The following is a 115,515-nucleotide window of genomic DNA, read 5'->3' on the forward strand; positions in this document are numbered from 1 at the left end:
AACCGAAACCGAACTGATTTGATATCAGTTATGAAGAAACCGGTTTGGAACCGTTTGAAGCCGTAGTTCGAAAGCGGTTTGTAATTTTCTCCATCAAAATCGGTTCCAAACCGGTTATCCGAACCGAAACCGGCAAAAACCGGTCAAAACCCGACCCGAAACCAATCAAAACCCGAACCGAAACTGATCGTAACATGATAAGAAACCGAAACCGATTACAAACCAGTTTTGACTTTTATTAACCAAACCGAACTGCTTCAACCCAAACTGGTTTTGAGTTTTATACCGGTTTATACACCTCTATATATTAGAGTAAACTAAACCAGTCAACCGAAATCCCCGAAGCACCATACACACCTCTTCCTTCCAATCCACAACAACTACCTCTACAGCCTCATCACCACCTCCATCTACTTCCTCTACCCGTCCGATCCACACCTACAAGTCGTAAACCTCCGTCTCGATAACTTTAAAATAAACACCAATCCAATATCCGTTGATATTATATTAGGCGTCAGAATTAGGATTCATAATCCGGATGTCTACTCGCTCAATTACAACTCGCTTAATGTCTCCTTGGACTCCTAGGGTTTGTGACGTCAGATTACGGATCGGTTAAGGCGTTTGGTGTTTCGTATATTGACGCCACGCTTGTGCTCGATGGAGCGGAAGTGGTGTCGGAGGCCGTGGCTTTGGTTTTGGATTTGTTGAGAGGTTCGATTCCGGTTACCGTGAGTTCGGAGATTCGTGGTAGTCTCGGTGTTGTTTTCTTTCAGGTTCCTATTAAGGTAATGCGTGTATTCGACCTCGAGTTATATAATATATATAATTATATAGCTTGTTTAGTTATTGATCTCGAGCCTTAGTGTGTTAGTTTAGCTTGTTAAGTGCATTAGTTTCACACTGCATAGCCGAGCTGAGCTGGCGAAGAGCTTAGGCTCGTTTAAGGTTTTTATCAAATGATATAAAAGTAATTGAAAGCGTGTGTCAATTAAGTAGTTGATAACTGACGGGTGAACCCGAGCTTGAAAAAATGACTCACGAGCTGAGGTTGAGCTTTGGAGAAAGAGCTTGAAACAAGCCGAGCTCGAGCTCTTGTAAGTCGAAACGAGCTGAGGTTCTTTGAGTTTGAGCCTTAAATAAAGCTTGTTTAGTTATTGAGTCTGAGCCTTGTGTGTGTTTAAGTGTACTAATTTCACACTGCATAGCTGAGCTGAGCTGGCCCTGAGATTAGGATGGTTTTAAGGTTTTTCTCGAATGATATAAAACTATAAAAGTAATTAAGTATATGTAAATTAACTAATAGATAATTAACGAGCTGAGCCTGAGTTTGAAAAAATGACTCGCAAGTTGAGCTTGAGCTTTGGAAAAAGAGCTTGAAACAAGTCGAGCTCAAGCTCTTGTAAGTCGGAAACGAGCCAAGCTCAATCCTAGTTGATCTCGTGCTTGGCTCGGATTGTCTTAATTTAACTGAAATAAGACGAGAATGGATTGATGAGAATCTCGAAACGAGATGAGGTTTTTTGAGTTTGAGCCTTAAATGAAGCTTGTTTAGTTATCAAGTCCAAGCCCGGGCTTGAAAAATGACTCGAGTTGAGCTCGTGATTTGGACAATGAGCTCGTAACAAGCCAAGCTCGAGCTCTTGTACAACACGAGCCGAGCTCTGGCTTGGCTTATCTCATTTACACCCCACACCATAAGTCCATAACGGAATGAAAGTGATGGTTATGGTTTAGTAAATCTGATTTACTATTCATTTGGTTATGGTTACAGTTAATGTGTATTCGATAACCGACTTTAATCGAAACCGAACGGAACCTTGTATGTATGTGTTTTTCCAAATTTTATCTCTCCATTTTTTGCTTTGAACATGTAAATTTATGTTGGAACTTGTAACTGTCTATAGCATAACTTGAAACACCAAAACCAAGCTTGGAACTGATATTTTTTTAGCTTTGAAATTTCATAATTGAGCTTGAAACACCATAGCTGAATCGTTTTCAACTGGAACAAAGGCAAAAAAAATAAATTGGACGATTAACTTAACCGGAATTGACCTATGGTTATGGTTATGGTTATGGTGGTTATGGCCAAGGCTACATAACTGAACTGTGACTTTGCACATCCCTAAGTTCTGAATGTTCGATTATTTCCTATTTGATTGATTATTGTAGAACGGTATCATATTGGTTGAGTTTTGTATGATTCATAAATTAAAAGCTTTGATGTTTGATCCATGTGAGGATTTGACTATCTTTGATTTGCCATTAGTTCTTTTTGGTAAATATTACAACTACTTCTTGTTGTTGATGAACAGGCCAAGATATCATGTGAGGTTGTAATGAGAACACACAATCAAACGATTGAACGACAAGATTGTAGTCCTGCGGTAAATTGCGACCTTTTTTTCCACTTTTCTCATATCAAGTTCATGTTTTTATCTTTGATCATAATTCTGAGCTTCTATGTTGCAGTGAACTTTTATGTACCGTCAAAGAGAGTAAGAATCAGGCTATGTTATATGCTGCTAAGGTTATGGGTAAATGTTTCTTAAATCCGTCTCACATGTCTGCTCTTGTTGTTTAGTGATTATTGTATTTGGGCTGTTTTATATATAGCGTGTGTAAATATGACATCATACATTCTTTCTGGAGTTTATATTATTATCGATGATGCTAGTTTACATGGTAGACGCGTCTTAACGATCTTTCATATGAAGCCTTTAGGTAATGTACTAGATTTGCCATTTATCGGATGCATGTTTTTAAAGGAAAACATGTTAGTACGTATAATTTGGATTCTTTAGTTCTCGTCGTGGAAGAATCTGACTTTTTTTTAAACCTGTTTGTATTGACGTTACTGGAAGGACTATCTAGGGTGGGTGTGGAAATATGGTACTCCCATGATCTTTGTAATTTTGTCTCAACATGCTGATTTGAGAAAATCCTGGTGGGCTTGGAATCCGAACTGACAACCTTGTACAAGGCATATCTCAAATCCTTCATTGCCAAATATTCACCCAAAGTGACACAAGTGGAAATCGAACTTGGATCTCCACTGAAAAACCCGAGTCTTCCTGTCACTTGCCACAAGTGGAAGATGGTAACGGATGTACATAACATAATTATGTCATATGTTAATTTTAAATAAAAAACTATATCAATATCAAATTTCAAATTAGAAAGAATAAATTGTTATTTTGTTGTCTATTTAAAAGGAAAGACATTGATGTATGAAAAACTTATGATTGCCTAAAAACGTCGGGAAGTTGACCTCACCACCCTTTAACAATGAATGACATTGATATCTAGTGTATGTGTATCTAAACGACAGAAATATACAAAACGTATATATTATCTCACAACACTTATTCACATTCTCTTTGATTCACTCGTACACAAATCATTAAGTGGAGGGTAACGACAGTCTATTTTTCAGTTATCTAATTTGCGATCGGTGCTTAAGGACTCTTTTCCTTGAGGTGCTAGCTTACTACTAGTACGGAATAATTTGTGTAATGAACTTGCTTCTTCAATCACTATCTGCTATATGTGTGTGTATGTGTGTTGCTTAAGATATACATGTTAGCAAAGTGGCTTTTATAAGGGAGAAGGTGCTTTGCTTGGTGGCAATTGGCAAATGCCATCACGCCAGAGGTGTTAACGGATGTCATAGGGACGCTAAGGGTTGGGGTGATAATGGGTTAACATTGGAAGGTGCGGAGGGGGTGGACGTTGGATTTGGTGACTGGCATGGATGGTGGCAGCGCACTAGCGCCCACGGCATTTTTCCATAACACATAGCCTAATTGATGCCAAGCCCTACAAGTTACAACATGTAGCAACTATTTCACTCACATTAGTAGTAACTTTATAACTAAGAATTTTGGTGTGTTTTTAAATCAAATGTCATTAAAGCAAGAAAAGTAACTCAAGTCTTAATACCTGAGGAAATGTTTGGATGTGTGTTTCTACATGATTATCTCGATTCTTGATTGTCAAATCAAAAACATATCATCATTAGTTTCACCACATCCAAACACCCCTTTAAACCAAAAAGAACACACAATTGCTTCCTAGTTCATCATACTTCATGGTCATCATTGTGTAACATAACAATCAATAACCAAAACATCAAATATTATTATTCAAATTTCCATTTCATCAATTGCCACAACTCATAATGTTATTTCCCACCATTAAACCAAAACCTATATCATAAGTTTCATACAACACAAAACACATCTTATAATCAACACACAACCCAAACCAACAACCTTCACTCATCAACATTAACCCTAGCCATCGCATCAACAACCTCCGAACCACCACTCGCACCCACATCACTCAACCCCGAGCTAACCTTCGCCAAAATCCGCGCATCATTATAATTCCTAACCGCCTGCACAATCGCCCTAACGCTCTTATACGGATCACCACACTCAAACACCTCCGACCCCACAAAAACCCCATCACACCCCAACTGCATCATCAACGCCGCATCAGCAGGCGTCACAATCCCACCCGAAGCAAAATGCACAACCGGAAGCCGCCCCATTTGCTTTGTCTGCGCCAATATATCATACGGCGCACCCAACTCCTTCGCAAACGAAAACACCTCATCCTCATCCATATTACTCAACACCCTAATTTTCCCCATCACTTCCCTAACCGCTTTAACCGTATCGACAATGTCGCCTAATCCCGACCGATCCCCTTGCGTCCGGATCATCGCCGCACCTTCCCTAACCCTCCTTAACCCCTCCCCCAACCCCCGACACCCGCACACAAACGGAACGTGGAAATTATGCTTATTAATATAATTCTCTTCATCCGCAACCGCCGTTAACTCATTCTCATCGATATAATCGACTCCCACCGCTTCGAGAACCTGCGCTTCAACGAAATGCCCAACCCGAGCCTTCGCCATCATCGGAACCCCAACCGCACGCTGAATTCGCTTAATAACCGCCGGATCCACCATCCGTTGAATTCCGGATCCGGATAATTCTGATACCATAACACAACAAGCACCTGCAGACTCAGCTATTTTGGCTTGGTCAACGGTGTTGACTTGCACAATTGCACCGCCACGGAGCATTTGAGCTAAGCCGACTTTGACTGAGAAGTTGTTTTTGGTGGTTATATTGTTTGGATCGGATATGGCGTTGTTGTTGTAAAGAGTGACTGCTGATTCGTCGGCCATATTATTATTATTGTTATGGAATGGAATGAGTGTATGTAAGGTGTTTGATGAAATGCCTGAATGAATTGGTTTATAAATATAGGGGAAGTGATTCCGGTGGAGAGATCGAGAAGGTTCGGTAAGGTTCGTCGGTGGGTTATTGTTATTGTTGTTGTGGTTGCACGGAAAGTGGTTATTGACTGGTTCCGCCAGAAATAACCCAAAATAGAAGGTGCTATTGAGTATTGACTAACCCGTTCAAAGTTAAACGGATTGTGTTTTACATACTCTAAAGTTTAATTTTTTGGTTTTTACTAATGGGTGTGCGTGGTGCGGTTCGGTGCGGTTTTTGAAACCGAACCGAAAACCAAAACTTCGGTTTTTATAGTATTTGAAACCGTTGGGTTTCTGTTTTTTCGTTATCATTTTGGTTTCGATTCGGTTTCGGTTTTTTCGGTTTTTGCAATTTGATCTTGAAAATTTAAAGGTCAAAAGAAAGTTTTCAAAAAATAATTAATTTAGGTATAAATAATTTTATTAATTGTAAAATAATAGATTATTAAACATTTTACCAAAAAAATTTGAGTTACATGTCTATTAAATTCTTATAAATTACTTAAGATAAAATATAAAAAAACAAAAATTTAAGAATTCGGTTCGGTTTTTACAAAAACATAAAACCAAACCGTCGGTTTTTGTTTCGGTTCGGGTTTTTTTTTGTTTGGATTTTTCAGTTTTTTCGGTTCGGGAATGGTTTTTTCGGTTTATTGCACACCCCTACTTTTTACGTAGTGGCAAAGCTAGGACGAGAACGCTAGGGGCAGACTTAAAATGTATTAATGAAATTATAAACAAGGGGGACCGGCGAAAAGTTTTTGGTTCAAAACGGATAAATTTACATTACGTATAGAAAATTCCGGGTCATTGGATAACTTTACACAACTAAGCAAAAAGACAGGAGCAGGGCCACCCCTGGCCCTCACCATGCTTCGCCATAGCTTTTATGAAGTTTTGCGAGTCACTGTAACTGGATTTTAGTTGTTCCTTATTATTTAACGCTTCAGGTTTGATTTGAAAACCCATGATATGTGGAAACCGAAACAACCGCGTAAAGTTGCCCCTGATGCAGGCTTCGAGACTTGAACGGCGAACTCTACTATGAGAAGCGCCCTCTCGTTTTAAAAACTGTGTTTAATGTTTGATTGAAATATTGATTACATGATATTCTAATAAAACTAAATTGAAAATGTTAAATGACAATGGATATACAAATTAAGTGTTGGCTTATTAGTTTGACAATATTACATCGTTCATCATTTACGTTTGTCGATAGTTTTAGATTACATCCTTAATGTTTAAAAATCATAATGGACATCCTTTACATTTTCGTTATGTCTTGGTTTTCATCATCTATCACTCTCTCTGTTAGTATTCTAGGTTAACACATGACATGTGCAAAGTAACATTGTATTTATCTTTTAGTGTTTTCTTATTAGTTATATGTTCAGCCCATTGATTTTCCCAACTTGATAAGGGGTGTTTATTATAGTTAAGGTTTATTGTCACTAGTCTATTGTTTTGCAAAGTTTCAAAATTCTTACAAGATAATGCTGGCCCGACCCACAAGATGGATTTCAAAAAGCCCCGATGCAACATTTTTGTTACCTATTGTGACTCTTTTTCAGATAGTGACATCTTGAACATGTTGTAATTGAAAAAGAAAAAACAACAATTGCATTAAGTAACAAACATGTTATAATAACTGTCTTTATAAATAAATGTTGCATTAAACCAATTTTTTATATGCATTAAATCAATTTTAGAACAATGTGGTGCATCAATTTCAAAGGAAGTTGTTGAAAAAGCTCATTAAAGGTATAATTGTGGATTCATAACAGAAGTTGATTGTGCTGCAACTTTTACTTAAATATAATTGGTGGTGATGACAAATAACTTAAACAAGGTTAACAAAAATTTATAACAAACAACCGTCCAAAAAAAATGGTTAGCAACAATTTAACAATGAAAGTGCAAGAGGGGTATTTGATGAAAATAAGTCATGTTGATAGATACAATGGCGATAGTGATGAATGAAATTGATTCACAATTAGCGATGTTATAATTACTAAATATGGACTTAATGTGAGCATATCGAACAATGGCCGCTTTTACCCTCGTTTTTCATATGTTCTCTTCAATTCTCAAATACATGTTATTGTTTTGACTAGTAAACGTCAAGAACTATTCTCTAATCTCTTCAATTGTTTTTTTAGGTTGCTTAGTCAATGTTCATTTGCCACAAACAACCTAAGCCTTTCACATGGATAGTAAGTATATAATTCTCGTGTTCATGTGCTCAACACCATGGTTTCATATGTTGCGGATCATTGAATATGACATATTCAATATAATGAAACAAGACCTATAAAAATCCTTTTATTTAAAGGATGTTGATTGAGACTTTAAGAGTTGAATAACAAGTCGTTTGTTGGTTTGAAAACAAAAACATTTTTTTATCTAATCATATTATTTTTATTTGTAATTTAATTTGATTTGAAAGCACTCATTTCAATTATTAGATTAGATGGAGACATAACTCTATTCTTGAAAGTATATATTGCTATAATGACAATGGAACTTTAGAAGACCATATCGACATATAACATCATGTATAATTATTTACCTCTAAACTTATATCTAATAATTCCAGCTTGTTTTAAATATTAACCATAAATTATAGTTAGGTCTTATATAACATAAGGGTCAGTAAAACATAATATATTTATTGATTTTACTCACTCAATGGACAGTTGGTATTTTAAAATAAACAAAATATATTTTTAGGTGAAAGAAACAAATTATTGAGCGGCGAAAAATAGTATTTAATGAAATTGGAAATGTACCCCTAAATCCGGGGCAGAAAGACGTGGCCCGCACACCATGTGGGCATATGACGTTATTGTTTATGGGGCATTTTTATGATAAATCATTTAAACAATCATTTTAATCGATTTTACATAATTAAATAATTCTTTGATTGAAAATCACGTATATAGTATTTGATTGGAGTAAACTGCGGTTTTTGTTATTGAGGTTTGTTCAAATCTAAGGTTTAGTCAAAAACTTTTAAATATGCGACTTTCATTCATGTGGTTTCATTTCATTTGCAATTAAACCCGACTCCATTAACCCCGTTAAATATGGTCGTTAAACCCATCAGTGTGTCCCTCACATGCCGGGGCAGTTTTGTCATTTTTCTCCCCAAATAAACCCAACCTTAATTCGTAAACCCCCCCCCCCCCCCCCCCCCCGCGCATGAGGGGCTGAGGCATATTTGGGGGGAAAAGGACAAAATTGTCCCTTACGTGAGGGGCATCCTCATGAGTTTAATGATCAGACTTGACGGGATTAGTGAGGTCGGTTTTAATTGCAAGTGAAATGAAACCACAAGAACGAAAATCACATATTTAAAATTATTAAACTAAAACCGCAGATTTGGACAAAACATAGAAACGAAAACTACAATTTACTCAAATAATCAACTACTATATACGTAATAGTATATGATTTTATGTATTTTTGAGAAAAGCACTCACTTTATTTCGGAACCAATTAAAACTTGACACGTGGGCGTTGATTACGAGGCATAAAACTTATTTAGTCGTGACGAATAAATGGTTAGATAGTCTGCTCGTTACGGTTAGTTTAAAGACATGTGTCAAGTTTTAATTGGTTATACAAACTACTTGTCACGACTAGATTATAATACTTATTTTAGGAATTTCTTGCAAATGGCACCGAAAACCTGAAAAACATTCTCATAAACGCTTATTTTCGGAATTTTCCCAAATTATAAATGACAATTGAAAAGTTTTAGTTGTAGGGCTAATATTTCCATAGCAACAATCCGAGATCCGAGTGTACAAGTTGGTTTCCGTCCTCCTTGTGCACATATTGATCTGAACACTACATTTCTAGATCCATTTCGAGGATCTACATTAGTGTTTTAAGTTACGCCACCAAAGTTTTTAAGTTAGACACATCTCGTCTTTTAACATAAAAGTTTTAGTATTTCAACTTTGGCCAACAAAGCTTTATACTTTACACATTAAGTCTTTCAATCTTTCGGCTTTAATCACTAAATTTTTAGACGTTTACCGTAACGAACTGATAACGACCAATTTCTAGTTGTGTCCCTGCCAAAACATGGGGGTCTAAGGGTTTTCAGCGATGTAGCTAGTGGCAGCATTAGGGTTCTTTCATGAATTAAGTTCGAGTCGTTGCAACACGCAATATCTCAAACTCGTTTGCTTTTAACTGATAAATAGTTGTTTTTTTTCAAATGTAAAAAGCATCCTGATATCACTCCATCATGTCTTTCTTACTTTCTATATATATCCAAATTTTATTCATATTTCATTGAAAACGAAATATAAAAATAGCATGTTAACATCATTCTTTGTAGTTGAGAGTTATTGTTTGTTAGGACGTGGTTTATTTTAGTACATGACTTCAGCGTATCCACGACATACAATATGTTTAAATGTGAATATCGATCTACGTTGAGCGGTCACGCCTCAAGAAAATGTGGTTTTTAAAGTGATTATGTCATGTTATAAAACGCCTACCTACAACCATTAATGTTAGAAAAAGTAGTCGTGTGAAAGAGTTTTCACTAATTTAAAAGAAATAATTATACGTAATACGTTTAATACAGTTGAGTCATATATAAAGCTTATCTTTTACTAAGATTTGGGTAGAAGATGCAAAAAACATAAGAGAAATATAAAGAGATACAAAAGCACATTACAAACGAAAAGTACCACGCTTTTACGCTTTGTTTATCAGTTTTAGACCATGTCATCTCAATACGTTGCTCGCTTTTTTAAACCAACAGCGTAAGCTGAAACCAATACCCTAAGTCTGGTCGAAGTGTAAGACTAATAGTTAACTTTGACGTTTATTTAGGTTATTATCATACCAAATAAAGCCAATACCAATCAAATTCTTACCGCGTCCCCCATTACAACAGGGACGGCTCTACCATTTTAGAAGTCTAAAACGAAACGAGTTTTCGATACCTTTATCGAATTTTACTGTTACAAAGCTAAACAACTAACCACGAACATGTTTGCCTTCTCTAATAACTTAAGGGTAATTTTTATCATTTAATATGGTTTTGGTCTACTTTAGTCTAATTTTCATCATTCAGTGTGTTTTTTTTTGTCTCAATTGAAGGTCATATCTAAGTAATAAAGTTCTAGCTTGATTTTACTTCCCCTAAAGACGACTTTGCACTACAATGCACTCAGACCAAACTTAATGGGCGTTGCGCTATATGCTCATAGCGCCCATGCACACCGTCTCCCGAGGTGCTTTGGGTAAATGTTGGTGTTGGGTGTTTCCTAGAAAGCCCCCCCCCCCTCCTATTATTCATCTAACCAAATAACCAATCAAGTTTTTTCCTACAAACTCCAAGCAATCAAATTTTTTTATTTTTATTAAATATAGATAAAAACTACATTAAGGTAGCGTTTGGTATGCAGGAATGGAGGACGGAATGGAATGACTCATTGGGAGGGAATGAAAAATAGTGTGTTTGGTTGACCAAGGGAATGAAATGGCCCATTACATAGTCCATTCCATTCCCACTAAAATACCCCAATTTCATTCCATCTATACCCCATGTTTTTTTTCATTCCATTCCCTCATTCACCCTACATCACCTCCACCACCCTCCCAACACCACCACCACCCAACATTAACACTCACAACCACCTCCAACCACCGCCGCCACTGCCACCAGCCACCACCATCACCGTCCACCGCCGCCACCACCCACCTCCACCAACCATTGCCATTGGTGCCAGCCACCCAGAACCGCCAACCGCCCGCCGCATATATCAACTATCGCCCCACCGCCGCCACTGCCACCAATTACCACCATCGGCGTCCACCGCCGCCACCACCCACCTCCACCAACCATCGCCATCGGTGCCAGCCACCCAGCACCGCCAGCCACCCAGCACCGCCAGCCGCCTGTCGCATATATCAACTATCGCCCCACCATCACACATGCCGCCCACCGTCACCGCTGCCCACCGCCGCCACTGCCACCAATCACCACCATCGACGTCCACCGCCGCCACCACCCACCTCCACAAACCATCGCCATCAGTGCCAGCCGCTCGCCGCATCCATCAATCATCGCCCCACCATCACACACGCCGCCCACCGTCACCGCTACCCACCACCACCTCCACTGTTATCGCAACCACCACCGTTACCGCCACCGCTCCCACCACCACCAACACCACTCACTACCATTTTAATTTTATTTTTTTATTTTTTTCTTACCTACCAACCATACAAAGTAATGATTCATTTCATTTCCATGTGGTAACCAAACATTTCATTGGAATGGTAATAACCCATTCCATTCTTTGTCCATTCCATTACCACGTCCATTCCATTCCGTCGTCCATTCCATTACCTCATACCAAACAGACCCTAATTGGGTAATGATCGAAGGAGCTTCATCTACTACTCCATGTTTTTTATAATAAAAACCCTATGGTGACATGACACCACATGACGCAAAACACCTCATAAGGCGATGTGTAGTGGGTGATAAAAATAAGCGACGAAGGGCGAGGAACACCGCCCCCGGGCTACAAGTGGGGGGGGGGCGATAAAAATATGTCGCTCGATTGTGTTATGTGCTTGCTGACGTGGCGATCGACTATAGGTTTGGGGAATGATTCTTGGGCTACAACACTGTCTTCGGGCTACAAGTCGCCACTTTTGCCACGTGTAAAAACTTCACGTTATTTTATAGTACTTCCATTACACATAGCCTAAGAGCTCCGTCCACTGCAGATAATCCCGTAGAGTTTTTCGACACCTTAAATTATTACCCACTGTTGGACCAAAACGCTTAACATATTATAGTGGAAGGACTGTTATTACAAAACACAAATCACCTACACACCACCACATGTCACGGACAACTTAAATTCAAAATCAAAACATTGACCACATCAACAACCTCATTGACCCCTGTATAATCATTTCACCTTCAAATTTCATCAGCTCAAAGCTGTTCAAATACTTAGGGTTTGAATTTGATCACTAGCTTTTGAATATGAATGCTGCGGTAGGTAGACACGGCGGACAACGATCCGGTGCTCATCACCAGCGTCAGTACTCCGATAACTTATTAGAAGTCACATCTTCATCAGCTAACGCCAGATGGCTTCAATCTGCCAATAATAATAACAATAACTTATCTGTACGTGTAGTTGTAGTTAATTAGTTATCAAGTTCAGTTTCATTTCTTCTGCTTATTATTATTATATTTGATTAGTCAGATCTGGTTTTAGGTTTTAATATTAGGGGAAACTTAATGCTAATTGTGAAAATCAAGTAGTGTAATTACATCAAACATTACATTCATAATATTAATTAAAGGGTTGGATCAAATACAAATTAAATTAACGCGCTAACTGTGAAAATCTAGTAGTGTGATTATATATACAAGTAGAGTAATTATGTAATTACATCAGTGTAATTAATTACACTATGATGTAATTACACTGTGTTGTATATATAATCACACTACTTGATTCTCACAATTAGTACGTTAATTTAATTTGTATTTGATCCAAACCTTTAATTAATATTTTGAATGTACTGTTTGATGTAATTACACCGTGCTGTATATATAATTACACTACTTGATTCTCACAATTAGTACGTTAATTTAATTTGTATTTGATCCAAACCTTTAATTAATATTGTGAATGTACTGTTTGATGTAATTACACTGTGTTGTATATATTATTACACTACTTGATTCTCACAGTTAGCACGTTAATTTGTATTTGTTCCAAAACTTGAATTAATATTATGAGTGTAATGTTTGTTGATTGTTTGTTAATTAATTGAGTAGCAGGACTTTGGTTACTATGGTGGTGGTGGAGGATTAGGAGGTCAGGGTTCGAGAATGTATAATAATAATAATAACAACAACAGGAGTATTGATACTCAGAGGTCGTTAAGCGGCGGGAGTGACTTGTTTGCGGAGCCGTTGACGCCGCCGTCGCGTTTGAAGAAGAACGGTGGCGATGATCCTAGTGGATATAGTCCTGGGTTGTTAGATCTGCATTCATTTGATACTGAACTGATATCCGAGGTATAAAAGAGTCAAGAGATAGGTTTAATTTATTAGTATGTTTATTGGTGATTTACTTGCATCTTTTTCTAGTTGTTTGCATTACTAGATATTATGAATTTGAGTCATAGTATGTTTAGGAAGTTAAATAATATAAATAGATGGCTAGGATTATGTGACTGGTGTGCAATTTATTGAATAAAAGAAAGAGTAGTGAACTGGTGTTTGATCGTAAAAACCAACTTTAACTAGGGTCGTCATCGGGGCCTGATTTTCAACTGGCATTCTTGATTCCAAAATTTACTCACTAGTTGTGATAATCTATTGATCTGATCCTTTATTGTTCAATTATCACTTCCAAATTGCACATTCAAAGTTCAAACAGTCCTATATGCAATATCTGGTAATTTCATGTATTAGATGGATTAGTAATAAGTGCTGGCATTGCTAAAGATTTTATAGTTGATGCCAAGAGGGGATACTATCAATACTAGAATAACATTTGATTGTATCTGTTTCTGTTACAGATTGGCAAAAATTTTACCTGAAGCATTATCTTCTTTCAATTCATACACGCGATCACTCTGATGTATTTTGTTTATTAATATGCCAACAGATGCCAGTAACCGGAGGAGCTTATGGTGGCAGAAGCTTTGATGATGCAGAGACATATTTTGGGAATAACAAACAGGCTAGTAAAGCTCGAGGTTTGCCAGATAACAATGTTTTGAAAAGTTTTGCTCCAGAAAAAGAAAAGGCGAGCAATGTGGCTAAGATCAAAGTTGTGGTATGTTGATTAATCTTGTTTCAACAGTTTAGCTCTTTCAGTACGATAATAATTGGTGTATTTTGAAAGTTAGTATCTAAATGATTGATCACTTGAAGTTAATATAGTTATATAACAACATCTGTTGTTTTAAAGTGTAATCACGGTTAATTTTCAGGTGCGCAAGAGACCGTTAAACAAAAAGGAGTTAGCAAAGAATGAGGAAGATATAATTACTGTGGAGCCACATTCCAATAGCCTTACAGTTCACGAGACAAAACTCAAGGTTATTTGAAATTATCATGTTTTCAAACGAGTCAACATTACTCAAAAGTTGCATATAATTTGCACATTTCCCATCAATCTCATTGGGGACTTTTGGGGTCTTCATGATAACTTACCAACCCAAATCTCACTATCCTGCAGGTTGATCTCACTGAGTACATGGAGAAGCATGGATTCGTTTTTGATGCAGTACTAAATGAGGAGGTTTCTAATGATGAGGTACGTAAATTGTTATATGCATATATATAGCGAGAGGCTTATAATTCTTTCATTATTTTTTTCATAGGTTTATCATGAAACTGTTGAGCCTATTGTTCCAATAATATTCCAACGTACGAAAGCTACATGCTTTGCATATGGACAAACAGGTACGCGTGGTTTAAGTAACATTTATTTTAAAATGGCACGGTTTTTAACTCTTAACTACAAATTATTGTGCAGGAAGTGGGAAGACTTTTACGATGAAACCCTTACCTTTGAAAGCATCTAGGGATATCTTAAGGCTTGTGAATCATACATACCGGAGCCAAGGTTTTCAGTTGTATTTCAGCTTCTTTGAGATCTATGGTGGGAAACTTTATGATCTTCTAAATGATAGAAAGTAAGTTCTGTGACTAATTCTAGTTATCCGCTTCTTCAAAAGTTAGTTTTATATCCTTTGTAACAGAATATATTATTTAAGAAAGATCAATGTAACTTATTTACCCACGTTTTCATGGTTAAATAGCACTTCTAAAAACATACAAACATTACTGCAATTATAGGAGATAAGCGGATTACTAACTTTTAAGTTAACAAATGTTTTATGAAAATTTAGAAGCATTATTATAAGTTGACAAACAATAAGTTGTCATTTTTAGACGTGAATACTTCAAAAACGTATAAGAATGTCTGTTTTGGTAGATTTTATCTAATCGTCCAGTTATTAGTTTCATACATGCTGTGACAAAACATATTATTTAACAAATGTCAATATTACTCATGTACCTGCATTTACGTTATGTACCCGCATTTGCAAATATTTATTATTTTCTGAAAATTGTTGTCAAATATTAAAAATATATTATGTCCGTTTATAAAAAAAAATAAAGTTTCATATGTTAGACTTGAATATCTTAAACATATATAAAATTGTCTGTTTTGGTCATTTAATTTATTACTTCGCTTAGTTATTGGAATTTGTCAAAAACTCAACAACTTATCATATAACTATTGCAACTTCAAACGGGAGAAGTGCATCTGAAGTCCAAACACCATCTCCTACAACACATTGTATTACAACTATCTTATTATGATTATTCATATCACACATCACTTCTAGTTTTTAAGGAAAAGCGATTTAATTCTTTTGCAGAAAATTGTGCATGCGAGAAGACGGCAGCAAACAAGTATGCATTGTCGGTTTACAAGAATACAGAGTCTCAGACGTTGAAACAATCAAGGAGCTAATCGAAAGAGGCAATGCAACAAGAAGCACCGGAACAACGGGTGCCAATGAGGAATCTTCTAGATCACACGCGATTCTTCAACTTGTTGTCAAAAGATCCGTTGATGGAAGTGAAACTAAACCTCCTAGAGTTGTTGGCAAGCTCTCCTTCATAGATCTTGCAGGAAGTGAACGTGGTGCCGACACTACAGACAATGATAAGCAAACAAGGTAACCTTTTTATATAACATTTTTGTATATTGATTTAACTATATAAATTATTGGATATTCTTCAATGTGGAATTTGAAATATGTAATGCAGAATGGAAGGTGCTGAGATTAATAAAAGTTTGCTTGCATTGAAGGAATGTATCAGAGCTCTTGATAATGACCAGGGTCATATTCCTTTTAGAGGCAGTAAACTAACTGAAGTTTTGAGGGATTCGTTTGTTGGAAATTCTCGAACTGTTATGATTTCTTGCATTTCACCAAATGCTGGATCTTGTGAGCATACACTTAATACCTTACGTTATGCTGACAGGTAATTATGATTACTTGTATTTCATATTTAATCCCAACTTTGTCAAAGAACTAGCAGGAATAATAGTAAATGACAAGAATGCTCCTACGTTATAGCTTTTGCCACATCAAAATAATCAACTGTAGATGGTAAAAAAATGTTTAGTAGATTCAGGGACTTCTTTGTTATTTTGCTACTCTATACGTGGCAAAAGCTTTGAAGTTAGGGGCATTTGTCATTTTAAAATTTCTGAAGGTTTTTGCTTGAATTGGTGTAAACAAAGGCAAACTGATAATTTGGGGGCTTGTAATGCTGTTTAGATCTTTGGGAGGTCTTAATGTAACTAGTTAAATACTTTAAAGTGACGTATATATATGCATTATTTTTCCAAATTTCTAAAACTTATAAATTATTATTGTGTTAAATATGATCACAAAAACAGTATTATTACAATATTTATGGTCAAAACACATTATTTTTGGCAATGGTCGACCGGCTCAGGCTGAAAGTGCACTTTGGACAGCTTTCAACCCATGTTCTTCTTAAAGTGTTATTTTGTTCAGATGAAACACAACTGGAATCAACTCTGAATAACAGTTGTATTGTTAATTAACAGGGTGAAAAGCCTTTCAAAAGGGAACAAAAAGGACACATTAGCTTCAAGTTTTAATTCCAAGGAACCAACAGCAGTGTCGATGTCTACTACTGTTTTACCCCATGTTCCATCATATGAAGACAACATGGTTGATTCATATCCCGAACAAGCTGATGAAGACGATTATGATACTACAGAAGAGTTCTATGAACCTGAGCCGCAGCAGCCATCATGGAAGAATAATAACACGAGAACTGAAGCATATAACTTCTCAAATGCACACGATAAGAACAGGAGAATCAATGGTCAAACAAAGTCAAGGGAGCCACCACCTAAATCTGAATCAAGAAACTTGAACCCTGACGATGAGTTGAATGCCCTTTTACAGGTATACGTTTCGCATAAATTTTATATTTGACATTGATTATTTTTTTTTGTATTAACATTATAAGATGAAAATTTGTATGTTAATCTCAGGAGGAGGAAGATCTTGTAAATGCTCACCGGGAACAAGTCGAGGATACCATGGATATCGTTAGAGTGGTATGTCATGTCATAACGTTTATTATTGATCACACATTTTTAAGGATGCACAAAGGAGTAGTTTCACACTATTTTGAGACAATTTAAAATAGAAAGACGGCTAATAATTTTAGGGAATATTGGATTTTAATAAACCAAACTTTAATAATCCATACTAACAACTTGACCAATGACACTATACCTAGAGGTGCACAAAAAACCCGAACCTGGAACCAGCCCCGAAAAAAAAACCCAGAACTGGCTTTTTTTATACCCGGGTTTTTAATACCTGAATCCGTACCCGACCCTACCCGTAGGGTACGGATAGGGTATGCATTTTAGTACTAAAACCCGTACCCGAACCGGACCCGATATGTACCCGGTAATACCCGAAAACCCGAACCGGTTCCATACCCGGAACCGGGTTTTTCCAATGCCTGAAACCGGGTTTTTCAAATACCCGATCAATACCCGAAAAATTACTGGAAAATACCCGAAAAATACCCATAAAAAGTGGAACCCCTAAAAAATTCCAATCTATACCCGGAAAAAAACCCGGTTTATTCAATACCCTGAAATAGGGTATTCAAATACCCGGTTCTATACCCGAACCCGATACATAGGGTATTGTTTTTAGAGGCAATACCCAAACCCGACCCGGGTATTGCTAATACCCGATTTTTAAATACCCTATCATACCCGAACCCAGGTTTTTCTAATACCCGATTTGTGCACCTCTAACTTTACCTTCACTTTTTGTTGTCAATAGTAATCTCAATAGCATACTCGTCATTGTTTTACACTCGATTTGGCTGGTATATTTCTTCATTTCATTTATAATCATCATTGTGAGCAAAATCAATGATGATTATGCCATTGCGATTGCTCTAGGCAACAAATAAAAGTTAGGAGTGTCATTGGTTAAACCGTGTATGGGCTTTTACGCCCAGTGGATCATAGATTGGATTATTTAAAACCAATTTGCACAAATGTGTGATTTCTAAAAAAAGTATCTTTTTATTAAGATTAAACTGCGGTTTTCGTCATTGTGGTTTGTCCAAATATGCGGTTTTAGTCCAATAGTTTCAAATTTACGATTTTCGTCTCTGTGGTTTCATTTCACTTGCAATTAAACCCGACTCCACTAACCTCGTTAATTCTGGTCGATAAACCCATCAGCGTGTGTTAGGAACAAAGCGGCGCGCGGAAGCGAAACAGCACACACATGCACAACGATAAACACGCATAAACGAAAATATAAACGACACAAGAATTTAACGTGGTTCGGTCCCCGCGAGGGGACCTACGTCCACGGGCTGCAACTAGGTTTTCTTATTAGCTCAGAACAAAGATTACAATTACATGATGGGATATATATAATAAACAGTATTAGGGTTAAACATAATTAGGAACCAAAACTGGGCCTCCTAATAAAACCGGCCCAAAGGCCTTCATAACCCAACAATCTCCCACTTGAAGGCCTTGCGATAAATTCCAGCCTGCCATCCAAGTAAATATAACAATCTCATTCATCCAGTAACTCTAGTAATCTTCAGTAATAGAAATCTACCAAGCCTCCAGTTCCAAGAACAAGCTAAAACTTCAACAAAAGAAGTTCTCCAAGCCTCCAGTTCTCTAGGAACAAACTAAGATTTCTACCAATCCACACCCTGGTTGCATCCGCCCTTCTCATCAGTTACCTGAAAGGCCTATTGAAGCTCCCGAGAACTCCAATCCGGTCATCCCAGACCCAGCCATGACAAAACTCGCCAATGACTCATCCTCAATCTTAACCGACCCTCACTTACTCACACAACCGGCTTCAAAGACTTCCAGAGGATAAACACTCTCCAAATCAGCAGACTATACCAGCAGAGATTTTCACATTCGGATTCCTGGTCCTCCGAACCCAACGTCCCTTTGGAAACAAACCTAGAACACACCTGCGTGCTCCCACTGTTACCAAAACCCCGAACATGTTCAGACCTCCTCCGAATACGCTCAAACTAACATCACTGTGGCTCCAGGCTTCATGTCTGCAAACTGAAACCCCTTAGCTCTACCCGATTCAGCGAGCCAAGACCTTATAACTCGGAAGTTGGTTCACTTCTTCCGACGATACAAAAAAAACTCGTATCTTCCAAAAGTCTTTAATTAAAAGATTCAACAATGCTTCATTGAAGTGAGTAACAAATAAAGCATACCATAATCTTGAACCCAAGAGTCGTCACCGCCTTCACTGAGTCCCAATGCATCAACCCCAGATACATTCTCAAAAGCAGAATTCCAAACCTTTCGACATCGACCCTTAAAATGTCTCACCTCTACGCAACCTACCAAGTCGACTATGCCCAGCTCCCACTGTTTCTGTTATCCCAACCCATGCCACACCAACACTCCATGAGATGAACCCCACTCGTACTATCCCGGCAAATAACTTTACCCAACACGAGATTATGAACCTCTCAAATGGTGTACCACTGATCACCACCAAACAAGATATAACTTCACAATTCCAAACGAACAAGAAGTAATAATCACAGTTTCGAACCAGCTAACAGGCAAACAGCTATAACAACAGTAGAACTTTCATAAAATCAAGCGGTACCAAGGGTTCTATGACCGTACACACGATCAGTTAACTCAAACCCTAACCGAAAGATCATCCAAACGAGCAATAGTTTACATGACTTGCCACTAACCTCATTTTTTTTTTCACTTATGCCGTCACCAGCACACCCGCTGGTTCCATTTTCTCCAAGTTTATCCATCACCAGTACTATATCCAAGTTCACATGACAAACCAATCAACCAAAATCCATAACCGTCAACATTCCGATCATAACCACCTCGTCTTCAGTTATAACAATAACAAACGAGAACAAATCGAAAACAGTGAACAGACACAACAAGGGCACGGGCCTAAACTTGACGATTGTTCAACAGAACACTGCCAAATAAACCGATTTGCTCTTGCAATAACCGATAAATCAACTAACTGTAAATAAGCTATATAAAGTTACCTTAGACTAATCTCTTGCAAACAAATCTGAACCCGAACCTAAATGGTCTTCACAAAACCCGGTTCCCTAATTTACGGTTGATAATAAATAGTCAAACCCTAACTCAGCCTGACAGCCACCAATCTTGACTGTCGATCACTGATGAACACGAACCAGAAATTAACCCTGCGATCTCCAAGAGTTATTCACGGTGACGGACCTACCCAACCCTAATCACCAAAAAACAGATTCGAACCAAAACCTTCTGCGAAATCGTTACCAGTGCAACGAACCGTGTGTCCAACAAGCCAAAGCTCTGATGCCACTTGTTAGGAACAAAGCGGCGCGCGGAAGCGAAACAGCACACACATGCACAACGATAAACACGCATAAACGAAAATATAAACGACACAAGAATTTAACGTGGTTCGGTCCCCGCGAGGGGACCTACGTCCACGGGCTGCAACTAGGTTTTCTTATTAGCTCAGAACAAAGATTACAATTACATGATGGGATATATATAATAAACAGTATTAGGGTTAAACATAATTAGGAACCAAAACTGGGCCTCCTAATAAAACCGGCCCAAAGGCCTTCATAACCCAACAGCGTGCCCTTCACGTGAGGGGTAATTTTGTCCTTTCCCCCCTAAATAAACCCCATCTCTAATTCGCAAGCCCCATCATATGAGGGGCTGTGGTGTATTTGAGAAAAAAAAGACAAAACTGCCCCTCATGTGCCCTTCATGTTGATGGGTTTAACGACCATGCTTAACGGGGTTATTGGGGTTGGGTTTAATTGCAAGTGAAATGAAACCACAAGGACGAAAATCGCAAATTTGAAACTATTGGACCAAAACCGCATATTTAGAAAAGCCACATAGACGAAAACCGTAGTTCACTCTTTTATTAATAACTCAAAGAACCCGCCAATAAGAAAACTCACGGGACCCACTAATACCCTGTTAACTAGTGGGACCAGCTAAAATGCAACGTGCACTTTCAGTTATGTTTGTATTCATGTTTTATGCGGTGTGATTGTAGGAGATGGACCTTCTGGTGGAAGCGGATGAACCAGGAAACCAACTAGACGACTACGTGGCAAAATTGAACACAATATTGGCTCAGAAGGTGGCAGCCATCTCACAACTGCAAAACCGTTTGGCGAATTTCCAAAGGCGTCTTAAGGAGCATGATGTTTTATTTTCGTCCGGTAATTAAAAGTGTATATAGGAATTTATAAGGTTTGGTGTTTGTGTTTGAGGCATGAAATCTATTTATTTATACAGTGTTTGGGTTGCAACTTATTCATTAACCCTGGTTATGGTCATATCTTGTCATTCATTATTGTTTGAAGCTTTGTAAAGCTATATGCTGCTTTGTAAACTCTATAAAAAATGATTTAATTTCAATTTATTTTTTACTCTTTACAGCATTTGAATTAAACGACATGGACTCATATAGACGTGCACAAATCGGGTTCAACTGGAAAACCCGAACCGGTTCGAAACCGGTTTTTTCACACCGGGTTGTAAAATGGAACCGGTTCCAATCAAGAACCGGTTCGGTTCCCGACCCGAACTGATGCCCAGATATGCTAACTTTTAAGAACCGGGTAGGGTATGAACCGGAACCGGTTTTTATGTAAAAACCGGTTCCACCGGTTTTTTTTGAAATTTAAATATTATAGCCGTTAGGAACCGGTTCCAACGGCTATATAGCCGTTTTTGACCGTTGGAACCGGTTTTTTAACTACAAATAGGTTATTTTCTTACTATAAATAGCAAGGTTTGTTTGTGTACTTGTTAAACCAATTCCAAAACTATAAAACACACTCCAAACCACAATTAACCTTAAACCGACAACAAATGGCAACTAATGATGACGTTGTTATGGTGATCGAAACAACAAGATGCCCCGATGTTTGGGTTCATTACGATTTGTGTCTCATGACCGACTCACATGAGTTGGCACGTTGCAAATATTGCTCGAAGTTTCTTAAAGCAGGGTCCAACTCGACATTACGAAAACATACGAATAAGTATTGTCGAGAGAAAAGAAGGTTGGAAGCTAAAAAAACGGAAGTGGGAGAGTCGTCCGGCTCTACAACCCAAAAATAAGTATTCTCGGATTAAAACGACGGACTTTGTTTTTTATGTTTTAGTTGTTATGTTTAGTATCGTTTATGTTTTAATAATGTTTGTAATAGTTATTTTTTAAATAAATAAAATGTTCGTCGTTATTAAAAAAGTAACAAAAATTAATCATGAGTAACAAAAGTAATTATAATAAAACAAATCAAAACTAAATATTAGTTGAACAAGTTACAAATAATTTTACCAAAACAAATAATTACAACTCTTCTTCGTCTTCATTCTCGTCTTCACCCTCGTCTTCGTTATCGGAAGAAACCCCGTCCTCCGCCTCCTCATCATGAATATGACGCTCTATTGGTATTTCGTCTTCAAAGTTCGCCTTGTGTTGTACACGATCCACCGCATCCAAATGGTCATTTAGGCAAATGCAAACCTCTAGAGACTCGGGAGTTAGTTTTGTTCTTCGCATAGATAACACCCTCCCACTAAGAGAAAAAACTGATTCGGAAGCAACCGTTGAGGCTTGTACGGCAAGCAAATCACGAGCCATGGCGGATAGAATGGGAAATTCGTTTTGTTTACCTTTCCACCAAGCCAACAAATCAATATTGCGAATTTCGTCGACCGTTGCGCCCTCAACATAGTTTGCTCCACTATATCGACCAAGTTCGCTACTTGGTGTGTTTCCTCTTTGCCTCTTAGATGCCAATTCACGAATCCCATTCATCAGGTTTATAAATGGGTCATTGCACGGCCTACTAGTTGTTTTTTTCACAAAAGACGATCTCGTGCTTGGACCATACATTTGAAAATAATGGTCATAAAGGTCTTGAAGGTTTTTGTTGAACTTGTCATTCGCTTCCGTCGACAACTTCGGGTCAATCTCGCGCATACCTAAGTTGTCGAATATTTCCTCAATCGTTGTTTCAACCCCATTAACATTCCAATAGGGGTTTAATGCGGCGGCACAAGTAAAGACCGGCGGTATGTTTTCAAAATATTTTATGAACTTTTCTTTCATCACCGCAACAATATTTTCGAAGAGTTTGTTCTTCTCCGCAAAGCTTTTAAAAACACAAGACATATAGTACAATTCTTGCAAAACCCAACAACTAGTAGGGTAATAGACTCCCGATAATTTTGTTGTTGACTTTTTGAACACGTCAAGATACTCCAACAAATAACCGACTTGGACCCAAACACTTTCCGGAAACATATCGGCCTCGCGTTCTTCAACAAGATTGTTATGAAAAGCTTGTAAAGTTTGGCGTTGGGCAAAAGTACACTTTAATATATGACAAGTTGAGTTCCAACGGGTTGGAACGTCCCAATTCGGCCCCAAATACTTTCTTTCAACCGACTTGCAATAGTTCTTATATTCAAGATGTCTTCTTTTACCACTTTTGAAGACATCTTGTAACATAAGTCTAAAGTATTTTAAATCATCACAAATGTTTTCATTGTCAAGACCTATTTGAACAACCAAGTTGATGATATGTGTAACACATCGGACATGAAAAAAATCCCCGAAACAAGGTGGTGAATATTTAATGATAAATTTTTCAGCCGCCTTAGTATTGTTTGAAGCGTTGTCAAACGAAATCGAAAATATTTTATTTCTCAAGTTGTAAGTCGTTATAACTTCATCAAGTAATTCAAACAATTTTTCGGCGGTATGTGGGAACGGGAAGTTTTCAAAAGCGATGGTGCGTTTCATCAATTGCCTTGTCACCGGATCAACCCAATGAGCGGTGACACATATGTATGATTCGGGCAACCCGTGTGGTGCCGACCAAACATCGGTAGTTAAACTAACCATGGCTTCTAAAGAATGAAAAGACTCGATTAACTCTTTTTTAGCACACTCCCACAACCTGATACAATGACGTCTTAAGGTAGTACGACTTACATGTGTGTATCTCGGTTGTAGAGTTTCGCGAATCAACGACGTCAACTCCGGGTCATCAAAGTGGTTAAACGGCAAACCTCGTTGAATAACGAACTTTGCCATTCTATCTTGAACTTGAGTCGTGTTGTAACGAAATAGTGTACCATCTTTACCCAAGTCAATTTGATCGGTCGTGCCAATCCCTTTCAACGCCTTGCAATATGGCTTCTCGATGTGCTTTCTCAAAGTAGAGTTGGAATCGTGCTTTAATATTGAACCACATAGTTTGCAACGAGCCTTTTGATAACCTTCGTCATCCACAATCAAATCCCAATTCTTCCATATGTCTTGGTTGCGGTTATGGTTGACTACCGTAACAACCCTTGGGTCCTCCGTAACAGGAACGGGGGCAACAAAAGCACTCTTCTTAGCCTTCTTGTTAGTTTTTTTGATGGGTGCCATAATAATATTTAATTGGATGGTCGGGTAAAGGAACGGGTTTGCTAAAGGAGTAGTATTTTAGTTTGTTTTTGAGTTTGGTGGTGAAACAAGTGGTGGAAACAAGTTATATATAGGTTTGGGCATCAAAAACCGGTTCCAACGGCTATATTACCGTTGGAACCGGTTCCAACGGATCTATTGTCTCAAAAACCGGTTCCAACGGCTATATTACCGTTGGAACCGGTTCCAACGGCTAATTGGTGTCTAAAAAACCGGTTCCAACGGCTATATTACCGTTGGAACCGGTTCCAACGGCTAGTTTGACTTTTGTTTGACCCTTCAAAAAAAACCCGTCGGAACCGGTTTTTCCAGGTACGAACCGAACCGGTTCCAATTAAGAACCGGGTAGGAACCGGGTTGGAACTGATACTGACATACAAATAGGAGAACCGGGTACGATTTTCGGGTACAAAAATACCCAAACCGGGTATTGTACCAATCGGGTTGGAACTGGAACCGGTTCCGGTTCGGTTCCACCAGTTAGGTTCCGGAACCGGTTTTTTTGTGCACGTCTAGACTCATACCAATCATAAAAAAAGGGTAAACTAGTAATTTCATCTTATTCCATTGATGGTAAGTTAATGGTAGGGACTTAGATGGTCCGTTTTTGAAACCACATGGACACAACTAGTTTAATTTTTCTTAGGACTTATTGTGCTTCCATCCTAAAACCACAAGGACACAAACATTATTTTTCTCTATAAATAAAAAAGAACTAATTATAAATTGCTATAAAATTTTTTCCAAATTCTTACTAAGAAGTCATGTACACACTATTGAAAATTATTCTCATGTTAGTTATAAATGTTATTAAAACCAATAATTTTACAAACATGTGACACTTAGTTTTGATGGAACACTTGACATGTTCTCCAGCATACTGTATTTTAACCATATTTGTCATCTAAATTTTTTCATCTCACATTCTGTTACAACCTAATCAATTACACAAGCTAATGTTTTTGCACTCCAAAACCGGTTAAGAATCGTCGCTTATTGATAGTAACCCGTTTTTGACCATTTAGCTCGTCTCATTTTGACTTACGAGGGCTCGAACTCAACTCACTTGAAGCCCTCTTTCTAAAACTCGAGCTTGGCTTGTGAGTTGTTTTTCAAGCTTGGGCTTGGCTTGTTTATTATATTTATATTTTCTATTTTTTGTATATTTCGAGAAAAACCTTAAATAAGCCTAATCTCGATTCGAGCTTGGCTAGGTGCTACTTAATACATAGAAGTCCCAAAATTCAAAAAGGTAAAGTTTAAAATTATACAAGTCTTGAGATCTATTATTAAACAAGCTTTACTTAAGGCCCGGGATCAACTTTATCGATCGGAGTTCGAGTAGCTTGCGACACCCTTTTTGCACCTATGTATCCAGAGATGTACAAAATAACCGGTTTCAACCAACCCGGCGGTTCTATCACCGGTTCCCCTTATGAACTACCAGACCGGTTTTAAAACCGGGTCAGATTGAGAAAAAACCGGTTTAAGCCGGTTCTAAACCAAACCGAATCGGTTTGGACCAGTTCTACCTTTCATGCTCCTAACCCTGGTTTCTAAACCGAACCGGTTTGAGTCAAACTGCTTTTGACCATGGTTTAAAATAATATAGCAATTGTAAGGAATTTGTAATAATTGATATTCAAACAAATATAACTTAAACTGAAATAATTAACAAAATATTGTATTTAATATTAAAGCTTAACAATTGTGATTTTCATATTTTAATTGTAAAATTATAATCAGGTGTGTCAAAATCATGAGTCCACCAACCCAAAATGAAAAATGATCCACCACATTACTAACCATCATTGCATCTTAAGACAAACTTAACGGAATTTGTATCAACTTTTTATTCTTAATCATCTATTTTTTATATGTATTCTATAAAATTTTTGATATTATATAAAACTAAAGTGTTACATTGATGTCGTCATCATTATCGTACTCGGTAAATTACATCAAAACTATGGTAAGGTTTGAGGAGGGTAAGATGTAGACAACCTTACCTCTACCCAATATGAATAAAGAGGTTGTTTCTGACGAGACCCTGGCTCGATAACGTGTTGCAATGGTGTAAAACTAAATAAGGTTAGACAAATGAAAACGAAAATTGATGTAACAATATTTGAAGAATTGAGGTAATACAAATTTTATTTTATTAATGTCAAATTGTTAATAGTGTAATATTTTTAGAAAAAATAGAAATAAATAAATCTCATCTTTTGTGTATTGACCGATAATAATGTCAGCTTTAAAAATCCTACCAATGGTCCAACCTTACAATTATTTTTGTCTCAGTGGACCTTCGTTAAAAAACACTTAACGTCATTAAGTTTTTTTCTGAGTTTCAAACCAATGTTATAGGACTTTTAATCGTATATTTCATTCTATTGATTAACTAAACACTATTTTTTTCATTCCATTCCTCCTATAACTCCTATATACCAAAAGTTACCTAATTAATTCAATTCCATTCCATTCCATTCAGTAGCGAAGCTTGGACATACATGTCAAGGGGGGCGGACTTAATATGCATAAAAAAATTCATAAACTATACGGGGCGAGTTCAAAATTTCGGTCGGAAACGGGTAAATTTACATTATGTATAAAATTTTTCGGCCGAAAAAGGATAAATTTACACTACCGAGCAAAAAACGGAGGGTCGGACTCAAAATTTCGGTCGGAAATATGTAAATTTACACTGTATAAAAAATTTCGGCCGAAAAAGGATAATTTTACACAACCGAGCCAAAAACGGAGGGGTCAGGGCTCAAAATTTTGATTGAAAACGGGTAAATTTACACTATGCATGTATAAAAATTTTCGGTCAAAAAAGGATAAATTTACACAACCGAGTAAAAAATAAAGCGGTCTAGCCCCAACTAAACTACGCCACTGATTCCATTGACCAGCTAAATATCATTTTTTTTTTCTTTTTTAGCATACCAATTACCAAACACCACCTTAACTTACCTTATATTAAAATATGTTATATGAGACAACGTCCTACCCCACACACTCGCATGCGTTCACCTTCTACAACATACTACTTAATTACTACACCACCACCTTTCTCTCTTTCTTCTTCATCATGTAGCTCTTACAAAATAAATAAATAAAAAGCTGGTATTTATTTGCTTTACCATTCTTAATAATAATAATAATAATAATAATAATATCCATGTCTTCACCATCTCCGGTACCATCTTCTCCGTCCATAATTAACACCACCACCCCTCCAACTGCAACTTTTCCATTACTTCCTCCGACAAACGGAACCTCGATAACCTCCGAACGTGCTCCTTCGCCTCCGGAACAAACCCGGTCTAGTAATAATTCTCCATTAGTCGTGCTAGGAGTTGGAATCGGCATTGGTGGTGCTGTTGTGTTAGTGTTTGTTGCGGTTTTCGTCGTTTGGTATACGAGACGAAAGAGAAGCCGGTGCGTGTTGGGAGATGATCTACTAGGGCTCAAAGGTTAGTAATTTGTGGATATTCGAGTTCATGTTAAGTCAGATCGAGCTTTTATTAAAGCTCGTTTAGTAAATGAGCTCGAGCCAGTCCCGAGCTTAAATTTTTCTTTATATTTATATATAAAAATATTATTATATATGTAAATAATTATAATGATATGTTAAATAACTTTTTAAATAGTTAATGAGTTGAGTTCGAGTTTTACAAACTACTCATGGGCTAAGCTTGAGCTCTATTAACGCTCATTTGATAAATGAGCTCAAGTCTGAGCTTTACATATTGGGCTCGAGCTAGATTGCGAGCCTAGCTTTAATTTATATTTATATAATAAATTTATATTATATAAGCTTGTGTTAAAAATAATTAATTAAATAATATACACTATATTATATTGAGAAAAGTTAATGTACAAATGAAATTAACGTGCTAAATGTGAGAATCAATTAGAGTAATTATATATACAAGTTGAGTAATTAAGTAATTACTCTATGATGTAATACCTGTATATATAATTACTGTACTTGATTCTCACAATTGACACGTCAATTTCATTTGTATTTGATCCAAACCCTATTATTATTATATAAAAAAATTAAATTTTTTTTATTATAAATATATCTTTAAATAACTTTAAATATATAAATAAAAATTATTAAAGAATGAATAAATAATAAACGAGCTGAGCTTGAGCTTTAACAAACGAACCAAGCTCGAGCTTTAGAAATATACCTTTAAACGACCCTAGCTCGTTGGCTTGGCTCGTTTACACCTGTAGCAGGGTTGATCAATCTATAACTCATTTTGACTAATCATGAAGGAAGAATATCTAATACAAATTTTCACTATATTTGATCCTTATTCTATTATATTAAACAGTAATGCTAGCTTTCTGTAGATGGCTTTGGTGGTTCCCCTCAAGACTGGCAACACAATGCTTGTTCATCAAACAAAAAACCGGATAATTTGCCACCGAATTTACAGTTATCTTCAACTGTTTCGTCATCTCTCACTCAACCACCCGATAAAACTAACATAAGTTATGGAAACAACAAGACTGTATTCACATATAAAGATTTAGCAAATGTGACCGAAGGTTTCTCGCAGGCTAACTTTCTTGGTCAAGGTGGTTTTGGTTATGTTCATAAAGGAGTTCTTCCAAGTGGAGAGAAAGTTGCTATTAAACAGTTGAAAACCGGAAGTGGACAAGGGGAACGCGAGTTTCAGGCTGAAGTTGCGATCATTAGTCGTGTTCATCACAAGAATCTTGTTTCGTTGGTCGGATACTGCAGTTCTGGTGTTCAGAGGATGTTGGTTTATGAGTTTGTTCCGAATAATACCTTGGAGTTCCATTTACATGGTAAGCATCATATGCAATAGTTGCATAGGGATGAGCAAGAAACCGAAAAATCCAAACTAAAAAAACCGACGGTTTGGTTTTATGTTTTTGTAAAAACAGCACTAACGGTTCGGTTTGGTTTTGCATGTAAAAAAAAACGAATCAAACCGAATTGCTATTTTGTTTTTGTTTTTTTAATTTTATATTAAGTAATTTATAAGAATTTAATAAATATGTAACTTCAATATTTTTGATCAAATGTATAATAATCTATTATTTTACAATTAACAGAATCATTTATACCTAAATTCCTTATTTTTTTGTCAACTTTTTTTTCAACCTAAAATTTTCAAGCTCAAATGGCAAAAACCAAAAAAACCGAAACCAAACGAAATCCGAAAAAACTGAATCCGAACGGTTTTCAAAAACTCCAAAAACGGAGGTTTTAGGTTTGGTTTTAGCCAAAAACCGCACCACGCACACCCCTATATTTGCCTATGTTTGGCAAACTAAAATCTAATTCACAACTTTATTTGTTTTTATTAATCCCAGCTATCATCTTTTGGTCGTTGCGGTCCTAACTAACGAAATGGTTGTATGGTCCCATCTTTTAAGGTATTTGTTATCAGCGGTCCACGACTAACAGAATCCTAACATTGTTAGTGGCACGTCGCCGGAAAAACGTTTTTGTCAGGAAAACTCACATTTTTTCCGGAAAACTCAACCTGAACACTGCCACCACCACCACCACTTTAACACCACTAATCGATTCCGATTACTATCAGGTGCATCATTGCAAAGATGTTTGGGACAGAAATGTTGAGTTTTCCGGGCAAAAACGTATTTCCGGCGACTTGCAACTAACACCGTTAGGATTCTGTTAGTCGCGGACCGTTGGGAACAAATACGTTAAAAGATGAGACTGTAAGCAACCAATTCGTTAGTTGGGACCGTCAACGACCAAAAGATGATAGTTAGGATTAATAAAAACCAATACACCTTCGTGTAAAAATAATATTCTTAAGTGAGCAATGATGCACCTAAAAAGATTAATAAGTTGGATATCGATTCTCGACATACGAAAACTATGGCTGCAGGGAATGGAACCAGTTTATTAAACTGGGATATGAGGATGAAAATTGCTTTAGGATCAGCAAAAGGATTAGCATATTTGCATGAAGACTGTGAGTTAACTAGAAACTATATTTTTGTTAACTTTATAATTATTTCAACTGTCAAGATGTTAAAACTAATTTCTAATTTGCATTGCAGGTCAACCGAAGATCATTCATCGGGATATTAAGTCTGCTAATATACTTCTTGATAGCAATTTCGAGCCCAAGGTAGACAAATTCTTGCATCATATTAAGGCTTATGTTTTAGTGCCTTATATCAAAAGCCAACTTCTTTATTTCAGGTTGCAGACTTTGGACTTGCCCGGTTCTCGCCTGAAACAGATACTCATGTTTCCACTCGCGTGATGGGAACTTTTGGGTCCGGTTTCTCTTACCTTGTCTTGTAAAATTATTTATAATTTATTTGATTACATATCAGTATGCTTAGTTTATCCTTCCCAAAGCTTCGTTTTTAGTAGGATTGGTTTTGCTATTCAAAAGGGGGTTGCGGCGCAGCTTGTTGCCCGTTTGCCTGCCACTTCATTGTAAACGTTTTGAAGCCAAATTACTTAATATAAAAAAAATCATCAATTTCATTCTTTTAAAAAAAATTAATAAATAAATTAATTAATTACATATTTTTTATGATAATAATGTTGGTAATTTATAAACGAGTAAGCTACACGAGTTGCTCAGTATGTCAAAATCATTATTTTCAGTTATTTGGCTCCAGAGTATGCTCTTACCGGGAAGTTGACCGAGAAATCAGATGTTTTCTCCTTTGGTGTCATGCTTCTTGAACTGATCACCGGACGCCGTCCCATTGATAAAGCTCAATTCTTGGACGATAATATCGTTGATTGGGTTAGTTATACTTTTTACTAAAGGAATTTTTTTGGTAGTTGGTCTTGTTGGTTATTGTTTTTTAAGCATCATAAATTGCTATGCAAAACAAGAGTAGTAGTATTTCAGAATCTTTACTAAATTGCACACATCTCATATTCAGGCAAGGCCATTGATAACTAAAGTGTTGGAGGATGAAAACTTTAGCTCAATAGTAGATGCAAGATTGCAGAATCAGTATGACCATACCGAAATGTGTCGGATGATTGCTTGTGCTGCTGTTTGTACACGCCATTTGGCAAGACGAAGACCATCAATGAGCCAGGTTAGTAATTCTTCTAACTGTTCATATACCGTAACACTTAAGCTAGAGGTGACAAAATGGATGGGTCGGTTGGTAGGTTGGATGACCGGTAAAATCTTGTGTGGTCAAAAGGACTTAAAACCATAGTTACCAAAAGGAGTAAGCGCACTCAAGGCGCATAGGCATCGCGGCCTGAGAAAAAAAAAGCGCAATAATATAAACAATGAAATATATATATTTAATAGATATATAAAACTATTATTACTCCCCAAATATAACTAAAATTCACTACGATTAACAATTAAAAACATTTAACCAATACAAAAAAAATTAAAGCCTTTTAAAATAATGATATAATAAATATATGTAGCTTAACTAGAATATACAAAACATATTTAATACAGAATCAAGAATCATAGATGATTTTGGTGTAAATTACGTAAGTTGACCTATTTTTTAGGTGATTCTTATCAATCAGATATGATTTATAAAAAGAAATAAAAAAAGTCAAAAAAATATCAGAAAAAATCAAAAACTAATAAAAAAATTGGAATTTTCTCCTATATATAAGCGCCTTTAGCATTAAAAGCGGGAAACCACCGCTTCGTCTAAAATTTGTGCATAGGCGTGCGCTTTGATCGCTTTTAATAACTATGCTTAAAACAGTTTTTTCACAATATATTTTCATTTTTGTGCACTAAATATTAGTTTTAGGTGATTTTTTAAAGTGTGTGACGCACACGTTTACATTAAGCTACTTAATAAACGAGTAAGCTACAATGGAGATTTTTAAACTTGTGTGCAGATAGCTAGAGCCTTAGAAGGAAACTTGTCGCTCAAGGATTTACACGAGAGCATCAAGTCTGCAAACAACAAGTTAAATGGCTCTCAAGAAAGTTCGGATTTTGACACCGCCCAATACAGAGAAGAGCTCAAAAAGTTCCAAAAAATGGCATTTGAAAGCCAAAATAACTCTAGTGGGTGGAGTGCACCCACAAGTAATTTTGGCCAACAACCGTCGGGATCTAGCAGTGAAACAACCCATGATCAAGGCTCGAGTATTGGAGTTCAGCAAATACCGATCAAGTGACTTAACGTCTATAAAGATACCCCCACAAGAGAACTGAAAAACGAATGTATGCTGACTTGTTTTGAAAATTATGTTTATATAGAGGTTTGTACAGGACTGAATGTTTATTGTGGCATTTTATAGTGTATCATTTCGATTTTATTTGTAGATTTTATATTCACCATATAATATTTTTATAACATCCTAAATGTAACCGCATTACTTTTCTAGACCGACGCCTGGCCCAAGCTCGAAATTAAATGAGACAGCTAGCCTAGGCACAAGCTTAAAGTCAAGACAACGAGCCGAGCCATGACCCAAGTCGAGCTTGTACCAGGCTTTGCCTGGTTACAAAAAATGATTTTTTTAGTTAATTATTCGATCAAGCGTTTTGAACAAGTTGCATCAACAAAATGGCATGCATAAAATGAGCAAAATTCATTCAGGACATAGCTACAGTTCTCAATTGAAAAACGTAAAAACACACCCTCAAATACATAGACCTAAAACCTTCAAGACGTATACTTTTAAACCAAAAGACGATACATCTAACAGAATAGACCGATGAGCAATCGCCCACCTCAATACCCGCCACAAAATCTATACTCATGATAACAAAACAACTACCCGGTCCTTGAGAAATAAATAAAAATTAAAAAAAAAAACAAAAAATCATCAAAAGGCGCAGACCCTGACTCTTTAAGCAGCAGCCTCAGGCTTCTCGGTTTCCATAGCCACTGCAGGCTCATCAGCTTTTCCGTTGCTCTCTGCATTTGGGTTTGGACTCCCGTTCTCTGCCGGCTCAGCATCCTGAGCTGGTGCAGTTGATGGTGGAGGAGAAGCTGGCTTCTCGGGAGCAGCAGGCTTTGGCTTTGGTTTTGACATTATCGGTCTGCACACTCTGTACACAGAAACATAAAACATCATTTTCCGATACCAAAATAATCATATCAACTATAACTTATTAAATAAATGAACTTCTCGCCGAATGGTTCACTAAGCGATCGAAATGATCGCTTATTTAAGTATAATGTTTTACTGTTTAACAAGATCAAGAGACCATTACAATAAAAAATGATGATTTGCAAGAAGCCAAGAAGCATTAAAAATATGATAAGATTTAGGATTAAAACTAATATAGAAACATCTTATGTTATGACTTGTGAGTGTTTGTTTTGGAACACTATACGTATATAACGTCTCCATGCCTATTGCCACTAATATATATATGCTTTAGGTTGCGAAGATACCTGTCAACTGCTTCTAGTTTCTTTCTAATATCAGATGACAGAAGAACTGGATCAGCCTGCTTTGGAAGTGAGTCCTGCTGTTGTTTCTTCTCCCTCAACCAATTTTCTGCTTCTGAGCACTCGTTCAAGACCTGAAAGAGGGTTCACAGTTATTAAAGCCATAAAGAAATGTTGAAAAAATATAAATTGATATTGTGATAATTACCTTCTGTTTCTCACTCAAATCAATGTGTTCATACTTAGCATCATTAGATGCAGCAGCCTGTTTGAACCAATTAACATGATTGGTCAATTGATCAACAAAGGATCCTCTTTCTGAGTGCTCTTTGTATCGATGTTCAATGGGGTCACCTTGCTGCAATCGCAATGATTAAAAGTTAAAATGGTGTTAAATGTGCAATTTAAGTATTGAACGGGTATATACATAAAAGATCTGGTGGAGAAAGCAAACCTTCTTGAGCTCATCAAGTTTGGCGATGTATACACCTTTGGTTTCATCTTCACCATCTTCATACAGCCAATCTTCTGTTTCTTGAAGCTTAGTGATAAGCAATTCTCTCTCTGAATCTGTAACAAACTCGTACAGTTTATCATGCAGCTGGAAAACAAGGGAGATTGTGAGTGTATATTTCTAAGTACATATTATTTAAGAATATATGAAAGTAAATAAGAATATACCTTGTTCCTCATGTCATAGACATAGGCTTCAACAGCATTCTTTTTATCCTTAGTTTCTTCCATAACACGGTCTTGCAATGCCATTTCAAACTCTTTTTCAACTGCTTTTTGCACGTCTACAGGTAGCATTGCCCCATAAACCAACTCAGAAACGGTTACATTGGTTTTCTTGACCTTCTTCTTTGGAGCTTCAACCTAGACAACAAAATACATATTAAAAGATTTAACTTCTGCTGTGAATCTAAACAAATCCCATAAATTGACCATCATATTGCATCAAAATGATATATGAAAAGTTGTACTAACCTTAGCATCAGTCTCCATCTGAACAGGAGCATCTCCTGTTTCTTGACCGCCATTTTCGGTCACAGGGGCATCCTGCATATTTACATCACCTTCATTGGTAGATGCCACCTCAGCTTGAGCCTTATCCACGTCCATCTTCGATGGTTCATTCGTCACTGGAACTTCAACTTCCTCTTCTTCAATAAGCTGGAAAGAAAATATTAAAAATAAACAATTAGAAACATGTTACTATTACTAGTAGACACTAAGAGCCAACAACGCCAAAAATGTTTACCTGTGCAGACTCCACAGAGACAATCCCATGCAAATTCAAACGGGCCTTCACCTTCACCTTGGCCTTTTCACCTTTTGTTGCTTGGAAGGGACCAATCTGCACGGACATGGAAAATAACATAAAAGTTTTAAGAAATGAACATAACCTTAAACAATTTGACAGGGAATTAAAATTTAAAAGATTTTTGAATCTGTGAGCAGATGTTATACCGTGTAAGTACTGATCTTTGCTGGTGCCTGTAATTCACTGACATCCGCATATTGCACGTCTACTGAAAATGTACCAGCTCTATAGAAAGTCAAAGCTTTCACACTGGGAATTTGATTTCCCTTTGGAAAAACGATACTGCTTTGCTGATTCTCAACATTTCCATTCTGGGAATCTTGAGCAGATCCTTTCCATGTTAAAGCAATTGAAAAGGGAAAGCTTTCTTGAACCTTCAAAACCGGAAGAAAATCCAGTTAAGTTCTATAAATTAAATATATAAAGAATCAAAATCAAATGAAAACCGAATTATACCTGAAACTCTCTAACTTTGAAAGTTGGACTAAGAATAGCACACTGCAAAGCACAGCCTTTGGCAACACACTCACTTGCATTCATTGTACGCCTTGGCTCTTTCCCAAAGAACTCCGTCAAAATCTTGATGACAGCTGGCACCCTAGAACCTGAGCCAACAACCTCCACAGCATAAATATTGTCAACTGTAAGTTGAGCCTCTGCAAGAGCCTTCTCAAGAGGCTTCTTCACACGCTCCAATATCGGGGCGCTAATTTGTTCAAACTCATCTCTCTTTATAAAACCTCTAACATCCTTGTCATCCATCAAGCACTCTATGTTCATAGGTGCTTCTGGATTTGCACTGAGCATCTTCTTCAGTTTTTCACATGCAGCTCGAAGCCTTAAACAAGCCCTCGCATTCTGGTAGACATCAATTTTATACTCTGTTTTGAATTTTTCAGCAAAGTGTTGGAAAAAGACCTCATCAAAATCCCGCCCTCCAAGGGAACGGTCGAAAGAATGAGCCAAAATCTTTAACTGGCCTTTCTTGAAGCCTGCAATGCAAACCTGCATGCTAGCATGCCCGATGTCAACAAAGGCTACATTCAGCTGCTCGTTTTCAGGCAAGTCAGTCTTGTATATTCCATAAGCTAAAGCAGTTGCAGTTGTTTCATGCATCAACCGTAGAGGATGCAAGCCAGCTATAGTAGCTGCATCAATAACAGCCCTTCTTTGAAGATCAGTGAAATAAATAGGTATCCCAATGCAGCAATCCACAACTACTGAATTCAAATTCTTCTCTGCTATCGTCTTCATGTTTGAAAACACCATACCCATAACTTGGGTCGGTGTAAATACCTTCTTTTCCCCAAGATACTGAGCATGGATCAATGGGAAACCATCAGGTCCCTCAGTAACAGAAAAAGGCAATGTCTTTAAATCTTGTTGCAATTCGGGATCAGAGAAAGGTCGGCCTATCAAACGCTTGATCTGGGAGATGGTGTTCTTTGGGTTCATCATGCTGGAAGCAGCACCAGCGGTTCCAAGGAACCGTTGTTTGTCACCAAAACAAACAATAGCAGGAGTCTCACGCTTTGACTCATCATTAAGAACGACATCAATTCCCCTTTGTCTGGCAACTGCCACAACACAACTCTCGTTTCCAAGATCAAATCCGACAACGCTCATCTTTGCTTGGTAGTGTAGCTTGTTTAATCAAGAAAGTTATCCTTCCTAGCAAAAATCAACCTAAATCACATTAAATAAGTACGCATCACATGAAAAATCTAGTCCACTGTAAGGTATCCAGATTTGTATTAAACATGTCATTATTCATCTATATAGCACATCTAAACAATATATAATAAAGTCCAAAGTTTCTATACAAAAGCAGCCAACAATTCATAATACAAAAGCAGCATTAGATGTCCAAATACCTAGCTTTTATATTATAAATTATTGAACTACAAGCAAGAAACTCAACAAACAGATTTCAGTGGTGAATACTAACATGTGCTACAGGCTAATATATATACACAGTTCATAAGTTTAAAGCCGTAAGCTGAAATCCTTAGAAAACAATAAATATAAATACATGAAATCAAGCTTAGGCTCGTTTAAAACTTTTTCTTTCTAAAAAAAGAATAATAAAAATAAAATATTAAAAAAATAATTAGAAACGTATGTAAATTAATTAATAAAAAATAAACGAGTGATCCCGAGCTTAAAAAAACAACTAACGAGCCAAGCCCAGCCTTGAAAAAAATTCACGAGCCGAGCTTGAAAAAAAAGAGCTAAAGCTCAGGTACCTCAAAACGAGCCAAGCTTAAAAAATCAACTCACAAGAGGAGCCGAGCTCGAGCCTAATGGAGCTAGGAGCTCGGGCTCAGCTGAGCTCATTTATATATAAAGTACGTATATTGTATAATAATTCCTGTTGATATTACATAACGAAAATCAAACTACATTAAAGTAACATTACATATATAAAATAATAATAAACCTAACAAATACATTAGTCCAATTAGCCCTAACCTAACAACACTCAAAATTCAAAACTAAACCGGATCTCTAGCCCTAGCCACAAAACCTACTAAATCTACTAATCGCATATTAAATTGAATCTATAAATATTATATAATAATATTACAATTACAGATCGGATCTCAATCGTACCTTGTGACGACGGCAACAGTGGCGGTAGTGAGAGAGAAAGAAAGAGAATCGGTCTTAATATTATTAATTATTATGATTCCGATATTGTGGTAAAGGCAAGAAGCAGTGGAGTGGTAAACGAATGGGGGCGAGACAAAGGGGGTTTATAATAAATATTATTATTATTATTATTATTAGAATTTTCAAACCCAAACCAGACTCCTCCAGAACTTCCCTTCCTTCTAGAAACATCTTTTAATATGGCCCGTTTTCTTATTAACCAAACTTAGGCCCATTAAATCCAACGTTCGGCCCGTTAGGATTCTGACTCAGACGACCACGAGCTTGTGCCATAAATTGTTGGTGTTTATGCCAAGCTTCAATATAATATCACATTCTTAGGCCAAGGGAATACCTTAACCCCCGAGGCGTTAAAAGTTGAGGCGTTAAAAGTTGAGTTGACAAAGAGTTAACGAGTGGCATGCCGTTAGAGGTGTGCGAGGTGCGGTTTGGTGCGGTTGTTCGGCTAAAACCAAACCGAAAATCAAAACTTCGGTTTTTGGAGTTTTTGAAACCGTTCGGTTTCGGTTTTTTCGGTTTTGGTTTTTCGGTTTTCAATTTGGTTTTGGTTTTGGTTTTGCCATTTGAACTTGAAATTTTTAGACCGAAAAAAAACTTAGCAAAAAAATGACTTAGGTCTAAATAATTTTGTTAACTGTAAATAATAAACTATTATACATTTAACAAAAAAATATTTGAGTCACATATTTATATATAAGATATAAAAGAATAATAATAAAAATTTAGGAATTCGGTTCGGTTCGGTTTTTATTACATGCAAAACCAAAACCAAACCGTTAGTTCTTTTATTACATGCAAAACCAAAACCAAACCGTTAGTTCGGTTTTTACAAAAATATAAAACATAATTGTCGGTTTTTATTATGGTTTCGTGCACACCCCTACATGCCACGCTCTTCATAGGTTAAAGCTGTTCCCGTCCTTGTCAGGGGAGATGCCAACCATCTCTCCTTCTTACAAACACATTAACCAAACTCAACTTCATATTAATAAATACATCCATCTTTTCATCCATTTCCAATGTGGGACGACACTACAACTACCAATAACACCAAAAGAGAAAAAAGCTTCCTGATTATTAATATTTTCAAAACCACAAGAATCTTACAATATAAAACAGAATCAATAAAGCACTAGTTAATGGTTAATATATAAATTCTGATTTACAAAAATGCTAAACACATCCTTCAAGAGCTGGGATGAGCAAATGGTACTGCATACCGGTACGTACATGTGCCGAGTATTTTTGGTATCAATTTGGTACCACATTTTGAGTTTTTGAGACGGGTATTTTAGGTTCATTTATCTTAGAATACCGTGCATACCGGTACGTACCTGTGCCGAGTATTTTTTTTATATCAATTTGGTACCACCTTTTAAAATTTCGGGACCAGTTTTTTGATACAAGTATTTTAGGTTCATTTATCTTAGAATATCGTTGGTGCCTTTTCGATACTGGTATTGGTACCATTTTTGACAATTTTCGGAACGGTACTTTTGGTACCAGAACCGAGCTCATCTCTAAGAGCAGGAAACATAATAATACTCTTATGCTATGCGTAATGGGGGCGATTTTGAGGAGCGATTTGGGCGATTTTTGAAGGGAACCCCCCCCCCCCCCCCTCCAAGGTGAAAAAAGGGGCGATGGGGAGGGGGCGAGTATTATTTGTTGCCAGGTTGTGTTTTGTTTTTATTATTATTATATTGTGTGTGTGTGAGATATATATATGTGTGTGTAGGGCTACAACACCATTACACCCCTAAAACAAAAAACCATTCTTTGCTGACTGGACGGCGCATGACACAAAACGTCCCATTTTGTAGCTTCTCCACTACACATAGCCTTACAACATAATACCAAACATTCATTAAATGTGTAAAAATAATCTCAAACTAAACTTTTAAGCATGATGCTAACTTCTGTTTGCACATTTATTAAATTTCCTTGCAGCATTAAGTATGAAAACAAATCTGCTAAAATAAACACACTTGAAAACAACAAGTGACACCAAATAGTATACATCTTTTATTATCAATCTTTAAACCACTGGAGTTAACAATGGCTTCTTGTTAAAATAAGCCTCTAGGTTCCCAACAACAAGATCCGCCATCTCGTTCCTTGTCTCCACGGTCCCACTTCCGACATGTGGCAACAAGACCACATTATCAAGCTTAAACAGTTCCTCGGGCACATGCGGTTCGTTCTCAACACATCTAGACCTGCACCCGCTATCCGCCCTTCAACAAGAGCCGACACTAATTCTGTTCGTCTATGTGTGGGCCCCTCCCGATGTTGATCAGATATCCCTTGGGACCAAGTGCATCGATGACTTCACGGTTTATTATGTGACGGGTTTGTTCTGTTAGCGGGCATGCTACGACCAGAATATCACAATCGGAAGCTAGTTCGACGACGCTTGGGAAGTATTTGTAGTTTGATTCGGGTTTCTTTGATCGAGAATAGTAGCTTATCGGACAGTTAAAGGCTTCGGCCCGTTTAGCAATGGCGGTCCCGATTCTTCCTAGGCCTATGATTCCAACTTTTTTGCCACTGAACTGCAAACATTATGATACACATTTGTTCAAATTGAATGAAAGAGCAATGTGCAATGTGAAATAATATTATGAACATTCGTCGTTTATGTTCGTTCGTTAACAGTATAAACAAACTGTTCACAACTGTAAACAGACGAACATAACTGACTGAACACCAATTAAAAGAAAACGTGAACATCAATATGTTAGGCCTACAAAATTAATAAAAGTAGACTAAATTGTAACATATTGATGTTCACAAAGAAACTTAAACAAACATAAAGTAACCGCATAAACGAATGTAAATGAAGAAACATAAACAAACTCGTGAACATGAATGAATAGGCAGGGCATGTGCTCGTGTTCGTTCATTACACCAAATGAACAAAAAGTTTGGGTTCACGGGTTGACACGTTTAGCCCAATTCCATTTTAAAGTTTTAAAAAAACGTATTTTCGCGATAGCCTTAATCAATTAGCCAAAATTTTAAAAAATAAAAGAGAAATGAGTATCTTATTCTATAGTTCAAACATAATTGTTTTCTATACCTTTGAATCTTTAGCTGCAAATTTGCAACCATAAAGTATTCACATGTGAGAAAAAAAAAAAACTCGGGTTAAACAGGTCATGTTTGTCTCAACCCGTATATACCCATGTCGTATTCGTGTTCATGTGTCTAACGTGATATAAGGTTTGTGTCGTGGTTGTGTTAGACCCACCAACTCACGAACACGATCCAATTATCACCCGTGATTGCCATCAACCTACACTTAAATTTAAAGACATTGAGAACCATTTAAGGGCAGACAGTTTGTATATATCTATACCATCTTTAGATGAACACTAAAATGTGCAGACATGGTCCCTATGATAGTACCTAAGTGGTACCGAACATTTTTTATAAAAACGAAAGCGTGTGGACATATCAACATTGCAAATCACATGTTATTATTAAATAATAATCAGAAATTGAAACAGATAATACAAGCATATTAATACATCAAGTGATGAGCTCGGTACTGGTAACGAAAGTACTTATCTTGAAAAACGCAAAACTGGGTAGAGGTAAAATGTTTGGTACAGTATAGTATGGTATTTTAAGGTAAATCAAACTAGTTTAAAAAAATACCCAGTACGGTACCGGTTTGGTTTTGTATAAGTAACATGATTAATTAATAATAAACAAAATACAAGCATATGAATAAATCTAGGGAAGTCTAGGGATGAGCTCGATAAAATCTAGGTACCGGTAAAATGTTTGGTGCGGTACAGTACGGTATTTGAAGATAAATCAACCCAAAATACCGGTATTGTACCCGAAAAACGCAAAAAGTGAGTACCGAATTTGTACCAAATACACCGGCTACGGTACCGGTTCGGTTTTGTATCAGTAAAATAATTAGTTAGTAAAACGAATACAAGCATTTGAATAGATCTATGGATTGAGCTCGGCACACGTACTGTACCGAACTGGTACCAATCATGAAAATCGCCAAAAATGGTATCCGGTACCGAAAATGTTCATTACGGTGTGGTACGGTATAGTACGCTACTTAAAAGCAAGTCAACCCATAACACCGGTACCGAAAGAAAGTACCAATCTTGAAAAATGCAAAAAGTGAGTACCAAATTTATAAAACAAAATTCCCGTTGCCATTTGCTCATTCCTAAATATGCACGAGCTCATTACCTTGGTCCATACCTATAAAATCAAATAGTCGGTACTGAATCCGTACCGACGGTGGCCTAGCCAGAAATTTTTTCCTACGGGTTTGGAAAATTTTGAGGGACGAACGACCGATTGTTTATCACTTAGATTTCGGTTTTCTACGAGTTCGATGTCGAAATTTCTACGGGTGCGACGTCAAAATACACTGATATATAACACTAAAACAAAAATTTGTACGGGTTTGGCCAAACCCGTTCCCCTACCAATAACCCTGAAAATCTTCGGTAAATTGGGTATTTGAAGGTAAATTAACCAAAAATACCGGTCCCGTACCGAACTAGTACTGATCCCAAAATACAAAAAGTTGTTACCGAATTGGTACCAAAACTACCCGGTACTATTTGCTCATTCCTAAACATGGATAACCTCCATGTCATATTGGTACCAATACTGTACCGATCCCGACAAACCTAAATAATAATAATAATAATAAATGTAACCAACCAACCTTAGTAGTCAACTTAAAATCCCCATTCTTCCACACCCCACTCCTCACATACCGATCACACTCACATATCCTCCTCAACGTGGCCAACATCAACCCAATCGCCAAATCCGCCACGTCATCCGTCAACACATCAGGCGTATTCGTAACCCTAATACCTTTCTCCTTACAATACTCCAAGTCCACCTTATCCAACCCCACGCTAAAACTTGACACAATCTCCAGCGCCGGTAACGAGTCGATTAGCTCCCGGTCGGCGCCGGCCGTGGCGTTGCCGACGACGGCCCGGATTGAACCGGAGTTGGTTTTGAGGAATTGGGGTTTGTGTGGGACGGTCCAGATGCGGTGGAGGGTGAACCGGGTTTGGAGCTGGTGTTCGAGGTAGGAGGACATTGGGCACATCATTAAGACGCCGATGGATTCCATGATTGTTGGGGTGGTTGTTTGGTGGTTAGTGGTTAGTGACGGGTGGCTTAAGTCCACAGGTGTAGATGCTGGTGTGGTGTAGGGGATAATCGATTGATTTAAGGGGGTGTTTGGTTTGATCGGGGAGAAATGGAATTATAAATATTTTTTTTGTTTGTTTTTCACTTTTCATTACTATTTCTCTTTCTATTTCTCTAAAACCAGAGAATTTCATTTCTCTTTAAAACAAAGAGAAATTCATTTCTCAGCAGTCTCCTCATAGCCTGCCACCACCTCGTCTCCGGCCGCCACCTCGTCTCCAAGTCTGCAACCGCCACTTCGTCTCCAAGTCTGCAACCACCACCCCGTCTCCGCCGTTCGCAGTGGTGAACACAGAGATGGTAACCGGTTGTAGGTTGCAGGTGGTACGGGTGAACGGAGATTAGGGTTTCAAGTGGTGGTTCGTGGTAGGTTAGGGTTTTCAGATGGTCGAGTGATTGTGGTCGCAGGTGGGTGACAGTGGTGGTGGAAATCGGCGGTGGTCGCAGGTGGCTTCTGATTATCATCATCATCATCGCCACCACAACCACCACCACAAAATCTCCAAAGAGGCAGTGATGACATATCTGAGACTCCTTTTTCTATATCTTATGTTCCAAAAATTTGAATCTTTTTAATTTCTTATGTACTGTGGTTGAAGAAGGGGATTTGTTGGCGGCAGCCGGTGGTGGTGGGCTGTGGTTGAAGAAAGGGCTGGTGGTGTGGGGCTGTGGTGGTGGGGCTGGTGGTGGTGGTGGGGCTGTGGTGGTGGTGGTGGTGGTGGGGCTGCGGTGGTGAGTGGTGTCAGGTTGGGTGAATGTGGGGTTGGGTATGGTAGAGTTCTCTGTTTATTTTCTCGTGTACCAAACAAGAGAAATGATTCTCATTCTCCATACCAATTCTCTTTCTCTACAATTCCATTTCCATTTCTATTTTCTCTCCTTTTCCATTCTCTGTACCAAACACCCCCTAGGTGGAAACGGTGATCTGACCTCACGTTTTCCAAAATATTGTAATGTAAATGTATTAATTTATTAGTTATTATTATGAAACATTCCCTTTTTTAGGGAGATAAAGTGAAAAATAGCCCAAAATTTCAACGTATTCTTAAAATAGCCCATCTAATTTGAACTGAGTAGACGAGATCTGAAAAAAATCCTCCGGTCAATAAAATTTAGACAAGCGTCAAAATCCGACGAGATTTTTAAAAATATTGGGGGATCAGTCCATATTTCCTATTAAAAGTTCTTGAAATTAAACAGTCTTGCCAGACGCTCTTTTAATGTTTCCTAACGGATCCCCACAACTTCCAAAAACATGGGAAAATGTGCCTTCAAATTCAGTCTTTCAAGACGCATTTAGGGTGAATTTGTACCAAGAAGACGAGTTTGTAGTTTATATCTTATGTATTTAAATTTAGTCTAGACCTTCAAATTTTATGTATATTCCGTCTATACCGACAATATAGTATGTGTAACAACCCAGCTACCACCGCATCATAATATTGTCCGCTTTGCCCGGGACGTACCACCATCTCCTCACGGATTTGTTTTTGGTTGCCCAGGTGGTCACCCATCCTCTTAGTTCTCCCACCTGAGCACGCTTAACTGTGGAGTTCTCCTCTCATCCACTACCATCATAACGCGTTTTGGGCGCTTAATGATAGTGGATGAGAGGAGAACTCCACAGTTAAGCGTGCTCAGGTGGGAGAAGTAAGAGGATGGGTGACCACCTGGGCAACCAAAAGCAAATCCGTGAGGCGATGGTGGTACGTCCCGGCCAAAGCGGACAATATTATGGTGCGGTGGTAGCTGGGTTGTTACAGTATGAGATTCCGTCTTTTCCGACATGATCATACAAAGAATATACATGAGTTATCATCTTCATCTTCCACTTCATACCACCCTAAACCATCCTCTCATACCACTCTAAACCTTATCTTCCATGGATTATGTTGCCGAACGTCCAGATTATGTTGCCGTCATAATAGGATCCAACGAACTCGGGACCCATATCCGTAACCTCCACTTGATCACCCCTCTTAAACTTCATGATTTGAAGAGTTAGAATTTGATGAAAATATGTGAATGAATGAGGATTGATGAAGATATATATAATGTAAATATGGACTGACAAGTAAGAATATAGTAAATACTCGTCTCCTTCGTACAAATTTTAAAGATTCGTGTCTTAAAAGACAAATTTTTGATGCACATTTTTCCATGTTTCAAAATATATAGGGTCGAGATAAGAAACTTAAAAATCCCGTCTGGCAAGACAACTTTTAATATAAATATTTTGTGAAGAATATTGACGGGTACCATAATATTTTCAAAAATATGATCCCCTTAGTTCAAATTTTTCAAGTAAGTGTCTTGAAAGACAAAGTTGAATGGCACATTTTTTCATGAGTTTAAAATATATAGGGTCGAGATAAGAAACTTATATAACCCATCTGGCAAAACAACTTTTTAATATAAAGATTTTGTAAAGAATATGAACGGGTACCACAATATTTTCAAAAATATGATCCCCTTAGTTCAAAATTTTAAAGTAAGTGTCTTGAAAGACAAAGTTGAATGGCACATTTTTCCATGAGTTTAAAATATATATGGTCGAGATAAGAAACTTATATAACCCGTCTGACAAGAACGCTTTGGAATATAAATTTTAGTTCAAAAATATGGAGGGATCCCTCAATATTTTGTAAATTTATGATTTTATTGGTACAAATTCACCCAAAATGCGTCTTAAAAGACTGAATTTGAAGGCACATTTTCCCATGTTTTTGGAAGTTGTGGGGACCCGTTAGGAAACATTAAAAGACCGTCTGGCAATACTGTTTAATTTCAAGAACTTTTAATATGAAATATGGACTGGTCCCCCAATATTTTTAAAAAACTCGTCGGATTTTGACACTTGTCTAAATTTTATTGGCCGTTGGATTTTTCCAGATCTCGTCTACTCAGTTCAAATTAGATGGGCTATTTTGAGAATATGTTAAAATTTAAGGCTATTTTTCACTTTCTCTCTCTAAAAAAGGGGCTATTTTGGGAATTTTCCCTTATTATTATTATACTGGAATTTTTGTGACCTGGTTCTATTATAATGATGTTTGGGTTTATGAAACAGGATTAAATACATTTTATTTTTAACATAAAAATATTGAGAATCAATTTGTTGTTATTATTAGGTTTATTTTTATAGGTGTGTGATGTTATTTTTTTGTTCGTATTTGCTAATTTTTTATTATGAGACGTTATAAGTATTTGCTGATTTATATTTTGTTGTTATTATTAGATTTTTTTTGTTGCATGAGTAGTCATAAAGCCCCACCCCCAGACATAATGCGACATGTGGCGTCCAGTCCGAGTTATGGTTATATACAAAAATAGGGTGTAGTCATAAAGCCTCACCCTCAGGCGTTATGCGCAACGTGACGCTCAGTCACCATTAATTGTTTTTGTTTTTTTTTTAAATAATAATTCATTTAAATAATAGATATAAAATTAAAAACTACATTAAAATTAAAAAAAAAATACATTAAACGGATGTAGAAGTTTTAAAATTCATTCTTATATCAACTTTGGCATATGGCATCTTATTATCGTAAATACACACTACCAAGTTGCAAGGACTTCAATGCAAATAATATTAAAAACAAGGCTCAAACTACATAAATAAATAGTACAATAGGGACTAAACAAAAACATTCAACCATTATAAAACAACAAACCCTAGCATGTTTATCTTCTTATTGCCGCCTCTAGCCCTCTACGGATGCTCCGGAAATCCCAGATCCATCTCTATGGTTTTTTTTGCAATTAAGGTTTTGTTCTTCATCTATTTTTAATGTATATTGAAGATCTAATTTTTAACGGATAGATATTTTATTTTTGCGCCCATTTCTCGCGTTATACAGAAAACGCTCCAAAAAAAAACACAAAACGCCAGGGGGCGGTGTTCCCCGGCGTTTTAGGCCAAAACGCACCCCCAAAACGCCCGAGTATGGATGGTCTTATTATTTTGTTTTTGATTTTGATTATTTTGTCGTAATTTTTAGGTTTTTTCTTTGTTATTACAAATCATTGTTTATGTATATTGGTATTGTTTCTTGCGTTCTCATTTTTTATGCATTGACATTATTTTCTACGTTCTCATGTTAAGATTAAAATGTACATGAACCTTCCCCTTGGTTTTATTATTAGTGGGTCTTAGGTGGGAGGATTTTTTACAAAACTGGAGATAACTAATTAGAGACGCTTAAAGGCTCCGTGTGACTAGGTTGGGTTAGCCGGCAGTTGCTTTTTGTCATTGAGTCACCTCATAGCTCATACGGAGTACCTAGACAATTCATAATTGTATGTTTGTTGGCCGTTCAAAACAAAATACCTTTTAGAATACAAAACACACACATCATCCCGACCAGTGTTATATAAATTGTTAGGCGTTAATTTGACGGTAAGGTAGGAACTAATGATTAATCAGGATTGGTCGTGATTAATCATATTAAATTTATATGTAGTTTTTCAAATATACACTTATATATGCATATAGATAAAATTTCCGATTTTGACTAATAACAATAAGTCGGCAACTAGTCAACGGGACACCGACTAATGATTCATCGGGATCAATCAACGGCTAGTCGGGATTTTTAAACCATGCTCCCAACGTAATCCTAAATCCATTTCAAAACTTATTGTAGAACTAAAATAGTTATACCTAACAAAACTTTTATAAAGTTAAACTATAAGCACTATAGTAATAAAAAGTTAGTCAATAATTTTCATTTATTGACTGACTTGAAAAATCTTATCCGGTGAAAATTAGTGGAATTGCTTGTGGCCAGAGTAACCTAGCCGAGAATTACATCAAAGTGATTCGTCTAAACAATATCCAGATGTACGATCTTACAGCTCTAGCTAGATCGAAGGGTATGCACCCGCCCGAATGCAAGTATTGGCTTGTTAGATTTTCCTTTGAGCTTGGTGTATGATACAAGCAAATGTTATTTACTTATTTTAGTTTTAGCTATTTGTTTTTCAATTTAATTTTTGTCCTGCTGGTAACTTGTACATCATGTGTTTTTTTATATTATATCTGTTTAATTTTAAATGTTGTAAGTAAAATAATATAAAAACATTTTTACTTTCTATCAACAAAGTATTTGTTTATACAATAAGTAACACAGTTTTTTAATTTTATAAATAATTTGATTTGCAAAATAACCTGATTATCAAAATAAATGTTAAAAACGGTAATGTGAAAATATAAACATTATATGTAATTATGTATAGAGAAAATATATGTTTTGAAGGATGACCAGAAATGTAATGACTATTAATCGGACACCCCACTCCACAGTCCACACACACTTTTTAGTTTTGTACTTATAAAAGAATTTGAAAAGAAAATCTTTTGTTATTTGTATACACCAAGAGAGAATTTTTATAATTTTCAAAGTGTCGTGATAAAAACTTGTGTGGTATATACACTAACATATAATGAAAAATAGATATTTAGAAATATGGTTAACTGAATATGAATATGAAAATCTAACCTTAGTAGTTAATTTGAAATCACCAGTCTTCCACAATCCATGTTTAACATACCGATCACTCTCACATATCCGTCTCAACGTCGTTAATATCAACCCAATCGCCAAATCAGCCACGTCGTCAGTCAACACATCAGGCGTATTAGTAACCTTAATTCCTCTCTCCTTACAACACACCAAATCCACATGATCAACTCCCACACCATAACTCGCTACAATCTCACGAATCGATAAACTCTTAGTCATTGCTGACGTGGAGGCTACCCGCAATACCACGGATGGAACCTGAATACTCCTTGAAGAATTCGTCTTTTTGAGGGAAGGTCCAAAGGCGGAGGAGATTAAAGCGATTATCGAGTTGTTGATCGAGGTAAGGGTTCATCGGGTATGTGATGAGTACGTTAATGTTTTTCATGATCGAGATTGATTGTGTTAAGACTGTTGGGTCAAGTAGTCAACAAGGACAAGGAACAATGAGTCCAAGATGTTAACAAGTAACAACATATGCAAAAGAGCATCTTTCCTTAAAGATACCAAAAGATTGTCGTGTAAGTAACCAATTGGTATTTATCGTATTGTATAGCGGCACGAGGGAATCTTTATCTATATCTCTAAATACATAAATAAACAAAAAAGTTAAAACAAATTTTTGTTATTTCATGTCTTTATTATCTATCTTTATCTCTGACTAGGCCTTGTCCCTCGTATTACGTGGTTGTTTTCATTATTTGTTTCTAATATTATATGTTTTTGGATTTATTTTTATTTATTGTAAGGAAGTTAATAATACAGTTAAGATTTGATGATGAAAGAGTTTTACAAATAAATGAGATGTTATAATCCGGTTTAAAAGCTGTTTGGGTTTGGTGAGACCCATGGTCCGCTTATTTTGTTTACCATAAAATTGTTTTCTTAATTATAAATAGTATCTTTTTCTAAAAAAAATTGGATACTAATTTTTTATAGAATTTCCATATCAAATGTTTGGTGAAATTAATTTTTTAATTTAATGAGATGTTATAATCTGTTTAAGGGCTATCTTGGTTTGATGAGATCCATACTAGTGAATTCGGATCAAATGCATGAAAACCTTCATTTACAAATAAAACAATTTAATAGCTTGAAAGAATGTAAAGATGTTTCGTTTATATACATTTAAGACAAGATAAAAAAAAATATTGTTTTCTAAATAACCGTTGAATTTTGTTAACATTTCATGTCTTATTATCTATCTTTATCTTGTTATTTCTTTTTTTATTATTTATTTCTCTCTTTCATGTTTAAAGTATAAATCCAAATGCTTAAGGTATAAGCCCAAATAACTAATTTAGGATATTTTAATAGTAAAGATAATGAATAGTAGATATCTATATTTAAAGAATTACTTTAGCAAAAGAAATGGGATGTATATTAGGATTTAAAAGAAATTATGATAATTGCTTATAGGATATGAAGTTTGACTATCCTTCCCTGATTTCTGTAGTGGTGTGGGGTGGAATTTCAAACATTAATATGTTGGAATGATAATAGTAGAACAAGATCACATGTTTCTTTTATTACTCGGGAAACTACCATACACCTAAATACTCAATAAACCATCTATACTCGTAACATGCATGATTTGGACGCTTTACCTTTTAGGATAGACATATCATGTCCCTTGAGGACATCTGAATCTAAATTAGTAAACAGTTAAAAGCATATGAACAAATCTAACCTTAGTAGTCAATTTGAAATCACCAGCCTTCCATAACCCGCCTTTAACAAACCGATCACTCTCACATATCCGTCTCAACGTCGTTAATATCAACCCCATAGCCAAATCAGCCACGTCGTCATTCAACACATCAGGCGTATTAGTAACCTTAATCCCTCTCTCCTTACAATACTCCAAATCCACATGATCAACTCCAACACCATAACTCGCTACGATTTCCAAAGCAGGTAACGAATCAATAAATTCTCGGTCGCTGGGGACATGGAGGTTTCCAGCCACAGCACGGATGGAACCCGAGTACTCCTTGAAAAATTCGTCTTTTTGAGGGAATGCCCAAAGGCGAATGAGATTAAACCGCTTATCGAGTTGTTGTTCAAGGTACAAATTCATCGGTGATGTGATTAGTACGTTAATGTTTTCCATGATCAAGGGTGGTTGTGTTAGGTCAATGAGGCAATGAACAATGAGGTCAAATGCTAAGGACATGTCTATTTAAAGACATCTAAATGCAAAAGAGCATATAATTATCTACTAAGGAGATGCCAAAAGATTGTCATGTAATCTATGTTTGGTATATTACTATATTTGTCTCGTTTAAAGATATGTTTCTGATGTGGTTGGATAAGTCTCATGAACAAATATATATATTTTTCTTATGTTTGTGTATATTAAATGACTAAATGAGCTTTTTAGTCCAATGATATTAATTGGTGGTTAAGTTTTGGGATCTTTTAGGTTGTAGGTTTGAAAACTGACTTAAGAGAATTTTTTATGGATTTCCTCTTTGATGATGTTCTTGAGTAAGTCAGGTTTAGAATGTCAAAATTCATAAGGTCGGTTAACATTCTGTCTCAGAAAGACTCATTTGGGTATTGGGTGTAGTTTCAAACGAAGTTAAAAATAAAAATAGTTTGTAGTACGTTCTCGATCCAAATCCCTACAAATCTTTATGTTACAACACTATCAAAAACTTATAATCATCTCTCTTCTTTCTCGATCTTCTGATCTTCTCTCTATACTCATGAAAGTCGACTTAAGATGTTAATGAACAAAACGTCAACAAACGTACACATCTCTATCTCTCTCTCTCTCTTATACATTAACCCGCTCCTTTTAACTTCTAAAATTTTAACCATTGAATATGTTCTAACTATAGAGTATTATGTTATTATGTATACACCGACAATTAAACAAAAACCATAACATTTATTATCACTAACTAATAAAAAAGTAGCTGGTTTTACGTGTGTCAGTCTAAAATTTATTTTTCTTAGCATGTCTTTACCAATTCGTATTTATAGTAATAAAATACAATGTATTAAATATGTGATATAAAACTTCAAATCTATTAAATTATTAGTTATTAACTTAAATGTAATTTTTAGTAATATCTTATCTTAAAATATCGTTTTGCACTTTTTAAATCTTTATTAATATAAATATCTAAAATTTCACATTCTGTTCAATTTGAAATCATCAGTCTTCCACAACCCGCCTTTAACAAACCGATCGGTCTCACAAATCCGTCTCAACGTTGTTAACATCAACTCAATAGCCAAATCCGCCACATCCCCCGTGTTAACATCAGGCATGTTAGTAACTCTAACCCCTTTCTCCTTACAACACACCAAATCCACATGATTTATTCCAACACTAAAAGTCGACACGAGTTCCAAAGCAGGGAACGAACCAATAAACTCCCTGTCCGCGCCTAAAAAGAATGGGTTTACCACAATGGCGCGGATGGAACTCGAGTACTCTTTGAAGAATTCATCTTTTTGAGGGAAGTCCCATAGGCGGATTAGATTAAACCGCTTATTTAGCTCTTCTTCGATGTAAGAACCCGTTGGCGATGTGATTAGTACGTTTATGTTTTTCATGATCAAGGTTGATTGTTTGTGATGAACGTTTGTTACTAATTATAGTGTGTTTATAGTTTATTTGGCGACATTTTTATATTAATATTATAAACTTATAGAATGCCAAGTTTGATTTGTGTTGTGGCTTTATATCTTTTGACTTACTTTTGAAGAGCCTCAAGGTCACAAGTGACGGCCGGTTTGTGGTATTCATTCTTTGACTCAAAATGGTAGGTCCAAAATTTGTAATAACTAGTTTGATGCTCGCTTTACAGTTTACACGATAATGGAGTATTTTGTTACCTGGTATATGAGTATTATCGAGGAGTTAATACTTATCATGTAAGCCTTAACCTAAATGGTCATTATAATAAATTAATAAGCGAGTGACACGTTAAGGCTATGCGTAGTGGAGGGGCTACAAGTTGGGGCGTTTTGCGCCGTGTGACGCCCAGTCAGCAAGGGGTGAGAAGGTGTAGGGGCTACAACTAGTAATATAATAATAATATATATATGTATATATAACACACACACATCCATACATGCCGGCCCCACCACCCCCTTCTTCCAGGCGACGAGAAGACCTCGCCCCCGCCCTTTATCGCCCAAAAATCGCCTCGGGGGCGGTGTTCTAGCCCCTTCGCGCCCAAAAATCGCCCAAAACAAGCCCACTACATATGGCCGTAACATGTCTAAAGTTAATTTTAGTTTCAACTATAGGGTCAAGTTATTATACAACGGGGAACAAAAATAAGAAAAATAAAAAAGATTTATAGCCACACAAAAAAACCCCTAAAAATAAAAAAAAATTAATAAGAAAATCATAACTCAAAATTTAATAAAAAAACAAAAAAAGTAAAAACACAAAAATGTTTTCACCATCTTTCTCGTTCTAAAAAAACACAATGGTGAGTGAAAAAATCATTGTGTCTTTTTGTTTATCATTATGTTTTGTGTTTATTTTCGTCATTGATTATGTTTTTTTTTCCTTGACATTGTGTCATTTTTTATATCGTTTTATATTTCTCAATATTTTGCTATATTTTGTTCGGCATTGTATTATATTTTGCGATTTATTGTATATTTTTTAAGTTATAAATGTGTCTTTTGTTCATTTTCGTCATTGTGTCTTTAATCTCGGCTTGTGTACTTTCGTCATTTTTTTTTAATTTTTTTTAATGAGAATGATGACGGAAACATTTTAGTTTTTTAAGTATTTTCGTTTTTTATTTATATTTTGAGTTATGATTTTTTATTACTTTTTTTGGATTTATTTTTAAAGAGTTTTTTGTATGGTCCTAAATCCTTCTCACACTTTTCATTTTTGCATCACTCTGTATTTTAACTTTATCCTCAACTATAATAAGTTAAATAAAAAAGAATACAAATAGAGTGAAGTGTATAAAAAATATAAAGAAAAAATGTTGGTTAAAAAAGAAAAAAAAAGTTAAATTTATTAAATATATAAACTATATTAATGATCAAATGTAAAGTTGTAAATTGGTTAAAGTAAAGTATTATTAAAGTTCATATAACTCTATTAAAGTTTAAAGGATAAACATATAAAGCTCTTCAACCTTTAGACTTGTCAAATTGCCACCTCTATGACATTGTTACGTTTTTGCGTGTTTGTAACATGTAAAATGTGTGGGCAAACAAGAATGTTTAGATAACTTTACATACGATCATAAGTTTACTTATGCGTCTAAAAATGACAATGAGCATCAAAAAGAGGGAAGATGGTGCTAAAAGCAGCCCTAGCTATGATGGTCGGAAGTCCTAGAAAGTTTTACAGGAACCATTCATAAGGCAGTTTCTAGAGCGAAAATAGGTAAAGATATGATGGTCAGGTTATTCTAGATGTTTAATGTGTTTAATTTGATGTTATTGTAATTAGTTGTAGAATATCTTTACTTAATATTGTGTTTTAGAGGCCTACATGCGTTAAAAATGCGTACTGAATGATAACAACACATAAAATGGTTTAAACGAATGAATGTGAGTCAATCAAACTTGGGAATTATTACATTGTCAATAGAGATATAAGTACATGACCATTGGACGGTTGATCATCAAACCATGTGTAACGGAGATTATATGGGTGGATAAAGCCCCTACACCATCCACGTTTTTACAATAAAACCCATATATGTGTTAAAGTGGTAATGATTGAATGAACATTAGTCATCATAGGCTATCCCACCTAGCCAAGCCAGAAAAATGGATTAAATATAAATAAAATCTTTGTTTATGACATGATCCCCAAATATATGAGGGAACCAAAGTGACTCATATTTCAAGTCTTTAATCTACGGTCTCAATTAAGAGGGGCCATGGAAAGAACATGTTCAAAATCACGATCAATTCATTTTTCAAATCTTGCTGCAGCTGCACGAGCCCTTCCTACGTGCCACAAATGCCCTACGAAGAAGAAGAATCCTAGAACAAAATGAGAAGTAGCTAACCAACTTCTAGGAGACACATAACTGACTACATTGATCTCAGTAGCTACTCCACCCATGAAATTTAAAGGACCTAAAGGAGCATGAGTCATATATTCTGTGGAACGACGTTCTTACCCAGGTTGTATGTCTTTTTTTGTCCGACTCAAGTCCAACCCATTTGGACCCCTTAGAGGTTCTAACCAAGGAGCACGCAAATCCCAAAAACGCATACGTTCTCCTCCAAATATGACTATTCCGATCGGGGAACGCATTAAATATTAACAGGTAGGCCCTTGAGTGGATCCCACGTTAGCTCCAAGACGTTGGTCTCTAACTAGAAAAGTAAATGCTTGAGCTTGAGAGGCTTCTGGTCCAGTGTGTCCATAAAACTCACTAGGATAAGCCGTATAACACATGTTCTTGACTAAACGTGGTGATGATGATGTGGCGGAAAATGTTCTTTAAGGCGGGGCATTAACTATAATGCATGGCCTCAACCATTAAATGACTATTAACGATCAGTCGACCTTAACTGTCTTAACCGTCAAACGATCACATAAGATATTGTATGGGTAATAGTAACAAAATTACATATAACACGATAAAGCTGAGTTTAATAAGTCTTGGTTTAACACTGCAAAGTGCAAACACTTCTAATAATATTATGACAATAGAATTGGGCCAACTTTCAACCCATTCCTCCTTTAGCTAATTATTTTGACTTGACCCATCTAAAACAAACAAACCCAAATTGACCCATTATAAGTAAATGGGCCTAATTCGCTTGTACATGGCCCATATGGTGAAACTATATTTTTGTGTAGCTTGAAGTGCTGTGGGCTGATGACCTAGAGGTAATATACAACACTACGGTAAATAAGACATTTAATATGAATATCAAGGTTACAATTAATACAATGATACATTAAAACTGTACATCACTAGTTGAAAAATGTTAAAAACTTATGTTCATGGTTTGATCCTTTGTAGATCCTGGTGTTGAGTTCATCAATTGTTGGTACTAGTTTAAGTAGAAATTAGAGAACCGTGAAAAAACATATAAACTCATGAACATATCGTTTTAACTAGTGATACAAAAGACAGTTATGTACGCATAACCGTCTCTCTTTCGCTACATGTGTAAAGCAGCATATACAAGTGTTTGCACAATTCACACGTCTCTTTAGTTAAAATTGAGATTGTGAAAGAAGTAACATATAACTTTTAGAAGAAATATAAGATAGTGGCAGACAATATTGGAGCACAAGAGATAGGCCCCTAATAAGCTGGGAGCTTGTGTGTTCACTTTTTAATATTATTTATATTTTAAAACATCCAAATTTAATTATGAATTTAAATTATCTATATATTTTTGTAAATTCTGGTAGGTACTATAGTATTGTGGTCCTAGACAGCATTCATGGTGTACCACACAACATCAGTGGGTGGGTTAGTGTCTCCCTTTTAACATCAAAATAGATACCATTTTGATATGTATGTAGATATTTTCTTTTATGTTTGTAATAACAAATACAATCATTTATCTAGTTTTAATTAACTTCATTGACAAGTAATTGACAATAAGCTTGTGTGGAGTATAGGGAGAAAATGTGACCCAGGTTTGGTTCCTGCTCCTAACATTTGGTTTTAGCGGCACCGATGTGATGATGGGAGACTAGGTGACATTCACTAGTTGGATCCTTGAACTAAACGAGTTTTATCTCACCGCATTGTCGTGCCTTCGGGCGAGTGTTCACGGACGTTGGCCTTAGGTGAGGTTTTTCCTCAGATCGAAAGGCGAGTGTATCCCGATGTGATGAATTTAGCCTGTAGCCTAGTTGGAGGATTCGTTGGGCGTTAAAAAAAGGTAATAAGTAATAACGTTTATTTGGGAGGGACTTTTTGGTAATATACGACGAACAATTTTAGTTGGTTATGACGGAGTTCGGTTATGAAAAATTGTGTAACCATAAACTTAAGAGAATGATCGGTTAACTGCCAATTATGAGTCGATTTCAGTTAAGTTCGGTTAAATGTTCAATGTATTTTTTTTTATTTTCTTCTTTGTTCCAATTGAAAATGGTTCAGTTATAGTGTTCCGAGTTCAATATTGAAGTTTCAAAGATGAAATATTCTGGTTACAAGCTTGGTTATTGTATTCTAAGCTCGGTTATAGACAGCTGACCTCAGAATTTAAAGCTATATAATCTAAAAAAACACATTCGATTTCGTTTAATGTCGATTAACAAAGATACATTAATTGTAACCATAATCAGATGATCGATTAATAAGTGGTTATGCTTTGATTTTTGGTCACTACTATTATATACCACCACCACACAAATAAATTCACTTAATATGAAATATCTAAATCTAACACACATGAATGATCAAACATATGTGGACATATGTTATTTATTAATCATATCATAACATATCTTGTACATGTTCATGATGGTAATTTTGCCTCACTTTTCTGCTCTACACTAGTCACCAGCCCTGTTATGAAGTCGTATGTTATTTAGTTTATTATTATGGGGCTGGTTGTTGTATGTGAATGGGCTTTAAAGTCCAACTTAAAGCATCACATCATATTAAAGTCTCACCCTTTTAACACGGTGTTGTTTAAATCCGTTTACCACTCCTTTTAGCATTTGGACCACCATATGTTGAAAATATATATTTGTTATCTAGTAAGTAGTAACATACTGAAGCCTCTCCCTTACCACCCGACATAGTGTGTCGGGCTTTTAAGCCATGTCACATCAGGTTTCACCATTTATAGCCCACAACAACATTCATGGGAATTAAAAATTAACTTTCACTTTTGCATAAGTTTCAATTATTTATATATAAAAATATTTATTGATAAAATACATTATTTCATGTCAACACTCGTGAAGAAACTAAACTAAAGGAGTTCAACATGACATAAGCATAAAATCAATTACAATGTTTCACAATAAGTTTAATAACATATTTACATTTGCATGATGTATCCTAACATGTCCATTTTGACACTATTCTTTCTAAGAATAGCCAACCAATTCAAAAATTTCTAAAATGTCCACTAAAAAACCATCGACAGCCCGTTTTACAAATCCTAGCCGCCTCAATTGTAAGCCATTAAAATCAAACCACCTGTCAATTATTCGTTCAGTTCAACCATTTCTAAACTCATACGACCATGTTTTCAATAACCGTTGTTTAAAAAAAACCAGTAAGAACATAAGGTTTTTTTCAAATAAAAATGGACGAATGGGTTTAAAAATGGTCAGATCCACTAATCTGATTACACATGGTGTGGTTACATGCCATTGAAAACCACGACTAACATAACAATCTAGTCGGTCTAACCAATTTACAGTAAACATTTAAGAAATTTTTGTTTTCTATGGACATTCTAAGAATACGATGGATCAATATATTAAGAACTTTACACGCTTTCGGATGTTCAAAAAGCTCGTGGCTCGCTCAATAAAAGCTCGAATAAAACTAGCTAAAAACATGATTTTAAATAACTTAAGCTGAGTTGACTAATTTTTGTAACCGAGCTGAAATCGACACAAGCTCGGCTTAGCTCGTTAGCTCGATCTCAAGCTCGTTTAACTTCAAAATCGAGTTTGAGCATAGCTGAGCCGCTCATTTAATTTCGAACTCGAGCTCAAAACCACGCCTTAGCTTGACTCGAGCTCAACTCGTGACAACCCTCCCTACCAACAAGTGAGTATCTTTTTTTTTTGAACAACAACTTTCATAACTAAATCAACCAAAACCCTTCCTACCAAGAAGGTAGCAAGGGCTGGAACCACAAACAAGCAAGAACAAAAACTACAACACTATCGATTTCCATCTATTCCAATCTAGACTCAAACTATTCGCCCTATTTTTTATCCATAAGAAACTCAAAACCTTTATGTCTCCAAGCATTTTATCAATCTTTACCGGCTTATTTTCAAAGATGAACTTGTTTCGGGTTACCCATAAACACCAAATAGCAGCCATTACAATAGAATATACCATTTTTCTTTTATGCTCCACCTCTGGAACTTGATTGACAGCCACTAATAGCCCTTGAACGTCTTTGATTTGGGAAGTATGAATGTTACACCACCTACCAATTCTTTGCCACACCACACACGCAACGTAGCATGAAACAAATATATGGTCCACCGACTCCCCCGCCGCTAAACAATTACAACATATATCCGGGCCAAAAAGAATCTTCCTTTTTATCAGATTATCACACGTGGGAAGGCTGTTTTGGATAGCTCGCCAGACGATCGCGTTCACTTTCATCGGCACCCAACTATTCCAATCTAGGATACTGTTCGGACATGGTGGATCAACTCCATATAATAATTTCTTCATTGTTGCCACCGAGAACGAATCTAGTGCCTCACCACCCCAAACCCACTTGTCTTCTCCTCCTTTAAACCTGAAATAATACAGTAAATCAAGAATTTCTATCAGCCTTCTCCTCCCAAACCCAATATCTTCTCCTCCAACAAGTGAGTATCTTCTTGCTAGTTTTTATTTATTAATATTATATTATATATATTCTATCTTTAAAAAATATTGAATATTACCATTTCTATTCTAGGGTAAAAAACAAAACATATAATCAAAACTAACTACTCTCACACGTCACCAATTCATGTTACTTTTTAACCTTTTACTAATCACATGTTTAGCAATTACTACATTAATTTCCACACCACATTTACTCTCACAATATCTTTTTATATCATTTCACACTTATTCTCTCTCTCTAAAACCTAAGGGTTTCTCTCACTACAACATTACCACAATTTCCAAACATCACCCACTCCTTTTCAGCTAAGTATTCATCAAGATCTTTAAAGGGTCTTCATATTATTTGATTCTCTACAAAACCCATCAACAGATTGACTCAATATCCATTTTATGAGGTGGGTTTCATCTTTCTTGATCTCTTTATTATGTATTGTGCTTAAAGATCATATTTTTATGATATATGTATCATTTCTTGATCTATTCTTCACTCTTGTTACCTATAGTTGTGTAATATAACTTTATCTTTGCTTTATTTAGCACTTTGATTATGAATCTTTGGTTAAGTTTATGTGTGCATGTTTTTAGGGTTTCAATTTGTTTCAGGTTGGATTAATTGTGTTATTGTGGTAAAGTTTTGATTTTTATCCATCTTTACTCATCTAAAACAATTAATAATGATTAATATTGATTAAGATCTTGTTATTTTGAATTTGTTAGGTTTTTTATGTTATTATTATGTGTTTCTTGAAGTGGAATTAGGATTTAAGTTTTATTGATATTATGTCTCATTTTGTTTCTAATTTTGATGTGAATATACTTTTGGTAAATCTTTTAGTTAAGTGGATATGACAATGGAGTTTGGTTTCTCCCTACATGTGTTGTCTGAGGGTGTGATTTTATGTAGGGTAACCTAAAAATAAAAAGTTATTTTAATGTTGTATAGTTTGGATTATTTGTCTTGTTGATGTTATGGTGTACTAATTTATAGCTCCTACGTGTCGTGTATGCATTAGTTTTCTACCGTTGATGATTTGATTTAGGTTTTAGTAGATCTAAACCTAGGAACAACGGTGTATAATGAACTACTTACCGACTTAGCGAATGTGAGACATAAGTGATAAGTGTTAGGGTTTAGGTACAGTTTTTGATATTGGATTTTCAACTAGACTTTAGTATAACATTTGTATTTTAGTATTCTATTAGTAGAAACTTTGTTAGGGTATGCATGCACATGCATACTTGCGGGCCGTTTAGGCCCGCCTTATAGTGTTGTTGTATGCGTGTATCATGTTTGATTGTGTTCATTGTTAACCTTAAGGCTGCCCGTAGTGGGCGAGAATATGGGGCTAAATTGGGCGATTTTCATTTTCAACACCGCCCCCGAGCGATAAAGGGGGCGAAATGTGTGTGTGTGTGTGGGATTCTTCTCGCCTCACTTCCTTTTGTTTTTATTATTATTATAATTGTTTGTGTGTGGTATATATATATATATATATATATATATATGGCTACAACACCATTACACCCCAAAAACAAAAACCTACCCTTGCTGACTGGGCGCCACATGGTGCAAAACGCCCCATTTTGTAGCCCCTCCACTACACATAACCTAACAATTAATTTTGCAGTTATAAATCTACAAAGTTGATCATATATACTAACTATGTTAATCATATTTAGCTAAAAAATATATAGGTTTCTAAATGCTTCTAGACTTGTTTGCAATATATATGATATTTGCTGCAATCTATTTAATTGTGACACAATGCGAAAGATTATACGTTGCAAGTTAAATGCAACTATTGATTAAGCATAAATGATTATCAGTTGGTCTGCAATTTTTAAATTTGTAGCAGCTGTTGTGTGACAGATTTTTATACTGGTGCGGGTGATAATCAGCCATCGTTTTCAATGGAGATCAAATTCAACAAAGAAGAAATTACTGAAACAATTATATTCGTCGATTTCTCTATTCGGTATGCTTAAATTTGAGACTAATCAGCATTTTTCTTCTAAGTCTACACTATAAAGTTCATTTAATTTAATTTTCTACTTAATTTGGAGGGTTTTTTTTTGGTTTGGGGGGGGGGGGGGGGGGTTGGATGACGGGTCAAAACAGGTTCCGGCCAAAATGGAGTCTAGCTGATCGAAATGTTATATATATATATATAATATACCAAAATAGGTTCCCTGTTATATATTTTTTATGGTGGACGGTGTCAGTGGAGGTGGCGGCAGAGGCGGCAGTGGTCGTCAGTGGTGGCTGCAGTGGCGGTGGGGTGGCGGCTGTTGTGCCGGTGGTGGAGTGGGATTCCGGTGCAGACGACGAGTAGCTGGTGCTAACCCATTTGGGCACTTTTTAAGTTAAAAATTAGTTTTATAATGGCTGCCCGTTTTGACCAGTTGACTAGACCCAAATTGGCCCGTTAACTAATTTGAAATGACCCAAATAATTTTTATAGATTTTATTTTTAATTTTTTGCCCATATCAGCTCATTTTTTAAATAATGGGTCCTGATTGCCACCGATTAGCTCATCCAACATTTTACTAATGACTGTTTTATTTTTCAATGCAGTGAATATGTAGCCGAAATCCGAAAGAAAGATCCAGAAAAATGCTGGCCTTTTGGATCAATGCGTGATCCCAACAACAAGGTTTCATTTTTATATCAATCACCAGAGTCTACACTTTTGTCTGGTCAAAGTTGGCCCAGTAATATTAATAGTTCAGATGACACAACAGAACTCACAGATGCTCCAAACTGTAAGCAAATGATTAGATTTTACTGCACAATTTTTATATTATTTAATTCTGGTAAACCTTCTCGGTTTTTGACTTTCTGATCTTTTAACAGTATTTAAAGCTGAAAATATTAACGGAAAAGAGGACCGACCCGAAACTACAACTGGTATGCTTTCGTGTTTTCTTATGATCTTAATTAGGGGTGGCAGATGTGACCCATTGGGTTGAATGGGTTGTATTAAAATGCATATAATGGGGCAGAATGGGTCAAACTACAAAAAAAAATGATTGAAACGGGTCAAAACACGTTGACATTTCTCTAGTTTTTTTTTTTTTTTTTTTTTTTTTTTTTGTACGAGAAAAACATAGGAAACCTTTTAGTACTTTTACTTTTTTAGTTTTTGATTTATATTTCGAGTTATGATTTTTTAATTATTTTTTTTGAATTTTTTAATTAGGGGTTTTTGAAATGGGTCAAAATGGGTTGAGATTTCAAAAACCCCTCATTAAAAAATTAAAAAAAAAAAAATTAAAAAATCATAACTCAAAATATAATTCAAAAACTAAAAAAATAAAAGTACTAAAAGGTTTCCTATGTTTTTCTCGTACAAAAAAAAAAACTAGAGAAATGTCAACCCGTTTCAATCATTTTGTTTTTTTAGTTTGACCAATTCTGACCCATTATATACATTTTAATACAGCTCATTCAACCCAATGGGTCACATTTGCCACCCCTAATCTTAATATTTGTAAGAATGTTGAAGTGAATGTTTGTTATGCAGATGTGACTGAATCTTTAGAAATCGATAGTTATAAGGGAAAAGCTGTTTACGGGTCATCAGAGTTGTCTTTCTGCAAGGTTATACACGAAATTAACGTGGATGAAGACGCTAAAACTAGACATAATGAGGCTGCGAATAACATTGAACCTGGAAGAAACAGACCGCGAAGAAAACATAAAAAGTATCGTTTATTAACGGGTATATACAAGGACCCTGTAAGTAAACTTCAGGCCCGTTGTGACAGACCAAAAACAGAAAACGTTAACAGGAGATTCGGAGCAGAAATCGAAGACGAGTCGGATGATGATGTCACTTTGGCTGCGTATTTTAAAAAGCAAAAGGGCGTTGAAATTACTGATTTAACATTAAACAAGAAGAGGAGTCTGACTGCAGTTGACGAGCCAAGTGTTGACTTTGACAAAAAGTCAAATTTTGGATCTGTTGACTCGATTGGAAAGGATTTAAACGCTGGTACCTCGAGAAAGAAATGCAGAACCGATGATGTGAAATCACAAATCATTCCGGACCATAAAAAGGTCACACCGTCAACATTTTTAACATTTTTAATTTATTTTTGTTTTCAAAATCTTATTTATTGATTCGTTTACTACTTCAGGCTTTAATTTATTTAACGCTTCATATTTTATTTACATTGCAAATTCACACAAAAAGATAAAGCAGTTTCATATGTTGTTTTAACTTTTAAATCAATTTAAATTATTTATGCATATATATATTTTCTAAAATTTAAATTATTTATGACATCATCTAGTTTAACAACACGGCCCTACCAGTGGACCGGTAAGACGGCTGGTTCGATGACCTGTCAGTTATGAAAACAGTAAAGTAATTTGTATATAGCATAATGTATATTATTAATTAGTTATTTTTTCATAATATTATATAACTAATTAATATTTTTAAAAAATTTATAATATATATTAAAAATATTATATAAGTGGCAGGCTCGTTTAAGCTCGCGAGAAACGAGCTTAGTTTTAGGCTCGGGCTCGTTTAAGCTCGGCTCGATCGATCTTTTCACGAGCCGATCTCAAGTAGCTCGTGAGCAGCTCAGCTCGTTTGCATCCCTAGTAACTGGGTTGAAATTTCTTTAATTTTTTTTTTACTTTTGATGTGGATTTTTGAATAGTTATTTTATTTTTTCAGGATATTCTGTTACAGTGTAACCAACTTACAGAAGTTAGTAGCAAGGAAGCTACAGAAACCGAAAAAGAAAATGAAGATCCCGAAATGGAGGCCGTGATGCTCTTGGCTCGCCGTTTTAACGACCAAAAACAAATCCTAAACACTCTTGACACACACCCGAGTTGCGCATGCGTCAAGAAAAAGATCCGAGAGCGTACGACACAATCATCTAACACCGCAACAAAACATCGAGTCAAGAAGATTACTAACAAAAAGGTACAAAATCCCTCCGTCACGAAAACATCATCTAAAACCGCAACAAAACATCGAGCCAAGAAGATTACTAAGAAAAAGCTAGAAAACGCTTTTTCTTCGGTTCAAATGAGCATGATGAAGGCTGCTGCTGCAGTAGGGCCGGATGCACAAAACTGTGCGAATTTTGTATGCTCTATCAATAGGAATCCAGCAGATTTCAGCATACCGAACGGTGAAAACACGTTTATGAGAGGAGGTTGAAGTTTAAATTAGAGTGTTTTGCGCGTGTTGTAGAATGGATTTGATGGTTATTTAAGACGCTTTTGTTGGTCTAAAGTTTCGAAACGTTGTGTTACTATACTAGTTGTCAAAGAAAACATGAAATATATGAAAAGTTCGACAATGGTTACGAATCTTGAAACTCGGTTTAATAATAATGGCAGAAGTAGGGGTGTGCAAGAAACCGAAAAAACCGACAAATCCAAACCGGAAAAACCGAACTGAAACAAGAACCGATGGTTTGGCTTTATGTTTTTGTAAAAACCGAACTAACGGTTTGATTTTGGTTTTGTATGTATTAAAAACTGAAAAAACCGAAAAATCCAAACCGGAAAAACCGAACCGAAATAATAAGTCAATAACCGACGGTTTGGTTTTATGTTTTTGTAAAAACCGAACTAACGGTTTGATTTTGGTTTTGTATGTATTAAAAACCGAAAAATCCGAACCGAACCAAATTTTAAGATTTTTATTTTTTATTTTAAATAAAAAATAATTTATAAGAGTTTAATAAATATGTATACTCTTGGCCAAATGTATGATAGTCTATTAGTTAACAATTAACAAAATTATCTATACTTAAATTTATTATTTCCGGCCTAAAATTTTCAAGCTCAAGTGGCAAAAACCGAAATAATCGAAACCGAACCGAAACCAAAACAAAAATTGAAACCAAAAAAACCAAAACTGAACGGTTTCAAAATTCCAAAAAACCAAAGTTTTGGTTTTCGGTTTGGTTTTAACAGTATATTTATCCAACGAAGCACAACGAAAGTGTGAGCAAGAGTACCCCTACTGACCGCATTTAAAATCTATAGACGAGTCAATGTAAGATACTACAAGGTACCGAATCCTCTTAAAGCACTCCTGAATATCGAGAAAGTTGTTGTTCATGAGAGAAAAGAGTAGATAAGGGTCGATAGTGACTGAAACCCGTTCGATGTAATATATCTCGTAAGTTGCTATGTTGTGACAAACGAAAAATGTCATCTAAGAATGTGGCCTAAAGTGTATTGTGATTTCTCATTTGTAATTCAGCTAAATCCTAATCACCTAAATAGTTTCGTAACACAAATAAGAGCATGTTTGGGATTGAGTTTGAGAAATGCTTATTAGCTTTTTCAGAAAGGAAAAAATATGAAGATTTTGAAATGGAGGCCGTGATGCTCTTGGCTCGCCATTTTAACGAACAAAAACAAATCCTACACAACTTGAGACACACCCGACTTGTGGTTGTGTCAAAAAAGGATCCAAGACCATATATCATACGACACAATGCGGCAACAAACCTGTCACCAAAACATCATCTAAAACTACAACAAAACGTCGAGTCAAGAAAATTAAAAGTCACGTTAAAATGAGCATTATGAAAGCTGCTTGAGTAAAAGACGGGATGGTTAAATTAAGTTAATGAGACGAGGTTGAAGTGTACGTTGAGTGTTTTTCGTGTGTTGTATAACGTATTCGATGGTTATTTAAGACGATTTTGTTGGTCCAATGTTTAGGATGGTTATTTAACCGTTGAACTTGCTACAAATCTTCAAAACTCTGATTATTTAGCAAAATTATAATAAATGTAACAGATGTTTTTGATGTAATGTATATAGTCTTAGTCTTCTAAATAAAAATTGTGTGACAATGAGCTTATTATGGAATGTAATTTTGTAGAGTTATTATAGATGATAATATTATTTCATATAAGTCGATAAAAAATGGGACATCAAGATTATTTATCTATTGAATAATAGAAATTATCTTCACATATTAATCATGAAACACCCATTACAAAATAGAAATATTTTGAATATTTTGATAATATCACTTCAAATTAATCAAGATTATTTACCTATTTAATAATAGGTAAATATATTTTCTCAATTACGTGAATGTAACATTTATTTATGAAACACCCAATATAATATAATAAAATAAAATAAGCCGGCAGATGAAAAATGAAATCACCGGGAAAATTAGTATACATATTTTGTTAGTTGTTTTTGTTCTGGTTGATCTGTTGTCACAAAGGTTATGAACCGAAGTGGTAACTACAGTTTTGGAAACAACAAAATAATTTGTCCAGATTGGGTTGGTGGGTCAGACTAATAGGCTTACTGGTTTGGTGTTTAATAGTTCGGTTTTGACGGTTTGTCAGCTTGAACTGATTTTTTATTTATTTTTTTTGAAGTCGTTAGTTTGTTAACATTTTTAAGATGATATATAAGATTCATGATTATATTACCCATCCATAACTGTATATTAAGCTTTTATACTTATTAGCCCTTAAAAATAAATAATAATAATAATAATAATAATAATAATAATAATAATAATAATAATAATAATAATAATAATAATAATAATATGTGTTGTAAGTATGCATAAAAATTATTTTCGGTTTAAGTGATCATGTATTAAGATAGATAAGATAGAGTGAATTTCATATATCTCTTTCTAAACTTCTTAAATTACATATTTCCTTAAAACATAAGTTTTCAATGCATAATATATAATATTTTCAACTCAACTATGATTTGGGAAATATGTACTTTCATAAGTTTAGAAAGGAATATATATTATTGCAATAGATTAAAACACTTTAGAATTTATATGTTATAAAAATATTCGGTTATCTTAGGTGATAAGATGAGTACTCTCAAGATAAAAAAATATTATATCTTGCCTTTAAAACAGATGGAGAGTTTATTGAGTGATATCTCAAAAAAGAAAAAAACAAATTCTTACATATTGAGTATACTTTCAAAATAAAATAAAAAATTTCCTTTGAAACAGAAAGAGTAAGTTTATTGAGTGATATCTCAAAAAAATTCTTACATATTTTTACAAAAAGTAAAAAATAAAAAAAGATTGCGACTCTTGGCATTACAAGTAATATTATGACTCCAAGATTAATAATGTAGTTTACAAAATACCGGTTTTGCAATTCAAAATGAGCTAACGGCACAACATGTTGCCTGCTTGCCTTCTATTTCGATGCAAGTTAAAAACACATTATTATCTAAGCAAATTAATAGAACTATAGTTAAAAAAAGGTAATATTTAAGGGATTTTTATCACTCAAAAAAATTCTTACATATTTTTACAAAAAGGTAAAGAAAATATTGTTAGTCTTGGCAATTACAAGTAATATTTAAGTGATCTTTATCACTCAAAAAAAAATTCTTACATATTTTACAAAAAGTAAAAAAAAATATTGTTACTCTTGTCAATTACAAGTAATATTTAAGTAATCTTTATCACTCAAAGAAAAATTCTTGAATTTTTTACAAAAAGTGAAAAAATATTGTGACTCTTGCCAATTTCAAGTAATATTTAAGTGATCTTTTAGTATCATGCAGAAAATACAAAATCATTATAAATAGTATACTTGTTTATTTGTTTTAACATATCAATTTGTGACTGTAATTTCTAGCCTGCAGCTATCATATCTAGTTATCAATATGAAGTTGTTTACAAAAATGTCTGAGGCATGGTTCAAACTCAAATTTAATAAGAAAATGTAAGTATTTATCTTATATTTTTATGTTTTAAGTTTCTTGTTTTGAATATTTTTCTTGTGCAGGAAAATGATCATCAAGGGGACGTTGATGCGAATCGAGACGATAAAGAGCAGACGAAGTTCAATGCAGAAGCATTTCCGGAGTGATATCGCTGAGCTTCTGAGAATCGGACATGATTCCGATGCGTTTGGAAGGGTAAGTATTATAAATTTATATGAGGGTGAGATCCGATACAAATAAAATTAGCATACTAAACATACATATAACTAGAATAATTACAGTTTTGAACTAGAGTAATTATGTTATAAAAAATAAAACAGTGTAATAATAATTACTCTAATTCAAAAGTTATAGTGTAATAATAATTACTCTAATGTTAACATAATTACTCTAGCTATTTGTACACTTTCTCACGATAAGAGTCATTTGTATTTGATCCAAACCCTATTTATATGATTATAAGATTTTAAGTTTTTGGTTCTTATTGTTCGATGAAAACAGGTCGAGAGGCTATATATCGACGAGAATAGATCACTATCGTATGAATATGTTGAACGATATTGCATACTCGTCTCAAACCAAGTTGCAGGAATGAACGACGAGTGCCCACATGAATGCAAGGAAGCGGTCTCATCTTTGATGTATGCAGCTTCAATACTTGGTGATCTGCCAGAACTGCGTGAACTTAGAGGGTTGTTTTCCAAAAGATATGGAAATTCACTTGAATCTTTCGTAAACAAAGAGGTCGGTTCTTGTTAATTGTTAAAACATCTTTAAAAACATGTTTTTCGATATTAAACTGAAAGAAAAAAAAAACATGTCGTGTCTTTCAGTTTATCGATATGTTGAAGCCGGGCTGGCCAACGAAGGAGATGAAAATCCGACTCGTTCAAGAAATTGCTCAAGAACATGGTGTGGAATGGTCCAAAGCTGTCGGTGAAGATCAAGACAACGAAGCTCGTATAACTGACCAGAAGAACGGATGGATGGTTATCGTTCAAGAAACGATAAACAATGATTGGGAAGAAGATGAACCAAATGATGACGATGACAAGAAAAAAGGCTGGATGGTTGTTCAAGAAACGATAAACGATGATAGCAATGATCGTGAAGAAAATAAAGAGAACGAGGATGTTTCGAATGATTATCTAAATGTCGGAAAGTGGGGCGATGAAAAGGATGTAGCGGAACCATTTGTGAAGAACAAACGGTGGAGAAAGACGGGTTCTTTGCCACATGCAAAGCTACATATGATGGAATGTTTGCAGAAGCTGCTGGTGGAGTTGAATGAGAGAGCGGCTAAGTGCCATCTTGATTCGATGGTGAATCCTCGGTCGGGACATGTTCATCCTAAACTACCTAATTATGATGATATTGTAGCTCAGTTTGCAGCAATTAGAGCAAACTCTTAATAAGATTAATAATTGATGTTGGAATATAGGTCTTTCAGCTACTAATAAAAGTTACTATTGTTTAAATGGTGAATAGGCTATATTAGAGGTGCACAAAAAAGTCAGGTCCGGACCCGACCCGGTGTACCCAACCCGGAACCGGTTCCTACCCGTACCCGACCCGCGGGTAGGACCAGGTATAGGATTTCTCTCCGGAGCCGTACCCGGATTCGGTGGAACTCGAACCAGAAATACCCGGTCAAAACCCGAAAAAAGCCCGGAGGAACCGGTCAAATACCTGACTATACCCGGAACCGGTTCCTACCCGAACCCGGTTTGACTTTTGTTGACCATACCCGGAACTAGTCCTACCCGGTTCCGGTTTAAAATGTACCCGATTTTAACCGGTCCTACCCGGTTCCGGTTTAAAATGTACCCGATTTATGCACGTCAAGTCTATATAGCATTTAACTTTTCGACTGTGCTACGGTCAACCCTGGGCCATGTAGTCGGGATTAGGCTTACCACAAAGTCAAAACGTCGGTAATAAAAAAACATTAGGCGTGTAATAAGGATTGATAAAACTAAACACCTAACATAATATGATTCTTCTAATTATGATTTAATGTTTTTTAACTAATGCATAAGTCAAAGAATACAAAACAGACCAGACTCAAGTTTAAACGAGCCGGTTCGGCCCTGCTCAAAATACAAAACGGAGCTGAAACGTGAGCTCGAACACGGCTATTAATGCAATAAAAATTACATTATCACTTTCAAAGTATATGTCCATTAAAACAATTGATTTAATTATTTGATCTGAATTGATTTGTTTTCTTTACATTTCAAAGGAATATTAGTTCCTGATTAAATATAAAACCCATATTGTACCACCAATCTTACAAACTAATGAGTCTTGATAGTGTTAAGGAACAGAACCACCATGCCGTTGCATTGCAACAACGGGCTCACTGCATCTGGAGCACCGGAACGATGGAGTTGCAGCACACCTTGTTCTAAGACAGTAATAACAGTACCTGTCGGTTACAAAACCATTACTATCATCAGCAAAATTGTAACCGTTAACCATTTTAAATCAGCTTAAATAAACATGGTCCAAAACTACGTGAAATGCATTTTTAATGTATAAAACTAGAAGCCATCCGGCTTATTACATCAACTAGAACTACATCGCATGGAAGTGAGAAATGACAACCATGGATTTCATTACTAAAAGTAAATTCCCTCAAACCGCTCGTGGGAATGATACGAACCTAGTAATAACTGACATACTAAAACAAGTAAATTACAAAATTCATCTTAGGTATAGTAAAAATTATTGATATTGTTCCTCTTGAGCTAATTACAGAATGACTTCCTATTTCTAGATCCAGTCCAAATAAAATGACCAAATTATCCTTATCCTCTATGTTTCTTCTTAAATATTTTTGAAAACTCGAATTCATCCCTCGTGTATACAATACAAATTTCAAAGGTCTTTACAGTGAAATCACAAACTAAGAAATGTTTAGCTTAGCTAGAGACGATTAACCTTTATGGTTCTTTGAAATTCAAAAAATTGAAATCCCAACAATGCTGTAAAATATGAACCTGGTAATTTAGGGTTTGAAGTTGGGTTTGAATCAAATACAAATGAAATTAACGTGCTAAACGTGAGAATCAAGTAGAGTAATTATATATACAAGTAGAGTTTTATGTAATTTATCATAAGAGTAATTATGTAATTACTCTATGATATTTATTTATTTATTTTATTTTATTTTTTTTTGTCAAAGTGATATAGATCTTCATATTATAAGGTACAAAACGATTACAATAAAGTGGCAGGCAAACGGGCAACAAGCTGCGCTGCAACCCTCTATGATATAATACATAATTACTCTACTTGACTCTCAGGTTTAGCACGTTAATTTCATTTGTACGTTAACTTTCCCCGTTTGAAGTTATAGAACATAGATTTGGAAATCAGAGATGATATGTGCTGGCAGAATCTCGTTTAAAAGTCTGGGGACAGATTCCAGAGAAAAATAGAAGTGGGAGTGAGGTTTTAAAGAAGTAAGTATAAATTTAATGTAAAAGATTTAAGAAATTTGTGGTAAGAGTGTTCACGGGCACTTTAGAGTTCACGAATTTGAGCTTGGTGATGTTATGAGTATTCTAGTCATTTTACTTGGACAAAGACCAAAAGTACATAGACTGGATAACGAACAAAAGCTGACCTGTGCTGGCAAGGAAGAGCGAGATAGACCGTTGTTGGATTGGTCTGACAAATGGGGCATAGTGTCTCATCTCCACTTGAACCTGAAGATTTATCCTTTGAAAATGGACTCAAAAAATTCTTCATAGAAGACGAATTCAAAAGGGGCAGAAGTAACAGCAACATTTCCTGCAAAACAATAAAAATAAAAAATAAGTATACATTGCACTTCTTTACATGTACTTGAACGGATGATATGACGATCAAATAAGAATAAAGTTTACCGAAAATTCATTCCAAACTAACTGCCGATTCATATACTCGAAACTCACGGCACGGTTCATATGAGGACTTCCATAAACAAGCCTTGCTTTTAAAATCCTCTCAATTAGATTCCTGTACCTGTATTTAACATATAATATAAAAAAATCAGTAAAGAAAGTAAGAAACGAAATGGGATTTAACATATTAGCCTGATCATATAACATACCTTCCTGTGAAAAGAAACACAAGCAAATTAACAAAAGATGCAGCTTTATAAAACCCTTCAACGCGTTGTACTACAAGCCATGCTCGACGCGCTAGTGTCCTCTATTCAGTAAACAAACAACCAAAAAGACGATATTATTAACACATTTCTTCAATTCCATCATTAGAAACCTGCGATTTGAATTAAAGTATAATGACTGAAAGCAAGATACCTGTTCAGAATCACCCCATTGACGAAAAGCAGAAAAGGACTGCAAACGCGTCCAGATATACTGACCACCAACTGTCGCGATACAATAAAATAACTTCTGATAAACAGTAAGCCCAGGTCCCTCTAACCCTGTCCTAACTGTAAGTTAACATTATCAAAAACCGTAAGGTATAGTTTATAGGTGTTACAGTTAAGCTTTACTACTTAACCTAAAGTTTCAAACATAAATGGTATAATTAAAAGTAACAACTCTTACTTTTTCCTCTCGTAAACGTGGCACGCTCATCTCTATATCTCAGATTCATGAGAGCGTTTCCTGGAGTAGGTTTATCAACCCAAATTGAGAACCTCCAGATAAGAAACTCAAGAAAAGCATCAAGTTCTGCTTCATATTGAAATAATAATCCTGGCTAATCCCAAAAAGACAATTGTAGCAAATTAACCTTCAGAAGAAAGCATTTACTGCTTAACTTTAAAATAATGATCATGCATATATATAATTGTGTGATGCACCTTCATTACTGAGAAGACCTTAACCATTTGTTCTTTCAACATGGCTGACATTTCAATATCAAGCCTTCCTGCATCCACCTGGTTAACTCTGGATATTGCAATTGGAATTGCAGACTACAAAGATATAAACAGATGAACCGATTCAATCCAAATTATTGAATTAAGAACGTATTTTATAATCAGTAATCATACTTAGATGATGATATGTAGAAAATTAGTCAAATTGCCAAATTGATTGTTACCTAAATCAAGAAATGTGTTCATGGACTACTCTTAACAGCAATAATATTAAAAACTTGCAAAATCAAACCACAAACAACACCCAGGTAGAGGTGCAAACAAGCCGAGCCACTCGCAAGATACTCAAGATTGGATTTATAAAAGGATCGAAACAAGCCAAGCCTTATCGATCCTGAGCCTCAAATAAAGCTCGTTTAGTTATTGAGCCCGAGCTTGAGCCTTGTATGAGAAGATCGTTTAGGTTCGTCAACCCTTGTGTATTTTTAAGTTTTTAACTCTTTGGGGCTTCTATGTATTAATTTCACACTACATACCCGAGCTCGAGCTGAGCTTTGGCTCGTTTAAAGTACTGCACACACGCTTGACCCAAGCTTAGGCTCGTTTATAGTTTTTTCTCAAAATATATCAACATAATTAAAAACGTATGTAAATTAAGAAATAATAAACGAGCTCGAAACGAGCAAGCTCAAGCTCCCATAAGTCAAAATGAACCGAGCTTGAAAAAAACTCACGAGCCGAGCTTAAGCTTTAAACAACAGCTCGAAATGAGCGAGCTCGAGCTCCAAAAAGTCAAAATGAGCCGAGCTCGAGCTTGACAAAACAACTAATGATCCGAGCTATAGCTTCAGAATAAGAGCTCAAAACGAGCAAGCTCAAGCTCTCATATATCAGAACAAGCCAAGCTTGAGCTTGAGAAAACAACTCACGAGATGAGCCGAGCTCGAGCTTTATTTTAACAGCTCGAAACGAGCCGAGCTCAAGCTCAGCTTGCTTACACCTCTAGTTACAGGTACAATTAACAACCCTAACTTCCATAACCTAAAACCAAAATCAAATTAAACTCACTATGTCATTATACAATCCAAATTAATATATCCTAAACTCATAACCTCAATCTCCATATTCATAATCACATAAACACTACATAACACAGTGCAAACCCTAAATAAAACTCGGACTACAGTCACTATTAATAATAATATTATTAATTAATATAACAAATCACCTGTGGAGACAGAGCGGATGATTGCCAACGAGGCGATAACCGTTCGTAAGCATTAATCCACGCGCCTTCAACCGGCGGAGTACCACCGGACGCCGCCGTCGATGATGATGATGACGTGGAAGCAAGGGTTTCTCTCATCGTCCCGTTTTTGTATAAATATTTTAATTATTAATTAACTAAACAGAAACGGTTAATTTGAGGACCAGACCGTTTGTGGTGGCTTGGATTAACGGACACACTGTGAATCAAATGAGCATGATGATTAAATTAATGAAGGTTTACAGTAGAAGAATCGAATTGAAGCTGCTGCTGCAATTGCAATGAATTGATGATATTATTATTATTATTATTCTTTATTTTTTTAATTTTTATTTTGTTTGGTAAAGGTGAAGCACCCGTCGCCACGAATTTTCTTGTTTCGGTAACTGGTGGTTTATTATTTACAATATCTTTTTATATATTTTTAGTTTTTATACCTTAATTTCATCACAATTCGGTTCAATTAAAAGTCACAATCAAATTAACCAATCGGTTTTCGGTTAACCAGCTTGATTTATTCGGTTAATTTTTTAGTTTGATTAATTTCGGTTAATAATTGGGGTTAATTTTTTTTACTTAAAAATAAAGATATAAATGCATGAAATGGATGAATAAAGTACATGTAATGGTGTTATAAAAATTAAATACACGAAATGGATGAATAGAAACTATAAATGCGTAAAAAAGATAAATGCTTCGGTCTGGTTAACTAAGGGTATAAAACATAACCGATAACCGAAATCCGGTTCTCGGTTAATTTCGAGTGCAATGATGATGCTATTACTTTTTTGTATTATTATTTTTTTTATACGTGTCAAAGTGTTAATCGATAAAAGAGGAGAGAACTAGATAATATAGACATAAATCAAGCTCAAATTATTGATACCGTATTCTACCATCTAGTTGGTGTACTTAAAACGTACACTTGGTATTGGTTTACCATTACAACCCTCGCACTATATTATAATTACAAAAAAAAACCCTTATTATTTGGTACGTAACACTTGATGAACTAAACATATAATTCATGATACGAAATATCTATTTGGATTATAAAAACTTAAGGAGATTGTTAAAGCAGACGGAGAGTCATCTTTAATGCTTAAGCGTGGTGTATATTCAGAAGAATATGTTGATGTTTCCATTAGATCACTTCTACTTTTCTTGGAAACGAGTCTGACTCCAAGACCACTACACCTCTTAGTCTTATCATCCATATCTTTGATGTTGAACGAAAGAGCTTTGTGAGTTTCATCCCACCATATAGTGTGAAATGGAACATACCACACCCATGTATACTTGTCACCATCACTCTCCTCCCAAAACACATCATCTATAGAATCAAAACCACTAGTCACATGTTTCATATTCATCAACACTACTGAAGTCCCCCAATAGAAATCATATGGAAAAATAGCGAACATTAAGAAGCCACCAAACTCATTGCACCAGTTTTCTTGAAGTCGCAATCTACACATCCTCTCTCTAAGTAAAGGAGTTGTAAATCCATTTAAAATATCCAGGCCTTCAAGTCGGAGAAGCATAGGCCCATTCTCGATAGCGTATCCCTAGTTAATTAACACAAGCTCATTAGATTCTAAATACAGTTAATATGGTTTTTCCGTAAGCACATACGTGTGAGCATATGTGTGTGTGTGTGTGAGAGAGAGAGAGAGAGAAGCGTTATTAATTGAAATTTAAAAACATAAAGTCATACATACCTCAAGCATGGATTGTAATAATATAGCACCATCATTTATGATGCTCCCTCTTGTAAGTGAGATTTGGCATAACCATTTACAATTTTTGAAACAATCTTCGATGGTCGTAAGTGACTTGCATCCGTCTGCTATGAGAATAGCCAGACTCGATGGGAGCTCAGGCAACTCAAGAAGTTGTTCGCACGACGACATAATGAGTAGTTTTAGATGAGTCAGATGCGAGAGGTTGAACCCTAAACGTGCGAAACAATTCCTACTTAGATTTAACTCTTGTAAGTTGGATAACTCACCAATACTACATGGGATTTCTACATCTTTAAAATCACGCCCTTCGAGATTCAACTTTAGTAAGTTATGCATAAATTGATGAACAAAAGGACTCCTTGGCTTCGCAAGTTGAATTAATCCGGTTAGTTTTAACGATTTCAAATGTTTGAAGGCGTTAAAACTAAATTCTATGTTATGTAAAATTCTTAAATTGGACAAGTATAGGGAATTAAGCTTGGTACAATGTTCTCCAATTGACCATGGCAAAAGTTCTATCCCAATCAAATCCAAAGACAATTTTACCAAGCTTTCCATGTTGGTTTGGATCTCTGGGAACTCAAGAATGTTTCTGCAACGCTCTATTTCAAGCCTCTCCAATTTTGCCATGTCGACAATTGCTGGAAACATTCTAAGCATGGCGCAATGTGATACACGTACAAATGTAAGACTTGTATGATTTCCAAGTGATGAGTGAATCTCTTTTAACTTATAACAAGCAAGAAGTTCCAACCTTTGAAGAGATGGGAGTCCATCAAAACTGGGCGTGTTAAGTAGCTCTTTCATAAAACGGAGTTGGAGCACTTTCAAATTAACAAGTTAATAAAAGAGGTATGACAATTAGTATCAAAATAACAAATTGCGTAATTTAACAAGTTACATTGTCATATAGTAAATCACATGAGCAATTGAATTACCTTGCAACCCTTCCAAAGTTCTTTTTGCAAGCTGTATCTCAATTTTATGATAACAAGATTTATGGGTTGAAAATTGTCTAAGAATCGACTTGCGGGATATCCATACCAATGAATGCACCGCAACTCATTTGAAAGAAAAGTAGGTCCTTCTATATACTTCTCATCATTGTACATAATCAGTCTAAGGTACCTCAATCTTTTCAGGGTTGAAACAAACTTACATAAGTGTGAAGAATGATTGTGATCATATGAATAACAATCTATCGCTTCAGTCTTGTCATTTTCCTGCCAGAAAGTAGGAGACAATATTGTAAGTATCATGCAAAAAACATAATATGTATACTTTGTAAAGTCAGTTAACTTAAATTTTACCATTATGTTATTTGTTAAACACATTTTAGTGATTTCTTAGCTCTCCATACTCTACTATGTCTTTCAGGATTAGTAGGGTGTTTCCCTCTAACAATACAATGCCCCATTTCTTGAACCATATCATGCATAAGAAACCTGCCATTCACAACTGTTACAAGAGCTTTTTGACTCAACACCTTTAATCCTATTTCAGGATAATAACCACAAGCTTCAAATATCTCCACTGCATCAGATTTCCATCTCCATCTCCAGAAACACGCAATTTCCAAGAATAACTCTTTCTCGTAAGGTTCAAGTCCATCATAACTTATTTTAAGTACATTCATCACCCTAGAATCTGGGATGTCCTTTAACTTGGCCAAGGCATTTATCCACTCCGCCTTGCCTTTGTCGTACAAAAACCTACCTAACACTTTTAGTGCCAATGGGAGCCCTGCGGCATAATTAACCATACTTAATGAAACTGTCTCGAAATCTTCTACAGGGCTCTTTTCATTATATGCATGTCTCTTAAAAAGTTGTATAGCCTCATCATGTGATAAATAACGTGATAGGACAGACCCGGTCTACTTTGTGGGCTCTTAGAAAATGTTCATCTCTTGTGGTGATTATTATTCGGCTCCCGCTACCAAACCAATTGTGTGATCCAGCTAACGCATCTAGTTGTTCAAGTTCGCTAACATCGTCAAGAATTATCAACACGTTTCTACGAAAAAACATACTTTTTATCTTGCCTTTTCCTTCAACAATACTTTGTACATCTACTCTGGTATTGGAAAAGGCTGTTAGAATATCTTTTTGCAATTTAATTAGACCGTATACGTCGACTGATTTCTCCCGAATGTTTTCAACAATGTGGGGCCCTTCAAAATAGCAAGAGATTTCCGAACAAAGAGAGGATGCGAGAGTAGTCTTACCACCGCCTCCAACCCCCCATATCCCAACCATGCGCACATCATCCGACCCAATTTCTAACTGTGCTTTTAAATCGTGTAAGCGAGTCCTCATCCCAACAAGATCTTCATCGACATGTGACGTTAAGGGGAGCAACGTGTTGAAAATCGAAATAACAATTTCGTGGATGGCCTTTGATTCATGCCTACGAATTGGATATATACGGATAAATAAAATGAACTCGTAAAATCATAATATAACCACAATATTTTATAAAAATAATAATGAGATCTTTGCTGAAATAGAACAACTACAATAAAGTCACACAATCAATATAGGTGTGATGACATCATTGAGTTATGATGTTTAAGTTAAATACAGAAATGTAAACGAAGATAGAAAGCAATGAAGCATGTGATCAAATAGGAAGCATGAGCCATTAATCAAATCCTGTAAACTAGTCATTGTAGGTAATTCCGGACTATGTTCATAAGTTAATGAATACGGAAGGACCTAAATTGACAAGTTGGTCAAGTTGGTTTAATTTCTTAATTGTAATAAGATTATTATAGTAAATATAGAACTTGGTTAGATGCTTTTGATTAGGAATGACAATCTTGACCCAAACCATTTAAAATGGGTCAATTTGGTTGTTTTAAAAATTAAATGGGTTGGGGTTTGGTAAAAGATTTTAACTAAGTGGAACAAAATGGGTCATTTGAAATTCCATCTTGCTATTTTCGGGTCAAAATGGGTCGACAAATTCAAAAAGATGGTCAAGAATGATAAACGATAATTAACGCACAACTTAGAAATAACTGACTTATATTATAACCAGAAAATATAACTCAAAAAACTGATTACAATAACTTTGGTAGTGATGGTGGTGATTGTTGTGTTTGTTGTTGTGTTGTATCTAACACTAACTTTGTACATCTATTTATACTAGTAACCCAACTTGGTCACCAAGCATAATATGTGGTCACCACTCAACTTGGCCACCAAGGTGAATTTGGGCAACAAAGTCAACTTGGTCAACAAGGTGAACTTGGCCACCAAGCATATGGAATGTTTCATAATACCCCTTAGACTTTAACCGACTTGTTAAAACCTCTTAGGCCCGGTTCACCGACTTGTGACCCGGAATAGAAATTAATCAAACATTCACCCCCCTAATTTCTGATTTGGATTAGTAAGGTCTTCAACTCCAAGTAACTCGCGCATCTCCGTGAACTTGATTCTTGCGAGTGCTTTAGTGAGGATATCAGCCCGTTGCTCTTTCCCGCTAATGTGCTCAACCTCGACCTCGCCGTCGTTGTAGCAATCTCGAATAAAATGAAAGCGAGACTTTATATGCTTTGTTCGGTTGTGAAAAACCGGATTTTTCACAAGGGCTATTGCGGACGTGTTATCAACTTTTAACATAACTTTCTGCATGCTTCTCCAAACAACTCGCTCAACAACTCTCGAAGCCATACAGCTTGACATGCAGCTGCTGAAGCCGCCATGCACTCGGCTTCACACGATGAGAGTGAAATTGTCGCTTGCTTTTGTGAGCACCATGTAATTGGAGATTGCCCGTAATAAAACACGTGCCCCGTGGTACTTCTACCATCATCCTCATCTATGTTATGACTACTATCACTATACCCGACAAATCGTTTGGACCCATTCTTCCCGTACTTGATCCCATAACTCGTCGTGTTCTTCAAGTATTTCAATAGGTGTCGTATTGCCATACCATGAGATTCTCGTGGGCTTTGCATATATCGACTAACAATACCCACAGAGTACGCCATATCCGAACGAGTGTGTAATAAATACCGTAAGCAACCCACTACCTTTCGATACTCGGTTGCATCGAGTTCGACTTCATTCTCGGCTTTTGAGTATTTCACACCATGATCCATCGGGACTTGAGACGGATTACAGTTTTGCATACCGGTCTCCTTTAGAATCCTTTTGGCGTATCCTTCTTGTTTAATTACTATCCCATCCTCTCGTTGGAATACTTCGATTCCGAGATAGTAGGTCAACTTCCCGGGATCCGACATCTCAAACTTGGTCGCCATACCCTTATTGAAATCGGAAATTATACTCGAGCTTGTACATGTCACAAATATATCATCCACATACACGGCTACGATCAAAAAATGTTTCCCATCCGTCTTTCGGTAAACCGATTGTTCCTTGGAACATTTTTGAAACTTCATGTCTCGTAGGATGTTATCGAGCTTTGTGTTCCAAGCTCGGGGAGCTTGCCTTAACCCGTACAAGGCCTTTGACAACTTGTAAACTTTTGCCTCCTCGCCTTTTTTCTCGTATCCTTCGGGTTGAGAAACGAACACAACTTCTTTCAATTCACCATGTAGAAATGTCGTCTTTACATCAAGATGGTGGATTTCCCACCCGTTAGATGCAGCCAATGCGATTAGTAGCCGAACGGTCTCGATTCGGGCTACCGGAGCGAAAACATCATCAAAGTCAATCCCGGGTTGTTGCACATAACCCTTTGCAACCAACCGAGCTTTGTACTTGTTTATCGTTCCATCCGCATTTCGTTTGATTTTGAACACCCACTTCAACCCGATACATTTGCACCATTTGGAAGTTCGACTAACCTCCATGTTTCATTCTTGTTTATCGAATCGATCTTGGTATTCATAGCACGAACCCATTCTTGGTTCGACTTAGCCTCAAAATAGCTACTCGGTTCACCACTTGCTGTGAGAAGCAATTGCTCATAGTCAGAGTCAATATGTAACACATAATCTTCTTGTAATCTTCTTGGTAAAACCGAGACTCGGGTTGAACGTCTTAGACCCGTTTGGGCCTCATTTTCACCCGAATGGACCTGTGACCCATTACTCATCGATTGAAGTTGAGAGCAGGTTGAGGAATTAGACCCGATATGACTTGGTTCGGCTGAGTCGTTGGACTCGGGTTGAACTGATGATGTAGGTTTAGAGCTTGGGCTACCCGGGTTGCTTCTAGACGTTTCTTCAATAGTGGGTTCGATTTGATCAGTTCCATTGTCAACCCCCCCCCCCCCAACAATAGAAAACATACCCGGCTCGTAGTCATTCTTCTCGACTTTCTTTACCCAATTCCACCCTTTGTTTTCGTCAAACACAACGTCTCGACTAACAACAATTTTCCGGGTGTTCGGATCGAAGAGATGGTATGCTTTTGAACCCGTCTCCGACCCGAGATAAACGAGTTGTCTTGACCTATCATCAAGTTTCTTTAGATGCACACTATCAACTTTAGCATACACCATGCACCCAAATACTCGAACGTGTTCAATAATCGGTTTCTTTTTCTTGAACCGTTCATATGGAGTTTGATCAACCAAGGCCCGGGTTGGGACCCGATTGATTAAAAAGGTTGAATGTCGGACCGCTTCTCCCCACATATAATTTGGTACATGCATTGCCTTTAGAATACTCCGCACCATCCCCATTAAAATTCTGTTTCGCCTTTCTACCACGCCATTTTGATGCGGCGTGTACGGGGCGGGTAAATGCCGAATAATTCCACTTTCATCGCAGAACCGATTGAAATCACGTGAAGTGAATTCTCCTCCCCTATCGGTTCGAAGAGTTTTCATTGGTAAACCCGACTCCGTCTCGATTAGGGCTTTAAACCTCTTAAAACTTTCAAACGCTTCACATTTTTCTTTCAATAAAAACGTCCACATATATCGTGAGTAATCGTCTATAATAACAAAGACATACCTATTACCCGAGATAGTGGATGGGCTTATTGGACCGCACAAATCACCATGAACTAACTCCAATGGTTGGGATGCTCTAAACGAGGATGTAGCCGGAAACGAACGCCTCGTTTGTTTAGCCACCAAACACGATTCACACAACTGATTTTCTTGTTCAACATGTGGTAAACCTCGTACAAGATCCTTCTTAGCCATCGATTTCATTAACTTGAAATTGATGTGCCCAAGTCTTGCGTGCCAACGCCATGCATCATCTTCAATCTTTGATTGCAAACACACGGGAGCTCCAATTTTCATTCGTATTTTATAGAGTCGGTTTTCGGATCTCTTGACCTTCATGAGTAACCTCCCATTCTCATCGTACATGGTCAGAAGATCGTGTTTCATCCGAATGTCACATCCGGACTCCGTTGCTTGACCGAGACTTATTATATTACTTTTTAACTCCGGAATGTAATAAATCTCGATTAGCAAGTCTTGGTCACCCGATTTTCCTTGGAAAAGAATTGAGCCTTTTCCCTTGATTTGAACAAATGACCCATCTCCGAACTTAACCTCCCGGTTATGTTCTCATTTAACTCTAAAAAATACGACCGGTTTCCTGTCATATGATTACTTGCCCCATTATCCAAATACCATACATCATCTTCGACCCGCTCGGTCTCGTATTTCTTTGGTATTAGGTTTTGTTCATTTAAAAACACAACTTGATGCATACGCCGCATCATCAAAATTTTCACGGGCTTCGGTTTTGTTTGCTTCTTGACCCTTTTGAACTCGGTCCGAGCAACCGGATGCAAAGTGACCAAACTGGTCACATCGGTAACATAAAATCTTTGACCGATCTTTCTTCACCCTTACTTTTCCTGACTTGATGACCCTTGTTCGGTACTAGGGGTTCGGTATTGGCCATTGAAACCGCCTCGACCGCTACCTCGACCTACTCGTCCTCGTCCCCCATTAGATTCAAAACTTCTATGACTTGATGAATCATATTTACCGAATAAAAGTTTACCTTGGTCACCCCCTTGAATTTCTTCTTCTCGGATTCGCTCCTCATAGGCTTGGAGTCGTCCTACAACATCTTCAAATCCCGTTTTATTGAGATCCAACATTTGCTCAAGCGAAGCAACCATTTGAATATACTTCGATCTTGGGAGACTTTTGAGAAACTTCTTTACCAACCTTGCTTCATCTATAACTTCGACGAGAGCCGCTGATTTCGAGGCAATGCTCGATAACTTGCCCGCAAAGTTATCTATGGAATCTGACTCGTTCATCTTCATATTGTCAAATTCCATTAACAAGGTTTGGAGACGTGCTTCTCTAACCCGTTCGGCACCTAAGTGTCGGGTTTTAATCAAATCCCACATGGCTTTAGCTGTTTCTTGATCTCCAATTTGCATTATCAAGGTTTCAGGTATGGATTGAAACAACAAGGCCATAGCCATGTCATTTTTGTCTTCATCAAGGACACCCGAGTTGATGGTGTCCCAAACTTTGTGAACTCTTAGGACTACTTTCATCCTCATAGCCCACACGGTATAGTTCGTTGCAGTTAACATTGGACATTAAACGGAAGATGGCCCATTCTCTTTCCCCTTTGGCAGCGGCGGTGGAGTCGTGTCACCCATGGCTACTCAAACCCAACTTGTTTGAATAAAGTAACAATTGAACGAACTATGCTATCGACAATGACAACAACTTCTTTGGGAGATCAAACCAACTTGTTCGATCAACCACGATAACAACTTCTTCAATTAATCAAACCAACTTGTTCGATCGAGACACCTTCTTTGTTGGCCGTTAATTATCGCGTTCTTGAACCGAGCTCTGATACCAATTCAAGAATGATAAACGATAATTAACGCACAACTTAGAAATAACCGACTTATATTATAACCAGAAAATATAACTCAAAAAACTGATTACAATAACTTTGGTAGTGATGGTGGTGATTGTTGTGTTTGTTGTTGTGTTATTGTGTTGTATCTAACACTAACTTTGTACATCTATTTATATTAGTAACCCAACTTGGTCACTAAGCATAATATGTGGTCACCACTCAACTTGGCCACCAAGGTGAACTTGGGCAACAAGGTCAACTTGGCTAATAAGGTGAACTTGGCCACCAAGCATATGGAATGTTTCATAATACCCCTTAGACTTTAACCGACTTGTTAAAACCTCTTAGGCCCGGTTCACCGACTTGTGACCCGGAATAGAAATTAATCCAACAGATGGGTCGGTGTGGATTAGTGTCCAAAGGAAATGAGGCAAGTTTCGTATCGGGTCGGTTTTTCGCACGAGAAAGATTTCGGCACGAAATGGGTTTTAGACTGGAACGAGTCCAGTTCAGGTTTCAAACCAACACGAGTTTTCATGTAACATTTGTTAACATTTGTTAATTTTCAAAACCGAAAACCCGACCCATTTTAAATTGAAAGTATTGGTAGATTTATAAAGCAAAGAGTTTAATGCATTTATTTATGTTATCTCATGTCTCAACCTTAATTTTATTTATTAATGTTATCTCAAACATTGAATTTGAGTCAAGGTCAGTTCAACTTGTTTATGCTTTTTTTGAACTTGTTATGATGATCATTAGGGATGAGCAAAATCGGTACCGGTACCGAAATCTGTACTGTCGGTACCGAATCGGTACCAAAGTTTTAAGTTTCGGGATCGGTACGGTACGGTATCGGTATTTCCCGAGTTTTTACCTTCGGTACCGGTACCGAACCGAATATTTCGGTACCAGTACCGGTACCAAGAATTTAAGATTTTCGGGATCGGTATTTTTGGTACCGATACGGTACCGTGCTCATCCCTAATGATCATAAATACATTTGACTATATTTCAACCATTATTTTTTATTGATTATGATTAATTGCATATTGTGAATGACATTCAACTATGTTTATTTATTTTAACCAATTCCATGATTTATATGAGATTTGCCATTTGACTAGCTATTTTTAATTAATTCAACCTAAAAGTTAACGATTTTTTTGGTTATATAAAGAAGTCTCTACCACTTCTCATTACTTGTCACAACTCATTTCACTCTCACATTATTGCTAACCTCTCCAATTTTGATGTCTTTGCAACTTTGACCTTTGGAGTCAAGGTTGCGCTCCCAAGTCTTTCAAGTTTCTTATTTTTAGTCAAACATCAGGTGATAATTATTTTTTGTTTACTAACAGTTTTATCACAATCATAATGTCAAAACATTGACATTCAAGGTGACGTAACATTCTTCGTTAATCGGCTCGTTTAGGGTCGGTAATAAAAAGTTTATGTTAAAAACTAACTTTTGCATAACTAATAACCAAGACTAAACTTTTCTATGTTATTACTTCATCTTATCATTTAAACATGTTGGACATAAACCCGACTCAAAACCGAGTTCATGTCCGATCAAAAACGAACCACTCGTTAAACTTGTTTTCTTGAATAATAATCAGTTCGAAACGAACCAAACTCATTAAAATTAACTAATAAATATTATAACTTATATTTTTCCTAAAACTAAAATAAATTAACTAAACCTCAAGTAGCTAATCTTTTCCAACCTAACTTATAAAAATAAAATAAAAATATTTTTTTAACAAACTTTTCATTTATAATTATTAATTGAACATATCGGCCACATTATTTTCTTTACTCAACCCCTTTTTTTTAATCCTAGCCGTTTATTTATCTAGGTTTGTTCGTTGGACTGAACTTTGTCGGTTCCCTCGCATAAAGAAACTTTCGCTTATTTACTCCATCTTGCTTACCTAACAAGTGAGTTTTCATAACCCCCTTTTAACGTTTTACAACACTTTTGGGGTGTAGCATGTCACGAGTTTTGTCTCGTTAATTATGTGCTTGTTTACACGCTGATTCACATTTTTCATTCGCGTTAATATTATTCTCGCATGTTGTTTATGATGATACGTGAATTATGTGCAATGTGTTTACTGTTTTTATGGTGGAAAGTACGCAAACGCAGACACATACACATAGTGATAGGGTCCGACGTGACGTACATGCACCGTATAACGTTATGACTTCAGTTGTTTCGTATTGTGGTTCTCATTTTTCCTATTACTACGGCTTCGGCTAAAGGAACGGGAGGACGAAACTACCCACTTTCATTTACATTATGTTTGAATATTTATTGCATTACGATTGTTGAATGACACATTTTATATATATTTATATACGCAAAAACTTATGAAAATTCACAAACATGTGTTGTTGACAAAATATGTTATTTTTAACGTGCTGCAGGTTGATACGATGAAGTATCGGGACAAGAAAATTAGTTGTACCTTATGATTATTTCAATAAATAATATTTCTTTCATTTAGATGTAATGTTTTTTGTCTCATTATCAAACTATTTGTGTGCTTGCAAAATTATGGAATAAACTAAATATATTGTCACTATTAATAGTGCTACGATCTTATGAATGATCGATACGTTGCACCCTGACGTATTTCGCTTAAAGCCGGGGTGTTGCATTTCACACGAGACAGGATGAGTTTTGGTTTCTTTTGTTTCTTTTTGGTCGATTTCGTACTTGTTTTTGGATTTTTGTTTCGTTTTAGTTCGTTTATTAGTTTCGTTTTGATCGATTTTTTTGATCTCGATTGATTTGGTTCGATTTTGGCTTTTTGTTTCTTTTTCTCTCGGTTTCAGTTCGATTTTTTGATGGTTTTTATATTATTATGGAACGAGGACAATAGATGAAACACTTTACTTTTTTTGTTTTTTATTATATTTTGAGTTATGATTTTTTTTATTATGATTAAATATTTTTTTGAGAGGTTTTGATCTTAATAGAAAACCTCTTAGAAAAAAATTCAAAAAATAAAATAAATATAAAAATTTATAACTGAAAATATAAAACAAAAAAAAATCTAAAAAAACTAAAATGTTTCCGTCATTATCCTCGTTTCAAAAAAATAGCGATACCTGTTCGACCCTAACTTGTTCCGACCCAAACCAAAACAACTCTTTTTTTAATTGACCGTTCTGACCATAACCATTTTTGACTCAAACTCGTTTCAACCCATGACTCGTTTGACCCAACCCAACCCATTTGCCACCTCTATTTTTGATGAGTGATCAATAGAGAATTATTGTAACGAGTGTTTTAGTAAGTTCCTCTTGCAATAATAAAGTGTTTGATCGATTATGTGCTTTGGGTCACAAGCCAAGTTTGATTTTTACGCAAAAGCTTGGAAACAAATCGAACTAGAATTCATATAACTGAAGGTTCAATTCATGTATACTTGAGTTGTAAAATTCGAATTCGAGTTTATATAATTGAAAGTTCGATGCAAGTATAACTGAGTTGTAAAATCACTATAAGGATATATAAAGACTTCAAATTGGAAATAAAAAAGATTACCCGTTGGCAGCGAACTTGGTTTCCCATCCAGCAATGTTACTTGCATCAATAAGTGCGTTTCTCCACAAATGAACTTTGTTGGTGTTCTCCATTTCTTGTTGGCTAAATGCTTTCCCGAAATCCCCCTCTTGTCTTCTCACATCCGAAGGAACTACGCCATAGAAAATGGGAATAACGATTAGCCCTCTCGCTTTATTACATTTCATAATATAAGCAAGTTCTTCCAAACACCATGACGAATCTGCATAGTTTTTGGAGAATACTATGACAGCAATTCGTGATTTTTCAATGGCCTCCGTGATGGATTTACATATGGATTCACCCCGGGGAAGTGTTTCATCATCCTTGTAGATGCTTATAAAGTGTTGTTTAAGGGCCGAGTAGAGATGATCTACAAAGGTTTTGCGTGTATCTTTTCCTCTGAAACTAAGAAATATGTCATATTTACATGACCGAGATGAAGAGGCCAGCGCGGAGTGAGAAGACCGCGATGTAGAAGCCATTGATGTGTTTGTAACAAAACAGTGTTAAAATCATTAAATGGCTGATTAACGTTATAACAACATATATAGCTTCTTTCATATATGGTGGGAAAAGTAGATGAAAGTCTCCTATAAAAAAGTGTCATCCAAATAATTAGTCTTAAACCTTTATTATGAAATTTTAATCATTACACGTTTTCCCCTTTGTCAATAGTCCACATATGAGTGGCCCACTCAAATAACTGTCCCCTGTTTTATATTCACAAATATTCTGATTTGTCTTTGGTAAAGCATTACAATTTATATAATATATGAAGAGGACAAAAATATACATATAAATATACATCAAATTCTAAAACTTTAAATAATTACAACGTTTTAAACAATATGTTATAATTCTTTTTTCAATATATTGTTGAGTTAGAAATCAACTCCTTTATGACTTTGTGAAGAGAACAAAGATATAAATATAAATATATATAATTCTAAAACTTTAACTAATTACAACGTTTTTAACCATATATTATAATTCTTTTTTAAATATATTGTTGACTTAGTATCAACTCCTTTATGACTTAATAGTCCTAATTTTTTCATAGATTAATATTTTTTTAAATAAAAATAATCATTTTATTTTCTATTTTTAGTATAGTATTCTTATAACTTTTTTTTAATTGAAAAAAAAATCATATAGCACCTTAAGGCTTAAACGCGATTATGTACTTCCACAAATTTTCTCCTATTTTTAACCCAAAGAATTGAAAGCAAACAGCCTAGTTCTCCATATACATTAATATGTCGTCAGTAACGGATTCAGAAATTTTTTTCAGGTGGTGCACTATTTTTTAATTGCTTCAATTCTATAGAGTTAGGTACAAAAAATTCCAGGTCGGTTCGAGGTTCGGGTCAGTTCGATGATTCGGGAAAAGTTCATTACATAATAAAAATACGATAAAATAATAGAAAAGACACCGTCATTAGAAATTAAAATACACATAATATAAATACGATGGTCTTTACAATGACCTTGAAAAGCTAATGAACCATTCAACAATGCTTTAGTAAGTCTTGCCGAAGCATATAATTGGATTATATATTGTTATTTTATGTATATCATTTCCTTTATCAACAATTAAAAACTAACAAACTAAAACTAGAATTTAATAAATAACTTAACAATTAACAACATCTAAAACTGAATTTAAAAATAAAGTTCAAAAAACCCACTGGTATGCAGAGTCGAACCCGTGACCCTTAGTTTACAAAACAAATAACTTACCAAGTAGATCAACACTCATATTGTTAGTAAAGTGGTTCCTTCCTTATTTATAAGGTGGTTCTCTCTAATATTTTCTAATAGTAATATCATAGACTATAATTTCAAAACTCGGGTGGTTCCTCGGAACCACCCATTTTCTCTGTAGATCCGCCATTGCATGTCGTAACTGTCATCAATTAGATTGCCTTTCTTTTTATTCTGTTCTCCATTACTGTGGTGAAATTTAAGAAGATATTTCACCTCAAAGGCTCAAATCATTGCACTCAACCAGCCAAAACGTCGTTATGTCCACTCACATGCATGGCGAAATAGTTTAGAACAACTTTTTTCACATTTAAATTATGTGTTAGATAGGTTAAAATGCTGGTAGCCTAAAGTTTTGTTGAAATGTCTTCTACATTATTAACAAAAAGTCCAAAAAAGTTTATGTAAAACAAATTTTTTATATGTGAAATCGAGTTTTATATTACTTTTAACATGTAAAATGAAGAGTTTCCAATGTCCTATTTTTTTAGTTCTATTTAGAATTTGCCCATGTGTATCTATGTGTGTAAAACTAATTTTATGAATTTTTAAACAAGAAAATTTAGCTCAAGTTTGTTTTTGGTTATAAACCGAAATTAACCGAACCAAAACCCGATAAACTAAGTAAATTAACCTAACCAATTTTGGTTATTGGTTTTGGTGGCTACTTTGCAAAATTTCGATTTTTGGTTTGGGTGAAATGAAATAACCGAACCGAAATATGTTCACCCCTATACATCTTCACGATTAAGGTAACTCTAGAAATGAGAGATACGTCTTGTTTTTTTATAGGTAGAAATCTATTCGTATTGAATTTTTTAAATCTAACTATCTATATAATTTTCTTCCATAAAATGCTACGTGTCACTCCCATGTTCACGGCTTCCCCGTCGCCTCTATTCATCGTCTTCTTCAACCCGTTTAAATGTTTTGACAATCGATGCTTATTACGAGTTCGATGCACCTAAATTCTTTGATTTCTCTGACGGAGAGACTGACGATCAGATTCGTGAAGCACATCTTTGGTTTCATACGACCCTTACTTATGCCCCTTCATGTAAGTTCTTCGTCATAATTTATTCTTTTATATGGATTAGGGTGCGTAGGTTTCTTAATTACGAGTTATTTAAGCTATTCTGGGCATCAATGTAATTTGTCAAGCAAAATTTTGTATGGGCAAAACCGTTGTTTTTGTCTTATCAACTTGCTGCACTTATTTAATGTAAGCGAACCGAGCCGAACCAGGTTGGCCTCGAGCTCCACATATGGTGGTTACTGTAATCGCATTATATTTGAATATTGTATTCGTTAAACCTGGAGAGGTGCATTTATAAAAAAAATGTGTTCTTTATTTGAATAATTTATATTTTTAAGCTTTTCGAATGCTACACATCATTTCTCTAATATTATTAAAAACCAGTACTTAATTACATAAAGAGTACCTTATATGCATGTATAATTTACTACTCAGTCTACTAATTTAGCATTAGTTCTCTTTTTAGTGTGCAAAATAAATACCAAATTGCATTTTCTTTACAGGATATGCTGGCAAAATTCTTGTGGTTATCACAAACAACACTAGAGCTCTATGTGTAATGTCAGCTAACGGTTCCGTATCAAATGTGATACTTATATAATCATCAACTTCTGGTGGAACCGTCACGTAAGAGGTTTGCACTAACGGGTTGTGCTGAACCAGTAGACCGACAAACATGTTTTTTTGTACATTTTTCTAATAATAGTTAGTGTAGTGGCAGTTTGAGATCCTGTCTCGTGCGGGTCCGTTTATGGTGGCTGAAGTTGACGGTTAACATAGTAGAACGGGTGGGTTAAGTGTGGCACTGTCGGGTCCTGATGGTCGGGTTTTAGGTGGCAATGTGGCTGGCCTGTTAATCGCTACATCACCTATTCAAGTTGGTTTTTGTTTTCACCTTTATTAAGTCACACTCTGTATCTTATAGTTGACCATTTGACTTTAATTGACCTGGTGTATTTGCAGTTGATTGTAGGTTCGGATCCTGGTGATTTTTTTGCATATATCTTTGCCCAATTTCTCAAAAGGTATAATCGCTACTGTTTTTGTTTCATTTGAATTTTAATTTTCGTGTACAATCGGCTTAATTGAATTGGATTCGAGAGCCTATTTAATTTTTTACTAATATTGAAAGCTTATGTTAATGCATGTTCTTTGGTTTTTGGAATAAAGGTAAAAACAAAGGTTTATATTGAGACTCTTCAATTCTAGATATAAATTATATTTAGAATCATAATTGATATCTTCTGCATTTTTTAAATTGCATTCTAACAACAACTTCTTCATGAATGATAAGTCTTGAAACAACAGGCGAAGAGCAACTTCTTGCTCATGGTGTTCTCAGCGAAGACGGGTACTTCTTCCTCACTACATATATAATGCGTTTGTGTCGGGATAATCATTCAACTTCTTTTATACGTCATACACCATATGTTCTAAATTTCATAATTAGTATAGTAAACGAGTCAAAATGCCATTTTTATTGAATGGTGAATTATAGTTTTAAAATGGGTCAAACTCATTGTCTTCAGAAAACAGTTCAAACATATTGTTGTTTGTAAACGGGTCAAAATTATAGCCTTTAGTAAGCGAATAAAACATGATCATTTTAAGTAAACGCATCAAATTTTGTTGTGAATTGGATTACATGCTCAGTATTGCAATTCAACAGCACAAGTCAAATACCTAAAATACCCCTGGGCAATAAGTTGCGCCACAACCCCCTTTAGTTAGTCGTGTGTAAAATTTTAGATGCATGTGCATGTTGCGAATAACCAGAACACAAGATGCCTTGATTATGCCTAAACTCCAAACACGTGGCAACATGTATTGTTGCTGATTTGTGGTTGAGTGCCAACATAAGGCACATACTCATCCATTATGTAGGCTATATACTATTTACATAAAACCCAAAAATAAAGGCTTGCCCGTTGGTTATTCGAGTCATTTTGTACAATTAATCGATAATTTGAATCATCAATTTTACCTTTTTCATAACCGAATTGATAAATGGGTTAAAACGATTTATAAGCAAAATGTCTTACGATCATTTAAAAAGAGTGTCAATTTTGTTCGTGTCAAAACGGATTATAAGCAAATTGAGTTTCAGTCATTTATAAAAGGTATCAGTTTTGTTCGGGTCTGATATCGAGGACTTTAGAATTTCTAATAAAATATTTTAGGTAAAGTCACTTGACCTTAAATAAAAATTAAGAATTAAAAGCCATGATAAAGAGGATGAGGAGGTTTGTTTTTAGTAAAATTTTGTAGTGTTCATTGCTGAAAATATTCGAACCGTATCTGTTTATGGTTGGTTTTTAAGATGAGTTTTGGTTGACCATTTTAGGAATTTTCAAACCGGCATCAAACGATTTTGCGGTTTATACCCCAAGCCATTCGGGATTAAGTAAGCCAAACGGATTTGGTCTATTTAACTTGCATATATTTATATATATTTGAGTGTCTATTTTTTCTCAAAAATGTTTTATTGCTTGTAGTGGCTTAGTAGTTATGATCAACGTTTACGTGAATGTATTGATTATGCTATATGCCTAAACAATATCAGATCAGGAGAAAATGGGTTATGGCTTCATGTTTCTAACCCTCTAGATAATGGTTATGGAAGCAATTTTTGGAGGCAAGTGGATAACATTCATAACTTCCTAGGAAACACGACCCACATTGTGTTTGTTTTCCATCTAGTGTTGTGACGTTGAATTGTTTGTTGCAGAAAAGCGTAAGCAATGAGGAATATGCAGTTTAGATTGTTGTTGTTATGGTAGTACTGGTCATTTGTATTTTTTTAAAGAAGGTATGTTTATGATGCTTTGATAGCAATTGTAATTATGCGTTTGTAGTTGGTGTGTGTTGTTTCTTAATAAAGTTCTCATGTTTTGGAATCGTTTTTCTCTAAAGTTATCATGTTTTGGAATTTGTTAAGAGTTATATGTTCGTGTAATGTTGTGAAGTTGATTGGTTTCTTGCAGAAAATAGGGGGTGTTTGGTACAGAGAATGGAATTGTAGAGAAATGGAATAGAGAAAGGGAATTGCAGAGAAAGGGAATTGGTCCGGAGAATGAGAATTGACTGTTCTGTTTGTTAGTACAGAGATTTCAGTAGAGAAATATAGCTGAGAATCATTTCTCTTGTTTGGTACATAGAAAATAAACAGAGAATTATATCAACTTTATCATTAGCACAAGTATTTTTTTCATAACAAATATTTATTAAAAAATAAAAAACATATAAAAAGATGCATAAATTCCAACCAAAATATGCATTGATCAAACCAATTCACATACAAAACATAGTTTTTAAGCAAAAAACATCAACCATAGTTAAAACCAATTCACATACAAAACATACTTCAACCATACACAACTATCCCATTGAACCATCGGTATACAACTCGACCATCTCAATTTTCTCTTCTATTGTCAACGCAAGAAAAGAACGTCCTAGATCCACATCTTTACCAATCAAATGAGCTGCTTTGAACCGTTTTTATCATAACTCACAATATCAGTTGTTACACAATGAATTTCAAGTAAACACCAGAAGAGTTTATAACCCATGCTAATGCTTTTTTTGCATGCTAAAAGAGTCCCTATCGACCAAAGGATTTCCTCTCCTGTACTACTTGGATGTCATTGGCTATCTCATTATTTTTTCACTTTCATGCCAACCTGTGCAAAAAAGTCTTTTGTGAGATAGGTTTCATTTGAATCAAAGCTAACTCAAAGTCTCAAACCCATTTAGATCCCTATATTTGGTGTAACGTTTATGTCAATGTTAAAACTTATATAACACATCACTGACTATTTTTAGGCTACCACACTATCATTTGACCAATTCAATCTCAAAGTTGACATTTTACTTCAACTCAACTTTTTAAGAGAAATACCAAATATGCCCTTAACAATATGCAATTTATATTTGTAAGTTTCTGTGGATCTGACCCAATTTCAAATAACGTCTAGCAGTCTAAACCTCATTTGAATTACAAACGTAATCTATTTCAATTTAACTCTAGTAGTTTAAATTACAAAAGTAAACCATTACAAATGTAATCTATTTCAATTTAACTCTAGTAGTTTAAATAACAAAAGTAAACCTGCAGTGACCAACTTTGATCATCAAAAGTCTACTGCAACAATTTTGACTATCTTTAATCAATTTGGGCTGTTATTTAACCTATTTTTAGTTTAAAAACACCAAATAACAGCCTTAAATTTAAAAAAATGCTTCTGATCAGCAACAAATAAAGTTAATCTGCCTAAAAGGTATGATCCAATAAATGTGATTAAAGTATCTTCAAATTAGAGGTATATAAGTACTGGAATTAGACGACGCGATATTTAGGAACAAATGCATACTCGAATCGTAGCATGAACCAAAACTATCCTGAAATTAAGACATGCACGGCCTGACAGTCATCAGAAAAGCTTCGCAAATCTGCAATATAAAAAAATCAAACTGATAAGGAAAACATTAGCTCTAATCAGAGGTTACATAAGTACTGAAATTAGATGCTACAATATTTAGGAACTAATACATGCCCGAATTTAATCACGTACAAACATTATCCTAAAACCAAGACATGCCTGGTCATGGATAGGATATTGATCCCAATGTTAAATGAATGACTATCAAACAGATACACAGATACAGGCACATCATCATCACAGTCACATCAACGATAAAACTGATGTTCATCAAACTTTCAAGAGTCAAAACTAATTGATACATACGAAAGCTATGGAGTTTCAGATGACGGAAACATGATCATCATAACCGTTTATCAAATAATTCCATACTCAGATCATCATGACAGTCAAATTCTTGTCGGTTGTACATGTAAATGAACGTGTAAGCCAAAGAATACAACGAAATAAGTACAAACAACAATGCACTCCATATAACTGTTTAAGCACCAATGTGAAGAGATGGTACAATCGTGAGTGAGTGACAACCAAACTTAAAAATAATATATAAACAATGAACTTAACAAACAACATATCATTTGTTTGTACACAACTTGCACAATAATTAGTAAACCATATACAACAAAGCCAAGTCGCTCACAAAGTATCATCATAGCCGCAAAATTACTGTCGAAAGGTGTAATAAAAAAAGGCTCAGAACCATATCATGAGTACAATAAAAGTCGACACGCCAAAGACTGAATCATCATCACATCCACAAACCAATTTATCTAATCAAATTAACCCAAATCTATGTTGCGAAGGCCATTGTCTACCACTATGATGAAGCTCAGATGAGGCCAGGTTCATCATCACAACAAACCGAAAACGTTTTCAAGAAACGGACCATCAAGTAATCGCGTGCATAGGTGGAAACAAAGTGTAGAAACACTTAAAAAGGCCAAAAATAGCCATACCGCGGAAGCAACCACATAAACGCCCCTTAAAGTACCCAAAGCAAACGGATCCGACCACCATTGAATCCATAAACATCCAAAAATCAGCACTATAATGAGATTAATCTCATCATTTCAGTACGTAATAAGAGAAACTCCAACAAATACACACATTCGCCAAATTAGAACTTGCCCCGTCACCTGTTCGATCAAATCCCAAAGTAAAAACGAAAACCAATATAAAACTACAAACACTAACCATCTTATCAGTTTGATTCAACAGAGTTGGTTACCATTACGTGATCCATATCCACAATAACAGATTTGAAGGTGAATGTCCACCGAAACCAGGTCCGCGACCTTGCAAACAAAATCATCAGCGAGTCCATAAACCCTAGAAATGTCTTTTAAATATCAACAAACAAATCAAAGAAAAAAAGGCAAAACTAAGAACTAACTGCTTACCCGAGACCACCACCGCCGTTGATTAGAGCTCCAAAACAAAACCCGGCAACGGCCATCATCGATGGAGAAAGCAGATTTAGAAGTCCAATGAAACATCACCATCTTACCTCCGTCATCTCTGTTGCCTAGGATTCAAAAATGGAAGCCAGCAACGACCGTCATCGGAAGAGATGAACGTCGAGAGAGCCTTTCATTTGCAGAAGAAAGAGTTTGAAAGGAAAAGGAGGAAAATGGGAGAAATGAACGTCGAGAAATCCAATTCTCCGCTTTTTTTAGAGAAACAAAATCAGAGAAATGAAAATGGTTTATTTCCATTTCTCACCTCTTTCTTTCATAAACAAACAAGAGAATTCTTTCCAATTCCATTTCTCACCCCTCAATTCCCTCTACCAAACACCCCCTAGATGATTTGACACTGACGGACAAATATAGGATAATGGACAATGTGCTTCATTTCGGCTTTGGATTTGAAGACTGATATTCTTCATCACCTTTGTTCGCGTATTTGTCGTTTGTTTGTCGTGGAATATTGATCATGGTTTATAGTTTGACTACTTTTGCTTATTGACTACCTATAGAGTATAGACAAACAAATTGTGCGTGTACTGAAGAGGTATGTACCCGCCTCAACACCGAGCGAGGCGGGTCAACCCACAAGATATAGACAAGAGACTTGAAATCAAGACATTATGAAGGCACAAAGCCAAAACCTATGCGCATGGCGCATATCACATATGCTCACGCATATCACATATGCTCACGCATATCACACATGCTCATGCATCACATGCTCAGGCATCACATATGCTCAGGCATCACATATGCTCACGCATCACATATGCTCACGCGTATCACATGCTCACGCATATCACATCTGCGCGTGGCGCATCCGCGCGTGGCGCATATCACATGCTTGTGCATATCACATCTGCGCATGAAACATCTGCGCGTGAGAATAAAGAGAAGACATCGCGCATCCTCAGGATAGGCGCATATCACACATGCACATAATCAACCTCGTCCTTATCCAAATTAGGGTAAGGACAACCTTGATTGTGCACGTCAGACAACCTTCCAGAAGGTATCTTTTTAAGGAATAAGAGTATGCTGATGTTGACAGCTGCCAATGAAAGGTGGACAACTCAGCAAAACCCATGTGCAACTAACCAATGAAAAAGCACCAGGTGTCCCAAGGACACGTGGCGCGAAGCTATAGGAGGAGGCCAACAAGGCCCTAATTGGGTCTGAGCCCAATCATTGGAAACCCTAGCACTATAAATACTACATCAACCCCACAAGGAGAGGGAGGCCCTATTACACAGTATTCAGCTATATTAAGCAATACACTACAATTTCCTTAATCTCATATTATTATCTTCTCCTACAAACACTTATTCTCACACCGGAGGGTTACCCCAAAGAGGACCCCTCTGTCCCTTTCTGAGGGGTAAGTTTATGGTGCTGTTCATTTTGTAGGTGGAAGAATCCAGATCCCATAGAACCATCGGTGAAATAGCATAATCACACCCGAGGAAAGTTGATCGTCTACTAGTGAGTCGATCCACGTTTCGTTATAGACTGGACAAGAGCTTGGTCACGCGCCTCCGCGTCCAGCTCCAAGTCGCGCACTCTACGCGCGTACTTGGCCGCGTCCGCCTCGGCCGCCTGTAGCTTCTCCCGCGCAGCCTGTAGCTCATGCCCGCGCTTCACGAAAGCGGTGTTGGCACTTGCTCTGTTCTCGCTGAGCTCTGCTTGGAGCTTCTCAGCTCTCTCTCGAGCATCAGAAAGATGCCAAGCAGACACTTTAGCCTCTTGCTTGGCTTCCGCAAGAGCATCACGTACCTTTACGTAATCATAGTGAAGCTCTTAGGAGGCAGCAAAGAAAGCCGACCCAGCAAACAGATGATCGTTGAGCAAGTCATCGCGAGCGCGGCCCTCCTGAAACCTCCTTTCAGCTGGAGGCACAGAATGAGCCCAGAAGTCCTCACACACACCCATGGACTGAAATGAGCTGTCCTCAGTAATATTCCATCTCGGGCGGTAAATGTGATCGGCTTCCTGCAAACACAAAGTAATGATCTAAGTCATCAAAACACTAATATGGAAGTCCGCGCAGCGGAGCAAAAACGAACCTATACCTGCGGGGATGAAGCAGAAAAGTCAGCGCCAGCCCCACGAGAAGACTGCGCCGCGAAATCTCGTGGCGCTGCAGGGCTGGCGCGGCCGCTGTCGGACCCTTCAACTTGAACCTCCTCATCCTCTGAAACAGGCCTTTTCTCCTGCGACCTAGAAGAACCAAAATTAGTCTCGCGAGGAGGGCTGCGCGCAGGAGGAGGTGAGGGAGGTCTCGACGCCGCCAGGTCGGCGCGTAAAACGGCCTCCTGCTCCTTAGTAATCCCGATGAGGGGAGATTCAGCGCTTGCAGAAGCAGGAGCAGAACCAACGGCGCTGGCACCGGTGCCAGCAGTGCCGCCAGCAGCTTGAACGCCAGCTATGACTCCTATGAAAAATCAACAAAAACAAATGGTTCATGACTTGATCTAAAAGAAAATAGTCAGAAAATAAAAGCGCAATACATACCTTGGCGCAACGCCGTTCGCGAGTCAAACATCGCCATGAAGTCCATTCTCCCCTTTTTTGAGGGTAAAACAGGGGACTTCGAAGCGTTCTCCGGCGCGGCCTCGGCACATTGTTGCGCCTGAGGTTGATCCACCATCGTCGCCGGCTCTACAAACATTTGAGTGAGTAAAGATTCATTAGTAATTCTATCAGAATCGCGCTCATAAAACCATAAAGAACAAAGTATACTTGTTGAAGAGGAAACGGCAGGCGCAACGCCGCTTCCCTTTTCCGCCGCGCCAACGGAGGAGGTAGCGGCACCATACCTCGTGTGGACAGGAGGTCTGCCCACTTTTTGAGGCAGGGAAGACAAGGAAAACGTGGAGGTAAACTCCTGGGTTTTCTCAAGTCCCCTCGCCTGAGTAGGAGGATCCTGAGCAACAGGGGCAACATCTTTCTTCTGTTTCTTACTGGCCCCTGCGCCAGTTTTCCCCTTAGCTTTACGCTTTAGTTGGGGCAACTCAGCCTCCTCCTCCTCTTCCGCGAGCTCCAGCTCGTAGTTCTCAAGCGCGTCTACAATACGTGCAACAGAAGTGTTAGCCAAATTTGGTATTATAAAGGCAAATGCATAAGTACAAAAGCTTACCAGGCGCATCGCTGTCAAAGAGAAATCCCAGATCAACAGGGATGAACATGTCATCGAAGCGATCGGGGAAGCCAACCTCCCCAGCGCCCAGCGCGACGGAGCCACCCTCCATATGCTCATCATAGGCGGCGTGGACATACTCCTTGCTGACTGAACAAAACAAGTCAAATGATATCAGCAAAACGAATTATATTCGCGCAGAAGTAATGCAATGAGTTAACTTACACAAGCCGTCAACTTGGATAACGGGCTCAGTCGCGCTGTCGGCCCACCTCCTGCTCATACAAGAAAAAGCTGTATCACTGATGATTTTTCAGTGATAGACTGGACAAGAGCTTGGTCACGCGCCTCCGCCTCTAACTCCAAGTCGCGCGCCCTGCGCGCGAACTTGGCCGCATCCGCCTCCGCCGCCTGCAGCTTCTCCCGCGCCGCCTGAAGCTCATGCCCGCGCTTCACGAAGGCGCTGTTGGCACTGGCTCTGTTCTCACTGAGCTCGGCTTGGAGCTTTTCAGCTCTCTCGCGAGCATCAGAAAGATGCCAAGCAGACACCTTAGCCTCTTGCTTGGCTTCCGCAAGAGCATCACGTACTTTTACGTAATCAGAGCGAAGCTCTTGGGAGGCAGCAATGAAGGCCGACCCAGCAAACATATGATCATTGAGCAGGTCGTCGCGAGCGCGGTCCTCCTAGAACCTCCTTTCAGATGGAGGCACAGCATGAGCCCAGAATTCCGCACACACACCCATGGACTGAAAGGTGCTGTCTTCAGTTATATTCCATCTCGGGCGATAAGTGTGATCGGCTTCCTGCAAAAAACAAAGAAATTGTCTAAGTCATCAAAACATTAAGATGGAAGTCCGCGCAGCGGAGCAAAAAAGAAACTATACCTGCGGGGACGAAGCAGAAAAGTCAGCGCCAGCCCCACGAGATGGCTCCGCCGCGAAACCTCGTGGCGCTGCAGGGCTGGCGCGGGCGTCGTAGGAGTCTTCAGCATGAACCTCCTCATCCTCCTCTGAAATAGGCCTCTTCTCCTGCGACCTAGAATCAAAATCGGTCTCGCGAGGAGGGCTGTGCACAGGAGGAGGTGAGGGAGGTCTCGGCGCCGCCAGGTCGGCGCGCAAAACGGCCTCCTGCTCCTTAGTAATCCCAATGAGGGGAGATTCATCGCTTGCAGGAGCAGGAGCAGGGCCAACGGCGCTGGCGCCGGCGCCAGGAGTGCCGCCAGAAGCCTGTACGCCAGCTACAGCTTCTGTGAAAAAATCAACAAAAAAAAAATGGTTCATGACTTGGTCTAAAAGAAAGTCAGGAAAAAGAGCGCAATACGTACCTTGGCGCAACTCCGTTCGCGAAGCAAACATCGCCATGAAGTCCATTCTACCCTTCTTTGAGGGTAAAACGGGGGACTTCGAAGCGACCTCCGGCGCAGCCTCGGCATCTTGTTGCGCTGTCGCCGGCTCTACAAACATTTGAGTGAGCAAGATTCATTAGTACTTTAATCAGAATCGCGCTCATAGAACCATAAAGGATAAGCAAAGTTTACCTGTCGAGGGCGCAACACCGCTTCCCTTTTCCGTCGCGGGAAGGGAGGAGGTAGCGCCACCATACCTCAAATGGACAGGAGGTCTGCCCACTTTTTGAGGCAGGGAAGACAAGGAAACCTTGGTGGTAAACCCCTGGGTTTTCCCAAATCCCCCCGCCTGAGTAGGAGGGTCCTGAACAACAGGGGCAACATCTTTTTTCGGTTTCTTACTGGCCCCTGCGCCAGTTTTCCCCTTAGCTTTACGCTTTAGTTGGGGCGCCTCCTCCTCCTCCTCCTCTTCCGCGAGCTCCAGCTCGTAGTTTTCGAGCGCATCTACAATACATGCAACAGAAGTGTTAGCAAAATTTGGTATTGTAAAGGAAAATGCATAAGTACAAAGGCTTACCAGGCGCATCGCTGTCGAAGACAAATCCCAGATCAACAGGGATGAACATGTCATCAAAGCGATCCGGGAAACCAACCTCCCCAGCGCCAAGCGCGACGGAGCCACCCTCCATGTGCTCATCATAGGCAGCATGGATATACTCCTTGGTGACTGCACAAATCAAGTCAAATGAGTTCAGCAAAAAGAATTATATTCGCGCAGGAGTAAAGCAATGAGATAAAACTTACATAACCCGTCGACTTGGATAACGGGCTCAAGTGCGCTGTCCGCCCACCTCTTGCTCATACCAACCCCCACCAGCGCCTCCTCACAAATGTTCTTGGCGGGGGATGGTTCGGCAGTCAACTTTTTTACCCAGGCGCCAGTTGGGTTCTTGAAGACACCCACATCCGCAGGCGCAAAAGAGATCGCGCGCATGGTCATGCGGATGGGGATCACACCAGCCCTGATGTAGAAAACCTCTCAGACCAGTCATGAAGGCTCTTGAATGAAACAGTGCAGCACTTGACCTTCTGACTGCGAGGAATAAATGAGAACCAAGAATCTTGGATCTTGGGCTTATAAAAAAACTGAAAGCGCCGAGGGGTGGGCTCCTCGCGCTGAGACTTGCACATGAACTCAAAGTGAGTCATGCGCACGAGTCCAAACGGATGGACTTGGGATATATGAATCCCATAAAACCTCAGCAGCGCACCCACAAACCTTGTCATCGGGAGACGAAGGTTGCAGTGGGTGAAAAAATGGCAATAAAGGGATATATAGCAGGTGGGCGGGTCCGCCGCCGTTTGCCCGGCCGCCGGCAACATGCAGCCATACTCAGGGAGAAAACCCTGAGAGGCGATAAGGCTGTCAAAATCGGACTGCCTAAGTTTACAGGGGATCTCATCCCACTTCTTCACTGCCTTGGTCTTCCCTACCTCCTCCGATGAGGCCTCAGCAGCCTTCTTCCCCTTGCCGGTCTTCTTCAACATAGACATTGCTAACGATTTAACACGGCGATGGATGGGGGAGATTGTGTTGTCTGAGCTATCAGACATACAACTATAAAATCGGACTAAGGATGCTTCTGAAAAACACAGATCTGGAAGCAGGAAGGCAATCGGAATAGAATGAAAGGAAAAAGCTCTGAATAAACAAGAAGATGAAGGATAAAAAACTCAAAAGGGCTTGCTTTTATAGGCCCAGGAGAGAGAAAAATTGGTACTGATCGGACTTCACGCGCCCCCACTCGCAGGTGTAAGCCAACGCGAGCGCGACACGTGTCCCTGACACTGTGTGAGGGGACCCGAAAAGAAACTATACAGGCGCTGCCAGAGTTCACGCGCCACCACTCGCAGGTACGGACCAACGCGAGCGCGACACGTGTTCCTGACACTATGTGAGGGGACATGAAAGGCAACTGTAGCACCTCGAGCACACGAAAGGTCTGACACGTCTCCATCACTGACGCATGTCAGCAACAACCAACCACGTACAGGGACGATTCGTTTTCAACAAAAAGGATAGAATTTTGCGCAACGATGAGTAATAAGAAGAAAAAGACAAAACCCTACTAAAAGAGCAAACTATTAAGTCTAATATCTATCTTACCTTGCTCGCGCGAGACAAGACACACATTAGACTGGGGGGGGGGGCTTGAAGAGGTATGTACCCGCCTCAACACCGAGCGAGGCGAGTCAACCCACAAGATATAGACAAGAGACTTGAAATCAAGACATTATGAAGGCACAAAGCCAAAACCTATGCGCATGGAGCATATCACATATGCTCACGCATATCACACATGCTCATGCATCACATGCTCAGGCATCACATATGCTCAGGCATCACATATGCTCACGCATCACATATGCTCATGCGTATCACATGCTCACGCATATCACATCTGCGCGTGGCGCATATCACATGCTTGTGCATATCACATCTGCGCGTGAGAATAAAGAGAAGACATCGCGCATCCTCAGGATAGGCGCATATCACACATGCACATAATCAACCTCGTCCTTATCCAAATTAGGGTAAGGACAACCTTGATTGTGCACGTCAGACAACCTTCCAGAAGGTATCTTTTTAAGGAATAAGAATATGCTGATGTTGACAGCTGCCAATGAAAGGTGGACAACTCAGCAAAACCCATGTGCAACTAACCAATGAAAAAGCACCAGGTGTCCCAAGGACACGTGGCGCGAAGCTATAGGAGGAGGCCAACAAGGCCCTAATTGGGTCTGAGCCCAATCATTGGAAACCCTAGAACTATAAATACTACATCAACCCCACAAGGAGAGGGAGGCCCTATTACACAGTATTCAGCTATATTAAGCAATACACTACAATTTCCTTACTCTCATATTATTATCTTCTCCTACAAACACTTATTCTCACACCGGAGGGTTACCCCAAAGAGGACCCCTCTGTCCCTTTCTGAGGGGTAAGTTTACGGTGCTGTTCATTTTGTAGGTGGAAGAATCCAGATCCCAGAGAACCATCGGTGAAATAGCATAATCACACCCGAGGAAAGTTGATCGTTTACCAGTGAGTCGATCCACGTTTCTTCATGTACAAAAGCTTATTTTGAATAATTATGATTAGATAAACAATTATTATAAATATTTGTAGATGCTTATAATACTTATTTGTGCTTTGATCTCACTATTGATTTGTTCAGAAAACGCTGAATATATTCAAATCTAAGTGAAAACTAACTTTATGTTTGTTGACTTCGAAATGTCAAAGTGGAACATTAAGAAGATTCTCAATTTGACGAAAACCATAAAGAGGTTCAAAATTTACTTTTTTGACCTTTTGACATTTTCTCTCAAAAGCTTGAATTTGTTTATTTTGTTTTTGACAGTTCTATTTAAACCTCGAGGAGAAAATCCACGCAAAAGAAGAGGAAAAATGTTACCTATGATGGTGTGTCTTTTTCTTACTATCACTACGTCAACTTTAAGACTATAGTGGTAAGAAATCTTTCAATCTCGGTGTATAAATGAATTCTTACAACTTCTAAATTATAGACGAATATTGGTTTTTGTGTTTGCTGGGTTGCCATATTTTAGATAAGACCGTTGATTTTCTATGTGCCACTAGGATAACCACCAATTTGTAAGAGTTAGATTCATGCCTAAGTCTGAATTTGTGATTAGTCTTTTCCTTTTTTTTTGATATATGTTGTCATTGTTAAGACACTTTTATTCTTTTTTGAAGAGGCTGGAAATGGTCACGGGCTTTATATTATTTGGAACATATCAAGCTAGGTTGACTGAAATCAGACAAGTTTTTCTTGCACAGAAATTCAAGGATGCCATGCCCACATCATCGAGTGATGTTATGATCTCTTCAAAAATAGTACAATAACCATCATTTTATTGTGATCTTAAAAAAATATACTTCCATAGATTGTATGAATCACAAACTTAAGATTTACTTCCAAATATGTAACGGATAAATTTTTCCGTACAAACAATAAGATTATAATCAACCTAAAAAAGGACTAACAAATATTTTCGCACAAACAATAAAATTATAATCAATGAACATGATACAAACATTAGGTCTTTACGCGTACTACAACGCCACCAATTGAAATTAAACTCCACCCACGCAATAATATAAAAATAATGATATAAATAAACCCGCGTAACACGCGGGCTAAAAACTAGTTTCTTAATAAATAGAGAATGTTTGGTTGTAGAAAATTTTAGCATTACATGGTGGCTAAATACATCATTGATCATTATGTATTTATGTCTCTTTGTGATATAATGTGGTTATGGGAAGATGGTAGCTTACACCATGTTTACTCTTGTTACTCAAGTTAGGTTGTGGCTTTTGTAAGAGTTTTGGCATAAACACTTCGATTCACTTGTATAGATCATATTCAGCGAGTTTATATGCTCGTGCGATGATGCTCGCAAGTTGATCGATTTGTACAAGTCGGTAAATTACATGATTCGAGGTGGTTAATACGTGTTTATCGTATTAGCTTTCCAAGTATTGGTGGGATTAAGTTCATAATCTCTACTATATATAAAGAGTGAGTGAATGACTTCTTAAATTTTAAGAGGTCCAATCAATAATGCAACGTGTACAATACATAATGCATCAAATTATAAGATTTTAAGATACTTTTGTTTTTAACCATATAATAAACGGTTAAGTTCAACTTTGTCAAAAATAAATTACAAATTTAGTCCTTCAACTTCAATTAGTTTTTGTTAATTTATATAATACTTACACTTTTGCCCCTTATCCTAAACAAACTACCCCCACGACTTTTAAACGGCATTAACTTTTTCACACGTTAATATTTTTTTTAAAAATTACACTATAAAAACGAGCATTTTATTATCTTTAATTTGAGTATCATATTGTTATAGTTTATTAATTTTAAAAAAAATTAACATGTTACGTGATTATCAATTAGTACCGGCAAAATGTCGGACATGTTCGGCTCATGGGTCATAACAAATTATGGTCAGAATATGTCGATACAAAAAATGGTTAATTTGGTTCGGTTCTCGATGGGTTCAGGTCAAAAGAGGGCGGATCAAAACGAGCTTTGGGTTAAAACGATGTTGGGTTGGAATGGGGTTCGCGTCAAAACGGGTTGGGTTAAAAAATGGTCTACTTGAAATTACTGTACATTTCATCTTTGCTTCTTGATTTTCGTCATCGGTTACGCGCGTTCAGGCATTAGTTACGTGGATGACCTTGTTTATGCGTAACAAATTACCTGCGTGTAGGCGTTGTGTGACGCGATTATCGACACCGGTTACATGTCTGATTTCACGTTACGCACATACCATCATCGGGATATGCACGTACTGTTGCGAGGAACGCACTGACATCGATAACGTTCGTGCGTATCTCGCTGCATCGTGCGAACACCTGACTAGTTATCAAATAAACATAAGTACATCATTGTGACTTTAGGTAGATATTGTGTGTTTATATATACCCTACACCCTTTTGTGGAAAAAAAAATATAATAATAACTCACTTCGAACATTTAGAGAAAATGAACCCAAACGATCGCAATATGTTTTGAATCTCGTCTCTGCCTATGTACGGCTCGAACAACCAACAATACCATCAACCGCAACCACCAACCCCATTGTTTGGTCATCATAAGTAGTTAAGCACAAGTATCCACCGACTTCAAGCCATATTATACCCAACACCAATTCAACATTGTACCTGAGACCCAACCCGAACCTATGTCCAAAAAAGGCAAAGACAAGAAAACACTTGGTATAGTAAAAAAGTGGGCCACCCTCAAGGAAGAGGCGTTTAGCTCGTGCTTGGGTCGACATCTTAGAGAATCCAATCACCAGTAATGTACAAAACTAGATCACGTCATGTACCCTGTCTAGAATAAGTTTCACGGCGTTTTGGATGTGGAACCCTAACGCTCCCACAGTACGCTCGATCAGTTCAAAATACCAAAAAATACAGACTAGGGTGTCCAGGTTTTGCACTAGTTACAATTTTAAGTATAACTACAAATATGGGTAAAGCAATGTAAGGCCCCGTTACCGGTGCCTCACATTTGGACGTTGTTTTTTCTCATAAACACAGTTCATAATATCAGAGTTAATAAAAACATTCGCGGAATCTTAAAACATTCAAACCATCATATTACAAAACCATACTTTGTTGTCTTAACGGGCATTCAAATCATTTAAAACATAAAACATTGTCTTTAGAATAACATAACATTTCTTGAGATGCCAGCTTCTTCAAGTCCATGCCACGTGCTTCCTCTTATGCAAGCTGCCTCAATCTACTCACCTGCGTGCATACTAAAAGTCAGCTACGCTGAGTGAGTTCTAGTTAATCATACAACATACAATCTGTTCTCATACTTACACATGTGCCCGAAGGGGTGTACATTATTCATACTTACTTTTCATACATAACTATCCGTTCTATTTAAAGAGCCTTCCGCTCTATAACCTCACAGATATTATAAGGGTCTGGTCCCTAACATCACAGATATTATAAAGGGTCTGGTCCCCAACATCACAGATATTATTAGGGTCTGGTCCCTACCATCACAGATATTATTAGAGTCCGGTCCCTTTGTTTCGTGTAACTGTACCGTACCTGTTCATACATATTTTCCTTGACAATACGTGCAATCTCCGAAGAGCGTTCACGTACCATCATCGTAACATACATACATTATGCATACATCATATATTAATACATACATCATATCTTTCATCATACTTATCAATCATATCTTAACTACCACCTGACGGTACATGCAATATCCGAAGACCGTTCACGCACCGTCAAACAATCATCATACATAAATCATACAAGGCATACACTTACCACTTAAGATAAGTGTATTAACTATCACATCAAGTATGCACACAGCCCCGAAAACATAACAAGGAAGTAGGGCTAGAAACTCACCTCAAGGCGGTTGCGTTCACCATTTATAGTTAATCCTTTCCTGAGCTGAGCACGACTAACTGTATAATCATACATATATTAAATACGGCTCTAACTCTTCCTATCGTATACTTAATTAATCTTACGTATCTAAGCCGGTTTTACTTCATTGGATTATTACCGGTTAGTTAATCGCTACACTTTAACCCTTGAAGGCATCTTTCATAAATCATCAAAGTCCAAGGGTCACTTTGTAATTATATCATTCTTTTCTAAGTCCAGGGACTATTCTGTAATTCTTTCAAAGTTCTAATTCGTCACTCAGTTCTTAACGAATGGGAATTCTTAACGAATTAGCCATTATAGCGAATCTGCCTTTGTAACGAATCAGGCATCTTAACGAACTGGTCCTTATAGCGAATTGGACCTTAACGAACTGATCTGGTCAACGAATGAACCCTATAACGAAGGGGGTTCATTCGTCCCTCTCTTAGCGAATGGCCTTAGCGAATGGCCTAGTTCGCCCTTATTTCCTTAACGAATGACATGCTAGTTCGCTAATCATTCCTTAGCGAATCGGTTGGCGAATCTCACATACTTCTCTAGTTACCCTTAGCGAATTAGGGTTAGGTCAGGGAATGTCAGAACATTCCCTGACATCGCTAACCTCGTACCAACCTTTTCCGGCGCCGCCGCCGGAAAACCGCGGATTCGCCGGAAAAACGTGTTTTAACTTGTTTTTCACCGTTTTTCGTCCGGTTTAATTCATATATGAGCTAGGGTGACCCCTAAGCTCATCATAGGTTCGGTTTATACCCGAATCCACCCGGATCTTGTGACTTAAACGGTTTAACGGTGTCGGCTCGTCGTTTCGTGTTCATAACTAACGGTTTTAAGCTCAAACAATAAAATACTATCATTACCTCGGGTCGGTTCTCGGTTTCCTTCTTGATATCGGTTTAGAGAGAGAGAACTAGAGAGAGAATCTTAAGTGTGTGTTTTGGATGGTGTAAGGGATATGTGTAAATGAGTTAAATGGAGGATTAAAGGTATATATATTTTTGATCATGGGCTTAAGCCCATGGTCTTTCCTTCATTCCTCCATAACCCAAGTCCATAACCCATATCCATTTACCCAACACAAGTCCATCTCGTATTCTATTCAACTAAACCGATAACAACCCGCTATAAAATAAACAAACTTTATTTTATTAATATAACCGAAAGTAGGATGTTACAAGCAATCTCAACCTTGAAAACGAGGCACTAAAAAGGTTCCTTGAGACATTCGGAGAATCTTTCAAACCTATATCAATTTGGGATATTTTCCGACATGGTAGTGCCCGAAATGCTTCAACAGATAGTGTTTCAAAAAGGAGGACTGCCAAATACACAACTTGCTTTTCAGATAGATCTCAATGAGACTACTATCGAAGTACTAAACAAACCACATTGTCCGATCCGGATGGACAAGTAAAAGGTAAAACAGAGTAAATTATACGCGTGACAAGATAAACTGGATAAAGTGTTGGCAAAGATGGAGAGTTTTAACACCACATACTAGAACGTCGTCAAAAAAGAAAAAGAAAAGAAAACTCCAATTATAAGGTGTGAAAAACTTACATGCGAAGAATCTCATGCGATCCGGTTGTAGTTAGTGTGTCTTAGTTTTATTAGATTTTGTTGTTATATATTTAAGTATGTTTATGGTAAAAAATATGTAATGGTTCTAAATTAATATTACTTAATTGTTCTAAACTAAGCTATTTAAAATTTATTATAGCAAAAACATTATAACATTATTTTTTTAACAAATAGTAAAAACATGACAGTTTTCGAACGTGTGAAAAGTAAAATCACGCTCCTTGTATATATGTGATTATGTACGTAACTAATGTGACACTCATGTGACGTCTTCAATACACGTGTAGAATGTGTACCGCATTCCACAACCTTGATGTTCGAGTTATGTATTCAAATCTAAATGATATTAATCATATCTTATCCTTCATGCTCAAGCTTCACCCATCAACATGGATAAATAGAAATCAAATATAGATTATATTAAAATGTCAAACATTCAAACGATTTACAATGAAGTACCAGGTAAGCGGGCAACAAGCTGCACCGTAACCCTCTTTTGGATAGCAAACTCAATCCTACTAAAACCAAATTTTCGATTCTTATGGGCCGATAAATTACCATGCACGACTTTCTGAACTATGTTCAAAAGGTCCACGACATCCGGAACTAAGAAACCAAATGTGTCAAATGCAAAGGGGATAAACAAGTGTTGATTCTCCAAACATATTTTCTCGTGTTTAACAACCTTGCCCGATGTCGCCTTCAAGACTGACTGTCATGCTACAAACCATTATCCCTAAGTCCAATAAGAGAAGACACTCATGTGAAACTCACACAAATGTGTTTCCCCCTAATTCACTTTTCACACTTTAAACCCAACATAAGATTTTAGAATACTTTTTGGTGTTATTTTACTAAAACGTAAAAAGAAAAAAAGGAACTTATAGGGCTTGAAAAGATATAACTTTCGTCAAATAATGCTACAATAAATTGTTCAGTTTATTATTGGGCTTAGCTTACCCATATATAAGCCGGACTAGCTAGCAAGAACAACGTGAGTACAAAAGTGGTTCACAGACCGGACCAATTCGGTCAATGGCTGAAATCATTGCACTCAACCACCTTAAACGCCGTTATGTCCACTCTCAAATAGTCAAATGCATGGAGAAATAGCATATATCAAATTTTTCATATTTAAATTATGTATAATTTAGATATATTAAAAGGGAAAAAATCCAATACAATAATACCTTAACATATAATAGGTATGTGAATTTTTTTTCACGAAATCGATTCATGAATTCACATCCCAACATCTCGGAATCGTCAATACATATCCAATTAATTATTGGTTCACCGAGAATAACAGTTCTGGCTGGTTAATCGATCAAAATTTTACTTTTTTCATGAAAACCGATTTGAGCGTTTTAGTTTTTTGGCTGGGCGTTTTAGGGTTTGGTTGGGCGTTTTTAACGTTTTAGTATTTTTGCCTTTATTTTTTGTCTTTGAACGTCTAATGTAGCTATCGTATTATTATATAGTATCTTTTCCCTATATTAAAATGCTACCGGCCTCTCCCGTTACTCAGTTTTAACTAATAACTATATTATATTTAATTATTTTCAATGGACAGATCAACAGCCCCACGGGGACAACATCCTGATCTACTATTGTCCTTTTGTTGCTCCTTTTATTATTATTTTTTAATAATAACAATAATAATAGTAAGAAATGACTTGATGTTTCATATGACCTAAATTCGATTTCTATTTCTTACCCTTAGTATTTTAGTTTCAAAGACACAATGGTGATGATGGGAGACTAGACTAGTATGTGGTTTTCACTAGTTAGATCCTTGAACTTAACGAATTTTATCCCACCGAATTGTCGTGCCTTCAGGTGAGTGTTCACGGGCGTTGGATTTAGGTGAGGTTTTTTCCCGAATCGAATGACGAGTGTATCATGAGGTGGTGGATTTACCAGTAGCTCATTTGAAGTATTCGTTGTCCGTTCAAATAATAATAATAATAATAAGAGAGATATAGTGTGTCAAATGATCCCGATTTAATTCATGCTCTTACCATTTAGTTTTGACGGTACCATGGGATGTCTCCAAATGAATAAGGTTTGATTTAAGCCCTCCCCATTCCGTGTTGACGTCATCTGGTGATAATAGGAGCTAGACAGATAGTCGACGACAGATTAAAAAATAATTTAACATGACAGTAGTTTTTCTGTTTTACGTGAAAGTCTAATATTTTTATAATATCTGTGGTACTCCTGGCAGTCGAACTGAGTAATAATGGGACCATATTAGAGAAAATACAAAATTTTTAAATTAATATATGTATGTGTATATTTAATTAATTTAGTAGTACAAAGTATGAAACTGATTTAACCTTTAGTGTGAATTTGTGATGTTAAAAATATAAAGTCTGAATTCTGAAATAAAAACAATATAAAGATTTTAATGGCAGTAAACCAATAAATAAGATTTTAAAAGAAAAAAGATATATAAATATTGAAAACTCGCTCTAAACATTGGCTCGTTTGTCAGCTCAACCATTCTAGCTGAACTGTCATCGTATCAATACCAAAAACTAAAACCATATACCAAATAATGTGCTATATCTTTCGGTTCAATACAGATTAGTTATTAGTAACACTGAAAATACCAAAACCGAATGATAGTAATACCGAACACAAATAAAAACGAATACATATACCAACTGGATGAAGTTAAAAGTGGCTAATGACATCAGTTTCAGATTAGGAGACCATTGGATGAAGTTAAAAATGTACAAATTTTATTATAGATATTTGAAGTACACGAAAATGATAATACGTGTAGAGGTTGCAGTGACCTGTCGGTGGCTATTGCATGGACCAACAAAAAGTGATGAAACTGTACTAGAAAAATAATTTGTTTGATGTCAGAAATAATTTCTACATAAATAATATTCACAAAGAAAAATGGACCCCCACTTCATGTGTTATATTTTGGTATGGTATAAGTTGATTTTCTATGTACTTTTAATTTGTATAGCCTCACAATAATATCTTTAAATAAGTGATAGTCTAAATTCAAATAACATTCTTAACTGTCTTTCTTAAATAGCAAATAACATCTATTATGCTACTATATTAAACACGACATAAAAACAATCAGGTTTTTAGTTGATTACTGTTGTGTTTATGAAATTTGTCAATACAAACATTTCTTGTTTAATAAACGAGTTAACATGATTACATGAACCGGCAAGAAACGAGTTAGTTTAAACGCTTTTTTTAAGTTGTTATTTAGAATTAAGAGATTAAAGTATGCTACTTTGATTTTAATTTTTTTCTTTAATTATCATTTTTTCATAAGTGAAACTAACTTCACTTGTAAATTGTTCCCTCACTTTTCTTTTATAATGATTTTACTCGTTACGTGTAACTATTCATTCAACTTTCCCATTCATTAATTCTTTACATTCGGCTCCTTTAATCTCGAGTTGAGCATGTAAATTTAAGTTTACTAAATGCGAATGAGAGTAAAAGGGAAAAGACAATAAAAAAGAATACAATTACAAAACACACACATTTTAGTTGTAGCTGTTGGTTCTTTAAAACGTTACCCAGTCGCCAAGTATTACTCGTATACGTCAATTTACCTCAAGCATGTTGACGTAACATAGACATAATTTTAAGTACATTCAGGTTACGGTCAATGTTTTTTTTTAAATATAAATATATGTAAGGCCCCGTTACCGGTAGCCCTACTTTCATGTTTGATTTACTCATAAACGCAGTTCTAAATATCAGAGTTAATTAAAACATTCGCGGAACATTAAAACCATTTAAACCATTACATTCCATAACAATAATTCTTGTCTTATCGAGCATTCATAATCATTTAAAAACAAAACATAGTCTTTTAAAATAAAACATCATAGCAAAATCTTCAGATGCCAGCATCGTCCAACTCTGCCATGTGTCCTCCTCAAGCTACATGTCTCATTCTACTCACCTGCGTGCATACTAAAAGTCAGCTACGCTGAGTGAGTTCTAGTTAATCACATAATCATACAATACCTTCTTACATTTCATACTTAACCTCTTAACTTTCTTTCATACACACATAAGTGCATATACTTTCATTCTTACCTTCATACTTTCTTTACATACATAATCATACGTTTTAAAGAGCCTTTCGCCCTATAACCTCACAGATATTATAAGGGTCTGGTCCCTAACATCACAGATATTATAAGGGTCTGGTCCCTAACATCACATATATTATTAGGGTCTGGTCCATAACATCACATATATTATTAGGGTCTGGTCCCTCTTCGTTACCATACAACCATGCATTTCCTTCGTTTATTAACTTTATCGCATTCATACATATAAGCAAATACATTATACTTACCTTATACGTAACACTACAACCTGACAGTACGTGCAATATCCGAAGATCGTTCACGTACTAACAAGCAATCATTCATACATTTCACATCATTCATATAAGGCATACACTTATCACTTAGGATAAGTGTATTAACAAACATATCGAGTATGCACACAACCCAGAAAACATAACACAGAAGTGGGGCTAGAAACTCACCTGAATCCTGTTACGCTCTCCGTTAATCGTTATTCCTTTCTTGAGCTGTGCACGGCTAACTGTATAATATTTACATGTATCAATTAACTACTACTACTCATGTTGTATTTCTATCTTTATATAACCCACAACGAACGGGGGTCCAAGGGCAGCGGGGTCTAGGGGCGGCAGCCCCTAGCAGGGTCCAAGGGGCAGAGCCCCTGGCTAGGGTCGAGCTACCAGGTCAGCTTGGAAAAATTTTATTTACATTAACTGTCTTAACACATTTTCTATTAGGTTTTTAATTTATTTTCTAAGCGAACTTAACTTTAGGCGAAGTTAACTTGGCGAAGTTAAACCTTAAGCGAACTTAGCTTTTGGCGAAGTTATATAGCAGCGTACTTATATAACCAGCGAACTTATGTATCCAGCGAAGTTAACTAGGAAGCGAACATATAGGGCGTACTTAGCTGATGGCGAACTTTAAGCCAGGCGAAGTTAGGCTTGAGGAACTTGGCCTTAGGCGAAGTTAACCTTGACAGCGAACTTGGCCTTAGGCGAAGTTATCCAGCTGCGGCCTACTGTTCGTCCCCAACCCCCATAATCATCATCGTTTCATCACGAAAGCCTTGAATGCGAGTTTAACCAAACCCGTAAATATTCTTATGTTCATTTTCAGATAAAACTTAACACGTAACAGCATAAAGCATGAATCTTTAAGGCTTAAACGTTTACTACTAGATCTAGGGTTCATTCTAACGAGTTCGTTTTAGCATCAAGTTCGCAACTTTACGTTTCATTTGTATCCGATCTATACCCGTTCTAAGTTTCAAGGTTAAACGTTACTAAAAACGTAAACTTTAAGTAAAACGGCTTACCTTTTGGTCTCGGTTAGTTTACTTATGGACTCTAGATCTTTGTGTATGGCTCGTATAGCAAAGATCTACCACAAACGGATGTTCGCTCGATCTCGTTTTCCCTCTTCCCTCTCGGCCGTAAGGTTTATGGTGGTGTAGGGTGTGTGTGTGTTTTAAGTGTGTAGAGAATAAGATGTAAATGAATGAGGGTTTAGGGTTTTAGGTTGGTTTAGGGGATATTTATATCCCTTAAAGTCCATGGACCTAAGGCCCATTCCCATTTAACCCACCTTAATTAATCTAAGTCCATGATCCGTTCTTTACCCGATATTACTTAATTAATAACGCGAAATCACTAAACGTAACTTTCTTTATTTATCATTATAATATTTAGGATGTTACAATATATGCGTCGTTTTTAGGCTGTTATTTTCATTTTCAACCAACCTGAATCCTCCTATACGACACTATTGACCCCCCTACAGTATTCTCGATGCATTCCCTACAATCGCCCTTTTTCGATCCCACCATCCCTGATTACACATCAAAACCCACAATTGTAGTTTTAATCAAAAAAAAAATTCTAAGAATTGCTATTCAAAAAATAAAGTAACTTTAAATACCTAAAATTAATAATTTGTTTTATGCCTTGAAATAAATAATAGCGTCCCAAGTCCCAAATAAAAAAATGTCATGAATTAGATCGTTTCTGAATAAATGCAACTAATTATTATAGTGTTTTTTTTAATTAAACTTA

General features: G+C 36.6%; 6 protein-coding genes, 1 long non-coding RNA gene and 6 pseudogenes across 10 annotated transcripts; 4 read left to right on the forward strand and 9 right to left on the reverse strand.

The window, feature by feature from the left end:
- The first annotated feature begins 387 nt into the window (after positions 1-387).
- LOC143538335 (uncharacterized) lies at positions 388-2,708 on the forward strand. Its single transcript, XR_013136235.1, has 3 exons — positions 388-788; positions 2,319-2,390; positions 2,476-2,708. It is a non-coding gene; the product is annotated as an uncharacterized LOC143538335 (long non-coding RNA).
- Positions 2,709-4,045: 1,337 nt separating this feature from the next.
- LOC143538275 (pyridoxal 5'-phosphate synthase-like subunit PDX1.2) lies at positions 4,046-5,378 on the reverse strand. The gene has a single exon (XM_077031868.1). It carries the CDS (start codon positions 5,204-5,206, stop codon positions 4,280-4,282), a length of 927 nt encoding a protein of 308 aa, XP_076887983.1. The 5' UTR covers positions 5,207-5,378; the 3' UTR covers positions 4,046-4,279.
- Positions 5,379-12,282: 6,904 nt separating this feature from the next.
- LOC143538204 (kinesin-like protein KIN-13B) lies at positions 12,283-21,786 on the forward strand. Of its 3 annotated transcripts, none has more exons than XM_077031811.1 (12): positions 12,283-12,476; positions 13,137-13,379; positions 13,975-14,145; positions 14,303-14,410; positions 14,551-14,628; positions 14,696-14,777; positions 14,851-15,010; positions 15,764-16,066; positions 16,158-16,376; positions 16,972-17,338; positions 17,428-17,493; positions 21,518-21,786. In XM_077031811.1, exons 1-12 carry the CDS (start codon positions 12,330-12,332, stop codon positions 21,692-21,694), a joined length of 2,121 nt encoding a protein of 706 aa, XP_076887926.1. In that variant the 5' UTR covers positions 12,283-12,329; the 3' UTR covers positions 21,695-21,786. The 3 variants fall into 3 exon arrangements, with proteins under 3 accessions (XP_076887926.1, XP_076887932.1, XP_076887940.1); XM_077031817.1 differs by having other exon boundaries at positions 13,140-13,379; XM_077031825.1 differs by having other exon boundaries at positions 12,329-12,476; positions 13,134-13,379; positions 21,518-21,784.
- A 6,356-nt stretch (positions 21,787-28,142) lies between these two features.
- Positions 28,143-33,239, forward strand: LOC143538234 (proline-rich receptor-like protein kinase PERK1). Its single transcript, XM_077031839.1, has 8 exons — positions 28,143-28,437; positions 29,330-29,791; positions 30,868-30,954; positions 31,043-31,113; positions 31,188-31,264; positions 31,605-31,749; positions 31,892-32,053; positions 32,838-33,239. The coding sequence occupies exons 1-8, from the start codon at positions 28,143-28,145 to the stop codon at positions 33,120-33,122; spliced, it is 1,584 nt and encodes a 527-aa protein (XP_076887954.1). The 3' UTR covers positions 33,123-33,239.
- Positions 33,240-33,572: 333 nt separating this feature from the next.
- On the reverse strand, positions 33,573-38,388 carry LOC143538194 (heat shock 70 kDa protein 15-like). Its single transcript, XM_077031802.1, has 10 exons — positions 38,286-38,388; positions 36,129-37,343; positions 35,819-36,046; positions 35,610-35,705; positions 35,336-35,521; positions 35,030-35,224; positions 34,803-34,949; positions 34,557-34,706; positions 34,352-34,482; positions 33,573-34,002 (listed from the first exon to the last, which is right to left on the reverse strand). The coding sequence occupies exons 2-10, from the start codon at positions 37,296-37,298 to the stop codon at positions 33,801-33,803; spliced, it is 2,505 nt and encodes an 834-aa protein (XP_076887917.1). The 5' UTR covers positions 37,299-37,343; positions 38,286-38,388; the 3' UTR covers positions 33,573-33,800.
- Positions 38,389-39,173: 785 nt separating this feature from the next.
- LOC143539232 (U6atac minor spliceosomal RNA) lies at positions 39,174-39,308 on the reverse strand (annotated as a pseudogene).
- Positions 39,309-40,217: 909 nt separating this feature from the next.
- LOC143538263 (hydroxyphenylpyruvate reductase-like) lies at positions 40,218-43,543 on the reverse strand (annotated as a pseudogene). The gene is made up of 2 exons (XR_013136218.1): positions 43,057-43,543; positions 40,218-40,900 (listed from the first exon to the last, which is right to left on the reverse strand). The product of XR_013136218.1 is annotated as a hydroxyphenylpyruvate reductase-like (transcript).
- Positions 43,544-50,738: 7,195 nt separating this feature from the next.
- LOC143535749 (glyoxylate/hydroxypyruvate/pyruvate reductase 2KGR pseudogene) lies at positions 50,739-51,260 on the reverse strand (annotated as a pseudogene).
- Positions 51,261-52,225: 965 nt separating this feature from the next.
- LOC143535760 (glyoxylate/hydroxypyruvate/pyruvate reductase 2KGR pseudogene) lies at positions 52,226-52,654 on the reverse strand (annotated as a pseudogene).
- Positions 52,655-59,667: 7,013 nt separating this feature from the next.
- Positions 59,668-64,995, forward strand: LOC143535768 (uncharacterized). The gene is made up of 6 exons (XM_077029931.1): positions 59,668-60,008; positions 61,470-61,589; positions 62,190-62,377; positions 62,469-62,522; positions 63,139-63,674; positions 64,306-64,995. Exons 1-6 carry the CDS (start codon positions 60,004-60,006, stop codon positions 64,798-64,800), a joined length of 1,398 nt encoding a protein of 465 aa, XP_076886046.1. The 5' UTR covers positions 59,668-60,003; the 3' UTR covers positions 64,801-64,995.
- Positions 64,996-70,549: 5,554 nt separating this feature from the next.
- On the reverse strand, positions 70,550-74,687 carry LOC143538256 (peroxisome biogenesis protein 2-like). Its single transcript, XM_077031855.1, has 8 exons — positions 74,405-74,687; positions 73,159-73,272; positions 72,902-73,055; positions 72,647-72,783; positions 72,436-72,536; positions 72,230-72,347; positions 71,968-72,134; positions 70,550-70,764 (listed from the first exon to the last, which is right to left on the reverse strand). Exons 1-8 carry the CDS (start codon positions 74,540-74,542, stop codon positions 70,653-70,655), a joined length of 1,041 nt encoding a protein of 346 aa, XP_076887970.1. The 5' UTR covers positions 74,543-74,687; the 3' UTR covers positions 70,550-70,652.
- Positions 74,688-75,298: 611 nt separating this feature from the next.
- LOC143538325 (TMV resistance protein N-like) lies at positions 75,299-78,913 on the reverse strand (annotated as a pseudogene).
- An 8,616-nt stretch (positions 78,914-87,529) lies between these two features.
- On the reverse strand, positions 87,530-88,036 carry LOC143535787 (toll/interleukin-1 receptor-like protein pseudogene; annotated as a pseudogene).
- Between the last annotated feature and the right edge of the window lie 27,479 nt (positions 88,037-115,515).

The sequence above is a fragment of the Bidens hawaiensis genome, unplaced genomic scaffold, assembly GCF_021521415.1.
Source record: "Bidens hawaiensis isolate Kalapana, Puna unplaced genomic scaffold, B.hawaiensis_p1.1 tig00000780_1, whole genome shotgun sequence".
Classification (NCBI taxonomy): Eukaryota; Viridiplantae; Streptophyta; class Magnoliopsida; order Asterales; family Asteraceae; genus Bidens; species Bidens hawaiensis.

Excerpts from the sequence above, each read along its gene's own strand:
- LOC143538234 (XM_077031839.1), top strand. The coding sequence starts at position 28,143 with ATGTCTTCACCATCTCCGGTACCATCTTCTCCGTCCATAATTAACACC. Across the intron at positions 29,792-30,867 it reads CTTGGAGTTCCATTTACATG|GGAATGGAACCAGTTTATTA; the intron begins GTAAGCATCATA and ends CTATGGCTGCAG. Across the intron at positions 32,054-32,837 it reads GAAGACCATCAATGAGCCAG|ATAGCTAGAGCCTTAGAAGG; the intron begins GTTAGTAATTCT and ends ACTTGTGTGCAG.
- LOC143538194 (XM_077031802.1), bottom strand. The coding sequence starts at position 37,298 with ATGAGCGTTGTCGGATTTGATCTTGGAAACGAGAGTTGTGTTGTGGCA. Across the intron at positions 35,706-35,818 it reads CAAAGATCAGTACTTACACG|ATTGGTCCCTTCCAAGCAAC; the intron begins GTATAACATCTG and ends ATGTCCGTGCAG. Across the intron at positions 34,003-34,351 it reads AAACTAGAAGCAGTTGACAG|AGTGTGCAGACCGATAATGT; the intron begins GTATCTTCGCAA and ends TTCTGTGTACAG.
- LOC143538275 (XM_077031868.1), bottom strand. The coding sequence starts at position 5,206 with ATGGCCGACGAATCAGCAGTCACTCTTTACAACAACAACGCCATATCC.
- LOC143535768 (XM_077029931.1), top strand. Across the intron at positions 62,378-62,468 it reads ACTCACAGATGCTCCAAACT|TATTTAAAGCTGAAAATATT; the intron begins GTAAGCAAATGA and ends ATCTTTTAACAG. Across the intron at positions 63,675-64,305 it reads TCATTCCGGACCATAAAAAG|GATATTCTGTTACAGTGTAA; the intron begins GTCACACCGTCA and ends TTATTTTTTCAG.
- LOC143538204 (XM_077031811.1), top strand. The coding sequence starts at position 12,330 with ATGAATGCTGCGGTAGGTAGACACGGCGGACAACGATCCGGTGCTCAT. Across the intron at positions 13,380-13,974 it reads ATACTGAACTGATATCCGAG|ATGCCAGTAACCGGAGGAGC; the intron begins GTATAAAAGAGT and ends ATATGCCAACAG. Across the intron at positions 17,339-17,427 it reads AGTTGAATGCCCTTTTACAG|GAGGAGGAAGATCTTGTAAA; the intron begins GTATACGTTTCG and ends TGTTAATCTCAG.
- LOC143538256 (XM_077031855.1), bottom strand. The coding sequence starts at position 74,542 with ATGAGAGAAACCCTTGCTTCCACGTCATCATCATCATCGACGGCGGCG. Across the intron at positions 73,056-73,158 it reads AGGTCTTCTCAGTAATGAAG|CCAGGATTATTATTTCAATA; the intron begins GTGCATCACACA and ends TTTTGGGATTAG. Across the intron at positions 72,348-72,435 it reads GTGTTTCTTTTCACAGGAAG|GTACAGGAATCTAATTGAGA; the intron begins GTATGTTATATG and ends TGTTAAATACAG.